This window comes from Syngnathus scovelli, chromosome 1, assembly GCF_024217435.2.
Source record: "Syngnathus scovelli strain Florida chromosome 1, RoL_Ssco_1.2, whole genome shotgun sequence".
NCBI classification, from domain to species: domain Eukaryota; kingdom Metazoa; phylum Chordata; class Actinopteri; order Syngnathiformes; family Syngnathidae; genus Syngnathus; species Syngnathus scovelli.
Window position 1 is genome coordinate 3,322,078 of NC_090847.1, and position 144,179 is coordinate 3,466,256.

At 45.5% G+C, this 144,179-nt stretch overlaps 1 protein-coding gene and 1 long non-coding RNA gene across 3 annotated transcripts; one reads left to right on the plus strand and one right to left on the minus strand.

Moving 5' to 3' along the window:
- Window positions 1-39,085: 39,085 nt before the first annotated feature.
- On the minus strand, window positions 39,086-104,238 carry nkx1.2lb (NK1 transcription factor related 2-like,b). Its single transcript, XM_049740702.2, has 3 exons — window positions 103,348-104,238; window positions 102,074-102,281; window positions 39,086-40,319 (listed from the first exon to the last, which is right to left on the minus strand). Exons 1-3 carry the CDS (start codon window positions 103,657-103,659, stop codon window positions 39,577-39,579), a joined length of 1,263 nt encoding a protein of 420 aa, XP_049596659.1. The 5' UTR covers window positions 103,660-104,238; the 3' UTR covers window positions 39,086-39,576.
- Window positions 40,313-70,862, plus strand: LOC137840867 (uncharacterized). 2 transcript variants are annotated; one of them, XR_011088001.1, is made up of 4 exons: window positions 40,313-44,623; window positions 44,716-49,300; window positions 51,558-69,056; window positions 69,293-70,862. It is a non-coding gene; the product is annotated as an uncharacterized lncRNA (long non-coding RNA). The 2 variants fall into 2 exon arrangements; XR_011087998.1 differs by having other exon boundaries at window positions 51,558-70,862.
- Window positions 104,239-144,179: the final 39,941 nt, after the last annotated feature.

The following is a 144,179-nucleotide window of genomic DNA, read 5'->3' on the forward strand; positions in this document are numbered from 1 at the left end:
AAAAATAAACAAACAAAAACAATCTATGCTCTTCAAAATGGGACCCAAATGTCAGATTACAAATCAAACCTCCTCCTTCACTCTCACATTTTTTGATAGAACAGTCTACTTAGCTAGACACCGTCATATCATACTAAATAATGACCTGGAAATTAAATATAATGTTGTTGCTGTGGTCCCTCAAAACATGTGACTAGAATTTGGACAATTACTAACCCCCACCAATCGACAAATTATCTCCTCACTAAAGTCCCAGCCTGATCTGGCTGTTAACCTATCTGCATCAAGAAGACATTTGCAATGCAGGGGATAAGAGAATAACAATAAACAAAATAAACCCAAACCACAATCAAAACCAAATAAACTAGGCCCATGACCTATGTAGACCAACACAGTACTCCAAATATTTCCCCATTAAAATGTAAGCTCTATTGTGTAGAGCACCATTGATTTCTAATCATTGACCTAATTTTATCCTTAATTCAATCCCAATCACGAATGCCCACTACTTAATACTTTACTTGGTGTTCTTTTGATAAAAAGTGCCCCCCTTGCAATGTTGTTTTTAACTCTAAGTGATTCAAATCTTTGACTTGTCCTTACATGTGTCTTATGTCATAACGAATCAATAATTTAATTTTATCCAATACTACAATGTATGTTCTCTCCTACTCTCACATTTTTATGAGGGCTGGGCACTCTCCTCGTTGGACGAGTTTCTGACCACAACCCTCAGATTATTCTATCATTTCTAATTTTTACATTTAACAATGCAAATCTGATAAACCATTGTCTAGCACACCGCTTTCGTGCACCAATTTAACGCAATTCCATCCTTTATAACGAACTGATACACAAAGACAAACATACACAGAAACAAACACACGGGCCCACAACATAGACATGACAATCTTCCCAGCGATAACAAGGGTGGGGGGAGCAACTGAAGTGCGGAGAGCCTCGCCACCGCCACGTCGCATAATGCAACCCCCTCTGTCCAAAATATGCATTTGTCAAGATATTTTACATTTTCGGGGTCAACTTCTTCCATCAATTTCCAATCTTTGCATTTTAATTCATGTCGGGGCAGCGGCTTTTGCTTGCTATTTGCTGTCCCTATGGTTTATTTGTTTAGTTTACGGAGTTGGCAATTTGAATGGCACCTACAGTGTCCTAAAGCCAACTTAATTCACAGGACAGTGGTAAAATATTCAGTGGTAAGTCTCCTGTCCTCTGCTTCCACACAAAGCCACTGTTTACATAAAGGAGAGCTCAAATGAGATCACTCTCAGTCAAACCATACACACACAATGCGCATTCTTATCGTCCCACAGGCAAGCAGGGGAGCCCGCCCTCCCGTGGATTTTAACAAACTCTAAACTCTTTAACCTTCCTATTGTGTAAGAAAAACTTATTTTTGCCTTTTTCTTAAAGTAGATATAAAACCTATCTTTTCATGGATAAAGAAGCCAAACCAGCTAAACAAGAGTTAAAAAAAAAAACACCCCAGATGGCAGCAGAAAGCTAACACATTAGGAAGGTTAACTAGGAGGCCCCACGACACCTCAGCGGAATTTAACCGCTCCAAATTACCTGTACTTCTTTAGAAAACAGATGGGTCCGCTCTCCCATGGAATTTAACTGACTTATCAGTCAGGGGACTCCATCATCCCAGCGGAATTTACTGTTCCTAATTGCACTTGATAGGGTCTAGAATTGTCAAGGTTTTAAGTGACCTCTTGTCACTGCACTTTCATTACTTCAACAGAATCAAGATTCGTACTCACAGTCTGCTGGGCCTTCTCCTCGGATGATCTCGTCAACCACTCCGGTGTCCAACCGACTGATCGAGACAGCCCCGTGAAAAGGGTTTCTCTATCTATATGCCTTGGCCAAGGACTTTTCCTGCGTCGAAAAGTCGGCCGGAACCCCGAAATAGGTCTATTGAGACCCCGGAACGAGCCCCCAAAAATCTGATTGCACTCCTCGCGAGAAAATACTCAACATTCTGCCTCACTGGTTTTGTCTGCTGATCCTTTTGCTGATTTTGAACCTAACACTCTTCATCCTCCGTGTCGCTTACAAACAAAGCCGCTAATGATGCCGGTAGTACGTGGGGCCCTTCGTCATCTTCGTCATCCCGTGATCGAATCTTTGTCCTTTATGTAAACAACCGCCGCGCTGCGCCACTGACGTCACTTGAAATTCAAATTACAGTAATCCCTTGCTGCATTGCGGTTCATTTATCGCAGTTTAACTTTTTTTTTGAATTTTGAAAATTTGTGAAAAAATTCACATATGTCGCTCCTCAGTATAAATTCCCCCCCCCCCCCCCCCCCCCCCCCACCCAAACTATGAAAAAAAACGCGATTTATAGTCCGAAAATTACGGTACTCTGTATTGTTGTCTTGTTTTACCATATTTGACTTACTGTGTGGAGATATGGGCAAATGCATACATAAGCACTTTAAATCCATTCATTATACTACAGAAAAAAGCTATGAGAATTGTACACAAGGGTGGATTTCGAGATCATACAAATAATTTGTTTTTAAAATCAAACACTTTAAAGCTAATGGACTTATTCAAATTTAGACTGGCACAGATCGAGCAAAGACTTAAAAACTCCCAGGGAACATTCAAAAAGTAATATTGAAAAAGATAAGGGCTATAATTTGAGAGGAAAAGGTAACTTTGATAAGGGGTATGCTCCCACTAATCTCAGGAGCAGGTGCATATCATCCTATCGAGTAACTGTGTGGAATGGGTTGGAAGATAAAATGAAGGAAAGCAGAAATATAGTTCTATTTTAAAAAATGTATCGTCGTCGTCGTAGGCAGCCGTTGATCCCGAGAGATCATGGGTTTGCGCCCGTTGGTGTCACTCCACAACAGTGCTTCGTGTGGCTGTACAGTCCGATCTAGGAGGCACAGCTTCTGCCGCATCTTGCACAGCGGTGGTCAGAGGTGTTATTGAAATCTTGAAAATGCTGATTTTTATTTCTCAGTCTTTTGCTGTTGGCCTGCTGCCTTAGGATGTCTTCGTAGGCGACAAGACCTTCTCGTTTTCTGTCTCCAGTAGCTTCTGTCTTGGGCGATAGTTTGCCATGTGTTCAGTCCGATGCCTGCGGCTTTCATATCACGTTTACAGGTGTCCTTGTAGCGCAGCTGGGGTCGTCCTACTGGCCTCGAACCAGACGACAATTCGCCGAACAGGAGATCTTTGGGGATTCTTCCCTCGCCCATACGGGTCACGTGGCCCAGCCAGCGCAGGCGTCTCTGCTTGAGCAGGGAGAACATGGAAGGTATTTTGGTCATTTCCAGCACTGCGTTGTTGGTTACATGATCTTTCCAGGTGATCCCGAGGATGCGACGTAGACATCGAAGGTGGAAGGCATTCAGTTTCTTCTCTTGTCTTGCATGGAGCGTCCAGGTTTCGCTGCCATAGAGTAGGGTGCTCAAGACACAAGCTTTGTAGACCTGAACCCTGGTGTTTCTCGTCAGGTTGTTGTTGGACCAGACTCTTTCTGTGAGGCGAGCAAAAGTTGATGCAGCTTTGCCGATCCGCCAAGCGAGTTCCTTGTCAATAATCACCTTGTCTGAAATGGTAGAGCCCAGGTAGATAAAGTCATGGACAGACTCCAGCGTGTGGTTTGAGATTGTGATTGCCGGTGGTGTTACAACATCCTGGCCCATCACTTGTGTCTTTTTTAGGCTGATGGTTAGACCAAATTGTTCACAGGCGTATGCGAAGCGAGACATGAGTGCCTGGAGTTCCTCTTCTGTGTGGGTTGCAACAGCTGCGTCATCAGCGAACAAGAATTCTCGGAGGCACCTGGTTCGAACTTTGGTCTTGGCCTTTAGTCTTGTGATTTTAAAGAGGTTGCCGTCGTGTCTAGTTCGTAAGTAGATTCCTTCTGTGGCGTTTCCAAATGCAAACTTCAGCATGACGGAGAAGAATATACTGAACAGGGTTGGAGCCAGAACACATCCTTGTTTTACCCCGCTGCTGATGTTAAATGGTTTGGATGCATTGCCGTCGTGTATGATAGTTCCTTGCATGTTGTCATGGAATGATTTGACAATGCTCAGCATGGTGGGGGGGCAGCCAATTTTTTCCAAAATGTTGAAAAGTCCTTTTCTGCTCACGAGATCAAACGTCTTGGTTAGATCGATGAAGGCAAGGTAAAGTGGTTTTCTTTGTTCTCTGCATTTCTCTTGTAGTTGCCTCACAGAGAAGACCATATCTATGGTGGATCTTTCCGCTCTGAATCCGCATTGTGATTCTGGGTAGACTCTGTCGGCCAGGACCTGCAGTCTTCTTAACACTACGCGCGCGAAGAGTTTGCCGACAATGCTGAGGAGTGAGATTCCGCGGTAATTGTTGCAGTCACTTCTATCACCCTTGTTCTTGTATAGAGTGACTATGTTTGCATCTCGCATGTCCTGTGGCACTTCGCCTTCCTTCCAGCACAAAGAGAGGATCTCGTGAAGATGTTGGATGAGTGTACCCTTTGCGCATTTCAGAACTTCTGGAGGGGTGCCATCTTTTCCTGGTACTTTGCCAGACACAAGGTCTTCTAGCGCGCTTATTGTTTCTTCCAGGCTGGGATTTTCGTCTAGCTCCCTCATGATCGGCAGTTCTTCAATTGAGTCGAGAGCATCTTGGCTAACGTTTGTCTCACTGCTGCACAGTTGTGAGTAGTGCTCTGCTCAGCGCTCCATTTGCTGACCTTTATTGGTGATGATGTCCCCTTGGGCTGACTTCAGTGGGGCAGTGGTTTTCTTCGTTGGCCCAATGACAAGTTTTATTCCTTCATACATGCCACGGATGTTTCCTGTGTCTGCTGCAGTTTGAATCTTGACGCAAAGTTGGATCCAGTAATCATTGGCACATCTTTTGCAAGCTTTTTGCACTTTGCTGCGGGCTGTTCTCAGTGTCTGCAGGTTTTTGTCGTTGGGGGAGGATTTATATTGTCTCAGGGCTTGCCTCTTTTGTTCTGTCAGGATCGGTTGTGGAGCATGGAGCAGGACGACCAAGTGCAGCTTGGACCAGGGTTTATTGAAGCAACTCAAAATACAGACTCGGTAAACTGACATGACTTAAACAATAACTTGACTGACCGGGACGTGAAACAAGAAGACAGCAGGACATGACGGCATCAAGACAGTACGCCAACACCGAACGACAGCAACCAAAACCAAAACCAATACCAACCAATACCAAAACCAAAACCAATGATCCGACAGGGAGAGAGGGGCAGACAGGACTTTTATACACGACAGGTAACGAGAGGCAGGTGGGAACAATCACACTGATCATGGGCACACAGGAGTGGAGGGGCGAGCACACAGACAGAAACCAAGACAGACACATAGTGGAGCAGTTGGGGGCGAGACGTGACATGTTCTACCAGAGGGAGTAGCTCTAAAGAGTGTGCCTCGAACCAGTCTGTGGATTTTGTTGTTTTCCGTCCGAATGTTTGCATGGTGGTGTTGTAGACAGCATCTCTGAAGTGTTCCCATCTTTTGGAGGCGCTGCCCTCAGGGGTCTCTTCAAGGGCTTTGTCTACTGCGGCTGCGAATAGTTCTACTTTTCGAGGATCAGATGTACCATTGGTGTTGATGCGAGCTCTGCCGACTTTCTTCGAGTGATGGACTTTTCTCGGCTGTAGCTTCACTCTGCTGCATACGAGGGAATGGTCAGTGTTGCGGTCAGCACTCTGGTAGCTTCGAGTCAGCTTGACGTCAGACAGATCGTTTCGTCTGGTTAGCACGAAATCGATCAGGTGCCAGTGTTTTGATCTTGGGTGCCTCCATGAAACCTTGTGCTGGGTCTTGGTGCTGAAAAATGTGTTGGTGATGCAGAGGTTTTGTTGGCAGCACAGTTCCAATAATATCTGTCCATTTTCATTGATCTTGCCAATTCCGAAGTGTCCTAGACAGGATGGCCAGCTGTTGTAGTCCTGGCCAACACGGGCGTTGAAATCTCCAAGGATGAGCAGCTTTTCGTTGGGAGGTATGCTCTGAATTGTGTTGTTGAGCTCATCATAAAACTTGTCCTTGGCTTCTTGAGATGACGGAAGTCTTGGTGCGTAGGCACTGATAAAGTTCACCATGCCTGTTGATGTTCGGAACTGAAGTTTCAGGAGTCTCTCTGTTCCCTCGCATGGCAAGATGGAACCAGATAGGCTGTTCCGATAGGCGAATCCCACGCTGTGTTCTTTTGGTTTACCAGGCTGTTTTCCTTGCCAGATAAAGGTGTAATCTTTCTCCCTGATGCAACCAGAAGAGAGGAGTCTTGTTTCCTGAAGAGCAACAATGTCTAGCTGTAACCTCAGAAGTTAGTTGTTGATAACGGCGGTCTTTCGGGCATCATTGATGGCTTGAAGGTCTTCAGAAAGGCCAGTGGTTAAAGTTCGTACATTCCATGTGCCAATTTTCAAGTATGAGGGGGGTTTTCCTTTAGTTTTCCCGTTTTGTTTGCATTTTCGGCCTGGTGTAAGACTTTGTTGGGCTACTTGTCAGGTTTCCCCTATGACCCACACACCCAGTGGGGCAAGTAGACCGTGGCGAGGCAGCACCTTACTGGCTGGGGACTGCTCAGCTTGAAGCGGGCGGTAGCTGCCCAATGAGACGTGAAGATCTCTCCCACTGTCGAAAGCAACCCCTGGCGCCTCGCTCTTCGCCAATCGAGCGGTGGCTTATAACCGGTAAATCTGCTGCTTTCTGTTTTTGTTCCAACGCTGTGACGCGATGCTGTAGTGGACTCTTCAGGGCGCAGAGCCTGGGCATGTTTCTATGGAGAACAAGCTGTTGCCCATGTAGCAGATTCCCCCACTCCACTCCGCTGGACACACCAGGGGAAGGGCAGGGCCAATACTGTCTGAGTGCCGGCGAAGTCGCAGGAGTTGCCGGAAAGAGGTTGAATCAACACAGGATCCGCCTTAGGGACTCTCCAGCTCCGGATTTTTCCTCAGGGTTGACTCCCGAAGCCTTTTCCCATGAACGGGTGTTGCCGCAAGGCAGCGGAGGTTTGAAATCAGAGTTTTCCTTCTCCTTTCCCTTCCTAACCCAAGGGGAAATTGATTTTCTGTAGGGGTTGACTCCCTTAGCCCATTCCTCACTTGGAACTAAGTGATGGATAGGGGTAGGACATGATAAGCTTAGGCTTCTTCCTACTCCTTTTTGAACAGTGATATATAATGTTTGTTGTTTGTTTTTTATTGTTTTTATTCTTTAAATCATGTTCGAAATAAAGATTTCATTCAATCATTCATATATATATGTATATTAGTGATGGGTGGATGAGGCGTCATGAAGCGTTTCGACACATTGCCAAACTGTATTGATACTGTGTCGATACTGTGTCAATGAGTGCTGACACCTGCTGGACCTTAAAAATACTACAGGCAACTGAGTTAACAGACTCAACTGACACTGATTTGATGACCTAGTATATACATTAATTAATTTAAGTAATTATATTTTATATTGTACTCTTTAAATTTAAAGTACATTTTCTTTTTTCGTTAATCAATAATGTGAACATGTATCATAACTTGAAAATCTAAGTGAACGTGTTGTGAAAGAGGATGCTTGTGCACTGGGATTTGTTTTTTTTACAAATTTTTATTTAAGAGAGAGAGAGAGAGAGAGAGAGAGAGGCAGCAGCTATCATTCGCATAGTGGGACTATGTAGTAAAATAAACAGACGACATGAGTGCAAACTTAATAGGCTCAGAGAAAAGGCTGTCACAATGGCGCCAACAAAGGACACTTTTAGTCCACCAATTAGTGGAGTTTATGCTACATGATCTCTTATTATTTCATTCTGAATCAAAACGCAGACATATCATCCAATAATCATGCAGAAGCCAAGCGCCCACTGCTCCATAAACTGTCAAAAAATTTGCGCTTCCACCCTTTTTGATTGATTGGTTTATTTTAACAAGTACACAGTCACACTTCATCACAGTTTTCATTATATGCACTGACTAAACACAGAATTTGCCGAAATGGTAAACAGGATGAAGCAAACTTGCTTATCGTGTCCCGCCCCAATTACAACCATGGACATTATTTGCGTGACACATTAATCTACACATTCAATTGTAATTTGTCCACAGAAAACAAAAATGACAGTTCACCTTTACGTACAACCAATAACAGCAATATTCCAAGTTCTAATATACACAATAGCTATCATGTATAAAATCCTTTAATCGCTTATATTCATTTTCATTTAGTTCATTTCAACAAGTGTCCTCTTGTCACCTCAGGTCCATTCTCCCCCCCCACCCCACCCCCCCACCATAGACCCCTTCTAGTTTGCGTACCGAGCCAAACGGTCCTCTGAGGATGCCATCTGCTCTGCCCTCCACTCAACCCTCACCCACCTGGAGAGGAGGGACTCGTATGTGAGATTGCTGTTTGTGGACTTCAGTTCTGCATTCAACACCGTTGTACCACAGCGACTCATCTGCAAACTCGACAAGCTGGGCCTCACTGGCTACCTACCTCTGCAACTGGCTACTGGACTTCCTCTGTAAGAGGCCTCGGGTAGTACGTGTTGGCGACAATATCTCCGCCAGCATCACGCTGAGCACGGAGGCCCCCCAAGGCTGTGTGCTCAGTCCGCTGCTCTTCACCCTGCTGACACATGACTGCACTGCGACTTACAGCAGCAACCGCGTGCTGAAATATGCCGATGACACGACTCTGGTGGGTCTCATCACAGAGGGCGACGACACTCAATACAGGTCGGAAGTCGACCTTCTGGCCACGTGGTGCAGGGACAACAACCTCCTGCTGAACGTCAACAAGATCAAGGAGATTGTTGTTGACTTCCGGAAGGGTCGCACCCAGCACCTGCCACTGACCATCGACGGTGCTGTGGTGGAGAGAGTGGGCAGCACCAGATTCCTGGGGGTGCACATCAGTGAGGACCTCTCCTGGACCACCAACACTGCTTCACTGGCAAAGAAAGCTCAGCGCCGCCTGTACTTCCTGCGGAAACTCAGGCGAGCAAGTGCTCCTCCGGCCATCATGACCTCATTCTACCGTGGCACCATTGAGAGCGTCATCTCCAGTTGTATCGCTGTGTGGGGTGGTAGCTGCACTGAATACAACATGAAGGCCCTGCAGCGCATAGTGACCACAGCTGGTAAGAGTATTGGTGCTTCACTCCCCTCCCTGATGGACATTTACACCTCCCATCTCACCCACAAGGCGACCACGATTGTGTGTGATGTGAGTCACCCCACTCACTCTTTGTTTGATCTTCTGCCCTCTGGGAAGAGGTACAGGAGCCTGCACTCCCACACCACCAGACTCGCCAACAGCTTCATACTCCAGGCTGTTAGGATCCTGAACCCCGCCCCCCGCGTAACGTCCTGTACTTTTGTGCTATATTTTGACTGTTTGCTGTATGCACACTTGCGCCATTTTTGCTCCTCGTATTTATTATGTTATTTGTTTATTTATTATTTATTCATCGCTCTTATTTATTCACTGTTTGTGGCATCTTGTTTTTACTTTTTCTGTTGTTTACTTGTATGTATATTGTGTCCTATGTCTTGTCACCGTGGGATAGTGGGAAACGAAATTTTGATCTCTTTGTATGTCTTGGCATGTGAAGATATTGACAATAAAGCAGACTTTGACTTTGATGTATTTTTGAGTTTTTGATCCTAATTTGGTTGTCTAACGTGAGGTGCAGAACATTTAATTGTGAATTGTGGTTTCTGAAGGTATAGCTTGTTAATTGTCACCCACCATTCTAGTTCATGAGGTCTGTACATCAATATCATCTTGATTTCTATCATCTCCACACAGAGTGTGACCATTGAGTTTCTCCTCTCTTAAGTGTCAGCCTTCATCGTTTTCAGTGTGGCCAAGAATTCTTCGTTTCCTGAGGAGCTAGACCCCATTTTCCTCAGCTTTGGGTACACCAGCAACACAACAAGGATCAGACCGATTCATCGAAGTGTCAGGAATGCGAATATGTACACTTCTTCCACGTTTTTGATGTCCAGAAATCCAAGACACAGAACACGCCACTTTTTTCACCCATCCATCGTGTATCCAAGAAGGTACCATCGGGTCAGGCTTTCTCCCTTGTCCCAACACGTCCTGTAGAAAAGATCCGGCCGATTGTTTATTGACCAGTTTAGAAGATCCAGCATGTGTTTATGCAGTAAATAGTGACTTCTATTGTGCTGTACTATCAATGTCCAACATCTAGTGAGCTACAGCTCTTCTATCAGATCCAAATCCTCTTATTAACATTTTGTATCCTATCAGTTGCAAATCATCTTACTATCAAGCCGCCCTTATCAAATGCTTTTTTTTTCGAGTAATCCATCCACCCTACCCATTAACGTGGCTAAAATCGTCTTTCTTCACAGTTGTTACACAACCTTTCAATAACAGTTTCGAACATGCAAATTCAAATATTCAACCCACATATTTCCTTCATCCTGATTTTAATCTTTGATTCTTTTTTCCTTCGATCATAAACTGGTCTCACGTAAATAATTTTTCTTCTTCCCATTTCTCCCTTCACACGTCACTCACACCCCCTTCTACATTGCTTTTTTTGTTTTTTTACTTCCAGTGTTTATCATCAAATTAAGTTCCAAAATCCTTTGTAATAAACTGTAATGTAATTCAACATTCTACCAACATGGTTGTATATGCGGCAAATGTTATTGTTCAATCTATAGGTCATACAGCACCTGTGTTCCAAATATGACACTTCTCCTTGATTTACCATCTCATAAGTTACTGTTGTCAGCAGCGCTAAAGGATAGTGCTTGAAAGTGAATGTCTCATTGCCCAATTTACAAGACATGCCACATTTGGGCTAGTATTTATTTATTTATTTATTTATTTATTTATTTATTTATTTATTTATTTATTTATTTATTTTCCATCCTCCCCTCCGTGAGTTGTCACCTTATCGTGGTGGAGGGGTTTGCGTGCCCCTATGATCCTAGGAGCCATGTTGTCGGGGCTTCATGCCCCTGGTAGGGTCACCCATGGCAAACGGGTCCTAGGTGAGGGGCCAGACAAAGCACGGCTCACAGAAGCCCCTTATGATGATTAAAATAAATGGACTTCGTTTTCCCTCGCCCAGACGCGGGTCACTGGGGCCTCCCTCTGGAGCCAGGCCTGGAGGCAGGGCTCGAAGGCGAGCGTCTGGTGGCTGGGGCCATGGGGCCCGGCCGGGCACAGCCCAAAAAGGAAACGTGGGTCCCCCTTCTCATGGGCTCACCACCTGTGGGAGGGGCCAAAGGGGTCGGGTGCAATGTGAGCTGGGCGGCGGCCAAAGGCAGGGACCTTGGCGGTCTGATCCCCGGCTGCAGAAGCTGGCTCTTGGGACATGGAATGTCACCTCTCTGGCTGGAAAGGAGCCCGAGCTGGTGTGCGAGGCAGAAAAATTCTGACTAGATATAGTCGGGCTAGCCTCCACGCACTGTTTGGGTTCCGGTACAAGCCCTCTCGAGAGGAGTTGGACTCTCTTCCACTCTGGAGTTGCCCACGGTGAGAGGCGTCGAGCAGGTGTGGGTATACTTATTGCCCCCCGGCTGGGCGCCTGCACATTGGGGTTCACCCCGGTGAACGAGAGGGTAGCCTAGCTCCGCCTTCGGGTGGGGGGGACGGTTCCTGACTGTTGTTTGTGTCTATGCACCAAACGGCAGTTCAGAGTACCCACCCTTCTTGGGGTCCCTGGAAGAAGTGCTGGAGAGCGCTCCTTCTGGGGACTCCATCGTTCTACTGGGTGACTTCGATGCTCACGTGGGCAATGACAGTGAGACCTGGAAGGGCGTGATTGGGAGGAACGGCGCCCCCGATCTGAACCCGAGCGGTGTTCTATTATTGGACTTCTGTGCTCGACACGGATTTTCAAAAATGAACACCATGTTCAAACATAAGGGTGTCCATGTGTGCACTAGGCCGCAGTTTGATGATCGACTTTGTAGTCGTGCCATCGGATTTGCGGCCGCATGTTTTGGACACTCGGGTGAAGAGAGGGGCGGAGCTGCCAACTGATCACCACCTGGTGGTGGGTTGGCTCCGATGGTGGGGGAAGATGCCAGTCCGACCTTGCAGACCCAAACTGTCAGGTATTTTCTCTGACTGAATATCTGTATAAAAGAAAAGGATCAGCAGACAAAACAAGTGAGGCAGAATATTTAGTATTTCTGGCGAGGAGTGCATCCAGATTTACAGCAATCTGACCACACTCAAAATCTGTTTGCACTCTTCGCTCTTTTTATTTGGAATGCCCTACCCACAATGTGAGACTAGCCCCTAATAGGTTGGGAGAAGGCGCTTTGTCTCATTAGAGAAGAAACGAGATTCTATGTGAACCAAGAAGTCGCAGACAAGATGTCATGAGAAACAAAAAGAGTGCAAGGACAAAATGCTATGTGAAACAAAAAGTCACACACAAGACGCCATGAGAAAAGAATGCAAGGACAAAATGCCATGTGCAGACATCAACAAAATAGATTGAGCTATCAACAACTTTCTTGGATTCCCAGAGGTGTAGAAGGTCAGGAAGCTCCAGACAGCATCGTTTGACTTGTTGTTGACTGGTGGACGTCTGCAAGGCGAAACAGCAAGCATTCTGTGCAATAATCTTATTAATAAGTACTCATATATATATATATATATATATATACAATTTATCTAACACAAACGCTCTGTGAGGGTCTGCTGGGAACGTCTGGCAGAATCTCCTGTCAGGAAGAGCTTCGACTCCCACCTCCGGCAGAGCTTTTCCCACGTCCCGGGGGAGGCGGGGGACATTGATTCTGAGTGGACAATGTTCCGCGCCTCCATTGTTGAGGCGGCCGACCGAAGCTGTGGCCATAAGGTCGTTGGTGCCTGTCGTGGCGGCAATCCCCGAACCCGCTGGTGGACACCGGCGGTAAGGGATGCCGTCAAGCTGAAGAAGGAGTCCTATCGGGCCGTTTTGGCCTGCGGGACTCCAGAGGCAGCTGGCAAGGCCCCGGGGGTGGATGAGATCCGTCCGGAGTTCTTAAAGGCTCTGGATGTTGTGGGGCTGTCATGGCTGGCACGCCTCTACAACATTGCGTGGACATCGGGGACAGTGCCTCTGGATTGGCAGACTGGGGTGGTGGTTCCCCTCTTTAAGAAGGGGGACCGGAGGGTGTGTTCCAATTACAGGGGAATCACACTCCTCAGCCTCCCCGGTAAGGTCTATTCAGGGGTGCTGGAGAGGAGGGTCCGTCGGGAAGTCGAACCTCGGATTCAGGAGGAGCAGTGTGGCTTTCGTCCTGGCCGTGGAACAGTGGACAGCCTCTACACCCTCGGCAGGATTCTCGAGGGTGCATGGGAGTTCGCCCAACCAGTCCACATTTTGTGGACTTGGATAAGGCGTTCGACCGTGTCCCTCGCGAGGTTCTGTGGAGCGTGCTTCGGGAGTACGGGGACTGATAAGGGCGGTTCGGTCCCTGTATCACCGATGCCAGAGTCTGGTCCGCATTTCCGGCAGTAAGTCGGATTCGTTCCCAGTGAGGGTTGGACTCCACCAAGGCTGCCCTTTGTCAACGATTCTGTTCATATTTTTTATGGACAGAATTTCTAGGCGCAGCCGAGGCGTTGAGGGGGTCCGGTTTGGTGACCTCAGCATTGCATCTCTACTTTTTGCAGACGATGTGGTGCTGTTGGCTTCTTCAAGCCGTGATCTCCATATCTCACTGGAGCAGTTCGCAGCCGAGTGTGAAGCGGTGGGGATGAAAGTCAGCGCCTCCAAATCTGAGACCATGGTCCTCAGTTGGAAAAGGGTGGAATGCCTTCTCCGGGTCGGGGATGAGATCCTGCCCCAAGTGGTGGAGTTCAAGTATCTTGTTCACAAGCAAGAGCAGGATGGAGTGTGAGATCGGCAGTCAGATCAGTGCAGCATATGCTGTGATGCGGACTCTGTAATGGTCCGTCGTGGTGAACAGGTTGATCTACGCTCATACCCTCACCTATGGTCGTGAACTATGGGTCGATCGAAAGAACAAGATCCCGGATACAAACAGCCGAAATGAGTTTCTTCCACAGGGTGTCCTGGTTCTCCCTAAGAGATGGGGTGAGAAGATCCGTCATCGTAAGGGACCCGGGGTCGAGCCGCTGCTCCACCACGTTGAGAGGAGCCAGATGAAGTGGCTCGGGTATCTCCTCAGGATGCCTCCTGGACTTCTCCTCGGGTAGGTGTTCCAGGCATGTCCCACCGGCAGGAGACCCCGGGACGACCCACGACGTGCTGGAGAGACTATGTCTCTCGGCTGGCCTGGAAATTGCCTTGGGTCCCCTGAAATGAGCTGGACGAAGTGGCTGGAAGAGGGAAGTTTGGGCGTGCTTCCTCAGAATCAAAATCAGAATGCCTTTTATTGCCACTATACATCGTATAACGAGATTAGGGCTGCCCAACAGCGCAAAATAAAACTATAAAGTATTAAAACAATTATAGAAGTAAAACTATATATATATATATATATATATATATATATATGATGACTCATGTCATCTGATGGCGCCGCGGATGGCTGCCACGGTGAGTCGCTCTCTGTTTCTTTGTCTTATTTTGTGTGTTTTCTGTGTCTTCTGCTGTCCATCCCGGATCACTTTTACTAGAGAAGCACTGTTAAACATCGGTCAGTCTTCTTCTGGTATTTTCTCTCCTGTTCTCTCTGACTCAGACTGTTTGTCGGAGATTTTAGCCGGAGCGGCGGTGCTATACAAGCTAGCGCGACGGCGGCGACGCGGAAAACGAGCGGGAGCCGTCGTAAATCTGAGGCAGAGAGGGTTCCGTTCTGCCCTACCGTCAATTCATCTGGCGAATGTCCGCTCCCTGGCGAACAAGATGGACGAACTGCTGCTCCTCACTTCAAGGAACACGGACTTCAGCAGATCCGCCGCGCTGTGTTTTCTTGAGACGTGGCTTAGCGAACGAACCCCCCACCACGCCATGGAGTTAGCTGGGTTTCGGCTAACGCGTGCAGATCGCAGCGCGGAGCTCTCCGGAAAATCAAAGGGAGGTGGTCTCTGTTTCTACATTAATGAACGTTGGTGTACCGATGTCATGGTGTTGAAAGAGTTTTGCAGCCCTCTCCTAGAAACACTTTTCATAAACTGCCGGCCGTTCTATTCACCACGGGAGTTCTCCTCGATCGTCATGGCGGCTGTTTACATCCCACCACACGCACGTGCGAGTGAAGCCACGCAGATGCTGGCTGACCAGGTGACAGACATGGAGAAACTTCTACCAAATTCACTAATCATTGTTCTGGGTGATCTTAACAGGGCGAACCTCGCACACGAACTCCCCAGATACAGACAGCACATAACGTGTCCCACCAGAGGGGCACAGACACTGGACCACTGCTACACCGTAATTAAGGATGCATACCACTCTGTGGCTCGTGCAGCTTTAGGACTCTCGGACCACTGTCTAGTTCATCTGGTCCCTGCCTACAGACAGAAACTAAAAACTTCTAAGCCTGTGGTGAGGACTGTCAGGAAGTGGACAGTGGAGTCAAGGCAGGACCTCCAAGCCTGCTTTGACTGCACCGATTGGAGTGTTTTTGAAGCTGCAAATTCAGACTTGCATGAACTCACTGACACTGTCACATCATACATCAGTTTTTGTGAGGATCTGTGTGTGCAGACTAAGACCTTCTGCACGTACAACAACGACAAACCTTGGTTTACACCGAACCTTAGGAGGCTGCGCAAAGTCAAGGAGGAGGCCTACAGGAGCGGCGACCGGGACCTGTTCAAGCAGACCAGAAACACACTGAACCGAGAGGTCAGGAAAGCCAGGAGGTGTTACGGGGAGAGCCTGGAGAGACACCTCTCTGCCAATCCTGATCCCTCAACAGTGTGGAAAGGCCTGCAGAGCATCACGGGCTTCAAGAAACGAACCCCCCGTCCTGTGGAGAGCCCAAGGCTCGCTGACCAGCTAAACAGGTTCTACTGCAGGTTTGATCGGTCCTCCCACACAACGGGACCTCCTGCAGCACAATCCACACAATCCACATACTCACCTCCCCCCACAACTGCTCTGTCCACACCTCCACCACCGTGGTCACCGACTCTCTCTCTTGCAGAGGCCGCGCCCGCACTCCAGATTCGCGAGGAGGAAGTGCGCAAGATGTTCCGGAGACAAAAGATCAGGAAGGCACCGGGCCCAGACGGCGTGTCACCTTCCTGCTTGAAAGTCTGCGCTGAGCAGCTGGCGCCCACCTTTGCACGGATCTTCAACCGTTCCCTGGAGCTGTGTGAGGTGCCCTCGTGCTTCAAGAGCTCCACCATCGTTCCAGTGGCCAAGAAGCCCGCCATCACAGGTATGAATGACTATAGACCTGTTGCACTGACATCTGTGGTCATGAAATCTTTCGAGAGGTTAGTACTGAACCACCTGAAGGATGTCACGGGCCCCCTGCTGGACCCCCTCCAGTTTGCCTACCGGGCAAACAGGTCGGTGGATGATGCGGTCAACATGGGACTGCACTACATCCTGCAACACCTGGACACCCCAGGAAAGTACGCCAGGATCCTGTTTGTGGACTTCAGCTCGGCGTTCAACACCATCGCTCCTGACATCCTCCAACAGAAGCTCATCCAGCTTGCGGTGCCTGCCTCCACCTGTCAGTGGATCACCAGCTTCCTGACCAACAGGAGACAGCGTGTGAGGCTGGGGAGCATCACATCTGACACCCTGACCACCAACACTGGAGCCCCTCAGGGATGCGTCCTCTCCCCACTGCTCTTCTCCCTCTACACCAACGATTTCTCCGCAAGTGACTCTTCCGTGAAGCTCCTGAAGTATGCAGACGACACCACTCTCATCGGACTGATCCAGAACGGTGATGAGACTGCGTACAGACAGGAGGTGGAGCGGCTGGTCCACTGGTGCAGCCAAAACCACCTGGACCTGAACCCGCTCAAGACCGTGGAGATGACAGTGGACTTCAGGCGAGGCCCTTCACCACTTTCACCCCTCACTATCCGCAGTAATACTATTCTCTCATCAGACACCTTCAAGTTCTTGGGAACCACAATCTCTCGGGACCTGAAATGGACCGGCCACATAGACTCTGTCCGGAAGAAGGCCCAGCAGAGGCTGTACTTCCTGAGACAGCTCAAGAAGTTCAACCTGCCACGGGAGCTGCTGAAGACCTTCTACACTGCCATCATCCAGTCTGTCCTCTGCACCTCCATCACTGTCTGGTTTGGATCGGCCTCCAAACAAGACAAGCACAGACTGCAACGGACAATAAGGACTGCAGAAAAGATAATTGGAATCAACCTCCCATCTATCCAAGACTTGTACCTGTCCAGGACCAGGAAACGTGCAAGTAACATCTCAACAGACCCTTCGCACCCAGGTTGCAGCCTGTTTGAACTACTCCCCTCCGGACGCCGTTATAGAGCTCTGTACACTAAAACCAGCAGACACAGAGACAGCTTCTTCCCCCAGGCTGTCGCTCTGATGAACTCACACCACTCTTAGAGTCTCAGAGTCATTACTGTGCAATAACATCCCGCTTGCCACACCTTTTTTGTCTACACTGTTTGTACTGTGTCCTCTCTGCATCCATTGCAGCCTGGTCATCCTAGAAGAGGGACCCTCCCATCTGTGGTCTCTTCTCAAGGTTTCTCATTTCCCCTGGAGTTTTGAGTTTTTCCTTGCCCTCTTGGGAGTTTAAGATCAGGGGGTGTTTGAGAATATCTTTCGTTCTTCACATGTCCTGAGTGTTGTTGTTAGTCACCTAAATGTTGAACAGAGGCTGTGATTTACCGAAGTCAAATTCCTTGTTTGGCACGCTCAAACATGGCGAATAAAAAACTCTTGAATCTTGAATATATATATATATATATATATATATATATATATATATATATATATATATATATATATATATAATGTAAACCAAGTTTGCAAAAGTGACAACTGCACAGTTGTGGTGGTTGAAGTATAAATGCATTGGACGTAGAAGAATATGTGGCTTCTACATATTACAGGCTTATTGCATGTTTGAGTTGAGACTATTTATGGGTCTTGGAAAAAAGCTGTTTTTATATCTGTTTGTCCTTGTCCTGGTGTTCTTGAAGCGCCTCACAAAGGGCAACAGGTCAAACAGGACAGAGCCAGGGTGGGAGCTGTCTTCTGAGATTGCCTTGGCTTTGTTGAGACAGCGGGAGGTGTAAATGTCCATCAGAGAGGGGAGAGGGCAGCCGATCATCTTCTGTGCTGCCTTGTCAACTCTCTGCAGTCTCTTACTGTCAGTAGTAATGGAGCTGCAGAACCATACTGTGATGCAGTATGTCAGCAAGCTCTCGATGGATGAGCGGTAGAAGGTCAGCAGTAGGTTGGAGTTGAGGTTGTGCTTCCTGAGAACTCTCAGGAAGTGTAGCCGCTGCTGAGCCTTCTTGGTGATGGAGGTGATGTTCTCTGACCAGGAGGTGTTGTCTGAGATGACACCGAGATACTGGACCCTTTCAACGCGCTAGCCATTGACGTGTAGGGTGTAGGGGGGCTATGTCAATGTTGTGCCTCCTGAAGTCAAAGATAATTTCTCTAGTTTTTTTGGTGTTCAGGGCAAGTTTGTTCTCTGAGCACCAAGCTGCCAACCTCAGGACCGCCTTTCTGTAGGCACCCTCATCATCCTTGGAGATGAGACCGACCACTGTGGTATGGTCAGCGAACTTAACAATAAGGTTGTCCTTGTGAGCCGGTCTGCAGTCGTGGGTGTAGAGGAGGGGGCACAGCACACAGCCCTGAGGGGAGCCGATGCTCAGCGTGTGAGTGGAGGAGAAGTAGGGGCCAAAACCCACAGTCTAAGGTCGGTTGGAAAGAAAGTCCTTAATCTAGGCACATGTGAGAGGGGGGAGGCCAAGAGTGACCAGTTTTGTGGTGAGTCTGTCCAGAATTATTGTGTTAAATGCGGAACTGTAATCTACAACAAGCATCCGGATGTAGCTCCTCTGCTGCTCCAGGTGGTTCAGTGCAGAGTGGAGAGCTATGGCAATGGCGTCCGCTGTGGATCTGTTCGCCCGGTACGTCAACTGGTGGGGGTCGAGGTCTGGGGGGGAGATATTGATGTGCTGAAGAACCAATCTCTCAAAGCACTTCATGATTATCGGAGTGAGAGCCACCGGACGGTAGTCGTTCAGGCTGGTGATGGGAGACGTCTTTGGCACTGGGATTATTGCGGCGGTTTTAGTTGGTTGGCACACGCTTTGAGCACTCTACCAGGCACTCCGTCTGGGCCGGGGTATTTCCTGGGGTTCAAAGCAAGGAGCACTTTTTCGATGTTGTGCACCTGGACAGTGAGTGGAGTGGTGCAGGAACCAGGACAGGGTGGGGGCAGGGCAAGGACAGATGAGTGCTGCTGGGATGAATCAAACCGAGCAAAGAAGCAGTTTCGCTCCTCTGCCAGTGGTGCACTCAGATCTGCTGTTGACATATCACAACCTCTGTAGTTGGTGATGTCATAAATCCCCTGCCACTCCTTCCGTGCATTGTTGCTGGACAGATCGGACTCTATCTGCATTCTGTGGTCTGCTTTCGCTATTTTCACTCATCTTCTCAGGTCAGCTCTGGCTGCACTGTACCAAGCTCTGCATCCTGACATGAAGGCGGCGGCGCGGACCCTGAGGAGTGTGTGGACTGGTCATCCAGGGTTTCTGATTTGGAAAAACCCTGATGTTTTTCTTCCACAGTCACATTCCCAATGCAGAACTGAATATAGATCAGAACCGTTTGTGTGTATATCCAGCTTCTGGTGTCCAAATAAATCCCAATCTGTCTGTAGGAAACAGTCTTGGAGTTTGGTGAGTGCATCGTCAGGCCAGGTCGCAATAGTCTTTATGATGGGCCTAGCCCTGTGTCTGAGGGGGTGTGGGCTGGGGAGAGCAGGAGGTTAAGATGGTCTGACAGTCCAAGGTGGGGGAGAGGTATGGCTCTGTAAGCGTTTTTGATGTAGGTGTAGACATTGTTAGAGATTTGCTCACTCCGATTTATTTTGCAAGAACCACAAGGGAGACAAGCAAGTTCTTTTAGACACCTGCAGGTGGAGAGTCCATTCGTCGCTGTCTGAACAGCGATGATCGAATGAAGTCTGCCCTCCTTCCTGCACGTGGATATTTATTAAGAGAAACAGAGTGGGGGTATGGGTAGGCTGGCTAAAGCCTTTGTCCTCTAGTCTAAACATGTCAGGGGATGTTTTACGACCTTGTGATAAGGAGGACAAGGTAAGGTATTTATTACCTGTTGCATTCCAACATAATCCTACGATAAAGATAACCTGGAAAACCCTAACATCTCCCTCCTGATTTATCATATGATTATGCCACCCCAAACAACAACAAGCAAGAAAAAAACATATATATATATATATATATATATATATATATATATATATACGTATAATGAAGAAAGTAGAATGGTAAAAATAAAAACAACAAACAATGATAGCAACACTTTCCAGTGAAGATGAGGCATTACCTCAATACCCCAGATCAAACTTATTGTGTAAGCGAAAAACCTCCTGGCCAGATGTTATTAGCAGGAAAATTCTTACACGGCCCCTGTGCCACAGGCGACCAGAATGTTATCAATAAAAAACAAAAAGAAAAACAAAGAAACAGTACATCAGCGTATCCATTACTTGCGAAGCATATTTGATGGTCAAATCAACAAATTTCCGTAATACATGCTCAACAGAACAGCATCTACGCAATCCACGTCTCATTATCATTATCACATCTGTCACGTCTAAGAAGTTGTATATGTGCTCGCGTTTTCGTCAGCTGCTGATGTTCTAGTCTGTAGGTGAGGTCTGTCACACACACTGGCGCACACGGCGTGTCCAGTTGGCAGGCAGCATCGGACAACTCCTGTGACCACAAAACCACGATCCGTTCTGAACAGGCACGTGCACTCATAGGATGCAGGTGAGGCAGTGCCTCTGAACTTCTGGATGAAGTAGGTCCCGTCCGATGGTGCAGCCATGTTGGTAGTAGAGCCCTTACACCTTGAAAACGGCTCTCTCATCCTGGCACACAGCGGTGATGTCCAAAGCTCCCATCCAGTTTCCTCCTGGAGAGCAGTCGTCGTTAATGCATTTGTGGGTCCTGCAACCTTGGATGCAACATATGTAGTCAGCAAGACTTGGAATGGTCCCTCCCGTCGTGGCTGGCCCAGTTCCTTCTTTTGATGACCTCGATGTAGACCCAGTCTCCTGGATTGATGGGGTTGTCGACCTGTGAGGAGGAAAGATCAAGGGGCAGTAAATTTGTCTTTGACACAGTTTGAGCGTCCTGATCATATAATCTGCCAAGGACTGCTCTTCATCTGTTGCTTGCAACTCTCGTAGTCAATTGTAGTGCCCATTTAACTGGCAAATAGGAATGTTTGCGGGAAGAGTTTGAACACTTCCTAATGATTCCCTTTAACCAAAGACTATTTATGACAGGGGCGTTCCCATTTATTGCCTCCTGGTTTAAAAGAGATTGTCTTACCCATGCCTTCTTTCTCCTCACACGCTCGCACCCACACAGGGTGTGAACACACACACACACACACACCTCTGCACGCACACATACACAAAACGGCATACAAAGTTCAGACGAACGACAACAAGACTGTCACAATTTTACAGAGATTACTCACAAACAGAACACACAGACAAAGAGATTCTAATCCATCTCTCATGTAGCTTCTTTTGATAGAATCTCCTATCAGTAACTGTATAGCAGACGTTTTAGCATATAATCCCATACTCTGCTCTCTCGCTTCTACTTTTTCATGTCGGTGCAGTCGTAGGTGGCCCCTATTGCAGTCATTGTCTTGTTAACTGTCGCCTTGTGACTCTTATGCATGATTGTGTGAATGTCAAAAATTGAACGTACCTAACTTTCTGACCATCCAACCTCCACTGTGGTATAAAAAAACTTACTATTGCATTGAGCAACCTAGCTTCCTCCTGACTGCCAAATGTCCTGTTCTAAAATTTATATAACTCGACCTCTACGTCTTAAGCTTGATGAGCCAAAATATCAGATCTTGCTCTTGTTTCCTACCATTTTAGCCTATTTGTTTTATCCAAATCCGTTCAATCTCTGATTATAATCTGTAGCCCTACGTATTTTTCAAATTTTTATTTATTTATTTATCAAATCTCCTCAGTTCTGTCAAACTCAGTGCACAATGAACCTCCCTTCCACTTTGAACCAAGCTTCACCAAATTTGGGAACGCCGTAGCAAGGACTGCGATTTGGTTGTCGGACACTCCAAGTCCATATCTTTTTGCCGCACTTCACCCTATCAAGTTGGTGTTCTTTTGTTGTTGCTTCAGAGCGACCCCATCCATCACTCTTGAATGAGTCCATTGTTCAAATGAGTCAATTTTCATCATTGTGAGTTCCTCCGCTTTTCACTGTCTTTTCTCGTCCCCGAGGATGTTGTCTGTCCTCCGGAGTGTACTTGTCCTCCTCCAAGCACAACAGCAGTCTTTTCTTGTCCTTCGCCAAAGGTCAAAGGTGCTTCAGAGCCAGGCACCATTTTGTGGTTGTTCACGGCTGCAGGCGAAGTCTCGGATTGGGTTTCAGGGACTCTGACACTGAGAATGACAGGCTGGGACATCAAACTTGTAAGACTATCTCCAAATGTAGCTGCTGTTAGAAAAATTGTATATATATGTTATCATGCGTTCTCTAATGAGTACTTATTCACAATATTACTGTTCAGTATGCTTGCTGCTTTGCCTTGCTTATTCTTATCTTGTACAACAGAACAGAAGGATTACGGCTGGGTCAGGGGCGAGATGACGGTTGTGTCAAACAAGATGCTGCTGACAGCTCAGCGTCCACCAGAACAGATCGTGAAAACAACACGTCAAACAATGCGTCACGAACCTTCTGATCTTCCTTAAAGAACGTCACTTTCTCTTTTTATCTCTCAGAATATCGCTTAAACTGTTTTGCTGATATAGCCATATCTGCACGCAACACTTTGTGCGTTACTTTTTGTTTCTTACGAGACGAAGCCACAATCTCTTTCCCCCCCCCCTTAAGGGCTAATCGTCTCACACTGTGGGTAGGGCATTCCAAATAAAAAGAGCGAGGAGTGTAAAACAGATTTTTAGTGTAGTCGGATTGCTGTAAGTCTGATTGCACTCCTCGCGAGAAAAGACTCAATATTCTGCCTCACTTGTTTTTTGTCTGCTGACCCTTTTCTCTTATTCAGATATTCAGTTAGCACTTTGAACCTAACAGCTGCTTCCATCAATTTGCTGGTAACGTTTGTTTACCAAACTTCAAATTCTTCTAATAACAGCGGTCTCGTTTTTATATCGTAAATCCTGCAACTCATCCTATTTTTGAGCCACATTTTATCTATAGTTCCAATTTAATCGGACAGTATGTTGTCTTCAGTATCATTATTGAAAATCAACTCATCGAGGTCTGCGTTCCACATCAAGCCCTGATCTGTATGTCTTGACCTCTCACATGTTATTGTCATGCTTGCTCAAAAATGTGACTTAGAGTATGGTGCTGTGAATTCTCAATCTCCCCAATGAAATTGGATCCCACCTCGTAGTTCTTATCGTTCTCATGTTCCTGTTAGCCTGCAATTGTCCAAATCAAAAATGTTTTCTTTTAACTGTCTTTCTTTTGAACCTCTAAATCTCTCGTGTTGCTAACCTATCTACACCAGAACAAAAAAATTACCACAATATAACACCAAATGTATTCGAAAATTCATTGTCATAAAGTGTTGTATTATTACTATCTTCCACTATCTGTCCTACTCACTCCCCCCTTTTGAGGCTTGGCAACGCCCATGCCTCACACCTTGACCAACTTTTTGGGAGAATGCGTTCTTTACTACATACGATTCCATCATCATTTAATTTGACTTTCTTTCCAAAACGCTTCTCAATTTCTCAGTTCACACATCTTCTACATGTGTTACTGGTTCTCCAGTTTTTTTCTCTAGTTAATTATCAATCCAAAAGCTACGTGTTTCTTTCTAACATTCAACCTACTCAAAATCACTCTTTCATCAAAGACGCTCTACTAATTTTCTATAGTTGTCACCAACGACTTCAACCATTCAACCTTTCATTCAGGCAATCATTCATCAATGCTCATCATATGCATCTCACACAGTCTCCAAAAAGGAGTCTTCCCATCACATTGGTCCCAATTCATCCAAGCTCACCACACAACATTCATATATCATTTTCAACTCAGGTTTCCTGGTAGAACAATCCACCAATTCAAAAAAACTTAACTAAAACAAACAACTGGCAAATGAATCTAAATGTTTTCTTTGTTTTTAAATTTGAAGAACTCAATCTCTCAGATTTAGCTTGCATTTAGAATTTTGCATAATCTTATAACACAACCAATCAATTATTCCTATTAAATGTAGCATTGCAAAATCTTAAATTCACAATTTAGCTTCTCCCAATTCCTGAAAGCATGTTCTGTTGTTTTGTTAACTCCGAATTTCTCATGAGGGCTTGACACTAACATGCACTAGTGTGGATTAGTTTCTGCTCGCAAACAGATTTCTCTCTTTTTCTTTCATTTTTATCTGTCAAAATTGTTTCTGTTCTGCGATGTAAATTGGATAGACCACAGTCTAGCAAAAATTTTTTTATACTAAAACTTTAGCCAATGTTCATCATTTTAACATATACGCACACACATGCACAGCTCTCGCATGCAAAAGGTAGGTCTCAGCAACAATGATTCGTCACAGGCTGGCCATTTCCTGTGGTCGATCATGAGCTGGTCCCTCCCATGCACACTAGGACAGCACATTCTAATTTTATTTATTTATCTTCTAGAAGCAAGTTGCACTTCTTTACCACTTGATTTGCATATTTTAACTTCAGTGTAACCCAATTTGATCCCTATTCATTTGTAATTGGGCCTACAAACAGCATTGTCATACTTCTTGTGTGGACAGGGGCTCTAACAATCTAAAACGATTTGCGATAACCTGACAATGACATGTTTTGCTGTCATATGGGAGAGGTTTCAGATCTTTTAAATTTCGATACATGATTTGCATAGGGGGCGGCTCGGTGACGCACTGGGTAGCACGTCCGCCTCACAGTTAGGAGGGTGCGGGTTCGATTCCACCTCCGGCCCTCCCTGTGTGGAGTTTGCATGCTCTCCCCGGGCCCGCGTGGGTTTTCTCCGGGCACGCCGGTTTCCTCCCACATTCCAAAAACATGCTTGGTAGGCTGATTGAAGACTCCAAAATTGTCCCTAGGTGTGAGTGTGAGTGAGATTGGTTGTCTGTCTCTGTGTGCCCTGCGATTGGCTGGCAACCAGTTCAGGGTGTCCCCCGCCTACTGCCCGATGACGGCTGGTATAGGCTCCAGCACGCCCGCGACCCCCGTGGGGACTAAGCGGTTCAGAAAATGGATGGATGGATGGATTTGCATAGGACCGGAAACTCCTCTTGCCCCTTGCTTGAGCCGCGGCTTGAGCTGCGGCCTTGCACCTGCTCACAGGGGCCTTATTGTCTCCTGGTCTGACAAACACTTGTGAACGCATCAGTTTTCATCTTTCTAGCTTTTGTCTCTTGAATTCGTTCTCATCTCTTTGTGAAGATTTCAACCACACCCTAGCACTTCTACCACTTCTTCCACATTTCAAATTTCCTTGTACTCCATACATTTTCTTCCACTCCAGCATCTATTGCATACAATTAAGAAATCTACTTGCCATGAACTTCTCATTTTAAAGACGAGCAGAGCAAGAGATTTACCATTCTTATTTCACATCTTAATTTTAGTAGTTTAAGGTTTTAGAATTTTTTTCAATTTTTTTTCTTTGAGGATCGTCAATGCAGGTTTAAATTGACCTTTCGACAGATTACTAGCCTGTTTTATTGCCGTGGATCAACGCTAGAACTGCTTTTTAGTCAATTTATCCTACCAGTCACACACTCAATCACACAAGTTATCCCTGCCTACGCGAAGTCCTCCTTTTAAAAAAAAAAAGGAGCTGCTTCATCCAGTGAGGGGACTCTACAACACCCCCCACCTTCCCTGGGAACTAAAGACAAAAGTCCCTGTCCCCAGCCCTGCCAACGCGAGGTTGTACTCCTTAGAACAGTGGCCGTCAAATAATGATCCACGGAGGTACTGAGATTTTAAAACAGTTTGAGAACCACTGCTCCAAAAGAGACACCTCATCCAGAGGGGGACTCTACAACACCCCCTCCTTCCACAAAACTTATTCCTGTGCACTTCTTCCTTTTTACGCGTTTCACAAACAACAACACAATCACACAACTTCAGGCCTTTAACTTACTTGTCCCCTGGTTCGTTGCACTGCCGGGTCCCGTCAATCCACCTCTGTCAGACGAAGGCAGACCTAAGATGCTGGCCCAGCGAAGAATTCTCTTCCCAGGACTTTCTCCTCCAGGTCCTCTTAATGGACGCTGGCTTGTCGACAATGCAGCACGTCCTCCTTCGTCAGCCAGATAGCGGGTATGAGGGTCCCGGGTTTCGGCACCAAAATGTTAGAGATTTGCTCACTCCAACTTATTTTGCAAGAACCACAAGGGAGACAAGCAAGTTCTTTTAGACACCTGCAGGTGGAGAGTCCATTCGTCGCTGTCTGAACAGCGATGATCGAATGAAGTCTGCCCTCCTTCCTGCACGTGGATATTTATTAAGAGAAACAGAGTGGGGGTATGGGTAGGCTGGCTAAAGCCCTTGTCCTCTAGTCTAAACATGTCAGGGGATGTTTTACGACCTTGTGATAAGGAGGACAAGGTAAGGTATTTATTACCTGTTGCATTCCAACATAATCCTACGATAAAGATAACCTGGAAAACCCTAACAGACATGATCCAGAGTGTTCTCTCCCCTTGTGGCACATTTTATATGCTGATGGCAGCTCGGCAGTACAGTATTTAGGTTGGCCTTGTTAAAGTCCCATGCAATGATGTGAGCCCGCTGCTGTTCGTTTACAATGTTCAGCAGGAGAGAGAGTGCACCTGCGTGAAGTTGGCCCCCCCAACCTCGCAAAATTTAAGGAAAATAGTCTGATTCGTTTGTGCTTCGTTTGTGCCGGTTTGTGCAGCAAAAATCATCGTTTGTGCTGCTATGGTTTTTTAGTTATGAACGATTATTTTATAGGTCATGCAGAGTTCACCCAGCCCCCCCTTTCCCCCCAAATGGACCCAAAGTGGTACCGTCCGTTTGTGCTTCGTTTGTGCTGGTTTGTGCAGCAAAAATTTTCGTTTGTGCTGCTTTCGTTTCGGAGATATTACACATTTATTTTTTAGCGATGACGTCATCGAGCCCCCCCTTTTCCTGCAAATGGACCCAAATTGGTAACGTTCGTTTGTGCTTCGTTTGTGCTCGTTTGTGCAGCAAAAATTTCCGTTTGTGCTGCTTCCGTTTCGGAGATATTAGGCATTTAATTTCTAGCGATGACGTCACCGTGAACTTGGCCCCCCTTTTTCTCCAAATGGACCCAAAATGGTACTGTTCGTTTGTGCTCCGTTTGTGCTCGTTTGTGCAGCAAAAAGTTTCGTTTGTGCTGCTTCCGTTTCGGAGATATTAGGCATTAAATTTCTAGCGATGACGTCACCGTGAACTTGGCCCCCCCTTTTTCACCTGCGTGAACTTGCCCCCCCCAACCTCGCAAAATTTAAGGAAAATAGTCCGATTCGTTTGTTCTTCGTTTGTGCCGGTTTGTGCAGCAAAAATCATCGTTTGTGCTGCTATGGTTTTTTAGTTATGAACGATTATTTTATAGGTCATCCAGAGTTCACCCAGCCCCCCCTTTCCCCCCAAATGGACCCAAAATGGTACCGTTCGTTTGTGCTTCGTTTGTGCTGGTTTGTGCAGCAAAAAGTTTCGTTTGTGCTGCTTCCGTTTCGGAGATATTAGACATTTAATTTCTAGCGATGACGTCATCGAGCCCCCCCCTTTTTCTCCAAATGGACCCAAATTGGTACCTTTCGTTTGTGCTTCGTTTGTGCTGGTTTGTGCAGCAAAAAGTTTCGTTTGTGCTGCTTCCGTTTCGGAGATATTAGGCATTTAATTTCTAGCGATGACGTCACCGTGAACTTGGCCCCTCCTTTTTCTCCAAATGGACCCAAATTGGTACCGTTCGTTTGTGCTTCGTTTGTGCTGGTTTGTGCAGCAAAAAGTTTCGTTTGTGCTGCTTCCGTTTCGGAGATATTAGACATTTAATTTCTAGCGATGACGTAACCGTGAACTTGGCCCCCCCTTTTTCTCCAAATGGACCCAAATTGGTACCTTTCGTTTGTGCTTCGTTTGTGCTGGTTTGTGCAGCAAAAACCTTCGTTTGTGCTGCCTCCGTTTCGTAGATATTACACATTTATTTAATAGCGATGACATCACGTAGCTCCGCCCCCGTATTTACTTCCAAATGGACCCAAAATAAAATAGTGCCGTTCGTTTGGGCTTCGTTTGTGCTGGTTTGTGCTGCAAAAAGTTTCGTTTGTGCTGCTTCCGTTTCGGATATATTAGGCATTTAATTTCTAGCGATGACGTAACCGTATTTCGTCGCGAATTTCAAGTTCCTGGACTGGAATGCTCCTGATGTAGGACGAATACAAGGTAAATATGTTCTTCGTCTTTTTTTCTTCTTTTTATCTTGCACTGAACTTTCACTGCGGGAGATGGCTTTTGGTACGAGGATATTTCTGTTCTTATTTTTTTTTATTGTGGTTATCGATTAATTCCCTTGTTATCATTACGCCTATATGATCATTATTTTCAATTAAATCTGACGTGTAAAAGGTTCACTGCAACCTAAATACCTGGTGAGTCTATGTTTGTTCCAAAACATTAATTAATGCAACAATTAATACATGTATGTGAAATTGATGACAGCCAGAAAAAGAAACTTGAAAACGTGAAAAAATAACTTTCTTTGTCAAAGGGAACATCATCAACATTTTTTTACAACAATTCAAACAATGTATCACTGCAATGTGTAGAACACAGCATGCGGGAAGATTTCAGTGTTTACTGATGCTGCTTTCACTCCACTTCCCAGGTCATTATAGATCTCCCAGGCATATGCAGTCCTCCTGCAGTATGCCACATAATGACCTGCGTGAAGTTGGCCCCCCCAACCTCGCAAAATTTAAGGAAAATAGTCCGATTCGTTTGTGCTTCTTTTTTCGCCGGTTTGTGCAGCAAAAATCATCGTTTGTGCAGCTATAGTTTTTTAGTTATGAACGATTATTTTATAGGTCATCCAGAGTTCACCCAGCCCCCCCTTTCCCCCCAAATGGACCCAAAATGTAGCGTCCGTTTGTGCTTCGTTTGTGCTGGTTTGTGCAGCAAAAATTTTCGTTTGTGCTGCTTTCGTTTCAGAGATATTACACATTTATTTTTTAGCGATGACGTCATCGAGCCCCCTCTTTTTCTCCAAATGGACCCAAAATGGTACCGTTCGTTTGTGCTTCGTTTGTGCTGGTTTGTGCAGCAAAAACTTTCGTTTGTGCTGCTTCCGTTTCGGAGATATTAGGCATTTAATTTCTAGCGATGACATCACCGTGAACTTGGCAGGTGCATCTGTTCCTAAAGAAGCAGTAAGTGACTTTTCGCTGGCGATTCTTGGAGCTCTAGTCAAAGCTTTTACCCCTCATCCTGATTTGAAGAGCTATATCAATGAGTGCTTTAACATTTCACATGGGAATCAGCCTGGACAGCTACCCCCATGTTTTGTCAGGGTAGATGTAGCACACTGTATTAAGATGATCTGCCGATGGGACTGCCTGAAAAACAAAAGACCTCGTGTTAAGGATTTCTTTGTCAGGTCAATTGCACCGCTTCTTAAGTCACAATGTTTGCAACATGCAAAAGAACTTCTCCGTGCTATCACCATTGTGGCACTGAGTGAGACAGAGGGTAATGACAGTTCTGGAGCCCCTATTCCATCAGAAAAGTGCAAGAAATACTTGAGAGCGCAAATCGCGGAGGAATTTGTCCCCATTTCAGATGAGGAAGATGAGGGACAAGAACCAGGTGATGCATTAAACCAACACATCCAGACTAATGTCGGACAGTGGGTGACAGAAATATGTGAGGAGAGCAGGTCACTTGCCATGGCTGATGGGGATAGAGACAACATCCACTTCCTCCCTGAGATTATTCCCCAAATAACAGGACTTGGAAGTTACTTGCCACTCTGGACAGCAATAATGGTCCCTCTCTTCAAAAGCACCAGCATCACTGCAAGTTCCGCAGCTGTTGAAGCAGAGTTCAAAAACATAAAAAAAAGGCCTTTTCAAGCATGAAAGCCTACCCATGCATGTGGACCGGTTTGTTGCTCGTCATCTTTCCTTCATTGAAGGAAACATGTGGATTTGCTTTGCAAAACAAAAAAGTGAAAAGGATGAGTGTGATGCCACGACTGTCAAAGAGCCTGACAACGTCTGCAGTACTTCTCAAACTGAAGTAGTAAACAAAAGGGAAAAAAAATCTCATCCTGAAGAAGCGGCGCCAGATGCATCTACTGACAGTGCAGTTGAAAACTGGAGAGGTTTAGCGGTCCCACCGAAGAAAAGAAAGATCACGTCATATCTTTCTCCTTGTCCTGAATGGCTGCATATTGATACACGAGTGGGCTGGAAAAAAGTCAAGGTACCATTGTTGAAAAACGGGAATCATCAACAGCCTGTTAAACTTCGCACATCAAAAGTGTTTGTGCTCAATACCTGTGCATTTGATTCTGTCTTGCAATGCTTATGCTGTTCTTTCTGTGAAAGTTTTTCATTGGAAAAGACTGTTCTGAACTATGAACATGGGAACCAATTCCTCCACCTGGTGAAAACCATCACAACACAGGGTGTGAACCAACAGGTATACTCACAGAGGGCAGAACTGCTGGGGCAAATATTCAAACCTGTCCTCCTGACCTCTGGTGCTCTCCAAATTGATGCACAATGCCACATCTCCACTGTAATTGAGAGCGCAATGAGGAATATCCCAAGTGTGCATTTGATAAAACAATGCTCCTCACAGTACTGCAGTTTAAGCCAACAAGTAACGAGGCAAGTTTCATTTGTTTGTGTAAACATTGCTGTCCTGCAGACCTGTGGCATGGCTTCTCTTCAGACTGCTGCTGAAGAGGGACTCAGTCTTCCTGACTCTCTCTGCCTCAGGCCAATAGAAAACCCTTCCCAGTGTCCGTCTTCATTCGAAACACAGGACGACAGTACAGGCAAGGCTCTGTGTTCAGGTAATGTCACTCACAGCTACAATCTGGGAGAGTTTGTGTGGATTGGCACTGACCTTGGTAGCAGTTGCAAGGAAGTTGCCTTGCTTGAATTTCCCTCCAGTCTGGAGCTAAAAGAGAAGACATTTACTTTAAGAGCTGTCATTGGCTTTGAACCAGGACTGACCCAGGATTCTCTTGGCCATTATGTGGCATACAGCAGGAGGACTGCATATGCCTGGGAGATCTATAATGACCTGGGAAGTGGAGTAAAAGCAGCATCAGTAAACACTAAAATCTTCCCGCATGCTGTGTTCTACACATTGCAGTAATACATTGTTTGAATTGTTGTAAAAAATGTTGATGATGTTCCCTTTGACAAAGAAAGTTATTTTTTCACGTTTTCAAGTTTCTTTTTCTGGCTGTCATCAACTTCACATACATGTATTAATTGTTGCATTAATCAATGTTTTGGAACAAACATAGACTCACCAGGTATTTAGGTTGCAGTGAACCTTTTACACGTCAGATTTAATTGAAAATAATGATCATATAGGCGTAATGATAACAAGGGAATTAATCGATAAGCACAATAAAAGCCGTTTCCCGCAGTGTTTTTTGCAAGATAAAAAGAAGAAAAAAAGACGAAGAACATATTTACCTTGTATTCGTCCTACATCAGGAGCATTCCAGTCCAGGAGCTTGAAATTCGCGACGAAATACGGTTACGTCATCGCTAGAAATTAAATGCCTAATATATCCGAAACGGAAGCAGCACAAAAGAAACTTTTTGCAGCACAAACAAGCACAAACGAAGCCCAAACGAACGGCACTATTTTATTTTGGGTCCATTTGTAAGTAAATACGGGGGCGGAGCTACGTGATGTCATCGCTATTAAATAAATGTGTAATATCTACGAAACGGAGGCAGCACAAACGAAAGTTTTTGCTGCACAAACAAGCACAAACGAAGCACAAACAAACGGTACCATTTTGGGTCCATTTGGAGAAAAAGGGGGGGCCAAGTTCACGGTGACGTCATCGCTAGAAATTAAATGCCTAATATCTCCGAAACGGAAGCAGCACAAACGGAACTTTTTGCTGCACAAACCAGCACAAACGAAGCACAAACGAACGGTACCATTTTGGGTCCATTTGGAGAAAAAGGGGGGGCCAAGTTCACGGTGACGTCATCACTAGAAATTAAATGCCCAATATCTCCGAAACGGAAGCAGCACGAACGAAACTTTTTGCTGCACAAACCAGCACAAACGAAGCACAAACGAACGGTACCATTTTGGGTCCATTTGGAGGAAAAGGGGGGGCTCGATGATGTCATCGCTAAAAAATAAATGTGTAATATCTCCGAAACGAAAGCAGCACAAACGAAAATTTTTGCTGCACAAACCAGCACAAACGAAGCACAAACGGACGGTACCATTTTGGGTCCATTTGGGGGGAAAGGGGGGGCTGGGTGAACTCTGGATGACCTATAAAATAATCGTTCATAACTAAAAAACCATAGCAGCACAAACGATGATTTTTGCTGCACAAACCGGCACAAACGAAGCACAAACGAATCAGACTATTTTCCTTAAATTTTGCGAGGTTGGGAGGGCCAACTTCACGCAGGTGAGAGTGCTGTGTTTACACAGGCATTGGGTGGGATATACACAGCCGTGCATATCACAACGGTTATCTCTCTCGGGAGAAAAAATGCACTTTACAGATATGTACTCGCCAGCCACCGTCCATCCATCCATTTTCTGTACCGCTCGCGGGTGTGCTGGAGCCTATCCCGCCGGTCATCAGGCAGTAAGCGGGACACCCTGAACCGGTTACCAGCCAGTCACAGGGCAGACAGACACGAACAACCATCTGCACTCACACTCACACCTAGGGGCAATTTAGAGTGCTCAATCGGACTACCAAGCATGCTTTTGGGATGCGGGTGGAAACCGGAATGCCCGGAGAAAACCCACGCGGGCACGGGGAGAACATGTAAATTCCACACAGGGAATTGAACCCGCACCCTCCTACCTGTGAGTCACCAGCCATCAATTAAGTGAAAATAATCTGTTAACTCACTCATCATTGCCTCTCACAGGCAAGGGGCCAGAGACAATTACTCGATGCTGACTCATCTTTCTGGTGAGATCTTTGCTGTTTTTCTTTGTGATCTCTGATTGCCTCATCCTCATATCATTGGAGCCAACGTGTATCACTATATTTGAGTAGCGAGTGTTGTTGGTAGCGCAGCCAGACCTGTAGCGAGTCATCTCCCTAAGGTTAGCTTCAATGTTTGGTGCTCTGGCTCCAGGAATAACATTACTGTGGCTGGATTTTTAGTGTAATTTTAGGTTTTAAGTGTGTTATGGAGTCACCTATGAGTAGGGTGCGAGAACCAGTAGACCAAGGTGGATTGAAATGGTTTTAACAGTCTCATTGCTGTTAGCAAACTGCTTAGGGCTAATGCTAACTGGGCTAGCGGGCTGGCGACAGCCCACATTTTTGTCCGCCACATCTACAGTTATCACGTTATTCTGCTCTACCTGGTGGACACGTCCCTCAAGCAGGGACCTCCTCTGTAGAAGAAGGGTGCAAGTGGTGCTCTGATTCATACAAACGTGTTTCCGAAGCTATACTTGTTGCTCGGTGAACGACGGGAGACAAGCAACCACAGAGCCCCGCTGGATTCTGAGCAGGGATGTGACCGAAACTGGCAAGGATTGACGGTTCGCTGCTTACAAAAGCAGAAATAGTAATCTCTAAAAAGTCAAGTAAAAAGAAAAGAAGGGGGTGATGGGAACTAGAACAAAAAATTGTAGGTTGTCTCCGGCATCGCTGTGACGCACTCTACGTGGCAAACTGGAAATCATTCTATGAGAGAAGGCGAAAAACTTTAAAATACTTGGTGAGCTGTGTTATGTATAATTACACAAAATCTGTAGCATGATGAATACCTACCATGTTCATTAACTGTCTCCCCCGATATCAAAGGGTGGTACGAAAGCTGTATAATAATAATAATTCATTAATTAATGAGACTGCCCAACTTCTGTTGTTTGTTACTTTAATGCATTGTTGTGTCATTTAATCCGTATGGGGGCACATTGTATCGCCGCAATTGACGGGAGGACTTTGTTTTTTTGCTGTCATCGTCAGGTATGTTGTGTTAGTGAGTGCAATATAATTGCCTTTTTTTCTGTTGATGTCCATGTGGGAAGGACACGTCTCACCACAATTGATGGGAGGGCTTTGTTTTTTGCCATACTTGTCAGCTTTTGTGATTGAGCCAATATGAAACAAAACCAATGTGAGATCCTGCTGTGTTTCGTCACTACTGTTTTTTGTTGTTTTATTCATTTATTTGGGCTTTGCACCCTTTGCACTTTTGTGTCCCAAATTATAACCGTTTTCTGTTTCTTTGAGCAAACAAGTTAAGAAATAATACATTCACTATAAATTAAAAGTTAATTAAAACAAATAGAATGTCACTTCAAATGTTTAGATGTTTTGTACATCCTTTGTTTCCTACAGCAGATTGTTTGGGTTTGCACATTCTGGACCATAGTCATGTTTTTGTTTCAATTTATTAAAGAAAAAGACAATTCAAGCAATTTTCTCTTGTACAGTCAACCCTCGGTTTTCGAACGTCCCGGTTCTCAAACAAATCGGAATTCGAAGAAAAAATTCGTGATTTATTTGCTTCGGAGGTCGAACAGATGAGCCAGGAGGACCCGAGAAAACCCGACCGCGCGGCCCAGATGCCGACTGACTCCGTTGTTATTGTATTTTCGTAACTTTGAGCAATGTATTAACCCCTAATCATGCCTCCAAAGAAAACAAGTGGGAGCAGTAAAGCCATCCTAAAACACAAAGACGCTCTTAAAGCAATGTGACAGTGAGCGCCCGGCGCGCTGCGGTTGCGCAATCGGACCAAATTAAGCTCCCTGCGCACTGAGGTCCGCTTAAATTTTGGAAAGTACATGAGGACTTTAAAAATATTTTTTAGATTTCAGCGATGGCTCTGTCCCAATAATGCGACCAGCGCAGTGCAGTTGCGCGGTCGGCGGTGCGCTGCTGTTGCGTGATCGGACAAAAATGCGCAAATTAAAAAAATGCTTAAAAAAGGCTTCTTTTTTTTAGTCTTAGAACGGATTTTTTTTCCCATTATTTGCAATGGGAAAAATATAATTCGGAATTCAAACGATTCACTCCTCGAACCACCTTCTGGAATGGATTGTGGTCGAAAACCGAGGTTTGACTGTATACTGTCATGACCTGTAGTCCCAGGTACCTCCAAAGCAAGTGAGGCGGAGAGGGCTGTCTGTACAGTCAAAAACCTCCTCAAGAAGGCAAGTGCTCTATACCGTGCACTATTGGCATACAGGACCACCTCACTGACTTGCTGATAAAGCCCAACATAGCTTCTTATGGACCTATTTTACTTCCAGAGGCTAATAAACGGTTAGCTGGTCAACAGAAAAAAATAAAACAAAACCTATTAACATAAAACGTGGTATTGATGTGATACCGATACTCACATTAGTATCGATTCTATCGCTACTTGAATCGGTTAGTACAGCCTTATTGGGGAAGGCAAAGCGCCTACTGATCAATTTACGTACTTATTCTCGTATAGGTCACAAGCTGTGTGTCGTGATAGAAAGAACAAGGTCCCGAATACAAGCAGCTGAACTGAATTTCCTTCGCAGTGTTTCCGGGCTCTTCCTTAGATCAAGGGTGAGAAGCTGGGTCATCTATGAGAGACTCAGAGTCGAGCTGGTGCTCCTCCATATTGAAAGAAGCCAGATGAGTATACGCTCTAGAGCAGGGGTACTCAATACGTCGATCGCGATCGACCAGTCGATCGCCAAGGTACTACTGGTCAATCGCATGACGTTAAAAAAAAATAATAAAAAATAAATAAATAAATGCTGTCTGCTAGAATCCAGCCCATCGCTTGATTGACATACAGGTAGGCCTGTCGGGAGGCAATCACAGTGAACCGCACATGGGCAATAGACATTGACTACAACCCCCACACCGCAGCATGTTTAATGGCCGCGCACACACAAACCGCCAACGTTTATAAGCGTATCAACGCACTTTTAAACAAAAGAAAGTTTATGACCATCAAAAATGAGTGGGGTTGCTGGACCAAGAAGCCAAAAACGTATCACTTTTATACGGAATGAGAGTTGGACTTTTTTCTCACAATATCATTTTCTAAGTGCGTTACAAAAATACACACACTATATTATTTATTTATTTATTTGTTTATTTTATTTATTGTAGTGGGTAGATCTTTGTGACTTGGTCATTTTAAAAGTAGCTTGTAAGCTGAAAAAGTTTGAGCACCCCTGCTGTAGAGTATATACCGTAATTTCACCACTATAGGGTGGACGTAAAAATCCTGCAGTACACGCAAGGTGCCCTTGCTCAAGCCAACGCATGTCAAGGCCCGTCTGAAGTTTGCAAATGACCATCTGGATGATCCAGAGGAGGAATGGGTCATATGGTCTGATGAGACAAAAATAGAACTTTTTTGTTTAAGCTCCACTCGTCGTGTTTGGAGGAAGAAGAATGATGAGTACAACCCCAAGAACACCATCCCAACTGTGAAGCATGGAGGTGGAAACATCATTCTTTGGGGATGCTTTTCTGCAAAGGAAACAGGACGACTGCACTGTATTCAGGGACGGATAGATGGGGCCATGTATCGAGAGATCTTGGCCAACAATCTCCTTCCCTCAGTAAAAGCTTTAAAGATGGGTCGCGGCTGGGTCTTCCAGCATGACAACGATTGTATTAACCCCTAATCATGCCTCCAAAGAAAGCAAGTGGGAGCAGTAAAGCCATCCTAAAACACAAAGACGCTCTTAAAGCAATGCGACAGTGAGCGCCCGGCGCGCTGCGGTTGCGCGATCGGACCAAATTAAGCTCCCTGCACACTGAGGTCAACTTAAATTTTGGAAAGTACATTAGGACTTTAAAATATTTTCTAGATTCCAGCGACGGCTCTGTCACAATAATGCGACCAATGCCGCGCAGTTGCGCGGTCGGCGGCGCGCTACGGTTGCGCGTTCGGCGGTGCGCTGCAGTTGCGCGATCGGACAAAAATTAAGCTGCCTCCGCACTGAGGTCCAATTAAATTTTGGAAAGTACATCAGGACTTTAAAAATATTTTCTAAATTTCAGCGATGGCTCTGTCACCATAATGCGACCAGCGCGGTGCAGTTGCGCGGTCGGCAGCACGCTACGGTTGCGCGTTTGGCGGTACGCTGCATTTGCGCGATTGGACATGTGTGTGGTGGATTTTACTATTTCACCACCATTTTTTTTTTTCATCTAATCTCAGCGGAACTAGCAAACATCATGACAATAATAAACGTATGTAATCTATATACTAAAAGTTTGTGTAAGTAAGTAAATAAATAAATACTATTCATTCAAGTTTTAGCAAATAAATATACAGTCAAACCTTGGTTTTCGAACGTCCCGGTTCTTGAATAAATTGGAATTCGAGCAAAAAATTCATGATTTTTTTTTGCTTCGGTTGTCGAACAAATTTCGAAGGTCGAACCTCGCGAGATGAGCCGAGAGGACCCGAGAAAACTCGACTGCGCGGCCCGGATGCCAACTGACTCTGTTCGTTTTTATTGTATTTTCGTTACTTTTATTATTGTATAAACCCCTAATCATGCCTCCAAAGAAAGCAAGTGGGAGCAGTAAAGCCATCCTAAAACACAAAGACGGTCTTAAAGCAATGCGACAGTGAGCGCCCGGTGCGCTCCGCGATCAGACCAAATTAAGCTCCCTGCGCACTGAGGTCCACTTAAAGTTTGGAAAGTACATCAGGACTTTAAAAATATTTTCTAAATTTCACAATAATGCGACCAGCTTGGTGCAGTTGCACGGTCGGCAACGCTACGGTTGCGCCTTCAACGGTGCGCTGCAGTTACGCGATCAGACAAAAATGCGCAAATAATATATATTTTTAAAAAGGCGTTTTTTTGTTTTGGAACAGATTATTATTTTTTCCATTATTTGTAATGGGAAAAATAGATTTGGAATTCGAACGATTCGCTTCTCGAACCGCCTTCTGGAACGGATTGTGGTCGAAAACCGAGGTTTGGCTGTATTTAGGCTTGTAAGGTGATAGAACGGACCAGCACAATAGGATAAATTGCTTATCTTTGGTAATTACTTGGTTTTTATATTTATAAACTTACAAAAAAAAACTTCTTCCAAATTGTGATGATTGGGTATTTAATGTAGAATTTTGTGCGGTAAAATTATTTGGTTGATTAATTAAACACTCAAAATTGTCTTTAGGTGTGAGTGTGAATGATTGTTTGTATATGGGCCTTGCAATTGGCTGGTAACCAGTTCAGGGTGTATCCCGCCTACTGCTTAAAGTCACCCGGGATAGACTCCAGACGACCCTCGTGAGAATAAGCGTTTCAAATAATGGATGCACTTTCTACTGTCCTCTTTCCCACTATAGTGTTAGAGAGGTGTACAACTGCAGATCCAAAATCACCATGGATAGTTTCAATCATGGTGGTGGGACCTCATCACAAGGGCGGTGAACTAATTCACCGTAGGTGGAAATTTGTGTGCATATCCATGTTTGTGGCACATGCAGCAGACACATTATCATTATTATTACTGATGTAAAAGTGGGGCTACAATTTAGAACATTTTCAGAAATAGGCAAATGACAAAAAATTACTTTTACACATGGTGGGTGAGAAAGTTCCCTGTGATCCAACTATTTGTACACAAGTAGTTCAATCATCAAAATCATTTTATTGAAAATATGCACTTAATTCAGAATGTTCTGAAAATTAAAAATGTATATACAGTTTATACACTGACTATATTATTTTATTAGTCACTGTTTATTATCAAAAACAACCATATGAGTCGCGTATTAGTTCGTCTGTGGCTTCATGGCCAAAACGGCCAAACACAAACACTCACTGCTGAATCTTCACAGTACTAGTAGATTGGGCTTTTCATTCAGTGATTTCTAACATCCAGGTTCCAAAAAGTTTTATGGATGAATCAGCTATTTCTTTAACTTAGAATTCAGAATGTAAAGTTAGATCATAAAATGATGTACACTTTTACATAGAGATTGACATTGTCAGTCAAAATTATCTATCAAAATCAAACTTTGACATTACAGCAATTGAACACCCAAGCTTAGTTGAATTAATGACATACGTATATAATCATTCAGGATGTTGAAATATGTCAATCTCTTGGCTCAGTGTGTGCATGTGTATTCTGTATCTGTTTACAGGTGGGAGCTGTAAAAGGTAGGTGCAGCATAGCTCTGTGTCCCCAACATGAATGGAGATAGAACATGGCTTGTAGTGAGAAAAGGCAGCTGGACCAGGCTGCCTGCCGAAGGGTGATGGTGACCTGATGCATAGCCTGTGTGCATGGCTAGATGTCCACTGATTGGAGGTGATGGGCTGAGTGGACTGAGGTTCCCAAGAGCGCCTCCTATTCCTCCCGCAGTACCAGATGTACCTCCTGCACCAGAGGGAGCAGAAGTGTCTGCACCAGGGTTCTGTTTCTTCCACTTGGTCCGGCGGTTCTGGAACCAGATCTTGACCTGTGTCTCAGTAAGGGAGAGTGACAGTGCAAGGTTGAGCCGCTCACACACAGATAGGTACCTTGTCGACTTGAACTTGTTCTCCAGTGCAACCAACTGCTCATAGGTGAACGCAGTACGAGCTCTGCGGGGTTTCCCTGACTTTGAGTCTGAGCCTGTACGTTTTCTCTTAGGCTTTCCTTGTGGGCCTTGACCCCCATTGGGCTGCACATTGGTGATCTGACCTGTGGGCCCCCTTCTGGGACTCTTTGCCTGTTTGGTCGGGTCCTGGAGGCTTTGCTGGTTGACATCTCTGTTCCCACTAAAGTGCAGTGTCGAACTGCTCTCCTCACTGCTATAGGAACCATCTGGTGCCTCTGAATCTGGAGTACAATTTCTGTTGCGGTCATCCTCATCTGGACTTCTATACCCAAAGTTTTCTGAAACATGACAATGAAGATTACATATTTTACATTATGAGACCTCTTCTTCACAAAAATGTAGTATATAGTAATAATAGTTATATATATTGGATGTTACGTATATACAGAATAGTTTAAAGGGACAAGGGGCGCTTAGGTTTATTCACATATTTAATTTATATTATTTATATTTTTCACATATTTTATTTTTAGTAGATTTTTAATTTTAATTTGACCAATTTTTTAATAGTGTTGCAGAGTCACAAGCTATTTATTGCTTGAAAATAAGTAGTTTTCCTTGAGTTTAGTACTTAGTTTAGTATCCATGCTTAATCAATCTTGACATCATTTATGGCTGTGTTGAGGCGCATGCTTTTAAAGACAGAAAGGACAAAAACAAAAAAAAAATATTTACCACATGAGCAGTTCAAATTATTCATATTTCTAACAAAAATGCTGTGACTGAAATGCCTTTATTAGTCTTAAGTAAAGCGAGACCAACATTGGCATTTATGTGGTATGACTATTAAAAAATTATGTCAGTATGCACACAAACACCCCACACTGTAACAAAGGGAAAAAAAAACAACTAAACAACTAACTGTAGGCCTGCTGGTGAGAAGTCCACATAATATTGACATAGACGCAAAGTCTCAGAGGTCCGTCACACAGCTCCCCCCCCCCCCCCCCCAAAATAAAAAAACAAAAACAAAAGAACACTCTAAAACACACAAAAAAGCCTCCAAGGAGTCCACGAACCGGCGCAAGGGCAGCTCAGGCGATTTACAATGCCTTGATCACTTCTGCTTTGACAATGGTACCTCTACTTACAAACGTCTATAGATACAGACCAGAGTCTCGCGATTTTCTTTTTTTTTTTGCGTCTACTTACGAACCAACCTATTTTTACCTTAAAACTCACACTAACAATGCAGTCAGGCGGCTGCCGGCATGGGCAGCATAGCGGTTTTACTGCGATGGTTTATTTGTTAAAACCCAGATTATAAAATGACATGCGGCTTGTTGGATATTTAATGTTTGTAATAAACCAATCCACATCATGATTGCTTAATAATTCAATGAGTTTTAGTGAACAAAGTAAAACACAAACATTAGGTCTATGGTCATCTTCTTTTTCGCCTTCTTTTTTTTCTTCGTTTTCTTATTTGTCATCTTCAGACAAATCAGAATTAGAATTCACTTTATTACCATTGTCAGTCAAGTAGTTCAAAAACCAGGGATTTTTTTGTGGTACAACTGTGCAACATGAATAATAAAATAAGGATAAATTATAGGAATATCTAAAACACTATAAGCATACAACAAAATGATTACAAAAATGACTCCATGGAGGTGTTCAAAATATCAGTGAAAACAGGAGACAGTTTGGGGCACAGTGTTTCAGGGTGGAAGGGGAAATACCATCAGCTTCAAGTCTTGGGGCACAGCGTGGTAGGTGCTTTTTACTGTTGTGTAACAGCTACAGTGATCCCAAGTGGTCTCCTCTCTGGTAGGGCATTTAATAAACTGTCTGTATTTGGGTAGTTTCTGGCTCAGATTTATCTAGTTAAAGTCACCAAGCACGACAACAAAAGATTCAGGGAAAGTCTGCTCCACATGTAAAATGTGCTCTGCAAGCACGCGCTGAGCCTCATGTGTGTCCTCGGCGGGCAGGATATACTATAAAGCCGCCAGGATAAAAGAAGCCAACTCACCCAGGAAGTAAAATGGCTTACAGTTTATGAAGAGCAGGAAAGCAGTGTTGAGAGATCACAGTTACATCGGTGCAACAGCTGTTGATGTAGTAACAGACTCCACCGCCATTGGTTATGCCCGAGAGCTCTGCGTCACGGTTTGCTTGGAGCAGCTGGAATCCCTCCATGTGTAGCGCACTGTCCGGGATCTGTCCGCAGAGCCACCTCTCCCTCAAGCACAGAGTTCCAGAGGAGGAAAGGTATTTCTTCTCATCAACAGCACCAAGTCATCCATCTTGTTGCTGTAGGAATGGACTTTGGAAAGAAAGATTCTAGGTAAAGACGTGCATGTCCTTCATCTGCGAAGGCACAAGCCATCAGGACAGCTGCACACCACAGTCAGGACTGGCCCAACTTAGTCGTTCGTCCTGCTCACCCAGCCAGCGCCCTCCGAAACCTAGCCCGTGCCTCAACGTGTGTTTGCTGAGTCGGGCCCAAGCCGTTAGGACAGCCGCACGCCACAGTCAGATCTGTTGTACCTCTCCAGGCCTTCTCACCAGCCGTGCTGCCTGTGTTGGACGCAGCTACCCACCTGGCCGACCACTGTCGTACCACACCTCTCACCCTCGCAAGGGCGCCCCCTGTAAGCAATCCGCACCCTCATCTTCGCAGCTGCGCCCTCAGTGAGAGAGCTGTGCCCTTATCCTTGCAGCGGCAACCTCTGTGAGAGATCCACACCCTCGTCTTTGTCAAACCCCGAATGTGGCTGCCTTTCGCCGTACCAAATTAGTGGTGCAGATGCACACCACCAGCCAGCATCCACCCTGCCTGATTGCCCAGGACACTGTGAACACATACGCTGTTTTTTGTGATGATTGAAACCCACAGTCTATCGGCCAGGACGATTGCAAGCACCTCTCGCAACCATTTTGTTTTGTTTTGTGTGTCCTTCCAGGTGTTCAAGGGGTGTGTGTGGGGAGGTAGGGGATGTGTGGCAGACTTTAGGACCAGACCTCTCACCCAGTAGTTAGGGTCGAGGTCATATGTATGTTCTTTGTTGGATCATATTGTCTTTGTTGCTTTGATCACAGGTCTTGTCTGACTTGTTAGCAGTCAGTCACAGAACAACTTAATAACTTACTACTGCCACATTACCATCATCTGATAACTACATTTTTTGGCAAATGTCATATGTCTTGTAATAATTTAAATTCAGGATCTTATTGAAATAATTTAAATTCAAGATCTTATTGTATTTGACGTCCGTAGTGATTGGCATAACAGTTATTTTGTTCTTTTGAGTGAACTGAATCAGAATTAGTTCACTAAAAACAATTATTCAAAAAATTTGAATCGTCCCCTCCGACCCCCTCAGACAATGAGGTTAAAATGAGCTTAAAAAAAACATTGCGCTCAGTCTGATATTGCCGTTAATGTAAATAGTGGATGTGTATTTAATATTCCCGTCAAAAACATTGCAGCTCTCATGTTATGAACGAGAGGTAGCACAGTCCTTTCACTCACTGAATCGTTTGCGAAGAGGAAGTTTACTGACTCCTTGTGAACGCAAATAATGCGGCAGTATGTTCAATGTCCCTCCGCCATCTGATGCTGGCTGTAGATTGGTCGTTTGCGAAGATTCACGAGTGAGTGACAGACTTTGAAATTCCTTTTATGATCCCGACACGTGCGGCTGAGATCAAATTACCTGAGAAAAGATCCTTACGCCATTTTTTTATATATATTTTTTTTACAATGGTCAGTCAAAAGTGTATTCGACCACATGTCTGGCTGTTTAATGAGGTTTATTGCACACAAATGAAAACAAATAGTAAGAGGGAAATGGGAAAGATAAATGACCATTAAAGCAAAAAAAAAAAAAAAATGTCTGAAAGGTTTTTCAGGCCAAATCATATTCCCCAGCTCATGTAAGTACAATCAAACACATTGACAGCAGTTCTTATTTTTCTTGTTTTGCTTCTTGAAAGTTTTAATGTAAAAAGGAGTATAGTGTGTACATGCCATTGGCCAAATAGACCTAGTTTTTTAATATAGCATTCAAATACTAAAGTTTAAATCTAACCAATAATAACATCCCAGACCATTATTAAAAGAAGAGGGCAATGTTGAACAGATCTCTATTGCAGTTTGCTCTTATGTACCGTATTTTACAGAGTATAAGCCACTACTTTTTGCCTGCAGCTTTTAGACCGGTGCAGTTTATCTATGGATCTTTACTGTATTGTATGGATTTGTGCATATTGTCTTACATATGGAAATTAAACAATAAAACTCCTGGGGTTAGTCCAGTGTGGTTTATATATGGATAAAACAGGATTTCCCCCTAATTTTAGCTGGTGCGGCTTATTTTTAGGTGCGTCTTATTTTCAGGTGCGTTTATAGTCCGGAAATTACGGCAATTTCAGTGTTTTCACCCGAGTCAATAAAACGATTTCTTGGCAAGCCTTTACTGTATTGTGGTAATACAAAATCAATCATCCACATAACTTTCTATTCAATGTTTTTATTTTTCAGACATTACATGAGCCTGTTATAACAGAGAAAAACAGCATCAGCATTAAGGAACAAATACTAACTGAAGCTCTGCAAGCACTGAAGAACATAAAAGTAAAACTTTGTTAACTTTTAAAACCACAAAAGTGTACTGAAATAATTTGTAAATGTCCCTACTGTCTTTCACTTTTTATGCTTTTTTGCAGTAAACCCAAATACCTTGAGCATGGGAGTACTTAACACCCATTTCAGAGTTTCCTGAAAATGGAGCTGCAGGTGCAACAGCACTGACTCCAGGAGTGAAGGAGGAGGCTGCAGCATGTCCAGGTGCTCTAACTCCAGCAGTGGAGCAGGATCTAGTAGAAGAAAAGATGGAAGCTTTTGTTGCCTTTCTAATGGCTGAGATGACCTTTACAGCTTCTTTTAGTTTTTCTTCTTTTGTTTTTTCAATATTCTTCTTCTTCTTCTCCTTTGAATGGGCTTTAAAGAAATCTTGCTTCTCTTTGCAAGACTGATTTCTATATTGGAGGCTTTTTTTCCCTACTGCTTTAATGTGGGCCCTGATAATGGCTACGTACGTCTCAATGTTCAGCCTGACCCTTTCGTTTTCAACTATGTCATCCATGATATTAAATTATCCTTTGACAAGACAGCCAGTGAACAGTGACCAAAAAGCCTTCACCAATCTCTCTAAGATGGGGAACCTCAGCCCTCCCTCTGGTGTTTTCATGGCAAGGATACCACTCCACCAGTCAACATAAATTCTTGCAGTGTTAAAGTCTTATGCCTTTTCTCCTATATCTGAGTCAACCTGGTAAGCTCGCACCATCCAGTTGACCCAGCTCTTCTGACTTCACTACATTTGGCAAGGTGATATATGCCTTCTGGACTGTTTTATGAAGAATCGGTGATGGTGCTAACAGACAAAGAGGTGATGATCTTACTTTTGAATGGAAGGTTTTTCTGAAAAAACGTTGCTGCCTTGATGTAGCCCTCTCTGAGCAAGCTATACATATTCTACACCCAGGGCTTCTTCGCCACTTTTGCTTTGGTCAAGGCACATTAGCTGAATCTTCCCACAGACAACTTCTTGTCAGGTTACAGCAGATCTCTGTTCTGAATATCAATCTTCAACAAGTCATTCACACTCAAGGGATTGCGAGCAGGCTTCCTGAACTCTCTCCTCCCTTCTGCGTAGCATCCTGTACTTTTGCGCAATATTTTGACTGTCTGCTTTTTGCACACTTGCTCAATTTTTGCTCCTCTTATTTATCATGTTATTTGTTTATTATTTATTCATCACTCCTATTTATTCATTGTTTGTGCCTTCTTGTTTTTATTTTTTTTTGTGTTGTTTCCTTGTTTGTATATTGTGTACTATGTCTTGCCACCATGGGATAGTGAGAACATAATTTCAATCTCTTTGTGTGTCTTGGCATGTGAAGAAATCGACAATAAAGCAGACTGACTTTGACTTTGAAACTCGGAGGGGAGTTCCCTGAACAGTAGCACTACCTCAGCATGCAACTCATAGACCATGAGTTGATCATGCTGCAACTTCTTCAGGAACACCTGAAAGTAAACTGAAAAAAACACAAAATTAATTTAAAAGTAGATGATTATTTTGAACCATCACTTCCTGATCATATACACTCTTGAAGGTATACTGAAATCCTTATCAATTCAGTTAACCAAAGGATGATTATTTTTGCTGCTATTTTATTTACTCAGATTCTAGACAAAAAATATACCGTAATTGCCGGACTATAAGCCGCGGCTTTTTTCCAAAATTTTGGACCCTGCGGCTTATAGTCAGGTGCGGCTTATATAAGATTTTTTTCGTGATTTTTGTGATGACTTGATCAGTTTTACTCTTAACACTATTATATACAGTAAAAGCTAGAAAACAAACTGACAAATAACTCGTTTTCAAATTAGACGAGTAAAAACTGGTCAAATATTTAAAAAAAAAAGCTATTATTAAAAGTGAAGACAATTTGCAATTCTAGTAATGAACAACGAATTTGATGCACAATTTGTCTTCGCGGGCCACATACAATGATGTGGGGCCTTGAGTTCGACACCTGTGCTCTAAACCCTTTCTCTTACACTGCCATGTGACTCAGAGATTACACAAAGCAGTGGCGCTGTTTGGACCATCTGCATTGTATTAAAACCCAATCAATCAGCATTTGAATTCAATTCTTCTGACATTTTGCTCACCAAAAACAAGTAATGAATGTGAACTTTTAATGCATTTTATTCAGAAAGTTACTTTGAACCCTGAGGTTTAAATGGCGGCGCGGCGTATTTATGGATTTTACGGCCTCCAGGGGGCGCTCTAGCAGGAAGCAAGAGCGAGACAGACAAAGAAAACGTGCTAGTTTGCGCATCACGCACACACCCTCACCATGGAAAGCACGCGAAGAAATTCATTTGATGCAGCTTTTAAATTAAAAGCAATCAATTTGGCTGTCAAAGACGGAAATAGAGCGGCGGCACGTAAGCTTGGCATCAATGAATCGATGGTGAGACGTTGGAGACGGCAGAGTGAAGAACTGACACAATGCAAAAAGACGACAAAAGCTTTCAGAGGCAACAAAGGCAGATGGCCCGAAGTTGAAAACATTCTTGAAGACTGGGTGAACACACAGAGAGCAGACGGCCGAGGTGTTTCCACCGTGCAGATCCGACTGAAAGCCAAAACAATCGCCACCGAAAAGAAGATTGAAGATTTTAAAGGTGGACCATCGTGGTGTCTCAGATTTATGAGACGAAAGGGCCTGTCAATCAGGGCACGCACGACTGTGTGTCAGCAACTCCCTCCCGACTACGAGGAAAAAGTTACAAACTTCCACAAATTCACACAAACAAAGATAGCTGAGAATTCCATCGGACCGGACGAGATCATAAATATGGATGAAGTGCCTTTGACGTTTGACTTACCTCTCACTAGGACTGTAAACAGGAAAGGTGAATCCTCCGTCACGCTGAAAACAACTGGCCATGAGAGAACGCATTTCACTTGTGTTCTGAGCTGCACAGCATCCGGACAAAAGCTCCCACCAATGGTGATTTTTAAGCGAATGACTATGCCAAAAGAAAACCTCCCGAAAGGCATCGTCGTGAAAGTAAACACGAAAGGGTGGATGATGGAAAGCCTAATGAAGGAATGGCTGGCGGAGTGCTACGTCAAGCGACCAGGAGGATTTTTTCACAGAAAAAAAACACTGCTCGTTTTGGACAGCATGAGGGCCCATATCACAGATTCTGTGAAAGCTGCCATCAAGAGGACAAACTCAATTCCAGCTGTGATTCCTGGGGGAACAACAAAGTATTTGCAGCCACTCGATATCAGTGTGAATCGTGCATTTAAAGTGGCACTCCGAGTTGAGTGGGAGGCGTGGATGACCAGCGGCGAGAAATCATTCACCAAAACTGGCCGCATGCGAAGAGCAACTTTTGCTCAAGTCTGCCAGTGGATCCTGACTGCGTGGGGCAGTGTGAAAAAATCCACGATCACCAACGGCTTTCGAAAGGCTGGACTGCTGCGTGAGGAAGAGAACGGTGCGAGCACATCTTCGCCTCGAGACGAAAGTGACAGTGACAGTGACAGCGACAACGAAAAAGAGAGAGACGGTGTAAAAGTGTCTGACGAAGTCATCCTGAGTCTGTTCAAGTCTGACACTGAAGAAGACAACTTCAGTGGTTTTAGTGCACAGGAGGAAGATGAAGATAGCGATCAATGACTTTTCTGGTAGGCTGGTTATTTTTTTTAACCAGCGGTGTTACTGCCGTTGTACTGCTGTGTTATTGCCGTGTTGTTGCCGTGTTACAGGCACTTTTTGGAAAAAGACATTTATTTACAGTAAGCGATCGATTACTTTTCTGGTAGGCTGGTTATTTTTTTAACCAGATGTGTTACTGCAGTTTTACTGTCGTTGTACTGCCTTGTTGCTGCTGTTACTGCCGTGCACTTTTTGGAAAAAATGCATATAATTACAGTAATTAAAAATTACTGTAAAAAAAAATTCTGTGTATCATCTTTCTGTGTAAATATCTCATGTTACAACGTGGACACCTGCTTTTATACACGTCACTGGGGAGAAAAGTGGTGCGTTGATCGCATGTCCATCCGCCAGGCGAATAGTGCAGTATAATTCACTCAAATAAGAGACAGAACGAGATCAAGACGAACATTACTGAAAAGAAGCCTTTATACACAAACCGTCATTATGGGGGACAAAAGAAATGCATATGATGCCGCTTTTAAGCCAAAGGCAGTCGATGTTGATGTCATTGTGTTGTGTCTACTCTGGAGCGTATTTATGGATTTTTACGGCCTCCAAGGAGCGCTCGAGCAGGAAGCAAGAGCGAGACAGACGAAGAAGAGATAATGCGCCGAAGAAGACGTGCTCGCTTGTGTTTTGATCTTCTCGCGCATCACGCACACACTCACACTCACAAAGAAGATACATAATGAGATGAACACGGACATTACTGAAAGGAAGCTTTTATACACAAACCGTCATTATGGGGGACAAAAGAAATGCATGATGCCGCTTTTAAGTTATACGTTATATCGCTAGTTTAATGTAATTTAGCGCTTCGTGCATGAATAAGATAAGCATGAAGAACTCGAAGCAATGCATAAAAGCGACGACGAAAGAGAGACTGAGAAAGTGAGGCGAAGGATATCAAACGCTATTCCAATCGGACACTAACAAGGAAGACTTTGATGGTTTCAGTGCACAGGAGGAAGATGAAGACGGCTCTTTTTTACTTTTACTGGTACGTTTTTTTTTTAACCAGCCCTGTTAGTGCTGTGCTACCGTTTTGCTGCTGCGTTACCGCCGCGTCTCTGACTTTGCTGTGTTACGTCCGTGTTGCTGCGGTATTACTGCCGCGTCACAGGCAGTGTTTGGAAAGAAATGTTAAGGTATGTTATTAAAGCTTTAAAAAAACTTTCTGTGTCCAGTCTTTCTTTGCTAATAACTCGCGTGCACACTTCCGCGTTGCTGCGGTACTACTGCTGCGTCACAGGCAATGTTTAGAAAGACATGTTCAAGTATGTTATTAAAACGTTAAAAAGGCTTTCTATGTACTGTCTTTCTTTGTAAAAAACTCGTGTGCACGTGCGGCTTATAGACCGGTGCGGCTTATGTAAGAAAAAAACTGAAATATTCATGAATATTAGCTGGTGCGGCTTATAATCCGGTGCGGCTTATAGTCCGGCAATTACGGTACATCAAAATATTGAAAGGGAAAAAAGTTTGAGTACATTTATTTTTAGTTAAAGTGAGCATACCTCTGTATAAATCAATCAAGGCTTTGAGCTTGTCTAAGTTTGAGAAAAGCATGCAGATGCATGCCTTTCAGTTTTTGATGACATCAGTTACGATCTCTGCAGATTTAGCCATTTCCTGTTGCAAAACACTGATTCTGGCCTTCTCATCAGATGTAACTGCATTTATATTTTCATTTGATTCAGGAGTTCTCTGTAAAACAATCATTAAGGCATATACACAAGATTTGAGAGGGACAACAGATATTGCTATATATTTTCTGGCCTGCTTGAGAGTTTAGATTTTAGAAAGTGAGTTTAATGCAGAGAAAATATGTGGTAACCTGAGGAAACCATTTACATTGAGGAATAGGTACCATATTTATTGTAATTATCGCCCAGGGCGATTAATAGAGAACACCTTTTGTCCGATCGCCAAGGAGCACTGAAATGGGCGATAATATGTATATTTTCCTTATGTAGTATGCAATACCTGCATCTCACTGGTGTTCTTAACACTAGAACAGCGGCTGTTTTGATCTACCTCTAACAGCAGGTGCGTCAATGCATCGATGCAACATGTTACCGTCGCACATCACATGTTGCGCATGTCATGTTATCGCTATCATCTTGTTCGAGCGCACGCACCGATAACGTATTTGTGTGAGGATATTGTAGCGGAGTGACGAGTGTAATTGTATCATAGTTTATAGAGAAAAACAATTTAAAAGGGACATTCGACGTGCTATCAAATCACTCCTATTTAAACTTGCGTAATGACGTCTGCATGCGGTCGCGTAGGAAAACGTAAGTTTTGGGGGGAATTTTTAGCAGCATATAATTAGAGGGTGATAATTAGAGGTATCAATGTTTTTTATTTATGTCATCGCTAACACACACTGGGCGATTATTAGGATATGGGCGATTATTAGAATGAATACGGTATTTACATTTTTTACATTTTCATATATAATAAATTCTCCTATGTATAGTCTTATGAGTGACAGTGATAGCATTCTTATGTAAAAGTAATGAATATTTTTGTTTTGTCCTGGCAGTATCATGTGAATAATTTTCCTGAACCACCACATGTCATAGTATATAAAGAGTCTTAATGCTTTTATTTACCTGCTGTAGAAGTGCAGAATCAGTAGATCTATAAGGTCCTGTATTCTGTTGCACACTGTGAGGATTCGCAGGAACCTGCTGATGATGGGACCCAATAGGCTCCTGTTGTTCTCAAAATAAAACAAGGACTGAAACTCTCCAAAAATGTCACTGTTTCGGGGATTTTTCTGTCATAGTAGACATCAGCACAAAATTCCTCTACGTATCCCGAGAATGAAATCAAAAGGGCCTTTGCTGCATTTAAGACCATGTGGACTGTGTCCCCACTGATTTCCGAGAGTGACGGTGTACTGTCTTCTTGTGGGTTTGTACTGCCCTCTTGTGGAGAAAGTTGTGTTTTTCAGTTCTGTGTGTTTTGGCCCTTCGCTCTGCCATAGCGCATTGTAGTTCAGGTAATGCTTCTTTCTACACAGCCAATCCTGCGTTTGAAGCCTGTAGATTGTAATTTGGTTCCAAAGATATCTGTAAGTACACTACTGTGCAAAACATTTGCTTGCACCAGGTTACCGAATTGTTCCTTGAATCGTGATTAAGTTTTGAATTGGTATAAAATTCTAAGTGCTAGCTAGGCTCCGTATTACAACGCCTAAAAATTAGCATAATGCAAACGTAACAAACTTTCCTTTTTATTTTTAGGATTTGCAGATCTGGACTTTGCAGACAACTTGGCTTTACTTAGCCATACCCACCTTGCACTCTAAGAACTAACCAACAATCTGCATGAGCAGGGGGGAAAAGGTCGGCCTACGTATTAACCAAGAGAAGACCAAGGCCATGACCGTCGTACAATACCAAAATCTTCCACCACTCATTGTAGGCGAACAGGCATAGATTACGTTGAGAACTTCACATATTTTGGGAGCAACATCTCAAACATCGGAGATGTAGAGAAGGAGGAGCAGACCAGAATCGGCAAAGCCGCAGCGGTGTTCCAATGCCTTCGGAATATCTGGTCGTCAAAATCCATCAGTACGTTCACAAAGCTGTCCCTCTACATGTCAGGGGTCATCCTTACATTCACCTACGCCTGCGAGACGTGGATGAAGACATCAAGCATCACCAACAACCTGGATGTCTTCCACCGACGGTGCTCCAGATACATCTTGAGGATCTCATGGAGAGACCACATCACCAACGAAGAGGTGATGTGAAGAGCAGGGGTAGCGATACTGTCCGACATAGTCTCGAAAGGGAGAAGTAGAATGGCTGGGCACGTACTCCAACTGCCAAGAGAGAGACCAGCGAGTATGGCAATGGACAGAAGCGGTAAACAGGAAGAGAGAAGATGTGGAGACAAACAGCCAAGGAAGACTTGAGAGAGATGGGAGTCAGCTGCGGAAGCTCAGGCGTGCATGTGCTCCTCAGGCAGTCATGTCTACATTCTACCGTGGCACCATTGAGAGCGTCCTCACCAGTTGCGTCGCCGTCTGGGGTGGTAACTGCACTGAACAGAACTTGAAGGCCCTGCAGCGCATAGTGAATACGGCTGGTAAGATTATTGGTGCTTCGCTCCCCTCCCTGAAGGACATTTACACCTCCCATCTCGCCCACAAGGCAACCTCGATTGCCAGAGATGTGAGTCACCCGGCTCACTCTTTGTTTGACCTTCTGCCCTCTGGGAAGAGGTACAGGAGCCTGCGCTCCCGCACCACCAGACTCGCCAACAGCTTCTTTCTCCAGGCTGTTAGGGCCCTGAACTCGCTACCCCCGTCTGCGTAGCGTGCGGCACTGTTCCGCTATTTTCTGGAATGTCTGCTGTACGCTCACTTGCTCCTTTTTTTTCTGCTCCTCTTATTTATTTATTTATTGTTGTTATTTATTCATTATTTATTCAGCACGCTTTTGTTATACTTGTTTACTTGTTTGTCTGTTGTGAGCCATGTCTTGTCACCGTGGGATAGGGGGGAACGAAATTTCGGTTTCTTTGTGTGTCTTTGGCATGTGGAGAAATTGACAATAAAGCTGACTTTGACTTTGATCAAGATTGTCAGTGACCGAAGCAAATGGAGAGAACTCGTCGCCCAATGTTCCAATAGGAATGGGAAGAACTAACTAACTAACTAACTAACTAACTAACTAACTAACTAACTAACTAAACGTTATTTCTGGATTATGAGGCGCTTCTTTTTGCTCAAGTTTTGAACCCTGCGGCTTGTCATCCGGTGCGGCGTATTTATGAATATTTCTTGATTTTTGTGATGACTAATACACTTATACACTCGTAAAAAGGCTGGGGACCGCCGTTGTGCGTATTTATGAATATTTCTTGATTTTTGTGATGACTAATACACTTATACACTCGTAAAAAGGCTGGGGACCGCTGTTGTGCGGCACCTCTTTGCTGGGTGGAGGGATATGTGACATGGTCACTGGGGAGTGTTGATCGCGTGTCCATCCGCCAGGCAAATAGTGACATATAATTGACACAAAGAAGAGAGAGCAAGATCAAGACGGACATTAATGAAGAAAGGAAACATACACAAACCCTCATTATGGGGGACAAAGTTTAACTTAAGTTAAAGGCAGTCGATTTGGCTCTTAGCGTAGGAACTACAGCTGCTCATGCATGCATTTAGAGCAGTGGTTTGATCGAACCCTAGGGGTTCGGTGAGTCGGTCTCAGGGGTTTGGCAGAGCCTCCACTGAGGAGATCCGAACAAACCTGATTTATTGTGTAAATTCTGATTTGCCAGTATGTAATTTGTTGTGAGTTCATGCATTGTGTTGATTTAGTTATTTGAACAAGGGGATGTTCATGCACGGCTTATTAAAAAACATCGATGTCGTGAATTTCAAAAAAATAATTTTATTTTTCCCTAAAGAGGGGTTCGGTGAATGCACATATGAAACTGGTGGGGTTCGGTACCTCCAACATGGTTAAGAACCACTGATTTAGAGGTTTCTTCCAGTCACTAGGGGGCACTGGGCTATTGTTGATGACATCTTGTTGCGTCACCCATTTCTTTCTTCTCGGTCACGTCTACTCTGGATCTATACGTGTAGCTCGTCAGTTTAATGTAACTTAGTGCTTTGTGAATGAATAAAATTAGCATAGACCCTCATCATGGAAATGCTAGAAGAAATGCATAAATGCTACAACAAAAGAGAGACTAAGAAAGTGTGTGGCAAAGTATATCTGACGCTATTCCAATCCGACACTGAGGAGGAAGACTTCGATGGTTTCAGTGCACAGGAGGAAGATGAAGACGGCTCTCAGTGACTTTCACTGGTATTTTTTTAACCAGCCCTGTTAGTGCTGTGCTACCGTGTTGCTGCTGTGTTACTGCTGCATCTCAGTGACTTTCACCGATATGCAGTGTTCCCTCTAAGCTTCGCAGCTGCGCAACAGTGCACTGCTTGCGCAGTCTCTGCGCACAAGAAACTCCATGCTGCACACAAAATAGAATTGAGCATAAACTGATTGATAAACATCTAATGTTAGACGTAATCTAATCTAATCTAATCTAATCTAATCAAGCGGACGAATGATTTTCTTTCTGTTCTTGTTGTAGTGTTAATCAGTGATTGACAGGTGTCCAGCCAATGATATGATATGGTTCACTTACGCTACATAGCCAAGCATAGCATTGACAGAGCCTGAAAATGTGTCCTGCCTATACATGCCGTGCAGGTTAGCTAGCTAACAACAGTGCGGCGGAGTCAAGAGATGCAAATGCTAAGTTAGCTAACCCCTTATCATGGCGAAACGAACGAGCAGCGACACATCCACTCACCAGCCAAAGTAAATAAGCGATGCGGCGGTCCTTTTAATATGGAATGGTTGTCGGACTGTGTCCAAATAAAAGAGCAAACGGTGAAACTGGGTGTGATTTTCTCTTTTTCGAATGAGAATGGTCTACTATGCAAAACATGCAGTGAAGCCAAAGTGTTTACGGAGGAAAAAATATGGACTGAATGGAGGTTTGGCTACCTCAAGTGTCACGTTCAATGTCATTTGAAAGGTGTTGGAATTGTGCAAAGACTCAAGATGGGACAGGGTATTGGTACACTATTGTGGGAGAACGCAAAAGACCGACAGAAAAGGAATGAGCTGTCACACAAAACAAAATCCGACCCCGAGCAATATTGTTCTCATTAACAATAGTTTATTTATGTACGCATGTATATGTGTGTGTGTGTGTGTGTGTGTGTGTGTGTGTGTGTGTGCGTGTTTGTTTGTTTGTTTGTTTTTTTGTTTATTTATTTATTTATTTATTTCATCAAGTGATGCACACAGTGGTCCATAGTGTGTACAGGGAGCTTGTGTGTTTGCACAGACACTTGAAAAATTAGAGCCCTATTATCCAGCCCTATTAGTGCGGTTTTACTTCAGTGTTGCTGCTGTGTTACTGCCACATCACAGACATTGTTTGGCAGAAAAGTTAAGGTATGTTATTAACTCTTCCTGTGTACCGTCTTTCTTTGTAAAGAACTCGTGGGTACATGTGGCTATGGTGCCGTATTAAAAAAAAATATTTTCTCCTAAATTTTGCTGGTGAGGTTTATAATCAGGTGCGGCTTATAGTCCAGAAATTATGGTAACTAACTAACTAACTAACTAACTAACTAACTAACTAACTAACTAACTAACTAACTAACTAACTAACTAAGATACTGTCGGTGGGTGGGTCTAGTTTATATTGTAATTGTCTGATTGTAATGAATCATTATGCTTTCTTACAGTTACGGTTTTACACTCACATCTAGTAAAGTACCAAAACAGGAAGAGGCTTGGAGGAAACTGTAAAGCAAGTTCCTAAACACTAGTGGAGGCAGAATAAATTAATTTTCTTTTCTTATCTGTGTCCCCACACCAGACCTTTTTCCTCTAATGACATTATAGTTAACCAACAGAACAAAACAACCTGATTCCAGTTTAATCTGTTTAAATTGAGCATATCGGTCCAAGTATGCGTGAGTGTCGTGACATTTGCAATATTAACTTTTCTTGAGGCCATATCCTTTACTCATATCCTCATCAAACTATCTAACCAGAACACTGAGGATCCTGTCCATGTTCACATTTGTTGACTCATCAACATTTAAAGACAAAATCTTTGCTTGCAGTCTGGCTGACAATTCTGGTTTGAGCTGGCCAGCTATGCCATGTGTGCAGATGTAGGAGGTGTGTGCATTGGATATTGACAATCTGGAAAGTGCGCTTCAATCTTCAGCAACCAACTGTACAAACTCAACTAGTATCTGCTACATGGTCAATGGCAAGTTATGCTCCGCTATAAAAGCACACGTGCGCACTTTCAGGTTGCACACGCAGTCAGCCATAGTCAGCCATGTGCATACCTCGGTTGTTGTTGAGGGTTTACCAGGCAGCAAGGACGTGTACTGAAGTGATTGTATGGCAGCTTTATGTCTCTCTTCTGCTATCACGTCTATCACAGGTGCTCAGGGTAAACCTGCTCTCATCTGTAAAAAGCACAGGGCACCAGTGGCGGACTTGCCAATTCTGGTGTTCTATGGAAAATGCCAATCGAGCTCCACGGTATTGAGCAATGAGCACAGGAAACACTACAGGACGTCGTGCCCTGAGGCCACCCTCGTTTCTGAATGTTTGGGCAGAGACATTCACACCAGTAGCCTGCTGGAGGTCATTCTGTAGGGCTCGGGCAGTGCTAAACTTGTTCCTCCTTGCACAAAGCAGCAGATATCGGTCCTGCTGATGGAATGAGGACCGTCTACGGCCCTGTGCAGCTCTCCTAGAGTAACTGTCTGTCTCCTGGAATCTCCTCCATGCTCTGGAGATTGTACTGGGAGACATATCAAATCTTCTTGCAACAGCATGCATGGATGTGACATCCTGGAGGAGTTGGACAATCTGCGCAACTTCAGGAGGGTTAAAAAATCGCCTCATGCTCCCAATCGTGATAATGACTCTAGCTAAAGCCAACACTTGTGGAAAAACAGTCAAAAAAGATCAAGAGGGAGGACCTTGAAATGGCCTCCACCTGCAAAATCAGTCCTGTTTTGGGGACCATCTCGTTGTTGCCCCTCTAGTGCACCTATTGTTAATTCCATCAACACCAATGCAGCTGAAACTGATTAACAACCCACTCTCCCACGTACCTGACCAAAACCTTATCAGAAAAGTCTAATTGAATTCATGCCATACCCTGATAAAAAACTGTTCCTTTAATTTTTTTTGAGCAGTGTATATACGTATATATAGGCGGCTCGGTGGTGCACTGGCTAGCACGTCCGCCTCACAGTTAGGAGGGTGCGGGTTCGATTCCACCTCCGGCCCTCCCTCTGTGGAGTTTGCATGTTCTCCCCGTGTCCCCGTGAGTTTTCTCTGGGCACTCCGGTTCCCTCCCACATTCCCAAAAACATGCTTGGTAGGCCTGATTGAGCACTCCAAAGTGCGAGTGCGGGTGGTTGTTCGTCTCTGTGTGCCCTGCGATTGACTGGCAATCAGTTCAGGGTGTCCCCCGCCTACTGCCCGATGACAGCTGGGATAGGCTCCAGCACGCCCGCGACCCCCGTGGGGATAAAGTGGTACAGAAAATGGATGTATATATATATATATGAAAATATAAAATATATTTAGAATAAATATATAAATACGATGAAATAAAATGATACGACAAATAGACCACATAAAAATAAAACTCACCATTACGTTGAATTGGTGGGAGCACTCAGCTAGTTTCTCAGAAACGAGTTGGTCCCATATAGGCGTAATCGGAGACAATGCCCTTCTTGTTCACGTTTTTTTCATTCAAAAAATTCCAAAGGTTTGTCTTTTAATGCAGGATGCTTGGTCTCCATGTGCCAAAGCACTTCTGAAGGCTTCATTGCCTCGTTAGCTAGCCTGTCACCTCATATTGTGCAGTGGGCTTGGCATGTCAGTCACCTGTGGCGATAAATCCATATTTTAAGTATGACTCCGGAAATCCATCCATCCATCCATCCATCCATCCATCCATCTTCTTCCGCTTATCCGGGGTCGGGTCGCGGGGGCAGCAGCTTTAGGAGGGACTCCCAGACTTCCCTCTCCCCAGCCACTTCATCTAGCTCATCCCGGGGGATCCCAAGGCGTTCCCAGGCCAGCTGAGAGACATAGTCTCTCCAGCGCATCCTGAGTCGTCCCCGGGGTCTCCTACCGGTGGGACATGCCCTGAACACCTCCCCAGAGAAGCGTCCAGGAGGCATCCTGATAAGATGCCCGAGCCACCTCATCTGGCTCCTCTCAACGTGGAGGAGTAGCGACTCTACTCCAAGTCTCTCCCGGATGACCGAGCTTCTCACCCTACCTCTAAGGGAGAGCCCGGACATCCTGCGGAGAAAACTCATTTCGGCCGCTTGTATCCGGGATCTCGTTCTTTCGGTCACGGCCCATAGCTCGTGACCATAGGTGAGGGTAGGAGCGTAAATCGACCGGTAAAATGAGAGCTTTGCCTTTTGGCTCAGCTCTCTCTTCACCACAACGGACCGGTACAGGGTCCGCATTACTGCCGACGCTGCACCGATCCGCCTGTCGATCTCGCGCTCCATCCTCCCCTCACTCGTGAACAAGACTCCAAGATACTTGAACTCCTCCACTTGGGGCAGGATCTCATCCCCGATCCGGAGAGGGCATTCCACCCTTTTCCGATTGAGGACCATGGACTCGGATTTGGAGATGCTGACCCTCATCCCGACCGCTTCACACTCGGCTGCGAACCGTTCCAGAGAGAGCTGGAGATCACGGCCTGAAGAAGCCAACAGCACCAAAAGCAGAGACGCGATGCTGAGGTCCCCAAACCGGATCCCCTCAACGCCTTGGCTGCGCCTAGAAATTCTGTCCATAAAAATTATGAACAGAATCGGTGACAAAGGGCAGCCTTGGCGGAGTCCAACCCTCACTGGGAACGAATTCGACTTACTGCCGGATATGCGGACCAGACTCTGGCATCGGTGATACAGGGACCGAACCGCCCTTATCAGTTGGCTCGGCACCCTGTACTCCCGAAGCACCCTCCACAGAACCTCCCGAGGGACACGGTCGAACGCCTTCTCCAAATCCACAAAACACATGTGGACCGGTTGGGCGAACTCCCATGCACCCTCAAGGATGCTGCCGAGGGTGTAGAGCTGGTCCACTGTTCCACGGCCAGGACGAAAGCCACACTGCTCCTCCTGAATCTGAGGTTCGACCTCCCGACGGACCCTCCTCTCCAGCAACCCTGAATAGACCTTACCAGTTAGGCTGAGGAGTGTGATTCCCCTGTAATTGGAACACACACTCCGGTCCCCCAGTCTGCCAATCCAGAGGCCCTGTCCCCGATGTCCACGCAACGTTATAGAGGCGTGTCAGCCATGACAGCCCCACAACATCCAGAGCCTTTAAGAACTCGGGGCGGATCTCATCCACCCCCGGGGCCTTGCCACCGAGGAGTTTTTTAACTACCTCAGTGACTTCGACCCCAGAGATTGGAGAATCTGCCTCAGAGTCTCCAGGCCCTGCTTCCTCAATGGAAGGCGTGTAGGTGGAATTGAGGAGGTCTTCGAAGTATTCTCCCCACCGACTCACGACGTCCCGAGTCGAGGTCAGCAGCACGCCATCCCCACTGTAAACAGTGTTGACGTTGCACTGCTTCCCCCTCCTGAGACGCCGGATGGTGGACCAGAATTTCCTCGAAGCCGTCCAAAAGTCATTCTCCATGGCCTCACCAAACTCCTCCCACACCTGGGTTTTTGCCTCAGCAACCGCCGAAGCCGCGTTCCGCTTGGCCATCCGGTACCTGTCAGCTGCCTCCGGAGTCCTGCAGGCAAAAACGGCCCGATAGGACTCCTTCTTCAGCTTGACGGCATCCCTTACCGCCGGTGTCTACCAGCGGGTTCGGGGATTGCCGCCACGACAGGCACCAACGACCTTACGGCCACAGCTCCGGTCGGCCGCCTCAACAATGGAGGCGCGGAACATGGTCCACTCAGACTCAATGTCCCCCGCCGCCTCCCCCGGGACGTGGGAAAAGCTCTGCCGGAGGTGGGAGTTGAAGCTCTTCCTGACAGGAGATTCTGCCAGACGTTCCCAGCAGACCCTCACAGAGCGTTTGGGTCTGCCAGGTCGGACCGGCATCTTCCCCACCATCGGAGCCAACCCACCACCAGGTGGTGATCAGTTGACAGCTCTGCCCCTCTCTTCACCCGAGTGTCCAAAACATGCGGCCGCAAATCCGATGACACGACTACAAAGTCGATCATCGAACTGCGGCCTAGGGTGTCCTGGTGCCAAGTGCACACATGGACACCCTTATGCTTGAACATGGTGTTCATTATTGAAAATCCGTGTCAAGCACAGAAGTCCAACAATAGAACACCGCTCGGGTTCAGATCGGGGGGGGGCGTTCCTCCCAATCACGCCCTTCCAGGTCTCACTGTCATTGCCCACGTGAGCATTGAAGTCACCCAGTAGAACGATGGAGTCCCCAGAAGAAGCGCTCTCCAGCACTTCCTCCAGGGACCCCAAGAAGGGTGGGTACTCTGAGCTGCCGTTTGGTGCATAGACACAAACAACAGTCAGGACCCGTCCCCCCACCCGAAGGCGGAGGGAGGCTACCCTCTCGTTCACCGCGGTGAACCCCAATGTGCAGGCGCCCAGCCGGGGGGCAATAAGTATACCCACACCTGCTCGACGCCTCTCACAGTGGGCAACTCCAGAGTGGAAGAGAGTCCAGCCCCTCTCGAGAGGGCTTGTACCGGAGCCCAAACTGTGTGTGGAGGCTAGTCCGACTATATCTAGTCGGAATTTTTCTGCCTCGCACACCAGCTCGGGCTCCTTTCCAGCCAGAGAGGTGACATTATATGTCCCAAGAGCCAGCTTCTGCAGCCGGGGATCAGACCGCCAAGGTCCCTGCCTTTGGCTGCCGCCCAGCTCACATTGCACCCGACCCCTTCGGCCCCTCCCACAGGTGGTGAGCCCATGTGAAGGGGGACCCACGTTTCCTTTTCGGGCTATGCCCGGCCGGGCCCCATGGGCGAAGGCCCGGCCACCAGACGCTCGCCTTCGAGCCCCGCCTCCAGGCCTGGCTCCAGAGGGAGGCCCCGGTGACCCGCGTCCGGGCGAGGGAAAACTAAGTCCATTTATATCACTCATCATAAGGGGCTTCTGTGAGCCGTGCTTTGTCTGGCCCCTCACCTAGGACCCGTTTGCCATGGGTGACCCTACCAGGGGCATGAAGCCCCCGACAACATGGCTCCTAGGATCATAGGGGCACACAAACCCCTCCACCACGATAAGGTGACGACTCACGGAGGGGGACTCCGGAAATGTTCGTTTAAATGCAGCTTTCCTTTTCTTAGAAGTCGTAGCCCAGGGGTGTCCAAACATTTTGCAAGGAGGGCCAGATTTGATAAAGTGAAGGGGCCCGGGGGCCAATAGTTTTTTCTGACATTTTTTAACTATATAAAGTTCATGCAAATACACACTGTTATAAAACAATTTTCATTGTCACAATTGTCTTTATTTTTCAAATGACAAAATAACCAAATAAAAGCCACTCAGGCAGATGTGAAAAACTCTAAAAACACAAATTGCCTTTCGTTCATATTTGAAGAGTGAGATAACATTGAACAAACTGTATGAAATACCTTAAATTTACACGAGTTTGAAATTATTTTAGCCTCATGAACATTTTAAATAGGAGTTATAAGTAATGCAAAGTTGTCTGTTATTAAAACTTAAAACAAGAGAATTTTACAATATCATTCAGAAAGTAATTATTTGTGTCATGTCTACAGGTTCATAACATCAACAGTATTAACATGGCCACTTCGTAGCTTGCTTTAATAGTATTTACTTTTGACTCGCTTTTGTGATGCCAGTTCAGCTTCGAGCTGCTTCACTTTATCAGCGCGGTCACTCCCTGTTAGCTTGTCGTATGTGTTAGCATGTTTAGTCTAGCCGTGTCTCTTTATGTTGCAATCCTTAAACAAGGCAACTGTCTCTTTACAAATTAGACAAACACAATTGCCTTGATTTTCAGTGAAGAAGTACTGTAATTCCCATCTCTCTTGAAAGCGACGGCCCTCAATGTCAACTTTCCTCGTTTTCTTCGCAGTCGGCATGGCAGAAATGAGCGGAGAGGGGTGCGCAGTACAGACGCAGACTGACATTATTAAAGTGGTGCTGCCACCTTTTGGTAAAAGGAGGAATTATAGTTTCAAGTTTCTTTTGAAGCTGCGAAATTTGACCGCCGGATTTTGGACATGCCTGTCGTAGCCTCTTCTTCTTACGTCTCCTCATTGGGCTTTTTTCCCTTTCCGAAGGAGCTTTCCAAACATCTCTGTTGCTTGCTCATTTTTGCTTGCTTCGCGGGCTCGACTGGGGTAACATGTCACGTGACCGGGACGAGCGTCTTGACCTGAATTAACCTGTGTCAAGGGACACAGATGCACCGAAGGATGTAATTGGGAAAGAATTGCCAAATTTTTTATATTTTTAAAATAAATTCGTACTCATTTTTGCTAGCTTTGTGGGCTCGATTGCAGAAACATGTCATGTGACCGGGACGAGCGTCTTGACCCGAATTAATTGATCGTCGATAAAAAAAATATATACCGTATTGGCCCGAATATAAGATGGTGTTTTTTGCATTTAAATAAGACTGAAAAAGTGGGGGTCATCTTACTTTCGGGGTCTAGACATTATACCCATTCACAACGCTAGATGGCGTCAGATATCTTTAAAGTGAATGTTGAACTTAATTCCCCAGGCCAAAGCGAACCCCTGTCATGAAGAAGAAGAAGAAAAATAACGGTAGCACGAAGAAGACAAATAAAAAATAGCGGTAAGAAAGAAAAGAGAAGAAAATAAGAAAAAAGATAGCAGAAAATGGAAAAACCAGAAGCCATTCATTTACAAATGTGATTGCACTTTAGTTTACATATTTAAATTTTCCGATATTAAGATGTGATAGACAGTTTTTGCATGATTTGAGTGCGGCAAAATAACATGCGTTTTCTCTCAAATATATTGTTATAATCATTTGTTTCAGATGTACTGTAATTATTTTCTGTATAAAATTAAATTTGGTGTTAAAAAGTATTTTTTCAAACTTGAGTCTTGAAAAGGAGGGGGTCGTCTTATAATCAGGGTGGTCTTATATTCGGGCCAATACGGTATATACATTTTTTTCTGTGCGGCTTGGCGGCCCGGTACCAAGTGACCCATGGACTGGTACCTGTCCTCGGCCCGGTGGTTGGGGACCACTGGTCTAATCCTTAGCATTGTAGATCAAATGTCAAATGCAGACTGTCTATTTCAGTTTGAGTACTGCAGAGGAACGTCAGAACAACGTTGATGAAGCCAGGTAATGAGGAGGCTCCATGTGAACTCAAAGCAGCAAATTAAGACAATGCCCAAATAACCCAACACAACAAGGTGCCAGGAGTTAGTGTGCTTTGAGAGGAGAAAAAAAATCAGCTTTGCAACTAGCTAATGACTATAGAGGGGCAAGCACAGGCAGAGGCAGCTCCAGCAGTGGGGACAGCACCAACAAGAGCCCAGGGAACTGTTATGGCGGGGGCTTCCCGAGCAACTACCTTCAAACCGCCGGAGCCTTTCGAGCGTCTTAGATTGGTAAATAACCTAAGCAATTCCTCAAACAAAATCAAGTTAACACACTTGTGAGAGATGGGAGATGATGCTGACAACGTGCTAAGAGGGCTAACAATAACAGATGTGCAGCGCCAGCAATACAATGCCGTTAAAACAGTGTTTGACAGACATTTTGTCCCAAGAAAGAATGGGATTTATGAACGAGCAAAATTCAACGAAGAGTGCAATAGACTTCAGAACCTCATAACAGCACCTTATGCACTGGCAGGAAATTGTGAGTACGGTACGCTTCATGATGATCTTCTAAGAGATAGGCTTGTAGTGGGTCTTAAAGATTCTTCGCTGTCAGAACAAATGCAGATTGATAAAGATCTTACTCTGGCTAAAGCTATCACAATGGCAAGGCAGTCTGAAGAAATAAAAAGACAGCAGATTGACCTCAAAAGTGAAATTAGCACAAGTAAACCCGTTGTGGATAGAGTGCATATCAGAAAAGCTAAGACCAAGTTAAAAAACAAAGAACAAAAACTGTTTAAGTGCCCAAAATATCGGCATACAAAACAAAATACTAATACTGTTCCAAGTGTACCAAAGCCCCGGTACATGGAGCACAGCTAAAAATGCAGAATGGACATTGCGTAAGGGTTTGTAGGTCTAACCCAACAGTGAGTGAGGTCCTTGACAGTGCTGATGGACTGTTTCTCAGAAAAGTGGATTCTGGAGAAGAGCCATGGCAGGCGGACATAAACATGAGAGGAAATAAAGTGACTTTCAAGTTAGATTCCGGTGCAGACATTGTCATAAAAGACATTTGAAAAAATCAAACCAAAACACTAGCTGCTTCAGAAAGCACAAAAACTTGTAAGGTGTTGGAATCTGCCAGCGAGACTAACAGGTATGGTGATGGGCACAACTGGGGAGATTTATGTAGTCAGAAACCTGCGTGTGGCATTGCTGAGAACACCTTCTGTGAGACTGAAACTTATCTCACAAGTTGACACTGTCAACCAAGACACTGTAAGAAAAGTGTATCCCAAGTTGTTTGATGGACTTAGACTTGTTCAAAAAACATACATGATATAACTAAAGCTCGACACAAAACCTTTTTCACTGAAGGTACCACGGTTTGTGCCCCTTCTGCTCTTTTTGGCAAAGTGAAAGAGGAGCTGCAGAGGATGGAAAAGTTGGGAGTCATTAGTTGTATGGAAGAGCCTATGGATTGAAGCTGTGGAATAGTTGTAGCTTCCAAAAAGGATATCATATGTACATGAGAGGATTTGTAAAATATTTTATTCTACATTGCGTATTGAGTTTTTTGTGCCAAGAAGAGAAAAAACATCAGGATGATGAGCTCCATAGATAAATATGTAGGTGTGGACATGACACCTAAAAGAGTCAGTGTGTCGTGAAAGATACATTCTTCCTTCTGTGGACCAAACACTAGGTATGCTCACAGGGGCCCAGTATTTTTCAAAAGCTCATTGCAAATAGTATGGGCTTTTGGCAAATACCACTTTCCAAAGAGTCAGCCCTCCACACCACATTCATTACACCATTTGGCAGATATCACTTCAACCGATTACCAGTTGGTATTTCCAGTGCACCTGAGTATTTCCTAAACATTATAGTGACAGAGGATACAGCTGGCCCTGGAGGTGTCATCTGCCACGATATTCTTGTTTGGGAATCCACCGTCGAGCAGCATGACAAAAGGTTAAATGCTGTTATGGAGAAAGCAGGTGTTACAACGAATATGTCGAAATGTGAGTTTGGCAAAAAACATGTCAAATTACTCGGGTACATTGTCTCAGCAGTAGGGATTAGCCATGAGCCGGACAAAACCAAAGTTGTTCAAGGCATAAAAGTGCTAAGCAACGGGAGTGAGCTCAGGAGCTTTTTCCAGAATGGTGAACCAAATCGGGAAGCTTATTCCAAATCTCTCAGAAAAGGACAAACCATTGAGTCTTGCTTTTGACTAAAGACATGTGGTACTGGGGGGCACGAACAGCTAAAGGCTTTTTGCAATCTTAAACAAAAACTATCCTCTGCTCCTGTACTCTGAAGTGTACAGAGTACACTTCAGATTACTCTGTTTGTGACCCAAACAAGCCACAAAAAATATCTCCAGACGCCTCATCATACAGGCTGGGGGCAGTCATGCTACAGAAAGTGAGAGAAATGCGAGATGTTCTCGGACTTTATCCTCTGACTGCATTTTGAACTTGAGACGGACCACAAACCGCTGGTTAGTCTTTTGGAAGGACAAGCTTTAGATGTGCTTCCGCCACAAATACTGACATTTTGTATGCAATTGATGAGGTACTTGTACACTATAAAGCACATCCCTGGCAAAAGCCTCACTACTGCTGATACACTTTCACACTTACCATTCACAGTGTTACTGGCAGTGACACAGGTGGAATACACTCATATTTATGTTGGAAAGTTTCTCTGCAAATAATAAATAACTGACAGACCTTAAAAATCAGCTACAGTCGAACAGCATCTGCTATCAAATCATGAAGTACTGCCTGGAAGTCTGGCCTGATCATAACCAGTTAGAAGAAGCAGAAAAGCATTACTGGCCAGAGAGGGCACGCCAAAGTGTACATAATGGACTTTTACGGAAAGGTACAAGGTTGGTTATTCCTGCTAACATGAGAATTGCCATTATGGGGGAAATACACAAGGGTCACCAGTGGATAAATGCAGAGAGCGCGCCCGTCAAGCAGTGGGCGAGGTTTAAGCAACCAGATTAGTGAAGTTGTCCTCAGATGCAGACAGTGCATACAGGAAAGAGCAAATATCAGAGAGCCATTACTGCCTACAGAGCTACCAGAAAGGCCATGGCAGAAGTTAGGTGCTTACTTGTTCACTTTGAAAGTGGTCGACTTCTCTAGGTATATAGATTTTGCTCAGCTCAGTCCAATTTGTTCAGCAAATATTATTGTAAATTTTTAAACCGGATGCCAGAGATACTGATAACTGACAATGGCCCGGTTTGCTTGTCAGAAAAATGAAAGATTTTTCAAAAGTACGTACAGTCAAACCTCAGTTTTCGAACGTCCCGGTTCTCAAACAAATCGGAATTTGAACAAAAAATTTTAGATTTTTTTGCTTCGGTTGTCAAACAAAATTCAGAGGTCGAACCTCACGAGATGAGCCGAAAGGACCCGAGAAAACCCAACCGCGTGGCCCAGATGCCGACTGACTCCGTTCGTTATTGTATTTTTGTTACTTTGAGGATTGTATTAACCCCTAATCATGCCTCCAAAGAAAGCAAGTGGGAGCAGTAAAGCCATCCTAATACACAAAGACGCTCTTAAAACAATGCGACAGTGAGCGCCCGGCGCGCTGCGGTTGCGCGATCGGACCAAATTAAGCTCCCTGCGCACTGAGGTCCACTTAAATTTTGGAAAGTACATCAGGACTTTAAAAATATTTTCTAAATTTCAGCGGCTCTGTCACAATAATGCGACCAGCACGGTGCAGTTGCGCGGTTGGCGACGCGCTACGGTTGCGCGTTCGACGGTGCGCTGCAGTTGCGCGATCGGACAAAAATGAGAAAATGAAAAAATGCTTAAAAAAGGCTTTTTTTTTTTTTTTTTAGTCTTGGAAGGGATTAAATTTCTTTCCATTATTTGTAATGGGAAAAATAGATTCAGAATTCAAACGATTCACTTCTCGAACCGCCTTCTGGAACGGATTGTGGTCGAAAACCGAGGTTTGACTGTATACTGTCATGACCAGTAGTCCCAGGTACCTCTAAAGCAAGTGAGGACCCTCTGTCTCCCTCGGTCTGGGGCGCCAAGCAAGATCTCACCTCGTGGGGCATCAATGATCATGAGAAAGGTGAGTAATGAGCGCAGAACTACACAGCAGGACCTGGTCAATGACCTGAATAGAGCTGGGACCACAGTCTCAAAGAAAACCATCAGCAACACACTACGACGTCAAGGATTAATATTCTGCAGTACACGCAAGGTGCCCTTGCTCAAGCCAACGCATGTCAAGACCCGTCTGAAGTTTACAAATGACCATCTGGATGATCTAGAGGAGGAATGGGAGAAGGTCATGTGCTCTGATGAGACAAAATTATAACTTTTTGGTTTAAACTCCATTCGTCGTGTTTGGAGGAAGAAGAATGATGAGTACAACCCCAAGAACACCATCCCAACTGTGAAGCATGGAGGTTGAAACATCATTCTTTGGGGATGCTTTTCTGCAAAGGGAACAGGACGGCTGTACCGTATTCAGGGACGGATAGATGGGGCCATGTATCGAGAGATCTTGGCCAACAATCTCCTTCCCTTAGTAAAAGCATTAAAGATGGGTCGCAGCTGGGTCTTCCAGCATGACAACGACCCAAAACACACAGCCAGGGCAACTAAAGAGTGGCCCCGTAGGTAACATCTCAAGGTCCTGGAGTGGCCTAACCAGTCTCCAGAACTGAATCCAATGGAGAATCATTGGAGGGAGCTTAAAGTCCATGTGGCCCAGCGACAGCCCTGAAACCTGAAGGTTCTGGAGGAGATCTGTATGGAGGAGTGTACCAAAATCCCTGCTGCAGTGTGTGCAAACCTGGTCAAGAACGAAACGTCTGATCTCTGTAATTGCAAACAAAGTTTTTCTGCACCAAATATTAAGTTCTGTTTTTCTGATGTATCAAATACTTATTTCCTGCAATAGAATGGAAATTAATTATTTAAAAATCATACAATGTGATTTTCTGGATTTTTGCTTTAGATTCCATCACTCACAGTTGAAGAGTACCTATGATAGAAATTACAGACTTCTACATGCTTTTCAAGTGGGAAAACCTGAAAAATCAGCAGTGTATCAAATACTTGTTCTCCCCACTATATCTGTGTATTTCTGTATTTAACTGCTGGAACCTGAATTTCGCCCTGGGGATCAATAAAGTATCTCTCTCTCTCTCCCTCTCTCTCTCTCTCTCTCTCTCTCTCTCTCTCTCTCTCTCTCTCTCTCTCTCTCTCACTGCTATGCTAACAAAAAGCTTTGGATTATAAGCCTCCTGAATAGCATTAAGCGGGCCTTCAAGGATGGTGATCAGCGGGAGCTTAAGCGCGTGCAGAGGGAGCTCAGGGTCCAGTGCACGGAGGCAAAAATGCATTATAAAAAGAACTTGGAGCAGACCACTCCCACTTGCCATCACCCTCACTCCCCCAACATCCCCTTTTGCTCCCCAACCATCATCACCACAGTTGTGTGCACCCACCCCGCTCCATCACTCAGCTGCAGCACAATGGACCTGTCATACCCAGAATGACAGCAGCTCAAGTGAGTGCCCAGCTGAGGAGACTCCGCCTCAGGAAGGCAGCGGGTCCAGATGGAGAATCTCCTTGTCTGTTGAAGGCCTGCGCATTGGAGCTGTGACCCACCAGAGCACATCTTCAACCTGAGTCTGGAAAAGGGTATGGTGCCTCAGCTGTGGAAAACATTGACTATTATCCCTGTCCCAAAGATATCACGTCCTGCAGAGCTGAACAACTTCAGGCCAGTTTTGCTAACTTCCCATGTGATTTGGAGCGATTGTTTATTCACCACCTCAACCTTCAGGTACGACATGCTCTCGACCCGCTAGTTTGCCTATTAGGAGGTAGGAGTGGAGAATGCTATTGCCAACATGTTGCATCTTTCTCTCTCTTTCTCTGTCTGTCTGTCTGTCTCTGTCTGTCTGTCTGTCTGTCTGTCTGTCTGTCTGTCTCTCTCTCTCTCTCTCTCTCTCCATCCATCCATCCATCCATCCATCCATCCATCCATCCATCCATCCATCCATCCATCCATCCATCCAGATAAGAGCTCCACCATCGCCAAGAAGCCCGCCATCACAGGTTTGAATGATTATAGACCTTGCCCTGACATCTGTGGTCAGTGTTGAGCCACTTCGCGGGCCCCCTGCTCGACCCCCTGCAGTTTGCCCACCGGCCTGGTGGATGATGCGGTCAACATGGGACTGCACTACATCCTGCACCACCGAGACACCCCAGGAACGTATGCCAAGATCCTCTTTGTGGACTTCAGCTTGGCGTTCAACACCATTGCTCCCGACATCCTACACCAGAAGCTCGCCCAGCTCGCGGTACCTGCCTCTACCTGTCAGTGGATCACCAGCTTCCTGACCAACAGGAGTCAGTCAGCATGTGAGGCTGTGGACCATCACATCCGACACCCGAACCACCAGCACTAGCGCCCCCCAGGGGTGTGTACTATCCCCACTGCTCTTTTGTCTCTATACCAACGATTGCTCCTCAGGCGAAGCTGCGAAGCTCCTGAAGTATGCGGACGACACCACTCTCATCAGACTGATCCAGGATGGTGACGAGACTGCGTACACACAGGAGGCGAAGCAGCTGGTCCACTGGTGCAGCCAAAACCACCTGGAGCTGAATCCGCTCAAGACCGTAGAGATGACAGTGGACTTCAGGAGAGACCCTTCACCACTTACACCCCTCACTATCCTCAGTAATGCTATTCCCTCCACAGACACCTTCAAGTTCCTGGGATCCACAATCTCTCGGGACCTGAAATAGATCGGCCACATAGACTCTGTCCGGAAGAAGGCCCAGTAGAGGCTGTACTTTCTGAGACAGCTCAGGAAGTTCAACCTGCCACAGGAGCTGCTGAAGACCTTCTACACTGACATCATCCAGTATATCCTCTGCACCTCCATCACTGTCTGGTTTGGATCGGCCTCAAAACAAGACAAGCACAGACTGCAACGGACAATCAGGACTGCGGAAAAGATAACCGGGACCAACCTCCCATCTATCCAAGATTTCCACCTGTCCAGGACCAGGAAACGTGCATGTAACATCTCTACAGACCCTTCTCACCCAGGTCACAGTGTGCTCGAAATAATCCCCTCCAGACAGCGTTACGTCAAAACCAGCAGACACAGACACAGCTTCTTTCCCCAGGCTGTCGCTCTGATGAACTCACACCACTCATAGAGTCTCAGAGACATCACTGGGCAATAATAACCTATTCTTGCCACTTAAATGTTGTTAGTCACCTAAATGTTGCTCGTCACTTAAATGTTGTATAGCGGCTGAGATCAGCCGGAGTCAAATTCCTTGTTTGGCATGCACAAAGTTGGCCAATAAAGCTGATTCTTAATTCTTGATTCTCTTCTTGATCTATCTATCTATCTATCTATCTATCTATCTATCTATCTATCTATCTATCTATCTATCTATCTATCTATCTATCTATCTATCTATCTATCTATCTGTTACTGTAACATTCTGCGCAAACAAAGGGAGTTAATAAAAACAAATACCGTATTTTTCGGACTAAAAGTCGCTCCGGAATATATGTCGCATTAGCCATAAAATGCACAATAAAGTAAAAAAAAAAAAAAAACATACAAGTCGCGCCGGAGTATAAGTCGCATTTTGGGGGAAATTTATTTGACAAAATCCAACACCAAGAACAGACATGAACGAGCAACAACAGGCTAAACGATAGATATGCTAACGTGACATAAACACAAACAAAGAGCTGAGAACGGGCCTGACGTAACATTCAGTTATTCAAATAACTATTACATAAATAACATGTTTATAAAACCATCTATGGCACTCCAATTCATTAAATCCATGGATCGTTCTTTATGTAAACGATGCCGCGTATGCGCCGCACCGCTGACGTCGGACTCGTCGTGAGTTGCAGTTCTAAATATTCCACAGACCCATATAACGATATATGAAGTATATATCAAATAACTGTCATATAAACAACAATATTATCAAACCATCTGTGTCACTCCAAATCATTAAATACATCGATCAAATTCCTTGCCCTTTGTCAACAACGCCGCACATGCGCCGCTGACGTCAGCCTCATTGTTATTCCACAGATCTAGTACATAACTATATTGTAGCGTTAACAAAGTACCAGGAAAGACGTGGGTTTGGTAAACGGCTCTATTTTTAATAAAACAAGAGTTCAACGAGCCAACAACTACTGAACTGTAACGATAAAAACATATACAAGTTGTTACACGAAATAAAATATATCAAATAACTATAACATAAATAGTTCACCGCCACACGGTTCCTAGTACCGGCGTGGACTTCCAGGCGTGTGGCGGCGTGGACTTCCATCCCCGGAGGTGGCACTTCCAGCCACGGAGGTGGCTGGGACCTCCGTAGAGTAGGACCGGGCGTGCATAGGAGCAGTGTCCGACCCCCATCCACCGTCCCCTAACAGCCAGCTGTCGAGCGCCGGCCCCCGACTTCCAGCCACAGAGGTGGAAGAGAGCTCCGTAGAATAGGACCGGGCGTGCGTAAAAGTCATGTCCGAGCCCCAGTCACTGTCACCGGACAGCCACCCGGCCGAGCGCTGGCCCCCGACACGCAGGTGAAAGAGAGCTCCGTAGAGGAGGACCGGGCGTGCGTAAAAGCCATAATAGTTCTTCAAACCTTCTGTGTCACTCCAAATCATTAAATCCTTCAAACGCTTCGTCCTCCGTGTCACTTACAAACAAAGCCGCTAATGATGCCGGTAGTACGTGGGGCCCTTCGTCATCTTTGTCATCCCGTGATCGAATCTTTGTCCTTTATGTAAACAACCGTCGCGCCGTGCCGCTGACGTCACTTGCAGTTCAAATTACAGTAATCCCTTGCTACATCGCTGTTCGTTTATCGCAGTTTCACTTTTTTATTTTTTTTTATTTTTAAAATTTGTGAAAAAAATCCACATATAAGTTGCTCCTCAGTATAAGTCACCCCCTCACCCAAACTATGAAAAAAAACGCGACTCATAGCCCGAAAAATACGGTAAGTGTCTAGAACAAGGGCAGGTATTCAAGCTGAGGTAAAAGTGAAGAAATATAAATATGTTTTGAGACTGTTATTAGAAAATAAAATAAACACTGCTATGACAACACACACATAGCTAAGAAAACAATACTAATTTTGAGGGTTTAACATAACATAAATAAGAATACAAATAAAATAACCACTTAAATAAACAAATTGAGCAAATAAAAAAACAAAAAAACAAAAAACAACAGCAGATATTGAAGACAAATTAAAAGTTCAGGAATATAAATGTGTTTTGAGACTGTTTTTAAAGAATAGGTTGGTTACCTGATGGGCAGTTGGAGGTTGTTCTACAATTCAGGACCAGCAATCGAAAAGGCTCTAACCCAGACATGGGCATCCTTTTGATCCGGCCCGCTAAACCTGAATAAATTGCATTATTATACATTGTTTTGGGTTATTTTCCCTTCAATGACTGCATTTCCCCAGTAGATAGAGAAACGCCCGCCCGCGCATTTACTCCCGAAAGCCGCGTCAGAAAGCGCGGTGCACACTCACAAGTGCTTGTACGTACTCAGTAGTACGGACCCGGCGCACTCCGGGCTCTATTTCTATCAGTGCCGAATTTCGAGTGTGGGCTGTGACATCAGCATTCTCGTAATTTGCGCACTGAGCTTTCAGATACAGTTTTACGCCAAAGCCACCCACAAACCTTCCCCTGGAATCCCTCCATCAAAATGAGTGGCCCAGGGAAAAGAAAGGTGGACACTGAGTGCCAAGTGTTTAAAAAAAGAGTTGACAAAAAAATATTTTTTCGCTGAAGTCCGATCAATGCCGTTATGTCTGATATGCCAAGAAACGGTTGCAAGGAGTACAATATTAGCCGTCACTTTGCTTCGAAGCATACTAACTACGGTAGGAGTCAACACATGAACGAGCGACTACAGTGGAGAGGTTGACAGCTAATTTGAAGACCACTTTTTTCGCTGACAAACTGCGGATCAAAAGTCAAGTATAGGGGCAAGTTTATGATGCACCATCTATTTTCGACTAATCGTAACTTTTAAATTTTTTAAGGCCGGCTTTAAGGAAGTGTTTCCCGTTTCCTCACCTCTGTCACCAGGTGTTTGTGAGTTAAACCTCTGCTCTGATTTTCAGCAAATCTGTCACCGTGTTGCCTTTTTGATTTCTTTCTTAGTAATTTCTATATTAGTACTTTATTTAGATGTATTCTTTCACTGCTTCTTCAAGATGTTGTATTTGGTCCGAATATTTGCCGTTTGATGTGATTTCACCTCATTAGATAAACATCTTTCATAAGTATGACCTGCAGGCGCTGAAGTGATGGAAACTGTTTTTCATATTAACAGTGTCTTATTTAATGAGAATCACTGATAGTAGTTTTTCGGTGAAATATGTTTTTAATGCTGTTAATCAATGCATTTGTTTCCCAAAAACCTTTTTTGAATATCCATGCTTTACTTCCCTACTAAAGGCCAAAACCATTTATGCAATGACCTTTACATGTTGTTTATATTATTTCCCACAAACACTACATCCATCTGCTCCTGGTTCGGCCCCCTGATCAAAATTTAGAAGCCATTTCGGCCCGCAAGTCAAAAAGTTTGCCCACCCCTGCTCTAATCCCTCTAAGCTCAGAATTTGGTACCTAAGGGCATAGCTCTTTGTTTTAGTACACCTAATGCGCCAGGAAGTGGCATGAGGATCAAGCACCTTGGTAAGACGGTAAGGCAAGACCTCTAATGGATTTGAAAACAAATAGCAAAATCGTAAAATTGACTCTAACATGCACAGGCAGTCACTGAAGGGAGGCCAGTTAAGATGTAAGTAGCAGAAACTGAACATGTTTGAGGGAGGACTGGCTGACTTCGAGTAAAGTGCATTATAGTAATCAATTTGAGCTGTTATAAAGGCTTGGATTACTGTTTGAAAGTGTTGCTGAGTAAGAAAAGGTTTTGATCATTTGAAGCTGCTTGAGGTAAAAAAAACCTGGACACGTGGATAAAATTGCCCCCATGTTAATGAAGAAAACATCGATTTAGCCACATTTTGCAGCTCAGCAGACACATTTCAAGTACTATTATGCCCGATTTTGACACGGCTCTTTGAAAGCAACGCAGTGTCCCGCTCTGCTGTGGGGTCAAGAGTTACAAGCCATACTCAATGCAGATACAATTGGCTTGTCTCATAACAAATGGCGTCCGGCTAATCAGGGCAAACTACTGGAGGGCATGCATCCAACACACAGGCGATGCCTCGTACATTGTTTTTGGAAAATTATGACAAAAAGTAAGGGGTCGTTTTTGTCACAACATACACATTTTTCCTAGCAAATTTGCACAGGCAAACCTAGTCGCTTGAATAAGGCGAGTGCTGTCTGGGCTGCGTGGGATGCCAAAAACACCCACAGGAAAACGGGACACCGCACTGCTTTCAAAGAGCTGTGTCAAAATCGAGCATAACATTACTTGAACTGTGTCTGCTTAACTGCAAAATGTGGCTAAATCAATCACCCTTAAATGTCTTTTGGTGCTCATACTGTCAAAATGGATATTTAAATAAAGATTTGTCACGGGCATCAATTCTAAAGCTGCCAATGTCATGACTATGCCGTAATAGGTGTCAAGTTCCATTTGTTTTAGTTCCTACGTTCCCTGAAAGCGCTTTCTCTGGGGTGTGGTTCCAAGCCTTCCAGTTCAACTGTCACTCATGATTCCACGCCCCGCTCAGCTAGTATCACGCCCCCATGCCAGATTTGGGTCTAAAGTGTGCAACTCAAAAAGATTTGAACCTGAAAAAAAAAGGTGCGACTGAAAAAACACATGTTGAACCTGAAAAAAAATAAGGGAATCTGAAAATATAAACTATAAACTGAAAATAACTAAAATCGTGAAAAATTATTTGAGGTGAAACCTGAAAATAAATAGTTCCAAAAAATTGCCAAGGCAAAGCAAATCTATTTTCAAGATTCAAGATTCAAGAGTTTTTTATTCGCCATGTTTGAGCGTGCCAAACAAGGAATTTGACTTCGGTAAATCACAGCCTCTGTTCAACATTTAGGTGACTAACAACAACACTCAGGACATGTGAAGAACGAAAGATATTCTCAAACACCCCCTGATCTTAAACTCCCAAGAGGGCAAGGAAAAACTCAAAACTCCAGCTAGGGGAAATGAGAAACCTTGAGAAGAGACCACAGATGGGAGGGTCCCTCTTCTAGGATGACCAGGCTGCAATGGATGCAGAGAGGACACATAGTACAAACAGTGTAGACAAAAAAGGTGTGGCAAGCGGGATGTTATTGCACAGTAATGACTCTGAGACTCTAAGAGTGGTGTGAGTTCATCAGAGCGACAGCCTGGGGGAAGAAGCTGTCTCTGTGTCTGCTGGTTTTAGTGTACAGAGCTCTATAACGGCGTCCGGAGGGGAGTAGTTCAAACAGGCTGCAACCTGGGTGCGAAGGGTCTGTTGAGATGTTACTTGCACGTTTCCTGGTCCTGGACAGGTACAAGTCTTGGATAGATGGGTGGTTGATTCCAATTATCTTTTCTGCAGTCCTTATTGTCCGTTGCAGTCTGTGCTTGTCTTGTTTGGAGGCCGATCCAAACCAGACAGTGATGGAGGTGCAGAGGACAGACTGGATGATGGCAGTGTAGAAGGTCTTCAGCAGCTCAAACAACTCAAAAATTGAATGCATTGTTTTAGTTTTCAAGTTTTAAGCTCAGCACATTTATTTTCAGATTCAAGTTTCTTTTTTCAAGTACGAGTTTTGTTTTTTCAAGTACAAAACTTTTGACCCCAATCTACCTCCATAAAAAACCAACACTTAGGGTGTATTCAGACCAGAAAAGTAATTTAGTCCGCTTGTTTGGTCCGGCCCCTCCGTGAGTCGTCACCTTATCATGGTGGAGGGGTTTGCGTGCCCCTATGATCCTAGGAGCCATGTTGTCGGGGGCTTCATGCCCCTGGTAGGGTCACCCATGGCAAACGGGTGGCCGGGCCTTCGCCCGTGGGGCCCGGCCGGGCACAGCCCGAAAAGGAAACGCGGGTCGCCCTTCCCATGGGCTCACCACCTGTGGGAGGGGCCAAAGGGGTCGGGTGCAGTGTGAGCTGGGCGGCGGCCAAAGGCAGGGACCTTGGCGGTCTGATCCCCGGCTACAGAAGCTGGCTCTTGGGATGGAACACGAGATCGACAGGCGGATCGGTGCAGCGTCGGCAGTAATGCGGACCCTGTGCCTGTCCGTTGTGGTGAAGAGAGAGCTGAGCCAAAAGGCAAAGCTCTCAATTTACCGGTCGATTTACGCTTCTACCCTCACCTATGGTCACGAGCTATGGGTCGTGACCGAAAGAACGAGATCCCGGATACAAGCGGCCGAAATGAGTTTTCTCCGCAGGATGTCCGGGCTCTCCCTTAGAGATAGGGTGAGAAGCTCAGTCATCCGGGAGAGACTCCGAGTAGAGTCCCTACTCCTCCACGTAGAGAGGGGCCAGATGAGGTGGCTCGGGCATCTTATCAGGATACCTCCTGGACGCCTCCCTGGGGAGGTGTTCCGGGCATGTCCCACCGGTAGGAGACCCCGGGGACGACCCAGGACGCACTGGAGAGACTATGTCTCTCAGCTGGCCTGGGAACGCCTTGGGATCCCCCGGGATGAGCTAGATGAAGTGGCTGGGGAGAGGGAAGTCTGGGAGTCCCTCCTAAAGCTGTTGCCTCCGCGACCCGACCCCGGATAAGCGGAAGAAGATGGATGGATGGATGGATGGATGGATGGATGGATGGATGGATGGATGGATGGATGGATGGATGGATGGATGGATGGATGGATGGATGGATGTTTGGTCCGGTGCATAATCGGCCTTATTTTTTTGATTTGGTGCGGTTCCTATTCAGACTGTACATTTTGCAAGTGAAGTATATTTTGTAAAAACATCCACGCTTGTGACGATTTTTGTTATCATTGGACAGCAATGACCAGGGCGGCACACAGAGCACAGACCCGGAGATGGAGGAAAAGATGCGAGTCCTACGTGCTGCATTTCTGCTCTGCATATTTGTGCTGTTGGTTTGGATCTATGCTGTTTGTGTTCACACCTGAAATGAACCGCACCAGAGTTCGGTTGGAAGCAAACCAAGACCCACTTGTGGTCTGGTCCGGTTCTTTAATCTACACCAGAATTCGTTTGCGTGTATTCACACCTGCATATAAGGTCCAGACCAGTGTTAGAATCGAACCCTGGTCTTTTTAAAGTGGAACAATCAGGTCTAAATACACCCTTCAATTTAAACAGGGGTTTATTATACAGCAGCTTTTCAGATTTCTGTCTGTCCGTCCCCTCCGTGAGTCGTCACCTTATCGTGGTGGAGGGGTTTGCGTGCCCTTATGATCCTAGGAGCCATGTTGTCGGGGGCTTCATGCCCCTGGTATGGTCACCCATGGCAAACGGGTCCTAGGTGAGGGGCCAGACAAAGCACGGCTCACAGAAGCCCCTTATGACGATTGAAATAAATGGACTTCGTTTTCCCTCGCCCGGACGCGGGTCACCGGGGCCTCCCTCTGGAGCCAGGCCTGGAGGCGGGGCTCGAAGGCGAGCGTCTGGTGGCCGGGCCTTCGCCCATGGGGCCCGGCCGGGCATAGCCCGAAAAGGAAACGTGGGTCTCCCTTCCCATGGGCTCACCACCTGTGGGAGGGGCCAAAGGGGTCGGGTGCAATGTGTGCTGGGCGGCAGCCAAAGGCAGGGACCTTGGCGGTCTGATCCCTGGCTGCAGAAGCTGGCTCTTGGGACATGGAATGTCACCTCTCTGGCTGGAAAGGAGCCCGAGCTGGTGTGCGAGGCAGAAAAATTCCGACTAGATATAGTCGGACTAGCCTCCACGCACAGTTTGGGTTCCGGTACAAGCCCTCTCGAGAGGGGCTGGACTCTCTTCCACTCTGGAGTTGCCCACGGTGAGAGGCGTCGAGCAGGTGTGGGTATACTTATTGCCCCCCGGCTGGGCGCCTGCACATTGGGGTTCACCCCGGTGAACGAGAGGGTAGCCTCCCTCCGCCTTCGGGTTGGGGGACGGGTCCTGACTGTTGTTTGTGTCTATGCACCAAACAGCAGCTCAGAGTACCCACCCTTCTTGGGGTCCCTGGAGGAAGTGCTGGAGAGCGCTCCTTCTGGGGACTCCATCGTTCTACTGGGTGACTTCAATGCTCACGTGGGCAATGACAGTGAGACCTGGAAGGGCGTGATTGGGAGGAACGGCCCTCCCGATCTGAACCCGAGCGGTGTTCTATTGTTGGACTTCTGTGCTCGACATGGATTTTCAATAATGAACACCATGTTCAAGCATAAGGGTGTCCATGTGTGCACTTGGCACCAGGACACCCTAGGCCGCAGTTCGATGATCGACTTTGTAGTCGTGTCATCGGATTTGCGGCCGCATGTTTTGGACACTCGGGTGAAGAGAGGGGCGGAGCTGTCAACTGATCACCACCTGGTGGTGGGTTGGCTCCGATGGTGGGGGAAGATGCCGGTCCGACCTGGCAGACCCAAACGCTCTGTGAGGGTCTGCTGGGAACGTCTGGCAGAATCTCCTGTCAGGAAGAGTTTCAACTCCCACCTCCGGCAGAGCTTTTCCCACGTCCCGGGGGAGGCGGGGGACATTGAGTCTGAGTGGACCATGTTCCGCGCCTCCATTGTTGAGGCGGCCGACCGGAGCTGTGGCCGTAAGGTCGTTGGTGCCTGTCGTGGCGGCAATCCCCGAACCCGCTGGTGGACACCGGCGGTAAGGGATGCCGTCAAGCTGAAGAAGGAGTCCTATCGGGCCGTTTTGGCCTGCGGGACTCCGGAGGCAGCTGACAGGTACCGGATGGCCAAGCGGAACGCGGCTTCGGCGGTTGCTGAGGCAAAAACCCGGGCGTGGGAGGAGTTCGGTGAGGCCATGGAGAATGACTTTCGGACGGCTTCGAGGAAATTCTGGTCCACCATCCGGCGTCTCAGGAGGGGGAAGCAGTGCAATTCCACCTACACGCCTTCCATTGAGGAAGCAGGGCCTGGAGACTCTGAGGCGGATTCTCCAATCTCTGGGGTCGAAGTCACTGAGGTAGTTAAAAAACTCCTCGGTGGCAAGGCCCCGGGGGTGGATGAGATCCGCCCAGAGTTCCTAAAGGCTCTGGATGTTGTGGGGCTGTCATGGCTGACACGCCTCTACAACGTTGCGTGGACATCGGGGACAGTGCCTCTGGATTGGCAGACTGGGGTGGTGGTTCCCCTCTTTAAGAAGGGGGACCGGAGGGTGTGTTCCAATTACAGGGGAATCACACTCCTCAGCCTCCCTGGTAAGGTCTATTCAGGGGTGCTGGAGAGGAGGGTCCGTCGGGAGGTCGAACCTCGGATTCAGGAGGAGCAGTGTGGCTTTCGTCCTGGCCGTGGAACAGTGGATTAGCTCTACACCCTCGGCAGGATCCTCGAGGGTGCATGGGAGTTCGCCCAACCAGTCCACATGTGTTTTGTGGACTTGGAGAAGGCGTTCGACCGTGTCCCTCGGGAGGTTCTGTGGAGGGTGCTTCGGGAGTACGGGGTGCCGAGCCAACTGATAAGGGCGGTTCGGTCCCTGTATCACCGATGCCAGAGTCTGGTCCGCATTTCCGGCAGTAAGTCGGATTCGTTCCCAGTGAGGGTTGGACTCCGCCAAGGCTGCCCTTTGTCACCGATTCTGTTCATAATTTTTATGGACAGAATTTCTAGGCGCAGCCGAGGCGTTGAGGGGGTCCGGTTTGGGGACCTCAGCATCGCGTCCCTGCTTTTTGCAGATGACGTGGTGCTGTTGGCTTCTTCAGGCCGTGATCTCCAGCTCTCGCTGGAACGGTTCGCAGCCGAGTGTGAAGCGGTCGGGATGAGGGTCAGCACCTCCAAATCCGAGTCCATGGTACTCGATCGGAAAAGGGTGGAATGCCCTCTCCGGATCGGGGATGAGATCCTGCCCCAAGTGGAGGAGTTCAAGTATCTTGGAGTCTTGTTCACGAGTGAGGGGAGGATGGAGCGTGAGATCGACAGGCGGATCGGTGCAGCGTCGGCAGTAATGCGGACCCTGTACCGGTCCGTTGTGGTGAAGAGAGAGCTGAGCCAAAAGGCAAAGCTCTCAATTTACCGGTCGATTTACGCTCCTACCCTCACCTATGGTCACGAGCTATGGGTCGTGACCGAAAGAACGAGATCTCGGATACAAGCGGCCGAAATGAGTTTTCTCCGCAGGATGTCCGGGCTCTCCCTTAGAGATAGGGTGAGAAGCTCGGTCATCCGGGAGAGACTCGGAGTAGAGTCGCTACTCCTCCACGTTGAGAGGAGCCAGATGAGGTGGCTCGGGCATCTTATCAGGATGCCTCCTGGACGCCTCCCTGGGGAGGTGTTCCGGGCATGTCCCACCGGTAGGAGACCCCGGGGACGACCCAGGACGCGCTGGAGAGACTATGTCTCTCAGCTGGCCTGGGAACGCCTTGGGATCCCCCGGGATGAGCTGGATGAAGTGGCTGGGGAGAGGGAAGTCTGGGAGTCCCTCCTAAAGCTGCTGCCCCTGCGACCCGACCCCGGATAAGCGGAAGAAGATGGATGGATGGATGGATGTCTGTCCGTCCGTCCGCCTTTCTTTCTTTCTTTCTTTCTTTCTTTCTTTCTTTCTTTCTTTCTTTCTTTCTTTCTTTCTACGAACGATTCAGCTTACATAAAGCCTTTTGGAACACGCCATATTTGCGTATGTTGGTGACAGGTGAAAGGAAATAGACAGACGTGAAAGGACACTTCAGCTGCATTACGGCTGCTCGATTTGCTAAAATCACCCACGGAGAGGCTAATCCTTTGAATATGTTGAAGTTGTCATACCAATTTAATTGGCGTAAATTTTGGCGCCAATTGATAGCTGTTTTTGTAAATTTTAAGCAATAGTCTTAGTCGTAACATATTGTTTTTTAGTAACTTGGTGACTCATGAAAGAAAACAGACGTGGCAAGAGTGCCTTAGCTGAAGGGCTCATTTCTTGCTCTTTTAAGTCAACCATGGAAAGGTGGATTGATTTAAGAGGTTTTCAGACATTGAAGTAGGCTGGAGTAGAGATGCCATACATTTTGAAGCTGGTTTTCACAAGTCATAAAAAACACCCGTGCAATGAGCATAGCAAAGAGTTTGTAACAAATGAAGAGCATCTTCTGCATCATGGTAAACCAAGCTTGAGGGAAACAAAACAAAAACACGGCCGTATTTTGTTTCCTAACTTGTGTTTGACAGAAACACAATTGAGAAAAGGCTCAATGTCCATTTTTCAGTTTGGAAATTTTGAACAAGAAACAGGAGATACATAGTTCCAGGTCAGTGGGGACAGCAACACTGCCTCCTTGCAGACAGTGGAACGGCCTTTCAACGTGAATATTTAAGTCTTGTGTATGTGGGTATTTTGGAACAACATGATGTTTGTGTCAAAAATGAAAGTGCATGTCCCCTGATCCAAAAACGCGCGTCCGTCAAGTCACACACATAATTGAAATTTTAGACGTAAGTCATGATTAATGCACACACAATAAAAAACATGAAAATTGTACATATATTTATAGATCTAAAAAACATGTGAAATCACAAATATATTCATCAATCTGAAAAACAAGTGTACATCGCAGTATATTTTTGTGTAAATAATGTTGACAAAAATCTCTCGCTATCACCATCAATCACTAGTTAAATGGAGCATATATCACCTGAGAAAATATGATGTTCAAGACAGATTAAAACAGGGATGTCCAAACATTTTCCTGAGGTCCACAGAGAAAAATCAAAGACAAGGGCCACTTTGGCATGCCTCAACTATACATAATTAAATGTAATCAAGGATTAATTTGTTTGTTTTTTTGCACTGTCTCATTCTTTTATTTTTATTTTGTTTGGATTTTTTTGAGTCACTGATGCACTTTTCAGCTATTTATTGAACGGGGCAAACACTCAAACATAATAAATAAATACATTTGCAAGGAGCAAGAAATACTAGATGCTGACACCAACCTAACCGCAAAGTGAACAACCAATTTGTGCTGGAGTCTGACCTCCTGACATCATTCACTACAAGACGAGGGATGAGAAATTACTTTTGCAAACTAGTCAAGCCAACATGCGAATCTGAGCTTTGTCTGTACTTTTATTTTTAATGTTTTCAGAAAAGCACATTGTCTTTTTTCAAATTTCCATGTCTGTAGATATCGTATGAATAATGAGGAAACAATCAAACAACATTGTAAGTGGCCAGTAAAATTGAATCTTGCAACAACTTTGTGCACCAACTGCCAACCCATATTAAGCTTTTCTAGTTAAGACTCTCAAATATATAGTAGGAAGCATAGGGGGTTTTACGGGGTGGCAGATGCCACCACTACCAAATGATTTACCACCCTCTTGCCACTCCAGTGGGCAATTAATCTATCAACAATAAATTTTAAAAATTATGAGAGATGTTCCTTTTATTATAGTGTGTACAAAAGATATCTTTAGAATTTACTCCACTGTGACACCACTCGTTCTTTCAAAACTAAATGGTTGCATTCTCGAAAGCCACCAATAGAACTGGGGCCATGACATGACTTTATAATGGAAAATAATGAAAGTCAGTCAAAATCCTCCAAGGAATTCACATCTCACGTTGATAAAAAGGACACATACTGGTAATGAGATGACACTTGCTCGCTGGACAGGTTAGATATTACAGATACCTAACAAGAGTGCTTTTACTACTATGGCGATAACAGGGTGAAGAATGTTAGGGTTTTCCAGGTTATCTTTATCATAGGATTATGTTGGAATGTAGACTATAATGATTAACCAATCTTGTCTTGCTCTCACAACGCAGTAAAATAAAGTGGTTGCTTCCTCTGCTTGAGTGACCAGCTGCAGAGGAAGCAATCAAAGTTGTTCTGTTTCCCACAACATCGTAAAACACCCCCTGCTCTGATCTTACCAGAGGCCGGGGGTTCACCAAACCTGTCCACTCTCACCCCCACTCTGTTCCTCCTAATAAATATGCCCTTGCAGGAAGGAGACTTTCAGATTTCATTCCTTGAGCGTGTGAACTCTCCACCTGCAGGTGTCTAAAAGGACTTGCTTGTCTCCCGTGTGGTTCTTGCAAAATAAGTTGGAGTGAGCAAATCTCTAACATTTTGGTGCCGAAACCCGGGATCCCTCATACCCACTATCTGGCTGACGAAGGAGGACATGCTGCACTGTCGACAAGCCAGCGTCCATTAGGAGGACCTGGAGAAGAAAGTCCTGGGAAGAGAATTCTTCGCTGGGCCAGCATCTTAGGTCTGCCTTCGTCTGACAGAGGTGGATTGACGGGACCCGGCAGTGCAACGAACCAGGGGACAAGTAAGTTAAAGGCCTGAAGTTGTGTGATTGTGTTGTTGTTTGTGAAACGCGTAAAAAAAAAAAAAAAAAAAGCCACAGGTGCACGAGAGATACGGCTTTGGTTTATCCGAGCTATGAGATACGGCTTTGGTTTGTCCGAGCTATGAGATCCGGCTTTGGTTTGTCCGAGCTATGAGATACGGCTTTGGTTTGTCCGAGCTATGAGATACGGCTTTGGTTTGTCCGAGCTATGAGGACTAAAAAAAAAAAAAGCGCTGGAGTTTGTGTGATTGAGTGTGTGACTGGTAGGATAAAAAGCAGTTCTAGCGTTGATCCACGGCAATAAAACACGGCAATAAAACAGGCTAGTAATCTGTTGAAAGGTCAATTTAAACCTGCATTGAGGATCCTCAAAGAAAAAACACAAAATTGGGAAAAAAAAAATTGTAAAACCTTAAACTACTAAAATTAAGATGGGAAATAAGAACGGTAAATCTCTTGGTCTGCTCTTCTTTGAGATGAGAAGTTCATGACAAGTAGATTTCTTAATTGTATGCAATACATGCTGAAGTGGAAGAAAATGTATGGAGTACAAGGAAATTTGAAATGTGGAAGAAGTGGTAGAAGTGCTAGAGTGTGGTTGAAATCTTCACAAAGAGATGAGAACGAATTCAAGAGACAAAAGCTAGACAGATGAAAACTGATGCGGTCACAAGTGTTTGTCAGACCAGGAGACAATAAGGCCCCTGTGAGCTGGTGCAAGGCCGCAGCTCAAGCCGCGGCTCAAGCAAGGGGCAAGAGGAGTTTCCGGTCCTATGCAAATGATGTATCGAAATTTAAAAAATCTGAAACCTCTCCCATATGACAGCAAAACATGTCATTGTCAGGTTATCAAAAATATTTTTAGATTATTAGAAGTCCTGTCCATCCAAGAAGTATGACAATGCTGTTTGTATGCCCAAATTACAAATGACTAGAGATCAAATTGTGTTACACTAAAGTTAAAATATGCAAATCAAGTGGTAAAGAAATGCAACTTGCTTCTAGAAGATAAATACATAAAATTAGAATGTGCTGTCCTCGTGTGCATGGGAGGGACCAGCTCATGATCGACCACAGGAAATGGCCAGCCTGTGACGAATCATTGGTGCTGGGACCTACCTTCCGCACGTGAGAGCTGTGCATGTGTGTGCGTATGTGTTAAAGTTAAAGTTAAAGTCCCAAATTGATGAAGATTGGCTAAACTTTTAGTATAAAGAAATTTGCTAGACTGTTGTCTATTCAATTTACACCGCAGAACAGAAACAATTTGACAAAAAAAAAAGAGAGGAAAAGAGAGAAGTCTGTTTGCGAGCAGAAACTAATCCATACTAGTGCATGTTAAGTGTCGAGCCCACATGATAAATTCGAAGAAAAAAAAAACGACAGAACATGCTTTCAGGAATTGGAAGAAGCTAAATTGTGAATTTAAGATTTTGCAATGCTACATTTAATAGGAATAATTTATTGGTTGTGTTATAAGACTATACAAAATTCTAAATGCAGGCTAAATCTGAGAGATTGAGTTCTTCAAATTTAAAAACAAAGAAAAAATTCAGATTAATTTGCCAATTGTTTGTTTTAGTTAAGTTTTTTTTTTGAATTGGTGGATTGTTCTACCAGGAAACCTGAGTTGAAAATGATATATGAATGTTGTGTGGTGAGCTTGGATGAATTGGGACCAATGTGATAGGAAGACTCCTTTTTGGAGACTGTGTGAGATACATATGATGAGCATTGATGAATGATTGCCTGAATGAAAAGTTGAATGGTTGAAGTCGTTGGCGACTACTATGGAAAATTAGTAGAGCGACTTTGACGAAAGAGTGATTTTGAGCAGGTTGAATGTTAGAAAGAAACAAAGCTTTTGGATTGATAATTAACTAGAAAAAAAACTGGAGAACCAGTAACACATGTAGAAGATGTGTGAACTGAGAAATTGAGAAGCGTTTTGGAAAGAAAGTCAAATTAAATGATGATGGAATCGTATGTAGTAAAGGACGCATTCTCCCAAAAAGTTTGTCAAGGTGTGAGGCATGGGCGTTGCCAAGCCTCAAAAGGAGGGAGTGAGTAGGACAGATAGTGGAAGATAGTAATAATACAACACTTTATGACAATGAATTTTCGAATACATTTGGTGTTATACTGTGGTAAATTTTTTGTTCTGGTGTAGATAGGTTAGCAACACGAGAGATTTAGAGGTTCAAAAGAAAGACAGTTAAAAGAAAACATTTTTGATTTGGACAATTGCAGGCTAACAGGAACATGAGAACGATAAGAACTACGAGGTGGGATCCAATTTCATTGGGGAGATTGAGAATTCACAGCACCATACTCTAAGTCACATTTTTGAGCAAGCATGACAATAACATGTGAGAGGTCAAGACATACAGATCAGGGCTTGATGTGGAACGCAGACCTCGATGAGTTGATTTTCAATAATGATACTGAAGACAACATACTGTCCGATTAAATTGGAACTATAGATAAAATGTAGCTCAAAAATAGGATGAGTTGCAGGATTTACGATAAAAACGAGACCGCTGTTATTAGAAGAATTTGAAGTTTGGTAAACAAACGTTACCAGCAAATTGATGGAAGCAGCTACATTTGGAGATAGTCTTACAAGTTTGATGTCCCAGCCTGTCATTCTCAGTGTCAGGGTCCCTGAAACCCAATCCGAGACTTCGCCTGCAGCCGTGAACAACTACAAAATGGTGCCTGGCTCTGAAGCACCTTTGACCTTTGGCGAAGGACAAGAAAAGACTGCTGTTGTGCTTGGAGGGGGACAAGTACACTCCGAAGGAAATACAACATCCTCGGGGACGGAAAAGACAGTGAAAAACGGAGGGACTCACAATGATGAAAATTGACTCATTTGAACAATGGACTCATTCAAGAGTGATGGATGGGGTCGCTCTGAAGCAACAACAAAAGAACACCAACTTGAGAGGGTGAAGTGCGGCAAAAAGATATGGACTTGGAGTGTCCGACAACCAAATCGCACTCCTTGGCGTTACCAAATTTAGTGAAGCTTGGTTCAAAGTGGAAGGGAGGTTCATTGTGCACTGAGTTTGACAGAACTGAGGAGATTTGATGAATAAATAAATAAAAATTTGAAAAATACGTAGGGTTACAGAGAAAAGCATTATAATCAGAGATTGAACGGATTTGGATAAAACAAATAGGCTAAAACGGTAGGAAACAAAAGCAAGATCTTATATTTTGGCTCATCAAGCTTAAGACGTAGAGGTCGAGTTATATAAATTTTAGAACAGGACATTTGGCAGTCAGGAGGAAGCTAGGTTGCTCAATGTACCTACTCTATACGATAGTAAGGTTTTTTGTACCACAGTGGAGGTTGGATGGTCAGAAAGTTAGGCATGTTAAATTTTTGACATTCACACAATCATGCATAGGAGTCACAAGGCGACAGTTAACAAGACAATGACTGCAATAGGGGCCACCTACGACTGCACCGACATGAAAAAGTAGAAGTGAGAGAGCAGAGTATGGGATTATATGCTAAAACGTCTGCTATACAGTTACCAATAGGAGATTCTATCAAAAGAAGCTACATGAGAGATGGATTAGACTCCCTTTGTCTGTGTGTTCTGTGTTTGTGCGTAATCTCTGTAAAATTGTGACAGTCTGTTGTCGTTCGTCTGAACTTTGTATGCCGTTTTGTGTATGCGTGCGTGCAGATGTGTGGGTGTGTGTGTGTGTGTGTGTGCGCACACCCTGTGTGGGTGCGAGCGTGTGAGGAGAAAGAAGGCAGGGATAAGACAATCTCTATTACACCAGGAGGCAATAAATGGGAACGCCCCTGTCATAAATAGTCTTTGGTTAAAGGGAATCATTAGGAAGTGTTCAAACTCTTCCCGCAAACACTCCTATTTGCCAGTTAAATGGGCACTACAATTGACTACGAGAGTTGCAAGCAACAGATGAAGAGCAGTCCTTGGCAGATTATATGATCAGGACGCTCAAACTGTGTCAAAGACAAATTTACTGCCGCCTGATCTTTCCTCCTCACAGGTCGACAACCCCATCAATCCAGGATACTGGGTCTACATCAAGGTCATCAAAAGAAGGAACTGGGCCAGCCACGATGGGAGGGACCATTCCAAGTCTTGCTGACTACACATGTTGCACACAAGGTTGCAAGACCCACAAATGCATTAACGACGACTGCTCTCCAGGAGGAAACTGGATGGGAGCATTGGACATCACCGCTGTGTGCCAGGATGAGAGAGCCGTTTTCAAGGTGTAAGGGCTCTACTACCAACATGGCTGCACCATCGGACGGGACCTACTTCATCCAGAAGTTCAGAGGCACTGCCTCAGCTTCATCCTATGGGTGCACGTGCCTGTTCAGAACGGATCGTGGTTTTGTGGTCACAAGAGTTGTCCGATGCTGCCTGCCAACTGGACACGAGTGTGTGCGCCGGTGTGTGTGACAGACCTCACATACAGACTAGAACATCATCAGCTGACGAAAACACGAGCACATATACAACTTCTTAGACGTGACAGATGTGATAATGATAATGAGACGTGGATTGCGTAGATGTTGTTCTGTTGAGCATGTTTTACGGAAACTTGTTGATTTGACCATCAAATATGCTTCGCAAGTGATGGATACAATGTACTGTTTCTGTGTTTTTCTTTTTATTTTTTATTTGATAGCATTCTGGTCGCCTAAGGCAGAGGGGCCGTGTAAGAATTTTCCTGCTAATAACATCTGGCCGGCAGGTTTTTCGCTTACACAATGAGTTTGATCTGGGGTATTAAGGTAGTACCTCATCTTCACTGGAAAGTGTTGCTATCATTGTTTTTTTCTTATTTTTACTATTCTTCTTTCTTCATTATACATGTATATATGTTTGTTTTACTTGTCTTTGTTGTTTGGGGTGACATAATCATATGATAAAACAGGAGGGAGATGTTAGGGTTTTCCAGGTTATCTTTATCATAGGATTATGTTGGAATGTAGACTATAATGATTAACCAATCTTGTCTTGCTCTCACAACGCAGTAAAATAAAGTGGTTGCTTCCTCTGCTTGAGTGACCAGCTGCAGAGGAAGCGATCAAAGTTGTTCTGTTTCCCACAACATCGTAAAACACCCCCTGCTCTGATCTTACCAGAGGCCGGGGGTTCACCAAACCTGTCCACTCTCACCCCCACTCTGTTCCTCCTAATAAATATGCCCTTGCAGGAAGGAGACTTTCAGATTTCATTCCTTGAGCGAGTGAACTCTCCACCTGCAGGTGTCTAAAAGGACTTGCTTGTCTCCCGTGTGGTTCTTGCAAAATAAGTTGGAGTGAGCAAATCTCTAACAAAGAAGGCCTCAATGGTGAGTCCTACCCATCATACAAAGTTTAGGTTACATACTATGTGTACTTAACTTAGATGACCTTATCCAAGAGATAAGCGCCGCTTAACCATAAGGCCCGCAGCAGGCGAGCGGGGCATCCACTAAGCTTCTGTCACAGTGGGTGGGCAAGGAGGGAATGGCAGTAGTAACGTGATGGTGGGCTACGTGGCAAGGTGGATGAGGGGTCTCTTGGTCTCACTGTCGGGCAGATGCACCAGATAGGGGAGCGGGCAGTGCTGGTGCGCTCACTCGCAACTTGAGAGTGAAACACAACCCCAAAGGATCCGCCCGTCCAAACGCCAGTGCAAGGACAGACGGTGGGTCATAGCTGCTTATCGATCAGTGGGTGTAGGGGGGAGTGAGCCGATAGTGGGAGGAGGAAGCCACTTGCTTTGCTCATTCTTTGGTCACTCAACTCAGGGATTCGTCCCGATGGCTTGCGTGGCCAAATGACACAGTCACACGGTGTGAAACTTGTTTCTCGACCGAGGTCGCTGCTCACTGTGATTATCTTTGGTTAACCACCTCAGAGAATCACCTCGTACGTGAGCAAATGACAAAGCTGCACAGAGCTCTGAGTGGCAGCCCCGTGCCTCCATCATTTCCACTGGTAGCACTTTAGGCTTTGGAAATTTTTAGATTTATCCTCTGATTAATCATTAACTTGGATTATATAAGATGTAACTTCTGTTAGTTGCACCTATTCTATTTTAACACATCGGGTCCTATCATCCTTTGACGCTATAAATGCATAACGGTCCCTCATAGAATGGGGAAGGGCAGGCTACGTGTTTTGTTTTGATCAGCCACAGTGGGGCTTGTATACATGTGGCATAATAGAAATTTCTCTTAAGCACTTGTTGCATAATTCTTGTAAATATTTTATTGTAATAGTTTTTACATTATACATTTGGTAAATGGATATCACCTCTCTTAAACGGTTTTATTTTGAAATATACCGGAGCCACCTCGTAGGCCGACGCCCACTTTCTTGTCTGAGCCGTGTAATTACTTCAGCTTCATGAAAATACGCTTGCGGCATCCAGAAAAAATAGAAGGCTTGCGGACTGCGGCGACATTTCGCTGGCGCACTGCAGCCAGTGTGAGTTGACTCGTCAACTCCAATGCTTTCTCTTCCTTGCGCAATACAGCGCCGCAGCCATTGCGCGCCTGGTGTGAGTGAGGCGTCAGGTACAAACTGTATTAGTGTTTTCTCTATCCCAATGGGTCACGTTAGAAACGTTCTCGTCGTGACCCTGTTCATCCGTAAGGAGACCAATCCTAACATTACACGCCAAAACAGTCCAACCAATTGCGATCTTGTGGGTGATAAAAGGACAAACCCTCGGCCCACTGATAACATGAACATAATTAGTTTAAATATTGAAGGCTTTAGCAATAATAAAGCAAAGATCCTTTCAGATCTCCAGCCAGATGTCTTGTGTCTGCAAGAAATACATAGGTTGAACAACCAGCCCTCTGTACCAGGAATTTTTATTTTTTTTATTCATTGTTTTACCAGGCAAGCCAATTGAGAACACTTTCTCATTTACAATGGCGACCTGGAGGCAAGGTGTGTCTTGCCTAAGGACACAACGACATGTGACTGTTACAGAGATGGGATCAAACCGCCAACCCTCCGGTTACTAACCGACCCGCACTACTGCCTTAGCCACAGCCGCCACAATGCACTTGGCTATTGACATCGCTAACCAAACATATGGAAGTGCCATATTTGTTGAGGACAAATCAGTTTTGAGCACAGCAAGACTGAAGCTGGCCCCATTGAAATAATCAAATTAGAGACAAAACACCTGACCATCATCTCTGTTTATAAACCCCCAAATGAACCATTTGATGGCCTTCCACCTTAGACCTCAAAGGAAAAATGCATCTTATCATTGAAGACTTTAACAGCCACAGCCCAAACTGGGGCTATGAAGATGAAGATGCAAATGGGGAGAAGGTAACTTCATGGGCTCTTAACAATAATCTTGAGCTATTATATGACCCAAAAGACCCTCCCCCCTTCTACAATGCAAGATGGAGAAAAGGGTACAACCCAACCTTAGCTTTTGTTACCTCAACAAATTCCAATATCCTTATAAGAACAGTCTTACAACTTATACCAAGGTCCCAACACCGACCTGTACAAATCACATTCCATCCAGTTGTAAGACCTACACAATCAAAATATCTCCCAAAGTTCAATTTAAAAAAAGCAAAATGGACAGGTTATATGGAATTTATTGAACAGCGTATTGATGCCATACCACCTGAGCCTGATCATTATGATAAATTTGTTCAATTAGTATAGAGGTCAGCTCAACAAAATATGCCTAGAGGCTGCAGAAAGGAGTACATTCCGGGAATGACTGACCGAATTAAAAAACTGTACGAAAATTATAACTCCATGTACAATGAAGACCCATTTAGCAAAGACGCCACTGAAATAGGAGAGACAGTTCTATCTCAACTGAGCCAGGAAAGTCAACAACAATGGCTTGACCTCGTAGAAAATCTAGACATGACTCACAACAGCAAAAGGGCATGGTCAACCATTCGTAGACTAAACTATGAGAATAAACCACCTCTAAGAATAGCAGCAGTAAATCCAAACCAAATTGCTCACCAATTAATTGTAAATGGCCGTCCAAATAATAAAGACTACCATCAAAGGAAAAGGCAACAAGAGGAGATGAAGGCACCCCTCTTAGACGGTAATGATAATCTCCCACCTTTCTCTTTAGAACTGGACAGACAAAGAAATCAACGAGTCAAAACCAAACAAGGCTGCAGGAATAGAAGGGATCCTAAATGGGTTCCTCAAACACCTGGGACCCAAGGCAAGACAATGGCTACTGTCCCTCTTTAACTCATGTCTAAGAACAAAGAAGATCCCAAAGAAGTGGAGAAAAGCCAAGGTAGCTGCTCTTCTAAAGCCGAATAAAGACCCAAACAACCCAAAGATATCACTACAATATCACTACTATGTACCTTGTACAAACTCTATGAGAGACTTATACGAAATAGAATACCCGACACAGTTGACAACTTACTCACACCAGACCAAGCTGGGTTCAGGCCAGGACGATCTTGCTGCGGTCAAGTCCTTAACTTAACCCAGTACATAGAGGATGGGTTTGATTAACAACAAGTCACTGGAGCAGGGTTTCAAGACCTAACAGCAGCATATGATACCGTCAATCACAGAGGTCTACTTCTGAAAGTGTCCAAAATACTGAAAAATAGAACTATAGTAGAAGTAATTAGAAGTGTCATAGAAAACTGCAAATTCTATGTAGAGATAAATGGCGTTAAAAGCAAATGGCGGATGCAGAAGAATGGCCTACCACAGGGTTCATCCTGGCACCCTCGCTATACACCAATGACCAACCTTCGCCAACAAATGAGCACAGATTCATCTATGCGGATGACCTATGTCTGGCTACACAATCTCGTACCTTCCAAGAGGTTGAGACACAATTACGTAACAGCAGCCCTTGAGGAGATTCCAAATTATTATGACAAATGGTCTCTAAATCCATCCATCCATCCATCCATCCATCCATCCATCCATCATCCATCCATCCATCCATCCATCCATCCATCCATCCATCCATCCATCCATCCATCCATCCATCTTCTTCCGCTTATCCGGGGTCGGGTCGCGGGGGCAGCAGCTTTAGGAGGGACTCCCAGACTTCACTCTACCCAACCACTTCATCCATCTTATCCCAGGGGATCCCAAGGCGTTCCCAAGCCAGCAGAGAGACATAGTCTATCCAGCGCGTAATGGGTCATCCCGGGGTCTTCTACCGGTGGGACATGCCCGGAACACCTCCCCAGGGAGGCGTCCAGGAGGCATCCTGATGAGATACCCGAGCTACCTCATCTGGCTCCTCTCAACATGGAGGAGCAGCAGCTCTACTCCGAGTCTCTCCCGGATGACCGAGCTTCTCACCTTATCTCTAAGGGAGAGCCCGGACACCCTGCGGAGGAAACTCATTTCGGCCGCTTGTATAGCTCGACCCATAGCTCCTGACGATAGGTGAGGGTAGGAGCATAGATCGACCGGTAAATTGAAAGCTTTGCCTTTTGGTCCAAATTACTGCCGACGCTGCACCGATCCGCCTGTCAATCTCGCGCTCCATCCTGCCCTCACTCGTGAACAAGACCCCAAGATATTTGAACTCCTCCACTTGGGGCAGGATCTCATCCCTGATCCGGAGAGGGCATTCCACCCTTTTCCGACCGAGGACCATTGACTGGGATTTGGAAGTGCTGACCCTCATCCCGACCGCTTCACACTTGGCTGCGAACCGCTCCAGTGAGAGCTGGAGATCACGGCTTGCAGAAGCCAACAGCACCACGTCATCTGCAAAAAGCAGAGACGCGATGCTGAGGTCCCCAAACCGGACACCCTCAACGCCTCGGCTGTGCCTAGAAATTCTGTCCATAAAAATTATGAACAGAATCGGTGACAAAGGGCAGCCTTGGCGGAGTCCAAACCTCACTGGGAACGAATTCGACTTACTGCCGGAAATGCAGACCAAACTCTGGCATCAGAGATACAGGAACCAAACAGCCCTTATCAGTTGGCTCGGCACCCCGTACTCCCGAAGCACCCTCCACATAACCTCCCGAGGGACACGGTCGAACGCCTTCCCCAAGTCCACAAAACACATGTGGACTGGTCGGGCAAACTCCCATGCCCCCTCAAGGATCCTGTCGAGGGTGTAGAGCTAATCCACTGTTCCACGGCCAGGACAAAAGCCACGCTGCTCCTCCTAAATCCAAGATTTGACCCCCCCGACGGACCCTCCTCTCCAGCACCCCTAAATAGACCTTACCAGGGAGGCTGAGGAGTGTGATTCCCCTGTAATTGGAACACACCCTCCGGTCCCCCTTCTTAAAGAGGTGAACCATCACCCCAGTCTGCCAATCCAGAGGCAATGTCCCCGATGTCCACGCAATGTTGTAGAGGTGTGTCAGCCATGACAGCCCCACAAGATCCAGAGCCTTTACGAACTCCGGGCGGATCTTATACACCCCCGGGGCCTTCCACCGAGGAGTTTTTTAACTACCTCAGTGACTTCGACCCTATAGATTGGAGAGTCCGCCTCAGAGTCTCCAGGCCCTGCTTCCACAATGGAAGGCGTGTCGGTGGAATTGAGGATGTCTTCGGAGTTTTCTCCCCACCGACTCCGGAGTCTTGTCAGCAGCACGCCATCTCCACTCCAAACAGTGTTGACGGTGTACTGCTTCCCCCTCCTGAGACGCCAGATGGTGGACCAGAATTTCCTCGAAGCCGTCCGGAAGTCATTCTCCATTGCCTCGCCAAACTCCTCCCACGCCCGGGTTTTTGCCTCAGCAACTGCCGAAGCTGCGTTCCGCTTGGCCATCCGGTACCTGTCAGGTGCCTCCGGAGTCCCGCAGGCTAAAACGGCCCGATAGGACTCCTTCTTCAGCTTGACGGCATCCCTTACTGCCGGTGTCCATCAGCGGGTTCGGGGATTGCCGCCACGACAGGCACCAACGACCTTACAGCCACAGCTCCGGTCGGCTACCTCAAAAATGGAGGCGCAGAACATGGTCCACTCAGACTCAATGTCCCTTGCCTCCCCCAAGACGTAGGAAAAACTCTGCCGGAGGTGGGAGTTGAAGCTCTTCCTGACAGGAGATTCTGTCAGACGTTCCCAGCAGACCCTCACAGAGCATTTGGGTCTGCCATGTTGGACCGGCATCTTCCCCCACCATTGGAGCCAACCCACCACCATGGGCGCAGGCCCGGCCACCAGGCGCTCGCCTTCGATCCCCGCCTCCAGGCCTGGCTCCAGGGGGGCCCCGGTGACCCGCATCCGGGCGAGGGAAAACGAAGTCCATTTGTGTTTTTCGTCATAAGGGGCTTGAGTGAGCCGTGCTTTGTCTGGCCCCTCGCCTAGGACCGTTTTGCCATGGGTGACCCTACCAGGGGCATGAAGCCCCAGACAACATGGCTCCTAGGATCATAGGGGCACGCAAACCCCTCCACCACGATAAGGTGACGACTCACGGAGGGGTCTCTAAATCCAAATCCCCTTAAAACTCAAGTATATGCCTTTTATCTGAGGAATAGAGATGCCAGTTGCAAGCTCAAGATCCTTTGGTGTGGTAAGGAACTAGAACATCATCAGTTCCCAGTGTATCTGTGGGTCACACTGGACAGAACATTATCATTTGCCACCCACATACAAAAACTGAGGGGAAAGGTTGGCTCCCGCAAGTCCTTACTCAAAAAACTAGCAGGGACCAAGTGGGGAGCCAACGCCCAAATGCTTAGAACATCTGCCCTAGCCTTGTGCTATGCACCAGCAGAGTACTGGGCCCCTGTGTGGAGTAGAGCATCACGCGCAAAGAAAATAGACCCATTACTTAACGAAGCTTGTAGAGTAATTACAGGAACATACGGCCCATAAGCTTGCTGGTATTGCCCCTCCAAACATCAGGCGGCAGACAACAGCTAAAATAAAAAAGCACAAGCAAACCTCGGACCCAAGACACCCATTGTATCCCCATGAGCCTGTTCCGAGGAGACCGAAATCTAGAAAGAGTTTTGTTAGCGAGGAGGAACTTCCACCCCATATATCAGGATAAAAGTATAGAATGGACCAATGGAAGGAATCTGAACGAAGGAATACCCCCAACAGTGCTGTTCAAGACCCCACCGAAGAAATTGCTGATGGGGCACACCTCCCTAGATGCAGCTGGTGTGCCCTTAATAGGGCAAGATCAGGAGTATGTAGGACAGGTGATAATATGGTCAGATGGGGCCTCGAGACGGATCAGTCGTGTGAGTGTGGAGAGGGCGCCCAGACCATCGAGCATATCCTCCGAGCGTGCCCCTTATCACGCAGCCTGAACGCTGATTTGCTGAATGTGAATCAGAACACCCTAGAATGGTTGGCTGTTTGGCATGACAAGCTATGATGATGATCTATCCCAAAATTTTGACTTCAATATTATGCCTGCAGTACCTTGATAGCAGTACCAAAATGGTACCTTGAGAAAAATCTAAAAATCAGCAAAAGTTGGAAGAATAACACTGACAAAAGCACTTTATTATTATTATCCATCCATCCATCCATCCATCCATCCATCCATCCATCCATCCATCCATCCATCCATCCATCCATCCATCCATTTTCTATATGCTTCATAAGAACATAACATTTTAAACATAATCACTTGTTAAAATTAGCACACAAACATTGTAATACACTATTGAAGACAATAATAATGCCTGACTTATTAGTGTAACAGCTACTGCAATGCAGTATTAAGCCAGGAGGTGATGATTATTTTCATAACCAGATATGCAGCTGTATAATCTCTATACAATTCGGACACAGAATTGGCCTATTCTGATGTGTGTGTGTGTGTGTGTGTGTGTGTGTGTGTGTGTGTGTGTGTGTGTGTGTGTGTGTGTGTGTGTGTGTGTGTGTGTGTGTGTGTGTGTGCGCGCGTGTGCGTGTGTCTGTGTAAGTGCGTGCGTGCATGATTATGTACATACAGTATTTATTTTATTGTTTTTATTTTCTTCTTATGCATTTACTGTATATGAATGTGAAACTTTTTTGGTCAATTTATGTCTGCAATTGTGAATTAAATGCCCCTTATTTTTCCATAATGAGACATGTCATCAAATTTTCAGCTGTACTAAGTACCGTATTTTCTGGACTATAAGCCGTTACCTTTTGTACAAGCTAAAAACCCTGCATTTTCTGGCCAGTGCGTCATATATGGATTTGTCATGATTTCTATCATATTGTATGATTTGTGCCTTTTCGGCTCATAATCCAGTGGGGCTTATATAAGAACAAAACTGTATTTTTCCCTACTTTTAGCTGGTGTGGCTTATATTCGAGTGCGGTTTATAGTCCAGAAATTATAGTAGTAGTCTACCAGGTCCAGCTACTACTGTGTAAAGGATGATTAAAACAATTTTAAACTCTGAATCGTATTTGATAGAGGGTGACTAATCTTACATATGTAACCCTTAGACGGTGTTTCCCATCCAATAGTCCAATATTAATTACAGACGGCTTTGTAAACAGGATCGCCAAACCACTGGTCAGTTCGCGCAAGGCCTGGTCAGCCACTTGCTAATCACACTTGCGTGGTTAATCGGAGAATCTTGAGATTTAATGTTTTATCGGTTTGATTGTGCTGCGTTGCCACATATTCAATTTATGTGTGCTGCTGTGTGCTTTTAATAACAGTGGAGCTCTGGCGCCCGTGGTGCTTCTTTTTTTTTTTGCGGAAATCCCAGTATGTAGTTTGACCGGAGAACCTGGATTGTGCATTTTTCACCAACACAACACAGTCAAGGCATCTTCACAGTGATAACCACTCAGGTTCTGCCAGAACAGCAGGGCGTGTTTAAACGTGGCTTTGTTCTTATTGTCGCAATATTTATAGAGCTAGTCTTGGATTTTAATCACAATCACTTTCAATAATTTAGTATTGCTTACACTGTCTAAAACTGTCACTTTCATTATAAAAAAGAAATACAGTAAAAAAAAAATATATATATATATATATTTATTTTTATTCAATTATTCAGGAGAGAGAGAGAGAGAGAGAGAGAGAGAGAGAGAGAGAGAGAGAGAGAGAGAGAGAGAGAGAAATAGCACTTTCACAACATCTTTTATTGTAACATAATTTATTTTAAAATAGAATCTGGTGTAACACTTAACAGATTTTTAGTGGTGGCCTCGAGATTTTTTCCAATGAAAAGGTGTGGAAAATGGATACAAAAAAAAAGGTTAGTAAATACTGTCTAAGGCAAGGGTGTCAAACTCAATTTTTTCGCGGGCCACATTGTAGTCATAGCTTCTGTCAACCCAAATAAATGTATGAGCACCTCATATTATATACAGTGAAAGCTACAAAACAAACTGACAAATAACTCGTTTTCAAATCAGACGAGTAAAAACTGGTCAAATATTTAAAAAAAAAAGATCTTATTAAAAGTGAGGAAAATTTGCAATTTTCATAATGACACGAATTTGATGCACAATTTGTCTTCGCGGGCCACATAAAATGATGTAGTGGGCCGTATCTGGCCTTGAGTTTGACACCTGTGGTCTAAGGGCATGCAATTGGTGGATGGCTCCAAAAACAGATGGTAATGACAACTATTAAACATTGAACAGCCGACCAAATTTTTCTAGCCACAAGCTTTCACACTGCATGTCCCATTAACCTATTTTATTGCATTTGATGCCATCCATTGTTGATAGTGACAATACATTTGCACCAGTACTGGCAAACAAATATATTCATTTAATTGTGAATGACCCAATATAACATTGTTCAGTGTCTGTCTGAGAGTGTGCGTGTGTCTCAGAATTTGAGAGTTAACGAAAGCCTTGTCAAAATCTATGAATTGGGAACAAAATACGTTTATATTCTACTTATTTTTGAGGGGAGTATACTGTTTCAAATGCAAAAAAACAAATGTTATAAATCACAACCAGTCACTCTTTAAACTGCATGCCAGTCTACAAAATGCTCACGCATATATTTGCGCGTATGCTTGTCTTTATTTTCTTTCTGTTTTTTTTAAATACGGGTGGAAAAAATAAATGGTATTGAGCAGTTTTTGACGCCGAAATATCAAGGTGCCGGACTGGTACCTTTATCCCATGCAACACTATACTGTATGTATCTGTTATATTGCCTTCATTCTAACTTGGGTACATTTACTGCTTACTCAGAAATGAAAAAAATGTCAGGCTAAATATTTGTATTTTGCTTTATTTAATTCAATTTACATTTATAATGTATGCAGTGTATCCAGTTGGTGTTATTTGGTATTTAATATTTATAATTTCACATCTTTGGAAAATGATGTATTTTTAAAGACATTATACATTGTAGACTTTCATTACAAATGTTGCCATTGTACTGTACATGACTGAACCCATCAAATTTGCTTTCGAAGGGACTGACACAATATACATAGAGTATATAAGTATAGTGTGTGCATGTAGTATGTATGTGTGCATGTATATTATATACATTATATATACATATTATATACATTATATACATATATATATATATATATATATATATATATATATATATATATATATATATATATATATATATATATATATATATATATATAAAATACATGCACACATACATACTACATGCACATACTAAATATATATATACTATGTATATATATATATATATATATATATATATATATATGTATAGTATTGAAGAATGAATTTTTTTTTAGTAAAATGGTGTTTTCTAACAGATGTATTTCCTTCTTTTTTTTCACGCCTACCGCCCGATGGAATAGGCTCCAGCTCGATGGATATATATATATATATATATATATATATATATATATATATATATATATATATATATATATATATATATATATATATATATATACACTTTATATATATATATATATATATATATATATATACACTTTATATATATATATATATATATATATATATATATACACTTTATATATATATATATATATATACACTTTATATATATACACTTTATATATATACACTTTATATATATACACTTTATATATATATATATATATATATACACACACACACACACACACACACACACACAGTGAAACCTCGGTTTTCGATAACAATCCGTTCCAGAAGGCGGTTCGAGAAGCGAATCGTTCGAATTCCAAATCTATTTTTCACATTACAAATAATGGCAACAAATTTAATCCGTTCCAAGACAAAAAAAAACAGCTTTTTAAAGCATTTTTTCAATTGCGCATTTTTGTCTGATCGCGCAAATGCAGCGTACCGCCGACCGCGCAACCGTAGCGCGTCGCCGACCGCGCAACTGCACCACTGGTCGCATTATGGTCACAGCGCCGTCGCTGAAATTTATAAATTATTTTTAAAGTCCTGATGTACTTTCCAAAATTTAAGTGGACCTCAGTGCGAAGGGAGCTTAATATTAGTCCGATCGCGCAACTGCAGCGCACCAGCGAACGCGCAACCGGAGCGCGCTGCCGACCGCGCAACTGCACCGCGCTGATCGCATTATTGTGACAGAGCCGTCGTTGAAATTTAGAAAATACTTTTAAAGCCCTGATGTACTTTCCAAACTTTAAGTGGACCTCAGTGCGCAGGGAGCTTAAATTTGGTCCAATCGCGCAACCGCAGCGCACCGGCGCTCACTGTCGCATTGCTTTAAGAGCGTCTTTGTGTTTTAGGATGGCTTTACTGCTCCCACTTGCTTTCTTTGGAGGCATGATTAGGGGTTAATACAATCCTCAAAGTAACGAACATACAATAACAGCGGAGTCAGTCGGCATCCGGGCCGCGCGGTTGGGTTTTCTCGGGTCCTCTCGGCTCATCTCGAGAGTCGACCTCCGAAATAATTGTCGAACAGACAACCGAAGCAAAACAATCTCGAATTTTTATTCGAATTCCGATTTGTTCGAGAACCGGGACATTCGAAAACCGAGGTTTGACTGTATATTTATTTGCCAAACTTGAATGAATAGTATTTATTTATTTACTTACTTACATAGACTTTTATATAGATTACATACGTTTTTTATTGTCATGATTTTTTGCCAGTTCCGCTGAAATTAGATTTTAAAAAAATGGTAGTGAAATAGTAAAATCCATCACACACACATATCCGCAGGGCACACGGCCACATCAAAACACACTCGCACAGCCACACTAAAACGCGCATGTGCGCGCACTCACACACAAACACACTGACGTTTTTCTCAAGTAGGTTAATCTACTGGGTGACAACTTCAGAACAAGAGGCCTTGATATTTCACTATTTAATTGCAACCACCCCGACACCTGTTATAAAATCTATCTTTAACGCCACACTGTGGCCTGTCTTGACAAAGTCACATAATGACACACATACGTATTATGCCAAAACCTTGTTGTAAAGCAGCGGCGCAAACGACGGCCTAAAATTAAGCTCTAATTTTTGTCGTTATAAATGAAATAATACGTATTTCAACTTGTCAATTCCTCATCATAGTATTTTCGAGTCCGTTGCAGGCCTATTCAAAATTGAATAAAACATCCGGCAACACAAAACTGTTGTACGATTGTACGTTGCAATTGTCCATCTTAATTGTCCATCTTTCTGCAAATAAATGAAAGAGTAAATGCTGACGTAACCTTCATTAAAATGGCCTAATAATTGCATTGACTGATTATTAGATTATAGAAGTAATTTGTGATGTTTAAATATGATATAAAAGTAAAGAATCGTGGAAATTCTTTTCAGAATGAGAACTATAGGCCTATGTGTAGGTATTTTTATTTTTTGATACGTAAAAATGAATAACATTAAATAAAAATTAAAGCCTCCATGACTAGCGGATTAGTGGAAACAATAAAAATACAGAAATAGTGGTAGTCATTCCACTTACTCTATTTTCTATTTAAGACAATGGGTCAACGCTATAATGAAGACTATGACAAAGTTGGAAATATCATACAATATTTCAAACGACATCAGCAATTACACAGTAAAAAAATTAGACTAAATTTTCAGTTCCACATGATTAAAATGTGTTTAATTAACATATTCGTTTATATTTTGAGGAAAAAAGAATCAAATCACATTGTTTAACACATTCTGATCATGTGCAAATAAATTAATCCAAAGGATTGTTTCTGTCAGTATATAATATTTTCCTAAAAATCGATAAAAGTGTTTTTTTTTTCTAAAGTAATTCGCATATTTTGATCAAATAAATTAATAGGAAGATTAAGATGGTAAAAACTTCAAACGCAAGTTTGATCATTTTTTTAAATGTTACACATAGATAAGGATTGATTGCCATTTTAAACTACAGAATATTTAAACATCTGAAGTAATGTTTGCAAAATGAAATGAGCAAATTAAATTTAAACTTTGTAAAATAATAGAATAATAAAGATGACTATTATAAACTTGTCTTACTGCTTGGGTATTCCTGTCCGCCATAACTGCCATTATTGGGTTCCAGACCCGCTTCGCATTCACCAGCGATGTCTCCACCTTGTGCAACGACGTTGTGGTCATCCGCGTGGCTGCTCTGCTGTACCTGCAGTCTCCGACTGCTGGTGAATTTGTTGGGGTCCAAAATGTCCAAGACGGAGAATGAGGTAGTCCGATGACCGGTGAGACCCTGCAAAAGCACAAAATAAGTGAACTAACTTTGCGCCGAGTTGATTGAGAAACAAGACTTGAATGAGAACTCATTGACGCTTTTTAACACTGAATTTTAAATAAATAACTAAATTAATGCACAAATCATCAGGAGCCCTAAATTGACTATGGATCGTGAACATCACAGAAATAAAGTATTTGGCAAGAATTCTCTCGTCAGGCTGTACAATTGATTTATGTGCATGTGTTCCGAGTCCTTACGGCATTTACATTAAATCTACAAAACAACTTTGCGCATTAAAATCTGCATATATAATTAGAAATATTTAATTAAACTGATCATTTTTATGTGTAACTAAAGAAATAAAAATCATTAATCACACACGCGCCGTCAATAAAGTGGTACAATTGGAATTAGCTTTCGAGGTTTTCCACCGTAACATATAATTAAGGACAATATGTCAATTTGGACAGCGTGTCTAAGTGAATGAGTAACTGAAATAATGACAAATTATGACGAATATCGTCACCGCTTTTTAAAAAATGTTCAGATTTTTGCCAAAATACACATTCACTAACGCTATATGTCAACGCATCAAGGAATGCTTTTAATTAAGATATATAAAATAATGGACGATTCGCATTTTGGCCGTTCATGAATGAATGACTTAACTACATCAAATATGAACAATAAATCACTCGTGATCTGTATCACCAGACTCCACGGATAAATTATAGTCTTTCGTGTTACCGACGCAAACAGCCAGTGCGGTTCACTATCATTTCTGTAAGAAAGTTAACAACTGTCCTGCCAAATCTAAATAATTTAAAAATGTAATGACGCAAATCCTAATTCTTCTTCTTGATTTTGTGAAGTCTGGCAAATGCAGCCTTGGCTTATTTGTTTCCACAATTAGTAGGCCTAGATAAAGTCGAATGGGTTTTTATAATTGTTGTTTAGTTTAGTTTAGTTTAGTTTAGTTTAGTTTAGTTTAGTTTAGTTTAGTTTAGATGTTATTCATTCCACCATGCTGTGGCAAGTGCATCATGATATTTTTAGAAATGAAGCGCTCCTCTGTATCTACCTGTTGTGGTGGAGCCAACACCGGGTTCGTCGGTGGAGATTCTGAGTTGTTTTGTGCATGACTGTCTCTGATCCCGAAGAATAAACTGGAGAACATCCGTTTTTCACCCACAGCTGCTCCATTCGATGTGTCCAAATTATCCGGGCTGGGCCTAGGTCGGACTCCTTCCTCGTTAAAGCTCGGAACTGGTTCTTCGCTTGTCATTGCAGCCTGGAATCCCGCAGCGGGACATGCAGCGGCTCCCTCTCGACTCATCAGCGTCTGAACACCATCGCCTCCATCAGTTCTCTGCACCGCTATGCCCCGGTCCATGATTTTAGAATTTCCGTGCCATGTAATTAAAATCCAGATTTTAAAAAAGAGCGTTGAAAAATAGTGGCGCTCAGACCAAACAGGACGAAATAAACGTGAGGTTATTCACTTCGAAGTATCCAATCAGCTACTCTTCCACCAAATGTTGTTGGTGAGTCCAGTCGATATCCAGAGTTTTCGGACTGTTCAAGTTTTCCATATGCTTATGTGAGTGGCTTTAAATACTCGGTTAGCACGCGACGTTCCGTCAGCGTTTTGCCTCCTTGTCTCCCGCGCCTCCCGTGCTCCGTTGGTCAGAAGCACCGCGTCTTTACTTATCTGTTATTTTACAACGAAACATCGCACTCAGATTTGTCCACAGCGCTATGTATCTCGATTTAGAGCTAAGCTCTGTGCTATGGGTCCGTTGCTGTCTGCCGCTTTCCTAAGGAGCCTGACAACATTCGAGGGAGGGGGCCCCGCCCCCCGTAACCCCGACACTACCTTCCTGTTTAAGTGAAATCGGGCTTTCGTGCCCCCAGCTATATGCTCAGCGCAAACGGCCACTTAAGCCTATTTAGGTACTCTATGCAATACACTTTTGCTGTCAATTTAGGCACGACATATGCTTGAGAAACTAACACGCTATTAAGTCAGAACCAACAACACATTTTGCAATATAAGGATTAATTCCGATTAGATTCCTAAAAAATATATTATATTTCTTTATTTGTGAGCTGAATGGAGAAATATTACTTTTTTTTAGGGTTCAGGTTATGAGGGAGTTAAACTAGAATCGAGACTTCATATACAAAGTTCATATACTACAAGGACAATGTCAGAAAATGAGGAGAAATGGAAAAGTCAGCGGTTGTAAATCGCGATCAGCTCCAAGAGTCACACTCAGCTAGAATTTGTTTTAGTTGTTGCCTAGTGGAATTATCAAGTGCTAAGCAATGTTTATTGATGAGCAATTTAAAATGATGTGCAGCTGATGTGTTGCCTCTTGAGGTTTTATTTGTGCATCCCCATGAGAAGAGCCCTTATCTTTAATGCTGATTCCAGAGCAAGGCCTTGTCCTGAAACTCAATTACGGACGAATAAAGCTGGTAATGTCCCTGCTGCAGTGAAATATTGATTCCTAATCCTTGGCAGTCATTATTATGCCTGAAAGTAATAGACCACAGAATTGGATTTTGATTTAACACATGACGTGTTTATTCTAATGCTGGGATCTTAACATTCCAGTGACTTTTAACCACAGAACAGAGGGGACATGGGACATGACCACACATTTACTGTATACAGTATTGTTGCACAAGAAAAAAAGATGCAACATCTCTCCTCTTACACTACTTCTCTCATACACGTCACTGTCACTATGTAATTGACTTGCCCAATGAACCTTAAGAGGGAGAAATTAAAAGTTGGGCAAAATAATTGAATGGATCACTGAGATGTGATTAGCCAGTTCGATAGCAGTAGCTACCACAGAGGGCTTTTTGACAATACCGTAATTTCCGGACTATAAGTTTTTTTCATAGTTTGGGTGGGGGGGCGACTTATACTCAGGAGCGACTTATATGTTTTTTTTCACTAATTTTTACTTCATCATTAAGACATCACTTACAAGTATAGTTGACCACTTCCCATGTTATTTTTAGTATAGTTGATCACTTCACATGCTTTTAAATCTTTATCTTGAACATATTCAAAACATAAAAAATAGAGAAAACATCAAATAAAGCAATTAACACGTTAAAGCACCATATCCAATTCCACTGTCTGCTGTATGTACAATTGCTCCATTTTTGCTCCTCTTAAATTTATTATTATTATTTATTATTATTTGTTTATTTATCATTTATTCAACACTCTTATTTATTCATTGTTTGTGCCTTCTTTGTTTTTTTTGTGTTGCTTGTATGCATATGTGTACTATCTCACCGGTGTGTATGTGTTTATGACACAGGGCGTGTGATGCGTCAGTGCAGTAGTGTTGGAGTAGTTGGCCTGTAGTTTATGGATGCTGCATGCTGCCTCTGCTTGCCACTTTTCTGCTTTCAGCTACCGCCACAGGCTAGCCCTCTGTTTCCGGGGATGAAAAGAGGAGCCGAGTGCATAAGCCTCCTCAGCCGGTACACAGCCTCTCCATTGCCAAGACTTGCACACGCCTCCTCGTGGCCACACACGGTAATTGGCACCTTGCGGTCCCAGGCTAAGTTGTGCAGGATCTCGGAGCAGCAGTGGGCCCCAGAGATGTGGCATGTAGGCCCACCGGTGTGTGGACATGCCCTACTGCCCATCAACCACTGTCCCGGCTGTGGGTACACAGCTCCAGCTATGGGTAAATAGTGAAGACCTCAACGGTGGACCAGGCGGAAGGTGATGGCTGACCTAAGGGGTGGTGTCACAACGGCTGGGAAGGCGGATGAAGGCTGCAGCAGAAAAGAGTCACCAGTTGTCTTGGTCTCCTTGCCACTGGACTCTGACCCTGATCTGTCAAGAACAGTGTGGTGACTGTCTGTGCACCAGTCTCCCCACTCTAAACAAAGTCACGCACAGGCGTCTTTTTCAGGGAATCCACCTTACATCCCGGATTAAAGTCCTGTGGCGACCGGTAAGTGGCAACGGGGGCAGGATTGTGAAGTCTGGAAGCCCCTAGTCACAAGTTGGCACATCAGGCGGTGGATGTTAGATGATCGTTGGGCTCTTGGACCGAGGCAGAAGAGCTCTTCGGTAGCTGCATCCACGATTGAGCAGCCCTTTTTAGGATCCACTCTGCTCACCCCTGTGGGGGAAGGGGCTAGAAAAGGTGCCCTAAACATAGCCTGCCTCAAACCTCCCGACTGGATTACCGCGTTCAGAGGGATCACCAATATGCGGTCGAAAACACAGAAACATGAATTTTGGAGCATGGAATGTGCGCACACTAATAGACAGTGTAACCAGTGGAGAGTGGAGTGGCGGAGAGGAGAACCGCCATCATTGCCAGGGAACTGAGAAGATGCCGGATTGACATAGCTGCTCTTTCAGAAACCCGACGGGCAGAGGAAGGTCATCTGAAGGAGGAAAAGGGTGGATACACTTTCTTCTGGAAAGGAAAGGCCACAGATGAGCCTAGGCTCCATGGGGTTGGTTTTGCCATCAAGAACCAACTGATCAGTCAGCTCTCTGAACCCCTGTGGGAATCAGTGAGCGCCTGATGACACTCCGTCTGGTGCTGGCCAACAACCAGACGGCAACAGTTCTTAGTGCTTATGCACCTACCCTCATTTCCGATGAGGACAAAAAAGAGGCCTTCTATGCCTGTCTGGATGAAGTATTGTCAAAAATGCCCAAGGAGGACAAGATTATTATATTGGGAGATTTCAATGCCAGAGTGGGCCGTGACCACCACCTCTGGAAGGGCACCATTGGAAAGGAAGGCATTGGAAACATCAACTCCAACGGGGTTTTGCTTCTTAGCAAATGTGCTCAATACGACCGTATCATCACCAATACCATCTTTCGCCAGAAGAACAAACTCAAGGGCTCGTGGAGACACCCTCGCTCTAAACAATGGCATCTTATTGATTATGTCATAGTCAGAGCCAGGGATCAGCGCGACGTGAGCATCACAAAAGCCATGATGGATTCAGAGGCCTGCTGGACAGATCACCGCCTGATACGATCCACGATGTCCATCATTTGGCGGGGCATTCAGACCATCACGGACTACAAGCCCGCGCCGAGGAGCTGTGAGGGCGACGTCCGTCTGCTGAACGATCTGAACCGCTTGTTTGCTCACTTCGACGCCCAGAACAGCACTTGCCCGCTGAAGAATACGCCCCCCCCCACACACGAGCAGCCCCTGCGCCTCTCTGCCAACGGTGTGAGGTGGGCGCTTGCCGCTATTGACACCCGTAAGGCGGCGGGCCCTGAAAAACATCCCGGGTCGAGCGCTGAAGGACTGCGCTGGGGAGCTGTCGGGTGTCTTCACGGACATCTTTAACGTTTCCCTGCAGCAGGCCATCGTCCCCTCGTGTTTCAAGGCTGCCACCATCGTTCCTGTGCCGAAGAAACCTGCACCGTCCTGCTTCAATGACTACCGCCCCGTGGCACTGACGCCCATCATCATGAAGTGCTTTGAGCGGCTTGTCATGGAGCACATCAAATCCGTTCTCCCCCCCCCCCCGCCATTGACCCTTTCCAGTTCGCGTACCGTGCCAAGCGGTCCTCTGAGGATGCCATCTGCTCTGCCCTCCACTCGGCCCTCACACACCTGGAGAGAAAGGACTCTTATGTGAGGTTGCTGTTTGTGGACTTCAGCTCTGCCTTCAACACCATTGTGCCGCAGCGACTCATCTACAAACTCGACGAGCTGGGCCTCAGTACCTCCCTCTGCAACTGGCTACTGGACTTCCTCTGTCAGAGGCCTCAGGTGGTGCGTGTTGGCGACAAAATCTCCGCCAGCATCACTCTGAGCACGGGGGCCCCCCAGGGCTGCGTGCTCAGTCCATTGCTCTTCACCCTGCTGACGCATGATTGCACTGCGACCTACAGCGACAACCGCATAGTGAAGTTTGCTGACGACACGAGTCTGGTGGGTCTCATCACGAAGGGCGACGAGACTCGGTACAGGTCGGAAGTTGACCTTCTGACCACGTGGTGCAGGGACAACAACCTCCAGCTGAACGTCAACAAGACCAAGGAAATCGTTGTTGACTTCCGGAAGGGTCACACAAAACACCTGCCGCTGATCATCGATGGTGCTGTGGTGGAGAGGGTGAGCTGCACCAAGTTCCTGGGGGTGCACATCAGTGAGGACCTCTCCTGGTCCGCAAACACCTCGTCACTGGCAAAGAAAGCTCAGCGCCGCCTGTACTTCCTGCGGAAGCTCAGGCGTGCATGTGCTCCTCAGGCAGTCCTGTCTACATTCTACCGTGGCACCGTTGAGAGCGTCCTCACCAGTTGCATCGCTGTCTGGGGTGGTAACTGCACTGAACAGAACTTGAAGGCCCTGCAGCGCATAGTGAATACGGCTGGTAAGATTATTGGTGCTTCGCTCCCCTCCCTGAAGGACATTTACACTTCCCATCTCGCCCGCAAGGCAACCTCGATTGCAAGAGATGTGAGTCACCCGGCTCACTCTTTGTTTGACCTTCTGCCCTCTGGGAAGAGGTACAGGAGCCTGCGCTCCCGCACCACCAGACTCGCCAACAGCTTCTTTTACCAGGCTGTTAGGACCCTGAACTCGCTACCCCCTTCTGCGTAGCGTGCGGCACTGTTGCGCTATTTTCGGAAATGTCTGCTGTACGCGCACTTGCTCCTTTTTTTTCTGCTCCTCTTATTTATTTATTTATTGTTGTGTTATTTATTCATTATTTATTCAGCACGCTGTTGTTATACTTGTTTACTTGTTTGTCTGTTGTGGGCCATGTCTTGTCACCGTGGGATAGGGGGGAACAAAATTTCGGTTTCTTTGTGTGTCTTTGGCATGTGGAGAAATTGACAATAAAGCTGACTTTGACTTTGACTTTGATCAGACTCAAGAGGAAGAGGAGACTGCAAAAGAAGCTGAGCTGGCAAAGACTAAACCTTGAGACCCTGAATAAAACTGCCACCCTGCAGCTGTTTCAGGCCTCTCTTGGAGAAAGCCTCAATCAGGAATACCCTGAGGACATTGAAGAACACTGGAGCCTGCTCAAGTCTTCCATCCTCGACACCTGCAGTGCCACTCTTGGGTACAAGGCCAGAAAGCATCAGGACTGGTTTGATGAGAACGACACAGAGATAGAACAGCTTATCTCCAAGAAAAGGGAAACCTTTCGTGTCTGGCAAAATGACATCACCTGCACAGCAAAGAGACAGGCTCACTCCAGAGCCAAGGCTGACGTCCAGAGCCGGGTGAGACAGATTAAAAACTCCTGGTGGACAGAAAGGGCACCGGAAATCCAGAGTTTGGCAGACTCTGGTGACACCAGAGGCTTTTTCAGTGCTACCAAGGCTGTCTACGGTCCAAGCCATCACTGCCAAAAACCCCTGCGCTCTAAAGACGGGCAGGAGCTGTTGAAGGACAATGAGTCCATAAACAACCGGTGGAGAGAGCACTTTCAGGAACTCCTCAACCGTGACAGCACAACTCAGTCAGATTTCCTCAGTCACATGCCTCAGAGTCCCATCAGGGAAGACATGGGTGAACCTCCCACTTTAGCAGAGGTCCACGATGCCATCAGGAGCCTGAAGAACAACAAGGCCTCTGGGCCAGATGGGATCCCAGCTGAGGTCCTAAAGGAACTAGAGCTCCAGCGCCACCTCCATTCCCTCTTTCTGAAGGTCTGGGAAAAAGAAGTACTCCCCTCGGAGCACAGGGATGCTCTGATAGTGACCCTTTTCAAGAAAGGGGACAAAGCGGATGTCATGCGGTCGCGTTTATTTTTCCGGGTTTCTGTCTCGTCGATGTCGTAATTTTACTTCCGGTTTTATTTTGTCGTTCCTTCCGGTTCAGTTTGTGTTTCCTTCCTCGGTGTTGGTTGTCTTGTCTTCCCTGATCCCGATTGTGTGCACCTGCGTAATCGATACTAATTGTCATCACCTGTGTCCCCGCCCTTTTGTGTGTATTTAGTCTGTGTCTTCCCCTTGTCTTGTGCCAGTGTGTCTTGCCTCGTCCCGACCACCAGCGATTCCTTGATGTCCAAGTTCTCAGTAAGACCCCTCCTCTCTGTCTCGCCACCGAGCGACGCTTTTGTTTGTACTTTTTGCCGCGTGTTATCCCTCGTAAGAGGCGTTTTGATTTGTACTTTTAGCCTTTTTTCTCGCCTCAGTGCGACGCCTTCTGTTTGTACTTTTTGCCACGCGTTTTCCCTCGCAAGAGGCGTTTTACTTTGTACTTTTGATCAGTGTGCTTGCTGGAATAAATCCAAGAAAGAAACGACTCTGCATCCGAGTCCTTCGCCTTGTCCCCTGCCTGACAGCGGAATGTGGAAACTATAGGGGCCTTCTCGCTCCTTTCAACAGTTGGCAAAGTACTTGCTCGTGTTCTTGCCAACCGCCTACTGCCACTGTCTGAGGAAGTTCTCCCAGAATCGCAGTGCGGTTTTCGCCCAGCTAGAGGCACTGCAGACAGGATTTTTACAGCACGCCCACTCCAGGAGAAATGCCGTGAGCATAAACAGCCTTTGTTCATGGCTTTTATAGACCTGACAAAAGCCTTTGACACGGTGGATCGCCAGGCCCTATGGAGCATCCTTCTGAGGTATGGTTGCCCGGATAAATACGTCAGAATACTGCGATTATTACATGACGGAATGACAGCCACAGTGCTCAACAACAGCTCCTTGACATAGCCTTTCACTGTAGAGACAGGGGTCAAACAGGGATGCATCATTGCACCCACCCTGTTCTCTGTCTTCATTGCCGCCATACTCCACCTCATTGACGAAGAACTACCACAGGGAATCCCAATTTGGTACAGAACTGATGGCAGGCTCTTCAAACTTAACAGGTTCAAAGCCAAAATCAAGATCAGAACCACCACGATCATGGAGCTCCAGTATGCGGACGATAATGTCATTGCAGCACACTCTGCAGAAGACCTCCAGAGCATCCTGAACACCTTTGCTAAGGCATACAGAGCCCTGGGTCTGACCGTGAACATCAAGAAGACCCAGGTGCTACATCAACCCCCTCCCAACCAGCCATCTACTCTGCCCATCATAAATGTGGACAACACTGCACTTGAAAATGTTGACCACTTCCCCTACCTCGGCAGCCTTCTCTCCTCCAAAGCGGACATTGATTCTGAGGTCAACCATCGCCTGAGCTGTGCCAGTGGAGCGTACGCCAGACTCCGGAAAAGAGTCTTTGAAGACAGAGACCTCCAGGTTGACACCAAGCTCCTAGTTTACAAAGCTGTGGTTCTCCCCACCTTACTTTATGGAGCAGAATCATGGACAACCTACAGCAGGCACCTAAGATCTCTTGAACAACACCACCAAACAACCTTGAGGAAATACTAAGGATCAAATGGGAGGACAGATGCACAAACATCAGCGTTCTGGAGGAAGCCAGGATACCGAGCATCACCACTTTAATAATACAGCACCAACTCCGATGGACAGGACATCTCATCCGCATGGCTGACACCCGCCTCCCCAAACAGATGTTATACTCCCAGCTGGAGAGAGGTCCGCGAGCCCCGGGCAGTCAAAAGAAACGTTTTAAGGACAACCTCAAGACCAATCTCAAGAAATTCCAAATAACATCTCAGGACTGGGAGCGCATCGCCTTGAACAGGAACTGCTGGAGGGCAGCGGTGCAAGAAGGTGCAGCACATCACGAAAAGGAACTCCGCCGTGTCGCAGAAACCAAACGACAACTCCGTAAGGAAAGACAAAAACAGGCTCCAGCACGACCACAACCCACCACCACTTTCCCCTGCCAACACTGCACAAAAATATGTGGATCCCGGATCGGCCTCTACGCCCACCTGCGGACCCACAAGTAGACGACCCTGAGAAAAAGACAGTTATACTCATCCCGACCGCCGATGATGATGATGACTATCTCACCGAGGGATAGTGGGAACGTAATTTCAATCTCTTTGTGTGTCTTGGTATATGAAAAAAAATCGACAATAAAGCAGACTTTGACTTTGATAAAACAATCAAATAAACAAAACAAAAAACTACATCTGAAAAAAATTATATTTTCAGACGAAACTGGATGAGGGCGCTCTAAATTTCACCGTTGGCCGTGACTCATCCACTGGGTGGGCTTAAGAAAAATGGCACCACAAAGAAACTCATATTTTGCAGGTTACAAACTTCAAGTTGTAAAATATGCAGCTGAAAACAGTAATCGAGCAGCAGAAAGAAAGTTTGGAGAACCGTGATGTACCAAGGGATTACTATTTCAAGCTACGTGAGTGGCACGGAGTGGCACGGCGCGGCGGTTGTTTACATAAAGGACAAACATACCCACGTAAGGACGCATCATTAGCGGTGATCATTTCTAAGTGACACGGAGGACAAAGAGTTTGAAGGAATTAAGGATTTGGAGTGACATAGAAGGTTTGAAAAACTATTATGGCTTTTACGCACGCCCGGTCCTACTCTACTGAGTCGGGGTCCGGCCCTCGGCCGAGTGGCTGTCCGTGAACGGTGCATGGGGCTCAGACATGGCTATTACGCACGCCGGGTCCTATGCCAAGGAGCTCTCGTGTCTGGAAGTCCACACCGCCACCCGCTTGGAAGTTTGTTTTGTTTAATAAAGAGCCTTTTACCAAACCCACATCTATCCTTGTACTTTGTTAACGCTACAATATAGTTATATACTAGATCTGTGGAATAAAGACGAGGCTGACGTCGGGGCGCACGCGCGGCGATGTTGACAAAGGACGAGGAATTTGATCAATGGATTTAATGGATTTAAAGTGCATGGATGGTTTGATAATATTATTGCTTATATTATAGTTATTTGAAATATAGTTTATCTATCGTTATATGAGCCTGTGGAATATTTTGAAGTGCAAGCGCCCTCAGCCGCGCACCCATTGTTGACAAAGAACGATCGATGGATTTAATGAATTGGAGTGACACCGATGATTTTATAAACGTGTTATTCATGTAATCGTTTTCTTTAAGAACTCTATATGTTACGTCAGGCCCGTTCTCAGCTCTTCGTTTGTGTTTGTCACGTTAGCATACCTATCGTTTAGCCTGTTGTTATCGTATCGAACGATCAATGGATTTAATGAATTGGAGTGACACCGATGGTTTTATAAACATGTTATTCATGTAATAGTTGTCATTAATCACTCTATATGTTACGTCAGGCCCGTTCTCAGCTCTTTGTTTGTGTTTGTTGCGTTAGCATACCTATCGTTTAGCCTGTTGTTGCTATCGTTTAGCCTGTTGTTGCTCGTTCATGACTGTTTTTGGTGTGGGATTTTGTTGAATAAATTGCCCCCCAAAATGCAACTTATACTCCGGAGCGACTTATATATGTTTTTTTTTCACTTTTTGGGGCATTTTATGGCTGGTGTGACTTATACTCCGGAGCGACTTATACTCTGGAAAATACGGTATATTCTGCTTCTTTGAGAGAGAGAGAGAGAGAGAGAGAGAGAGAGAGAGAGAGAGAGAGAGAGAGAGAGAGAGAGATGCTTCTTATCCTGCTTAGTTCTGCTTATCGATTCAGGGTTTGAGCGGATGCTGGAGCCTATCACACCTGCCAGTTGCACATGTAGAGAGAAACAACAGCCACACCCACCTGCACACTGTCACGTTAACTATAAATTATTTGCAAATTTATCTTTTCGCTACAATCACTAGAGTATGCTATCCTGCAAAATGAATGCATTGGAAAAGTGTAAAACACACACTTTTACATTGTACATATGAAAACAATGTAGTCCGCACCGTATTTATTATTACGACAAAATATAGGCAATAACCATGTAAAAACATAGTACATACAAGTGTATACACAACGTGTATCTCGATCTGTTTATATATACACAGAGCTGTTGTAGTGTTGAGGGAGGACTTGCCATATCGTTTTGAAGTGCGTCACACAAGGGTCCTCACATGCATATAGACCCCACACACGGCGCTCAACTTTCCCCAGTTACACATGACCGCAAATATGCAATAAGTTACTATGTGCAATAGATTTTTCAAATTGCTTTTGAGAGAACTTTAGGGGAAAATTAATAGTGGTTGGTTTGTATAATTTCCAACCATTAACCAAAGACTTGTTACACAAGCTAACTAAACTGATTGTCGCAACCTTCAGCGTTTTAAATGTTTGTGTGTATATCTACTTGTATGTGGCGGTTGCAAGTGAATCATAATTACAAGTAATTGTCCTCCCTTTACCTTCCAAGACAAAAATGAACATGCACAAGCAAGAGAGCGATCGAGAGCCAATGTCTCTATAGTTAGTAATAATTCTCATTGAGGTTAATGAGCTCAGTGTAGCACCCTCTTTATTATTTTATTATTTGCGTACCGTGCCAAGCGGTCCTCTGAGGATGCCATCTGCTCTGCCCTCCACTCGGCCCTCACCCACCTGGAGAGAAAGGACTCATATGTGAGGTTGCTGTTTGTGGACTTCAGCTCTGCCTTCAACACCATTGTGCCGCAGCGACTCATCTGCAAACTCGACGAGCTGGGCCTCAGTACCTCCCTCTGCAACTGGATACTGGACTTCCTCTGTCAGAGGCCTCAGGTGGTGCGTGTTGGCGACAAAATCTCCGCCAGCATCACGCTGAGCACGGGGGCCCCCCAGGGCTGCGTGCTCAGTCCATTGCTCTTCACCCTGCTGACACATGACTGCACTGCGACCTACAGCGACAACCGCATAGTGAAGTTTGCTGACGACACGAGTCTGGTGGGTCTCATCACGAAGGGCGACGAGACTCGGTACAGGTCGGAAGTTGACCTTTTGACCACGTGGTGCAGGGACAACAACCTCCTGCTGAACGTCAATAAGACCAAGGAAATCATTGTTGACTTCCGGAAGGGTCATACAACACACCTGCCGCTGATCATCGACGGTGCTGTGGTGGAGAGGGTGAGCTGCACCAAGTTCCTGGGGGTGCACATCAGTGAGGACCTCTCCTGGTCCGCAAACACCTCGTCACTGGCAAAGAAAGCTCAGCGCCGCCTGTACTTCCTGCGGAAGCTCAGGCGTGCATGTGCTCCTCAGGCAGTCCTGTCTACATTCTACCATGGCACCATTGAGAGCGTCCTCACCAGTTGCATCGCTGTCTGGGGTGGTAACTGCACTGAACAGAACTTGAAGGCCCTGCAGCGCATAGTGAATACGGCTGGTAAGATTATTGGTGCTTCGCTCCCCTCCCTGAAGGACATTTACACCTCCCATCTCGCCCGCAAGGCAACCTCGATTGCCAGAGATGTGAGTCACCCGGCTCACTCTTTGTTTGACCTTCTGCCCTCTGGGAAGAGGTACAGGAGCCTGCGCTCCCGCACCACCAGACTCGCCAACATCTTCTTTCTCCAGGCTGTTAGGGCCCTGAACTCGCTACCCCCTTCTGCGTAGCGTGCGGCACTGTTGCGCTATTTTCGGGAATGTCTGCTGTACGCGCACTTGCTCCTTTTTTTTCTGCTCCTCTTATTTATTTATTTATTGTTGTGTTATTTATTCATTATTTATTCTGCACGCTTTTGTTATACTTGTTTACTTGTTTGTCTGTTGTGAGCCATGTCTTGTCACCGTGGGATAGGGGGGAACGAAATTTCGGTTTCTTTGTGTGTCTTTGGCATGTGGAGAAATTGACAATAAAGCTGACTTTGACTTTGAAAAAAAAAAAAATAATTGCAGACTGTAAAGAATCTTAATTACTACAATCACAGTTGCAGGTTGAGCTGCCTAATCGAATACTGGTGACAGTGAGATGAAGAGCCTTTTATTACACCTCCCTTCAAATGTAACAATCCTTTACTGAGACAAACTAGGGAAGAATATATTTTTCCCATAATTTACTGCCCGGACCCATTCAAAAATGCAGATTTTAAATGCTCCCTTCTGCAAACCTACAATTTTAATTCAAGAGTCAAACTTAAAGAATATCAGCGACAAGGTAACCTCATTATTGTAACACATTTTAAACAACAGCTACTAGTATTTATTTATTTATTTATTTATTTATTTATTTATTTATTTATTTTTCTGAACCGCTTTCCCCCCAAGGGTCGCGGGTATGCTGGAGCTTATCCAAGCAGTCTTTGGGGGACACCCTGCACTTATTGTCATGCGGTCGCGTTTATTTTTTCAGTTTTTTGTCTCGTCAATTGTCGTAACTTTACTTCCGGTTTTATTTTGTCATTCCTTCCGTTTCAGTTCGTGTTTCCTTCCTCGGTGTTGGTTGTCTTGTCTTCCCTGATCCCGATTGTGTGCACCCGCGTAATCGATACTAATTGTCATCACCTGTGTCCCCGCCCGTTTGTGTGTATTTAGTCCGTGTCTTCCCCTTGTCTTGTGCCAGTGTGTCTAGCCTCGTCCCGACCACCAGCGATTCCTTGATGTCCGAACTCTCTGAAAGAACTCTCCTTTTTGTCTCGCCGCCGAGCGACGCTTTTGGTTGTGCCTGGGTCTCCAGCGCCTTTTTGTCTCGTTCCAGTGCGACTCCTTTTGTTGGTACTTTTTGCTACACGTTTTCCCTCGAAAGAGGCGTTTTGATTTGTACTTTTAGCCTTCTGACTCGCCACAGTGCGACGCCTTTTGTTTGTACTTTTTGCCCCGTGTTTTCCCTCGCAAGAGGCGCTTTGTTTTGTACTTTTGCTCTGAGTGCTTGCTGGAATAAATCCCAGATAGATACGACTCTGCATCCGAGTCCTTCGCCTTGTCCCCTGCCTGACAGTACACACTGGCCAGACATGGACTCGGCAGAGTCGGAGCACCTGTGCGCCACAGTGCGCTCCCATGCCTCACTGCTCGCCCAGCACCAGAGGGAGGTGGGCGACTTGGGAGAAGAGATCCGAGGACTCGCTAGGAATCAAGAAAATTTCAGAGGAGCGGTCGCCACCCAAGTAGCAAAGCTGGGTCAGCAAATGCAGGAAGTGCTCTCGCTCTTGAACGCGGGACCAGCAGCGACCTCCAGTACACCCGTCGCTTCCCCCGTTCCTTCCCTTGCAAGAGGTCCCATGACTGGCAGTGCCAGACTGGCTCCTCCAGAGCGCTACTCCGGAGAACCCGGCCTTAGCCGGGCTTTTATTACAGAATGCGAGATGAACTTTGAGAGTTCCCCAGCAGAATTCCCCACCGAGCGCTCCAAGGTGGCCTACATGGTATCCTACCTGACGGGAAGGGCCCGCACATGGGCCACCGCGGAATGGGCCAGGGATTCCATCTCCTGTCACTCTCTCCCCGCTTTCATCCAGGCCCTGCGAACGGTGTTCGATCCCATTTCCGCTGACCGAGACAAGGCTCGCCAACTCTGTCAGATAGACCAGGGACAAGACACCGTCGGAGACTACGCCATCCGGTTCCGCACGCTGGCCGCGGCGAGCGGGTGGAATGCGGCGGCACTATATGACATCTTCCTCCGGGGCCTGTCAGGACCCATCCAAGATCAGCTAATCCCCTTAGATCTTCCCACCGACCTCGACGCCCTCATCGCTCTGGCTATCCGCACTGACAACCGGCTGCAAGAGTGGAGAAAGCACCGACGCAGCAACGCTCCCGCCTTCGTTCCAGTAGCCGGCCCTGACGCTCACCACTCCAGGCCGTACGGGGATCGGCAGCGCCAGGAGCCAGAACCGATGCAGTTGGGCAGAGCCAAGTTAACAGAGGAGGAGAAGTTACGGCGGCGCCGAGAGGGAAGATGCTACTACTGCGGCGAGCTCGGACACCTCCTTCTCTCCTGTCCAGTAAGGAGGACCCTGAAGGTAAGCGCCTTCTCGGCGGCTCTGTCCCCGGGGCGAGTGCTTCCCAAGGGCAGGATCACCCAGTCGGGAAGAGAGATAGAACTCGAAGTATTAATAGACTCAGGAGCAGACGAAAGCTTGATAGACTGGGCATTTGCTCGCCGGTGCGGGGTAAAGACTGAGCTACTGAACACTCCCGTGAAAGCTAAGGCACTCAATGGACAGGCACTCTTTGAGATAACTCACATAACCGAACCAGTCTCGTTGTCAATTGGCCTCCACCAGGAGAACATACGTCTACATGTCGTGACCTCACCAATGAACCCTCTCGTTCTCGGGTATCCATGGCTTCAACGCCACAACCCCGCTATAGACTGGGGATCCGGGGAAATAACGGGATGGGGGTCCGACTGTCATGATTCCTGTATCAAGTCTAACCCGCGCCCTGTGCCTTCCGCTCCAGACGCGCCAACCCCAGACTTAACCGGGGTCCCTGCGTGTTACCACCAATGGGCCGAGGTATTCAGCAAGGCCAAGGCTACCTCTCTGCCTCCCCACCGTCCGTATGATTGCGCCATTGACCTGCTGCCGGGATCAACGATACCCAAGGGGAGGCTGTATTCTCTCTCGGGACCTGAGAAGCAAGCCTTGAATGAATATATAGACTCCTCCTTGCAAGCAGGGCTGATTCGACCGTCGTCGTCGCCTGCGGGGGCGGGGTTCTTTTTCGTGGGCAAGAAGGACGGCACCCTACGTCCCTGCATTGATTATAGTCCCCTCAATCAGATCACCATCAAGAATCGGTATCCGCTCCCACTGATGTCGACCGTGTTCGACCAATTACAGCAAGCCCGGGTGTTCACCAAGTTAGATCTGCGCAACGCCTACCATCTGGTGCGCATCCGGGAAGGGGACGAATGGAAGACAGGGTTCAACACGCATCGAGGACATTTTGAATACCGCGTCATGCCATTTGGCCTCACCAATGCTCCCGCTGTGTTTCAGGCCATGATAAACGATGTTTTGAGAGACTGTTTGGACCGGTTTGTGTACGTATATTTGGACGATATTTTGATTTACTCCCCAGATCTGAAGACCCATAGGGTTCACGTCGAGACGGTGTTGCAACGACTCCTGGAACACCAACTATACGTAAAGGCCGAGAAAAGTGAATTTCACAAGAGCACCGTTTCTTTTCTCGGCTTCATCGTAGCCCCGGGCAAAGTAGAGATGGACCCGGCGAAAGTAAGCGCGGTAACGGAATGGCCTACCCCTGACTCACGCAAGAAGGTGCAACAATTCCTGGGCTTTGCCAATTTTTATCGGCGATTCATTAAGGGCTTCAGTGCCACAGCGGCTCCCTTGCACGCGCTCACGTCTCCTAAAGTCCCCTTCCGCTGGTCAGCAGAGGCGGAGGCGGCCTTCCAGGAGCTAAAGAACCGTTTCAGCACCGCTCCCATCCTCACGCTCCCTGATCCGTCGCGGCAGTTTGTGGTGGAGGTGGACGCCTCCAATCAAGGAGTAGGTGCCATCCTTTCGCAGAGGGCCAAGAGCGACAACAAGCTCCATCCGTGCGCGTTCCTGTCTCGACGGCTGACGCCCGCCGAACAGAATTATGACGTGGGGGATCGCGAACTGTTGGCAGTCAAGCTGGCATTAGAAGAATGGAGACATTGGTTAGAGGGAGCACAGCAGCCTTTTTTGGTCTGGACAGACCATAAAAATTTAGAATACATTAAGTCAGCTAAGAGACTGAATTCACGCCAAGCCCGCTGGTCACTTTTTTTCAATCGTTTTAACTTCACTTTGTCCTACAGACCGGGAACCAAGAACACCAAGCCTGACGCCCTCTCCCGTGTTTTCAACTCGGACCCAGAAATTAAGAAGCCTGAGACTATCCTGCCTTCTCATTGCCTGGTTAGAGCCGTGACCTGGCCTATCGAAGGCCGGGTACAGCAGGCCAATGGTAACGAACCACCCCCTAGTGGTTGCCCTGAGAACCGACTATTTGTCCCTGCTCAATTACGATCCCAAGTCATCCATTGGGCTCACACCTCCAGACTCTCCTGCCATCCGGGCATGCGCCGAACGCTGTTCGTAATCCAGCAGCGATTCTGGTGGCCCTCCATGAGGGCAGACGTCAAGGAATACGTTGCCGCCTGTCCCGTCTGCGCCCGGAATAAGAACGCCCACGGCGCCCGCATGGGGTTGCTGCATCCCCTACCCATTCCTTCGCGCCCGTGGGCGGAGATATCTATGGACTTCGTCACCGGGCTTCCGACCTCGCATGGGCGAACCACCATACTCACAGTGGTGGATAGATTTTCAAAGATGGCTCATTTTATCGCCTTGCCCAAGCTCCCGTCCGCTAAACGAACGGCCACCGTGATGATGGACCACATATTCCGGGTTCATGGGTTCCCGAAAGACATAGTTTCCGATAGAGGGCCCCAATTCGTATCCAGGTTTTGGCGGGAGTTTTGCAAGCTCATAGGGGCAACCGTGAGTCTCACGTCAGGCTATCACCCGGAGGCAAACGGACAGACAGAACGTATTAATCAACAGTTGGAGACAAGTCTCCGCTGCCTGGTCTCCCAGAACCCCTCCTCGTGGAGCAAGAACCTCTCCTGGGTGGAGTATGCCCACAACTCCCTGCCCACCACGGCTACAGGTATGTCCCCCTTCAAGTGTGTGTTTGGCTACCAGCCCCCTGTCTTCCCTGACAGTGAGCCGGAGGTGACGGTGTCTTCGGCCCACGCCTTGGTGCGCCGCTGTCATCGCGTCTGGTCGGCGGCTCGGGCCACGCTGGTCCGACAGGGGGACCGGGTAAAGCGGATGGCTGACCGGAGGAGACGTCCGGCGCCCGTGTACCAGAGAGGTCAACGTGTCTGGCTATCCACCAAGGATCTTCCCCACCGGGGGGACTCCAGGAAACTGGCGCCTCGCTTCGTGGGTCCGTTCCCCATCGCCAAGGTCGTGCACCCGGCCGCGGTGCGTCTACGCTTGCCCAGGTCCCTTGCAGTCCACCCCACCTTTCACGTTGGGAAGGTCAAGCCGGTGGTGGACAGCCCGTTGGTGCCGGATCCGGCGCCCCCTCCGCCTCCGCGGACTGTGGACGGTGGGACGGCCTACACCGTCAAAGAACTATTGGATGTGCGCAGAAGAGGCCGGGGCTGGCAGTACCTGGTGGACTGGGAGGGTTATGGACCGGAGGAGCGGCAATGGGTGCCGCCTAGTTATATTTTGGACCCGGGACTTTTTGAGGACTTCTATGCGGCTCACCCTGGGGCTCCTGGGCCGTCTGGGATCCGGCCCTAGGGGGGGGGTTCTGTCATGCGGTCGCGTTTATTTTTTCAGTTTTTTGTCTCGTCAATTGTCGTAACTTTACTTCCGGTTTTATTTTGTCATTCCTTCCGTTTCAGTTCGTGTTTCCTTCCTCGGTGTTGGTTGTCTTGTCTTCCCTGATCCCGATTGTGTGCACCCGCGTAATCGATACTAATTGTCATCACCTGTGTCCCCGCCCGTTTGTGTGTATTTAGTCCGTGTCTTCCCCTTGTCTTGTGCCAGTGTGTCTAGCCTCGTCCCGACCACCAGCGATTCCTTGATGTCCGAACTCTCTGAAAGAACTCTCCTTTTTGTCTCGCCGCCGAGCGACGCTTTTGGTTGTGCCTGGGTCTCCAGCGCCTTTTTGTCTCGTTCCAGTGCGACTCCTTTTGTTGGTACTTTTTGCTACACGTTTTCCCTCGAAAGAGGCGTTTTGATTTGTACTTTTAGCCTTCTGACTCGCCACAGTGCGACGCCTTTTGTTTGTACTTTTTGCCCCGTGTTTTCCCTCGCAAGAGGCGCTTTGTTTTGTACTTTTGCTCTGAGTGCTTGCTGGAATAAATCCCAGATAGATACGACTCTGCATCCGAGTCCTTCGCCTTGTCCCCTGCCTGACACTTATATCCAGCCTACGCAGGGCAGACATAGATGTGCTGCATTGCTCAACTCCTCATCGAGTCTCTCACGTTTAGATTTGTACTACTTACCGCAAGTGTGCACTCTCTGTCTGTTGGCTCATAGTTGTAATGTGTGGACAGAAATACGTGCATAATCATAATTAAACATTATGTTTTGCATCATGATCGTAGGAAGAAGGCATCAGTCACCTGATGACAGTTTGAAGCTGACATGAGCCAACAAGTCATCAATCAACACACGAATTTCAGCTCTAGTGCAAGTTTTGCAAAACAATTTGCTTCTAAAAAACTGCAGGCAGGTAGGCTTTGGGAATCTGTTCTTGACCTTGTCACAGTCATAAAAATTCACTAGGAAAGTATTTTAAAATGTGAAAAAATAATTACTGTACTTGCATACAGTGTCTTAATTAAGGCCTTCTGTTAGGACAACCTCCTTTTATGATATACAGTCAAACCTCGGTTTACAAACGTCCCGGTTCTCGAACAAATCGGAATTCGAACGAAAAATTCGAGATTTTTTTGCTTCGGTTGTCGAACAAATTTCGCAGGTCGAACCTCGCGAAATGAGCCGAGAGGACCCGAGAAAACCCAACCGCGCGGCCCGGATGCCGATTGACTCCGTTGTTATTGTATTTTCGTTACTTTGAGGATTGTATTCACCCATAATCATGCCTCCAAAGAAAGCAAGTGGGAGCAATAAAGTCATCCTAAAACACAAAGACGCTCTTAAAGCAATGCAACAGTGAGCGGTCGGCGCGCTGTGGTTGCGCGATCGGACTAAATTAAGCTCCCTGCGCACTGAGGTCCACTTAAATTTTGGAAAGTACATCAGGACTTTAAAAATGTTTTCTAAATTTCAGCGACGGCTCTGTCACAATAATGCGATCAGCGCGGTGCAGTTGCGCGGTCGGCGGCACGCTACGGTTGCGCGTTCGGCGGTATGCTGCATTTGCGCGATCGGACAAAATTGCGCAAATGAAAAAATGCTTAAAAAAGGCGTTTTTTTTTTTTTTTTGTCTTGGAACAGATTAATTTTTTTCCATTATTTGTAATGGGAAAAATAGATTCGTAATTCGAACGATTCGCTTCTCGAACCACCTTCTGGAACGGATTGTGGTCAAAAACTGAAGTTTGACTGTATATGAATATCATAGCAAATATAGCTGTCCATGTAGAAACCGAATTATAACTATAATTATGTTATATACTATATAAGAACAACATACACATGCATGCACACTCACTCAAAATAGTAGTTCAGTGAGTTCTGTTAAGATACTATGTGTTATGGAAGTAATGGAGCAGGGCGACCAAATGCAGCTTGGACCAGGGTTTATTGGAGAACTCAAAGACAGACTATTAGAAGCTCGACTAGGGACAACACTAATTGAACAAAAAGACAAAATCAAGACAAGATAAAGACAGGAACGACGACGACAGACGAGACGAGAGACGAGAACAATCCGACAGGGGTGTGACATGCAGACAGGACTTATATACGCGACAGGTAACGAGAGGCAGGTGACTGTGATTAGTAGATAGATTGAGAGTAGACACAGGAAGGGAGGGGCAAGTACACAGACACTGACAATATGATTTTTTTATGTATTAAGAACTTGATATATTTGTCAATTAAATAGCTTCCAAAAGATTGACGTCAATTATCTTCAAAATACTGTTTTATTATCACCCAAAATAATTGTATCTCTGGCTGCCGGGTTCCACTTAAACTATTTTCATTAATCCAGTGCTACTGTAATTTTTTTTATTTCCCTTCTTTGTGGCTAGTCAAGGTTCTACGGAAGAGGATTAGGGCCAGTGAAGAAAAAAAAAACGAGGGGTGACAGGATTTTGAGAAAAAAAGTCAGAATCCTGTCACCCCTCGTTTTTTTTTCTTCACTGGCCCTAATCCTCTTCCGTAAGGTTCTCATTCAGATGAGATAATAAATATCATCTTTTTTTCAGACTTCCATATTTTGCATGTGGCATACACACACACGCACATGCACGCACACGCACACGCACACGCACGCATGCACACACACACACACACACACACACACACACACACACACACACACACACACACACACACACACACACACACACACACACACACACACAAACACACACAAAGACACACACACCCTCAACCAATACATTGACGCTGAAATCATGATCATCAGATGATATTGTTTTTACGATTAAAACAATTCAATGGCATCTCAAATAATAGCTTAACTATTAGAATGAGATCTCAAATTGTTGTCTTTCCTCGTCACCATTTTTCTGTTGCCTTATCTGGCTTATCTGCTTCAGACAGACGGTCTCACTATTGATTCTTGTTCATTCTTTTGTGAGGGATAGACTTTCATTGTTATCTCCACTCTGTGTTTTTCATCCCTTCATAATTCTCTTCGGGATAATGGAGGCAATACACATGCACAGTGCATGTTCATCTTGCTGTAAATACAAATGGTTAAAACAATATAGTCTTATAAAGAGAGCAGTTTTTTTGTAGTAACTTAAAGCACATTTTTTGTAATAATTCGCTATTTTTGTAAAACATGTCACACAAATAAGGAAACCTTTCACCAAATTTGAAAAATATCGGAGTTCTCTTGTAAATTCAAGTAAGTCTTGCTCAATGTTACAACCGGCTTAGCTCGGGAGGAGGAAAGTAACACAGGCCATGATGGAGTGTGGTTGAATTGAGTGAACAAATCATTTGATAGGTAGATGTAGGGTTTATACACTGATTAATGAAATTGTCAAAAGGGTTAAAATGAGTTTACAAAACTAGTGTCTCAATGAGCATCTTAAAACATCTTAAAATAAAACACCAACAATCAGAATAAAATAAAACCTCTCGGAAGAGATATACTGTGACCCCTGAAAAAAGGCCAAAAAAGCAACAAAAGAAAATTCAAAATGGCTGACCTCCTCTTTGGTTTGGCATGGGGCTTTGAGAGACTTTTTTGCAGGTCTGTCTGTGGCTGTTATATATGACTAATTTTTTTTTTCATAGATTTTGGCGAAATGTACAACCAGGGCTTTTTCTGTGATTTTTTGGGGGATGTTGCTGAGCCACAAAATAACTCTTGTCACAACCACAAAATAAACTAATAAAATATTGTTGATTTTGCCAGGCTGTTTAGACCTTCAAAGTTACCATTGTTATCATGGCAAAGTGTGTGTTGTCATGGCAAGAGTGTTTTGCAAAAACTCACCAACTTTGTGTTTTATTATCATGAAGGCCTAAACTATCTTCCAAGCAAATATAAGTAGATCTGGTAAACCCGCTTGAAAAAAAACATCAAAGAATGAGTTTCAACACTAAGTGATAAAACCTCTATGGGGACTTCTTTCATATATATGACCTCTATAAAGGCAGAAAATGGAGCCAATTTGAGAAAACAATAATAATGTTGGACTTTCTGTTAGGTTAAGCCAATGGGTCTGTTTGTAGGGCTGCTACACCATACCACTAAAATTTCATATCTCTCGATGGAACATTCAACCAGGGCTGCTTTGTTAAAATTTTGTAAAGGTGCTACTGAACTGAATTAATAAATAATTGTAATATTTTTGTCAGCCTTGATGGGTGTGGAACGTTTTTGTGCATTTTTAGACCCTCAACATAGCGGTTATTTTCTCGGGAAACTCTGCATTGTCACAGCAACAGCTTTTTAAAAAAACTCCAGAACTCTGTGTTTTAGCAACATGAAGGCCTAAAATCTCTTTCTAGCAAATATTAAGTAGATCTGGTTGACCCACTGGGAGAAAAACATCAAAGAATAATAAATTTAGTTCCTGTAACCAGGAGATGGCACTGCCACTTCGATGAAAAATAGGTTTGGAGATGTATTCAGGCCTACACTGTCATCAAATGTGCCGACTTTTAAGATAGGAACGTGTGGGTAGTGTTACAACAGCTTTTAAAGTCGAAGCTATGCTGAAGAGACGTCCACTGTTTATCAACATAAGATGGTGCAACCCGGACCATGCTACATGACCAGAGAGTTTTCCCACGCCATTTCTGTTTGTGTTTACATCCCTCCGCATGCATATGCTGAAACCACATGTGACATTATCCACTCCACCATATTGAAGCTGCTAACACAACACCCGGTCGCCTTCATCGCCATTTCTGGGGACTTTAACCATGTCAATGTTGACTCAACATTACCAAACTTTAACCAGTTTGGAAAATGCCCCACCAGGAAGAACAGAACTTTAGACCTCCTGTACACCTACACTGCCACTCATCTTCTCCCTCTGGAAAAGTCTGACAATAACCTGGTTCTGCTCACACCTCATTACAAGCCAAAGATCTAGAGACAGTCCACAACCATACGCTCCTTCAGTGAATGGTCTCCTAAGGCAGTCGAGGCTCTGAGGGACTGCTTTGAATCCACTAAAAGGGACGTCCTGCAGGAACCACATGGTGAAGACTTTGAGGGTGTCATACAGGGCACTATTGACTATCTAAACCTCTGAAGAGATGTTGTGATCCCTGTTAAAATTGTATACTACTTCTCTAACAAAAAGCTCTGGGTCACCAGTGATGTCAAGGACTTCCTTAACAGGAAGAAGAGGACATTTAAAAATGGAGACAGAGACAAACTGAAGTATGTACAGGGGTGACTCAAGGTCCAGCTGAGAGAAACAAAGGAAGAGTACAGAAGAAAAGTGGAAGAAAAGCTGCAGGGGACCAACATTAGGGAGATAGCGTGCAAAACATCACAGGTTACAAGAAGAAAGTCAAAGTCTGCTTTATTGTCAATTCCTTCACATGTCAAGACATACAAAGAGATCAAAATTGTGTTTCCTACTATCCCACGGTGGAGACAAGACATAGACATAACAGAGTATTGATCCGCTGCAGGGTGACAGAAGTGGGGGATGCTGATGTTGAGAGAACCAACAAGCTAAATCTGCTTTTTAATAGGTTTAATACTCCAACACACAACCGACTTCACACCCTTTACACCTCCATCACCTTTGACTGCAGAGCCCCCAGACCCGCCACACCCATGGACAGTTTAAACGCCATACCTGCCAGAGTAGACATCCCAACCTCCCTTTCAATCATCACCATGGACACTTCAACCCCTTAGCCCCAACTCACTCAAGGGAGCAGTGAGCTGAAGAGGCTGCACCCAAGGAAAGCAGCGGGCCAGGACAAGGTGTGTCCAAGAATGCTCAAGGCCTTCTCGGCTGAACTGGGGTAGCCACTTCAATGAATGTCCAACCAGAGCCTGTAACTGGGAAGGGTCATCCTGCTCTGGAAGGCATCATGTCTCATCCCAAGTCCCAAAACAAAACACCCAGGGATCTGTGTGACTTCAGACCCTTGGCACTAACATCCCACATCATGAAGACCTTTAAATGGCTGCTGCTTCATCTCCTCAGACCCCAAGTCCACTAGACACTGCATCTACTGCAGTTTGGATACCAGGAGAAGGTGGGCACGAAGGATGCCATTAGTTAATTGTTACACAGGGCTTATGCTCATTTGGACAAGGAGAGCGGTGCTGTGCGAATCATGTTTTTTTTTATTTTTCCACTGCCATCAACACCATCCAGCCCCTCCTGCTGAGAGACACTTCAAGATGGCGGTGCGCATACGCAGATCAATACCCTGCAGCGGATCAATACTCTGAATCCCCAACATCAGGAGCCAAAACCGGGAGTGGCGGCACCGGAACACCTGGAGCGGGAGACACAGCAGAAGGCATAACTCACTGTGCGCACCCAGGTGCCGCAGCACTCCCGGTATCCCTCGGATGACCCTGCTGGCGGGTGGGTTGGTCCAGATGCTGGTGGTGGAATTCCTCGACGAGGGAAGGTTCAAGGATCTATCGGGCCGGCACCTACGAACCGTGGAAGTCGTACCCTTCCCAGTTGACCAGGTATTGGACTCCTCTTCCGCGCAGACGGGACTGGAGTAAAGACCGCACAGTGTACACGCCGTCCCCGTCGACAAGCCGGGGAGGTGGAGGCGCGGGAGTCGGCACGCTTCATGGACCGGCCTCACCCGGGAAACGTGAAACGTCGGATGGACGCTCATGGACCTTGGGACTGAGCCAGACGGCAGATGGGTTGAACACCTTGCTGATGGGGAGTGGTTCCACAATGCGTGGCGCCAGCTTGCGCAACTCCACCCGAAGTGGAAGGTCCCGCGGTGACTGCAACACTTGGTGGCCTAATCGGTAGGTTTGCGCTGGCGTCCAGTGATTGTTGGACTGGCGGGCATAGCCGGCGACGTTGTGAGGGAGCACCAGCCCTCCGGCGGAAGCTTACCGGCGCCAAGGAGGAGGTGGCTTCACACTCCTGGTGTTCGAAAAGCGGCGGATGGTAGCCGAACACACATCGTAACGGAGACATGCCCGTGGCCAAGCTGGGAAGCGAGTTGTGGGCATATTCCACCGAGGGTAGATGCTGGGCTCAATCGCGCTGATTGTTAGCAGACATGCAACAGAGGGACTTACCCAGCTCCTGGTTGAGCCGCTCTGCTTGACCATTGAGGGTGGAAGCCAGATGTGAGGCTGGCTGTAGCCCCCAGGAGGCCACAGAACTCTGCCCAAAGCGACGACGTGAACTGGGGACCTCGGTCAGAGACGATGTCTTTCGGCAGCCCGTGCTACCACATTACTTCCTGGAGCATGAGCCGGGCTGTCAGCTTGGCTGTGGGCAACTTGGCCAGCGGGACAAAACATGCCATCTTACTGAAGCAGTCCACGACCGTGAGAATGACCGTGTTCCCCTCGAAGGTCGGTAGACCGGTGAGATGAGTATGTTGTCGAGGTAGACGAATACGAAGCGGTGGAGCATGTCTCGGAGTACGTTGTTGAGTGCCTGGAAGACAGTTGCTGAGGCCAAAAGGTACTCCCAAGTACTCATAGCGGCCGCTGGGGGTGTTGAAGGCCGTCTTCCACTCATCTCTCTCCCGGATGCGGACCTCAGATCCAGCTTTGTGAAGGATGTGGCGCCTTTGAGGACCTCCAAGGACAGAAGAGGCAACAGATAGCGGTTTGTAACGGTAGTGTCATTTACACCGCGGTAGTCTATGGAGGGGCACAGCAGAGGAGAGAAGGAGAGAAAAGACAGTGTGCGCTGGTCGTGAAGTGGTCAGATCGTTCTATCAAGGTTGACAGACAAGCAGGATGACCAAATGTGACACTTTGTTATTGGATTGAGGGGAATCGAGTCGTTGTCGGGATGCGGGCGTAGATCGAGGCAGGCAGCGTTCGGGCTTGATCGGGGCTGCCGGCAATCGGGCTTGGTCGAGAGACGTACAGCAATCAGGCTTGGTCGGTCAGAGCACGGAACAGGTTGGCGAAATCAGACGGGAACAGAGAGCACAAGGCACAGCAATGGATGGGTAACTCACAGTGACGATATGACAAGGAAATCTGACAAGCAAGTCACAGTTTTTTTCAGACATTCTCACAATCCCAGTCACTCTTAGCATTAAATGAAAATGAAGTGATTATCGCATACAGCACTATAGTTAGCTTATGTCATCTACATGGCAACTGCAAAGAAAGAACACAAAAAGACACAAAAGCAATGGTGGTCCATTTTTCTTTAACTGATGTATTTTTTGACCAGGAAAATGAAAGACTTTAGCATGTTCTATTTCATCAATAGGTTTAGGAGAAATAATGAAACAACTAATGTCTTTAGAAACGCCCACTTTTAATGAGGAATATGGACACAAACCCCATCCTATCCATGTCTTGGTTGATGTCACAGAAGGAAGCGATCACAATTTCCCCATCGGAAATGTCAGGAACAGAGATGGACGGGGCGACCAAATGCAGCACGAATCTTTATTGAAAAGGGGAAGTGGAAAGCTGGACTGTACACACTGGGCTGGTGTGGCTGAGCAGAAGAGCGCAGCATGTAGTAGTGGTCGGGGCCAAGCAGGTAGTCGAGGCAGGCGGTGATCAGAGAGTGGTCAAGGGCGGGCAATCGGTCAGGGCAGGCGGTGTTCGGGCGTGGTCGGTCAGTTTGACGGAAGCAGTCGGAAAAAGGGGAAAAGCACAGGCTGACAGGCACAAAGCACAAGGAGCAAATGGGTGGCATACGGGAGTGAACTGACAGACACTGCTGGCTAACAGAAACAGAACTGACAGAGGCAGAGTAACAGGAGCAACCGCCAAACTAACAGAACAATCCGACAGAGGAGTGACACACAGACAGGACTTAAATACCCAACAGGTAATGAAGAGCAGGTGACAGCGATTACAATGCTTACGGTTAAAACACAGGCGGGGAGGGGCGAGAGCGCGGACGCAGGACAGAGACGCAAACGGACACCATGACAACAAAACACACAAGGCTAGAAAGGAGAAGGCGTGGATAAGCTCCACTCCGCATGGCGATTGGCGCCACTGAGGAGCCGAGACGTGATAGAAAGTGGAGCTCTCAGTGCTCCAAGATCTTTCAAAGCTCCACTTCCTTTTATTTATTGCTGCCTTTTATTGCATTCGACCTGGTAGAAGATCTCCAAGTCTCACAGTACACTACCATATGGAAATGTTTGTGTATGCGTGTCTTGACCGTGAGTGTGTGTGGGTGTGTGTGTGCGTGTGGGAAGAATGCTGCCTTGCTTTGAGAAGTTACAACAAACATGTGTTTTTATATGTGTCCAATAACACTAACATTTCCGCTCTCTTTATCATATAAAAATACACTACTTGTGATATTTCATAAAAATGTTCAAGACATACATGTATTTCATATTGATTTCTTTGAACTCATGTCTGTATGTTTTTTTCATCAAAAATGTATCAAGTTTTTGATGGCAAGATTATCATTCTAGTTCACATTCCACTCTGACCCACTTTTTACCATTCGTCATGTATCTTATAATATTCTTTCGGCACAAATTGTGGTCTCCTAACAACTTCAATGCCGCTTCCTTCATTTCCAGGCGAACCTTTCTGCCATAGTTTTAGCGATTTGTTTGACCCACAGGCAGAAACCAATCAGGAGTCCCAGATGGATGTCGAGTTTTTATTGAAGGGAGTGAGGAAGCAATAGCACTGGGGGTCTGAGCCAGTGGTGCGGAATTGGAGCTGTGATGGTGGAGCGTGAACGGTTTGGTCTGAGCAGAGTGGAGCCGGTTGGAGATCCGTGGAGGGGGATCCAAGAGCTGGAAGGGAACAACAAAGAGTCAGAGTTCGTGGAAAACAAGGTAAAGCTGTCACGGTTCGGGTGGAGCATGGAGCAGGACGACCAAGTGCAGCTTGGACCAGGGTTTATTGGCGAACTCAAAAAAGGCAAACTAACAGACTCTGCAACTGACATGACTTAACAAAACCTAACAACGAGACTGACCAAAAAGACGTGAAACAAAAAGACAGGGTGACATTACCAATGACAGGACAGGACCCAAAAAGACATCATGACATGAACACAACAATGATCCGACAGGGCGTGAGGGGCAGACAGGACTTATATACATGACAGGTAACGAGAGGCAGGTGGGAATAATCACACTGATCATGGGCACACAGGAGGGAAGGGGCGAGCACACAGCCACACAAACAAAACTATGACACGATCGGGGACGAGTCGTGACAAAAGCTCGAACAGGCAGACCGGAGACTCATGAGACGCAGCTTTGCCGAGTAGGGTTGACTTGAATAATCGCTAGAGGCACAGCCGTAGAGATCACACAGGCAGACACTCAGGCGACGAGTCGCTGGCAGCATGCTCCTTAAAAGCCTTCCCCTAACGAGCCTGATCAGCCACACTTGTGGGGATCAGCCACACCTGTGGGTCCACTTTCTGCCTATCTGCTTCCTCCTGCGCCTGTTTCTTCCTCTGGGCCTCCTCCTGAGCTTGCAACCTCAAGAGTAGAGCCTCGTTGGCCTTTTGCCTCCACGTCTCCAGCTCCTTTTCTGCCTCTTCCCGAGCTTTGTTGGCCTCCTCTTGCTGTTGGCGGAGTTTCACGGCTTCCTTTTGCAACTGGAGCAAGGTGCCCTGCTCTTTCTTGAGTGACTCCTCAAATTTGCTGACTCTCTTATTGAAGGTTTTGGAAGTGCTTTGCAACTGGGCAGTGGCGCTCTTCTGTGCCACCTCCTCCACAGCCTTGACCTGCCAGAGCTTCTCGTCCTCTGCCTGCTTCATGCGTCGCTCGGCCCCCTTCGCTTGCACCTCCTCCGCTTGCACCTCCTGCTCTACCTTGACCTGCCGGAGCTTCTAGTCCACTGCCTGCTTCATGCGCTGCTCTCCCTCCCCTCTTGCATCTTGAACTTGTGCAGGTCATCCAGGGCCTTCTGCTTGGAGGCATCCTTCTCCGCCTCGGCTTTGCACATCTGCTCGGCCTTCTCCTGAGCAGCTTTATGCAGCTTCTCGGCATCGGCAGCTCGGTTGCGAAGCTGCTGAAGCTCCACATTGGTCGTTCTCTTCTGGTTGATGGGGTCTCCAGCTGGAGTCGAATGATGCGTCTCTACTCCTCAATCCTCGTCGTATGTGTACTTCCTCTTCACATTATATGGCATTTTCGGTGTTCTCCTTCAGGTGGCTTTTGATGCAGCAGCACAGCTGGAGAATTCAGCTCTATTGAGTCTGCAGAGCGGCGGTGAAGGCCTTGATGGTCTTCCTACCAGGGTGTCTGTCTCTCAAAAGCTTGTCTCTCCTCACCTGCACGGTGTCCATTTTTTTCTCCCGCAGCACCAGCTCTCACATCAGACCCGCCTAGTCGTCCTTCTTGGCCACCATGTTGGTGTTGCGCTCACTCCAGTGGTAGTTGACCTCCTAAATTTAGCATTTGCATTCTCCTAATTCACAATTTAGCTTTATCCAATCCCATGGTGCATAAATGAGCCTTACAAACTCCTTTGAACACCATTTTAGCCAATTTCATCCCAGTCTAACAATTTTACATACAAAGACAAACAGACAGCACACGGGCCCACAAATACACAACTCACAAACAGTGCAAACACACAATACTATAACCATCTATTTTAATATTCTGTCGATACTATTTCACTGCGTTAGTGAATGTATCTCTTCAATTTGCGTGTAGACGTGGCCTATGGCCAACATTTCGAAGAGCACAAAAACACTTTTTTTGTATACCGTATGTTCCACACTATTAGGAGCACTTAAAAACGTAAAATTTACTCAAAAAACCACAGTGCGCCTTATAATGCAGAGCGCCTTATATATGGATCAATTCATGAATTTGTTAATCCGTGCTGGTTGTACATAGCGCTCTGCCAAAATGTTTCAATACGTTTTAGTACGACTAGTAAATTACAAGGTCGCATTGCTTCCCAGCATTACGGCAACCGTGGTCAGGGGGCGTCACTGAATAGCTATTGTACCCGCGAGGCTATTTCATTTCAAAATAGGCTGTTCCGTTAATGTTTTCGAGTACGTTTACGAATCAATATCTAACGGAATCATAAATAAGTAGCACCAATGTGTTAAATCAGTCTTTAGTCGGTTCCGATCACTTTTATGAGAGAGAGTTTGAGAAACGTGATTGTTTACAGGGGGCTGCCACGACACTTTGCTGAGGCTCATGGGAGTCTGCAAGCTGAGGCTCATGGGAGTTTGCGGGTGCCTAATGCTATAATGATAGCTGCTATACGCACGAGGGTATTTCATTTCAAAATAGGCTGCTCCATTAATGTTTCGATGTAATTTAAGGATCGATATGGAAGGGAAACATAAGTAAGCAGTACCAATGTGTTAGATCGAACTTTAGTTAGTTCCGATCATTTTATAGGAGATAGTTTGAGAAACGTGATTGTTTACAGAGGGCTCATTGGTTATTGGCTAGCGGATGCATACCGCAACCCTAGTCAACCTCAGTTTGTTGCAGAATAGCTTCTATTTTATGCACCTTTTAATCCGGTGCGCCCTATATATGAAATAATTTCTAAAATAAGAAATTCAATGAGGGTGCACCTTATAATCCAGTGCGCCTTATGGTGGGAAAACTACTTTAACTATCAGTTATCATCACTACTATCTTCCTATGAATATTATCACATTATTAGCCATATCTTTCACATTATCAAAAGTGCTTTATTATTTTATCATTACTAGGGTGACCAGATTTGCTTTTTCTGAAAAAGAGAACACCTTATTTGGGGGGGGGAGGGGGAGTTAGGTTTTCAAGTCAAGTCAAGCCAAGTCAAGTTTATTTGTATAGCCCTAAATCACAAGCAGTGTCAAAGGGCTTCACATAGACAAACAATTGACAATTATTCTCAAAGCATCCCCTGATCTTAAGCTCCCAAAAGGGCAAGGAAAAACTAAAAAAAAACCTACCAGGGGGAAAATGAGAAACCTTGAGAAGGGACCACAGATAGAAGGATCCCCCTTTCAGGATCACCAGGCTGCAATGGATGCGGAGAGGGCACATAAAATACGTAATATGAAAATCAATGAAAAAGTAGATGTCCAAGTCAAAGTGAAGAGCTGTCGGAGGTACCCTCGATTGTCCTGCCAGTGTCTTCGAGGAGGGTAAGCTGCAGTTCCCTCATCCTGAATTGGTCCACGAGAATCCAGATAGCCGCTGTCAGCTTGGGTGTCACCTAACCAGGGAGGGGGGATGGGTAGAGGGAGCGAAAAATAACTCCAGCCGAATCGGTCCCTTCAGGTTAATTAAAGGCCATATCATAGAAATGTCTTTTTAAATGTGTCTTAAATGTTTCTACTGAGGTAGCAGTTCTAATATCCATTGGTAGGGCATTCCAAAGCTCTGGAGCCCGAATAGAAAATGCTCTAGACCCTGCAGACATTTTCCTGGCCCTTGGTGTCACTAAAAGACTAGCGTTTTGCGAACGAAGGTTACGAGACGGAACATAAGGAACAACTAGGTCGACGAGATATGAAGGCGCTAAGCCATGCAGTGATTTATAGGTTAGTAAAAGAACCTTGAAGTCACATCTTAAATGGACCGGGAGCAAATGTAAGTTGGCTAATATTGGGATGATGTGATCAAATTTTCCTGTCCATGAGAGCAGCCTTGCAGCAGTATTTTGTACTAACCGTAGACTTTTGATGCTGGACTTCGGAAGACCAGAGAATAATGCATTACAGTAGTCCAGGCGCGACGTGATGACCGCATGTATAATAGTTTCCGCATCACCGGTCGAGAGGATCGGACGAATCTTAGCAATATTACGAAGGTTAAAAAACGCAATTCTGTTTATATTCTTAATGTGCTTTTGAAAGGAGAGCTCGTCACCTCATGAAACCACGTGTCGGGTCAGAAAACTCGGGGTTTTGATTGAGATGCAGTCACATTTCCCATTACCTATCCGTGGTCTAATCTGGTGACGGGGTTTGAGTTTTTCCTAGCTTTTAACATTTTTTACTCCACTTTTGGGAGTTTACTTTTGTTGAAAGTCGCGGACCGTCAATCCTTGCCATATCGACCACGTCACTGTTCGGCTCTCAGCGGAGGCTTCGTGGCCGTATGTCTACCGTCGAACATCGGACACAAAGTATGGACCTAGCAGTGACCACAAGGGTGAGAAGCGGGTGGAAGAAATTCAGGGAACTCTTGCCCTTCTTAACATCTAATGCCCCATCCCTGAAGATGAGAGGCCAAGTGTACTCAGCCTGCGTCAGAAGTAGTATGACGTACGGAAGTGAGGCATTGGCCCTGAAAACAGAACACGAAGAAAAACTAAACAGAGCAAAAATGAGGATGATCAGATGGATGTGTGGTGTGTCAATGAGGGAGAAAAAATCCAATGCAGACCTGAGAAAGAAGATGGGAGTGGAGGCCATAGTGGATGTGGTGAGGAGAGGCAGACTGCGTTGGTACGGACATGTAGTGAGGAAGGACGAGAACGACTGGGTGAAGAAAGTTATGTCGTATAACGTAGAGGGAACAAGACCCAGTGGCCGACCTAAAAAGACCGGGCAGACGACCGTGTCAGCCGACATGAAGGCACTCGGCATCAACCACGAGATGGCCATGGACCGTTCTCGGTGGAAGAAAGCCATATCAAGAACCCAGTCCAACCCAGCGGTGCCAGGAAAACGGACTTTAAACCGATGATGATGATGATGAGCCAGGTAAGACGCATGGCCGTCCAAAGTCGTCTCGGTCTAGTGGCTCTCGCACTTTGGCCATAGGTGACTCCATTATCCGAAATATTACGCTTAAAAATCCAGCCACGGTAATGTGTATTCCTGGGGGCAGAGCACCCGACATAGAAGCTAATCTTAGGGAGCTGACTCACAATAGGCCTAGTCAACAGCGTAGTTCCAACAACACTAGCTACTCGGACATAGTGAAACACATCGGCACCAATGATGTTAGGATGAGACAATCAGAGATCACAAAGAAAAACATAGCGAGGACTTGTGATCTCGCCAGAAAGATGAGTCGGCATCGAGTATTTGCCTCAGTGGGAGAGGCACTGATAAGAGGTTTAGTAGATTAGTCTCCCTTAATCGATGGATGGCTGGGTTCTGTAAAAAGCAGGGACTGTATTTTATAGATAACTGGTCCTCCTTCTGAGGCCGCCCCGACCTGCTGAGGAAGGACGGCCTTCATCCTAACTGTGAAGGCGCCTTCACTCTTTCTAGGAATATAGATTACTGTTTGAGCCACAGGTCACTTTAGAGCAGGCCGGGGCACAGGTGATTAGGTCACCTGTTAGGATGGGTTTGGAGTCTGTTAAGTTAAAGTTAACGAGCGTTAGGCTAGACTTCCAGCATGCAAATAGCTCCTTGTGTAGACTAGAGCGTCACAGTTTGAATAGTGCTACAGTACACGTGAACACACTTTCTATTGGGGTAGTAGACAAATCCAATCACTCCACCCCGACCGGTATCGCTGATGAAACAGTGCCTGTTTCAGATAATTTTACATGTGTAACAAATATTTACTATCAAATTCCCACAGTCGTATCAGCCCATCGCGCTAATAAACATTTGAGAGGTGATGTCAGGCCTAGAGAACACAATCTTACTGGCATTTCGTTTAAAAATCCTTCGATAGATACGAACCCTGATCGACCGATTACACTTAAACTCGGTTTTATGAATATTAGATCGCTTCATACGAAAGCAGTTCTCGTTAATGACCTCATCACAGAACATAATCTAAACGTTTTTGGTCTTTGCGAGACCTGGTTAAAACCTAATGAACTGCTGCAGCTTAATGAGGCCTCGAGTCCAAATTTTGTGAGCTCGCATGTGGCGCGTCGTCGAAAAAAGGGTGGGGGTGTCGCCCTCATCTCAAATTCCGATTTTAAATGTAGGCCTCGTTCGATTAACGTGTTTAAAACATTTGAAGTTCTCACTGTCCGATCCACCGCGTTGCCGTCATTTTATCTTGCTGTTATTTCCCGTCCACCCGGGGCTTACTCTGGCTTCCCGGATGAATTTTCAGAATTCGTGGCTGATCTAGTGACAAATGCGGATAATATAACAATCATGGGCGATTTCAATATCCACATGAATTTACCGTCAGAGCCACTTACTTCGGCGTTTCAGACTTTAACTGATACATTTGGTTTTACGCAAGCCGTACAGGCAGCAACGCATAAGAATGGAAATACTTTAGATCTGGTATTATCCCAAGGACTTGCAACCTCAAATATAACAGTACTGTCATACACGACTGTTTTGTCTGATCATTACTGTAATTTCCGGACTATAAGCCGCACCGGACTATAAGCCGCACCAGCTAAAATTCAGGGATATTTTAGTTTTTTTCTTACATAAGCCGCACCGGACTATAAGCCGCACATGCACATGAGTTTTTTACAAAGAAAGGCAGTACACAGAAAGCCGTAAAAATCCATAAATACGCCTCGCCGCCATTTAAGCCTCAGGGTTCAAAGTAACCTTCTGAATAAAATACATTAAAAGTTCACATTCATTACAACTTGTTTTTGGTGAGCAAAATGTCAGAAGAATTGAATTTAAATGCTGATTGATTGGGTTTTAATACAATGCAGATGGTCCAAACAGCGCCACTGCTTTGTGTAATCTCTAAGAGAAAGGGTTTAGAGCCCTTTGACGCAGGTCACCTAGCGTGCATTCCTACTAAAGCTCATAATAGTCACAAGCAACACAGCCAGAATAAGCAGCAGCCATAGTAGTGTTTCAAAATAGTATTTTTGTTGTTTTTTTTCTTCAAGATACCGTACAACAGTGGTCCACAGCCTTTTTACGAGTGTATAAAAGTGATCAAGTCATCACAAAAATCAAGAAAAAATCTTATATAAGCCGCACCTGACTATAAGCCGCAGGGTTCAAAATTTTGGAAAAAAGTTGCGGCTTATAGTCCGGAAATTACGGTACTTAATAAAATTTGAAATTTTAGTTCTTTGTCAAAGACAAGAGAGCAATCAGAATTATAACAGCCGTAATATTAACTCCATGACTGCAACTGCGCTATCTGAGTTACTGTCGCTGTCAACTGCTATATTTCTCGCATATATCGGCTCTATTGATAATCTTACAAATGAATTCAATGCGACGTTAAATGCCATCGACTCTGTGGCGCCACTACGTCTGAAAACTTGCCGTAGATTTTAGTGGTTTGCAGATGAAACACGTACGCTTAAGCAATTATGTAGAAAGCATGAGCGCAGATGGCGTTTAACCAAACTTGAGGTTTTCTATCAGGCATGGCATGACAGTCTCCTGAAATATTAAGATGCGCTTATCTTAGCAAAAACTTGTTATTACAGCTTACTTGTACTGCTCCTTCATACTCCCATACATTATTTACTGTGTGGAGGTATGGGGCAATACATACAAAACAAACACAGATCCAATCTTTATTCTTCAAAAAAAAAAAAGCAATACGACTTGTAAATAATGCTGATTATAGAGAACCATCTAACCCTCTCTTTATTAAACTGAACTCACTGAAATACAATGACCTAGTTGACTTTAAAACCATCCAACTCATGTACAAAATAAAAAATAATCAATTGCCAAACAGTATCCAGAGGTTGTTTGAGTGGAGGAAAAGTACCTATTATTTAAGAGGAACACTTATGTTTAAAAGAGATTTGGTGAGAACAAACTTAAAGTTACATTGTATAACAGTTAAAGGTGTGGAACTATGGAAAACCAGCAGTGAAGAACTAAAGAATTGTAGTACCTTACCTAAGTTTAAAAAAATGTATAAGGACAAAATATTGACGGGATACCATAATATGCTGTGAAGTTGTTTAAGTTGCTTTTGTATTTTTTTTATTTATTTGACTATGGTCAAATCTTGACAGAATCAACGGGAAACATATGTAGTTACAAGGGGTAGAATCAGATAAGCTTAGGCTTCCTTCTACTCCCTTTTGAACAAATATGAATTTACTATAAAGGGAAAATTATAATGCAATATCATTTTTTTCTTTTTTGTTCTATTGTACTATGGAGTTATAATTTTCTGTATTTTTTACTTTTTTTCTTGTATTTCTGTTAATGTTCGAAATGAACAAACAAACAAAATTATTAAAGTTAAACAACTTTTAGTTGTGTTTCAAACATTGCATATAGAAACAAAAACGATTAACAGTAAACAGTGACCACAAAGAAGGCATAAACCCTTTCTAAACTTGAATACTGTATGCAGAACACTGCTATTTTATATTAATCTTTCTTCTAATAATCTCTTGCAAGGAAATAAAAATATACATAACAAGAAATGTGTTCGCAAAATAAATTAACTTAATTATAAATAAATAATATGTTGTTTGCAAAATAAATTGATAACTTAATAATAAAGATTTGCTCCTAAAAATTAATCAACTTTACCTCTTTTGGGATAAAAAAAAAGAAACTTTTTTTTTCTCTTAAAATTGAATTGTTGCATTGAGCATTTGATTTTGATTTGACAAGCACTGAACAAGCATTGAACCATCTTGAAGCTTGAATGAGTCTTTTGCACTCATACTACATTTTAGTGAGAAACTTGGGCTTGTACCTCACTTTGTCATCCTTGGTGGCAGGGAGGCAACTGCTGTGATCAAGTTCTTCTCCAGGCTCAGTCTGTTTCTTTGCTTTGTTTTGATCACAGTCATTGCAGAGAAGGAGGTCTCACATAAATATGTAGAGGCAAAGGGCAGCAGCTGCTCCGAAGCTTTCTGTCCCAGCTCAGGGTGCTTCTGCCTCACACACACCCAAAACTGTGTGAGAGTGGATGCGCCAAACTTCATCTGCAGGCCACGGTCAGATGCCACTTCCATCAGTTTTCCCTGGTGAGCGACAGGAAGCTTGCTTCTCTTTGTTTCAGGCAAGAGAAATGGGTTTCTCACCCAAACCACTGTGCAGATTTCTCCTCCATGTCAGCAAAGTAGCAATGAAAGCCCTTTATTAAGTTCGCCAAACGTCCCACTATGACTAACTTCACTGGAGCTGTCTCCACATCTTCATTGGAGAAAATCATCCACCTGAGGAAAGCAGGTGAAATCTTCCTGACCACATGCCCTTTTCCACAGCTCTGTTTTCTTCAGGAAACCACCCACCTGGTCATACAGGTTTAGGATGCTGGTGTTCTTGCCCTGCAGAGACACATTCAGTTCGTTCAGTTTGCTGAATATGTCTGCCAGATTGCAAAGCTTTGCAAGCCAGTCCGTGTTCTCAAACAAGGTGGCATGGGTAGATCCGTGCTCTGTCAGAAAGGTGTGCACTTCAGCTTGTAACTCCAACAGCCTGTTGATAGAGCCAACACACTTCTCCATGCAGGAGTTGCGTGTGTTCAGCTCCCATGTTTTCACAGAGGCGGCGGAACAAACGTGCATTAAGTGGCCTTGACTTGATGAAGTTGATCACTTTGATGCTGTCGTTCAAAACATCATGCAACACGGGGCTCATTTTCTTGGACGCTAACGCTTCCGTGTGAATCACAGTGAGTCCACTTAATGTCGGGATTTTCCTTTTTAATCCGCGCAATGAACCCTTTCGCACTGTCAGTCATTGATGCAGCCGCATCTGTACAGACGCTGCTGCAGGATTTCTAGCTGATACCATTTTCAAAGAAAAATGCGTTAACATTAAATATGTCCTCTCCGGTTGTTTTCCCTTCCAGACTTTTGCAGAAAGTATGTGTTCACAAATGTCGTCAGTCTGAATGTATCTCACAAAAGCAACAAGTTGTGCATTTCCACTGACATTCATCCAGCTGGAGTGAAAAAGAGTCGCCAAGTTTTCCCACAACTTGCTCGACAATGTCTGCACCCATTCTGTCTATTCTGCGGCAAACGGTGTCATTAGACAAAGGCACAGTTTTTAATGTATCCGCAGATTTTTTGTCTCGCATAGTATCGGCCAATACAACAGCGGCGGGGAGCAGCAGCTCTTCAGCTACGGTGAACGTTTTTTTTTGGCGGGGGGCGTTAGCTACGAGCAAAGAAACCGCATAAGAAGCCTTCAGGGGTTTGGCTGATGTAGTGGAGGCTTTTCGCATTGTGTCTTGGGATGACTTGAAGTCAGAAAGTTTCCTCCTGAAGAACTCCGGTGGCTTACCAACATAGCATCCGTGTTTTGTGGTGAGATGCCGCTGGAGATGAGCCGGCTTCATGCTAGCGTTGGCTAATTTCTCTCCGCCAAAAAAAAAAAAAAAAAAAAAAAAGCACAGCGCATTGGGTGGGTTACAACTTGTGGACGTAAATCCCATCAAACAATAGTCTTCCATGTACTGTCGGTACTTCGTCGGTACCTCTGGTTTTGCCGTCATTTTTACTTGTTTCTCCGTGTTTTCAAAAACAGCATCGCTGCTACGCTTTAGCCACATCTCCATGTTACAGTGCGTCATCAAGGCAACCGTAGGTGACTGCTCTTGGTTTGTGGAGAGTCCGTTTATTAAGGATTAAAATTGAATACTGAATATAAAACATACATTTGTATTTCATCAAACTTTTTACAACTAATTCTCAAGACAATTAGGCTTACTGTTTTTTTCTTTTTTGTTTTTTAAATACCGGTATAAATTTTTGTAAAATCTCACGTAGCCCCTGGAGTACCTCCAAGTACCCCCATTTGAGAACCACTGGCTTAAGCGTACGTGTTTCATCTGTGAACCACGGAGTAGAAAATCTACGGCGAGTTTTCAGACGTAGCGGCGCAACAGAGGCGATGGCATTTAACAATGTCGCATTGAATTCATTTGTAAGATTATCAATAAAGTCGATATATGCGGGAAATAGTTGCCGGCAGGGCTGTGGACTCGGACTCTGTGACTCGGTCATTTTTACCGGACTCGGTGTCAGGCGCAGAGCAGGGAGAGGACTCGAATGCAGAGATTCCGAAGTTCAACAAAGTGTTTATTGTCTCCACTGATGCTCGAACAAAAAAAACGCCTCACGAGGAGGGAAAAAAGGGGAAACTAAGGCGCCTCGAACCGAGGGAGAAAAAGGAGAAATCAAAGCGCCTCAAACCGAGGGAAATACAAAAACAAGATAGCGATGTAACCAAGTTAACATCGGTGATCAAAGACGTTCAAACAAGGCTTCTACGTGGACTCAAGGGTTTCGTGATCGCTAGTGTTCTCAGCAAGGCAAGACGCACTGGCACTGGATACTAGGAAAGACGCGGGTTATATGGACACAGGAGGGGAACACAGGTGAAGACAGTTGGTCATTGACGCAGGTGCACACACTTGGAATCAGGGGATCACGTGACCGGACGCACAGGGGAAGGACACACTGACTGGAACGAGAGGAAAATCACACAATAAAACAGGAAATGATCCGGACGACACATGACAGCATGACATAACCCCCCCCTCTAGGGCCGGATCCCAGACGGATCCGGAGCATCGGGGTGAGCCGCGTAAAAGTCATCTAGCAGCCCGGGATCCAGGATATAGCTACGCGGCACCCATTGCCGCTCCTCTGGCCCGTAACTCTCCCAGTCCACCAGGAACTGCCAGCCTCGGCCCTTCCGGCGCACGTCCAGCAACTTCTTAACTGTGTAGGTAGGCCCACCCCCCACCGTCCGCGGAGGCGGAGGTGCCGCGGGAGCCGGCACCATCCCACTCTCCCTAACCGGCTTGACCTTCCCGACGTGGAAGGTGGGATGCACCGCAAGGACCGAGGTAGACAGAGTCGCACAGCCGCTGGACCGACGACCTTGGAAATTGGGAACGGCCCCACAAAATGGGGGGCCAGCTTCCTGGAGCCCACCTGGAGAGGAAGGTCCCGGGCGGACAGCCAGACCCGCTGGCCGGGCCGGTAGACGGGCGCCGGACGACGTCTCCGGTCAGCCATCCTCTTCACCCTGTCGCCCTGGCGGACCAGTATGGCCCTTGCCGCCGCCCAGATGCGCCGACAGCGTCTCACCACGGCGCGCGCCGAGGTAACTGACACCTCCGGCTCGCTGTCGGGGAAGAGCGGGGGCTGGTATCCGAAAACGCACATGAAGGGGGACATCCCGGTAGCCGTGGTGGGAAGGGAGTTATGGGCGTACTCTACCCAGGTCAAGTTTTGACTCCACGACGAGGGGTTCTGGGTTACCAAACAGCGGAGGCCCGTTTCCAGCTGCTGGTTAATGCGTTCTGCTTGGCCGTTCGCTTCCGGGTGGTAGCCCGAAGTGAGGCTCACGGTGGCCCCTATAAGCTTGCAGAAGGCTTTCCAGAAGCGGGACACGAACTGGGGGCCCCTATCTGACACGACGTCCCGAGGAAATCCATGAATTCTGAAGACGTGGTCCATGAGAACCACTGCCGTACGTTTTGCCGAAGGTAATTTGGGCAGGGCAATGAAGTGGGCCATCTTGGAGAACCTATCCACGACGGTGAGTATCGTCGTCTTACCGCTAGACACCGGCAGTCCCGTGACAAAATCCACCGAGATGTTGGCCCATGGTCGAGAGGGGATCGAGAGAGGTTGCAGCAACCCCACACGGCTGCCCGGAGTGTTCTTACTTCGCGCACAGATGGAACAGGCTGCAACATACTCCCGGACGTCTGCCCCCATGGAGGGCCACCAGAATCTTTGTTGGATGACGTGCAGGGTTCTTCGCACGCCCGGGTGACACGTGAGCCGGGAGGTGTGCGCCCAGTGGATCACTTGGGATCGTAGTTGGGGCGGAACGAACAGTCTATTCTCGGGACTTCCTCTAGGGGGTGGATCATCGTGGTTTGCCTGCTTCACCAAGTCCTCTATGGGCCAGGTTACGGCTCCCACCACGCAGTGAGGGGGGAGAATGGGCTCTGGCTCTGTGGACACCGGGTCTGGGCTGTAGACTC

Excerpts from the sequence above, each read along its gene's own strand:
- nkx1.2lb (XM_049740702.2), bottom strand. The coding sequence starts at position 103,659 with ATGGACCGGGGCATAGCGGTGCAGAGAACTGATGGAGGCGATGGTGTT. Across the intron at positions 102,282-103,347 it reads TGTTGGCTCCACCACAACAG|GGTCTCACCGGTCATCGGAC; the intron begins GTAGATACAGAG and ends GTGCTTTTGCAG. Across the intron at positions 40,320-102,073 it reads CGGACAGGAATACCCAAGCA|AAAACTTTGGGTATAGAAGT; the intron begins GTAAGACAAGTT and ends GTCATGTTTCAG.